The following is a 144,179-nucleotide window of genomic DNA, read 5'->3' as shown; positions in this document are numbered from 1 at the left end:
AATAGAGACATGTAACATAGAAAAGTGTAAGGAAGGAAGTAAAAATCACCTGAAATGCCCATCTCACCTTTCTGAGATAACCAGTAAACATTCAGGAAACTACCCTTTCCTGAAATTCATTTTGTACAGACATGTAGTTTTACATGCATGTTATTGCAAATACCCGGCCTTTTTCTTTCTTAATTTTCCTTTTCTTTTATTTCCTCCCTCCATTGCTGACAATCACATAAGCATAAACAAAACTGGTTTTTAAGTGGTTTACAAAAATGGGATTTCATTATATGCCTTTTTCTAAACTTTGCCTTTCTCACTTAAGATACACAATGGAAGTCCTTTTAGGATGTATTTGGAAATCTTTTTAACTCAATAGTACATATTTAACTTTTAATTGATCTAAAAACATTCCATAATATGCCTGTGCCATTATCTATGTATATAGATAGATACATAGGTATCTCAATACCCTTATTGACAAGCATTCCCTTTGTTTTTAGGTTTTTGCTACTACAAACACTGCTGCAATCAACATTCATGTAAAAACTTGCTTACTGTTGCTTGTATGTCTAAGAAAAAAATTCCACAGAGTGGGATTGCTGGATGCCAGACTATATATTTTCAATAATAACAGCTATTGCCTGATTGTTTACTAAAAACGCTGTAACAATTTACACCTCCACTAGTATCAAATGAGAAAATCCTTTGCCACACATCCCTGCTACAGCAGGTTTACCACTTGATTTGTGCTAGTCAGAAAAGAATATTCTATTGTTAGTATACTAATTACTAGTGAGGTTATACAACTTTTCATAAGTTTGTTAAATGTTTTGATTTCTCTTCTGGGATGTTCTGGTCATAAGTTTTATCCATGTTTCTATTGTGTGAACTTTTTCTTAACAGCAACAGTTCTTAAAATGTTAATTTTTTTCATCTGTTATATGTATTTCAAACATTTCTTTTCAGTCTGTCTTGTCCTTTATTTTTGCCATTGAAAAATTCTTCATTATATATCTATGTCTGCTTTTGTAACTTAAGTTTCCAATCTTGTATACATAAAAAAAAATTTAGGGAGTGTAATATTTTAAGTATTTCACTATTTATATTTAAGCTTTTAATCATATGAAATTTTATTTTGCAAATACTGCAAAGTCCTGGCTCAATTTTATTTTCTTCTAGATAGAGAAGTTATGTCAGTTACATTTACTATATATGTGCCCTTATTTCCCATTCGATTGAAATATACTGTCTCATGTATTAAACTCCTTTATACGAGGGCTTCTGATCAAGATTCCAGAGTAAGTAAATGCGCACTCACATCCTCCCACAACCACATCAAAATTACAACTAAGTTGTTCTGTAACTTAGTTGTTCATCATTCAGAACTGCCTGAAATCTACCTGAACAGAAATCGTAAAACTAAGGATATAAAGAAGCCACACTGATTACTATGTACAGAATATATATATATGCTATATGTATAAGAGGATACGCTTATTAAATCAAAGCCACTTTCATTTCATAATATAAAAGAAATTAGTAAAACTTTTAAAGTTTTACTAATAATCTCTTAATAAAATTTTTCCTCAGAACAAATGAGTAATAATTTTTTTTCAAGAGTAAGGTGAAACATAAACTCATGACAGCTATACTTCAATTATTATTTAATGTACTGATATTTTCCAATACAAACCCACTAATCCTTGTGAATCATCTCAACCTAGGAAGGGAAAAATTTTATTCTACTTCATTTCTCCATTATGTTTTTTACATGCCTATGTCTACTTCATATGAGGATAAAAATACTATATAAAAACACTTAAAATAAAAGGCAAAAATTTTAAACATGTGTAAACTCATGTTTTCTATAGGTCTGTACAATTTTAATATATTTCCATAATCCACTGTAGGGATAATAATTTAGAAATAGAAGAACTACCTCCTTAAATTGATTCCACATACTAATGATCATATGCTTTGGAAAATCTTTTTATAGAAAATATTAAGTCACTGTAGTTGCCAAAATAATGGTCTACAGATGTTGATATTTCTCAGTTCCTATTAATAAATAATTAATAATCTTTGCTAAAAGTATATTTTTCTTTCTCCTCTATTTTTCTGAATGGCCTCATTACAAATTCCAGCTTTTCAATACCACCAATTCTCATTTCAAATTCTACTCCTTTCTCCAAACCCGTTACTCAATTTTATAAAATGTCTTCAGCCTTCTTTATAAAGTACAGGATGGGGCAAAAATAGGTTTATAGTTATTCATATGGAAAAAATACAATCATTAATAAATAATAATACAAGAATAAACTCTGTGTTTCGTGTGCTCACAATTGTAAACCTACTTCCCCCCCCACCCTGTATGTACTAGGCCCTCTGCATTCATGATCTAATTTAATAGTACCTATGGATAGATTTAAATATGAGGGAATTTAAGCTTAGATTAAGTAAACTGTCCAAGGTCACAAAGCTTAGAAAATCTATTCTAGTAAAGTCTGTACTATTTTGCTTTACATTTCAATACCACTTAGGTTAGCCCTGGCCAGTGTTGCTCAGGGGTTAGAGAGTCGGCAGGCAGACCGAAGGGTGATGGGTTTGATTCCCGGTCAAGGGCACATACATGGGTTGCAGGTTTGATCCCTTGCCCCAGTAGGGGTGTGTGCACTGATGTCTCTCTCAGGTCGATGTCTCTCTCTTTCTCCTTCTCCTTCCTCCCTTTCACTCACTCTAAAAATCAATGGAAAAAATATATCCTTGGGTGAAGATTCAAAAAAAAAAAAATACCACTTAAGTTTTAAATATTTTCACATAGGTTATCTACAGTTTAATCTCACATAAATTCACAGTAACCTTGACAGGAAGGTTGCTAAGTATAAAAACCTTAATCCACACCCCAACTTTACTTAAAAGAGCATGTAACTAAAGTGGCAGAGTTGAATGATGATCCTGACTTTTAGTTGCGTGCCATACCACTTGTTGTCTGTACAACCAACTTTTTCATTAAGTACAACTCATTCTCTTCCCTTCCTTTCACTTTCATCCAGACATCCTGTGAAAATAAACTGGTCACTGTATTAATAAAGTCCGTCCGAGGTTTATATCTACTGTATTGACCATGACTTAGATGGTTAGTAGCAATTTATATTTGAAAACGAATAGTGCACAACCCCAGAAGGAACAATGATCTGCAAGAACTTTCAAAGTAGTTTGAATTCCTTGTCCAGTTGTCAAACACTCATTCAATAAACAATTTACTGTGTACCTATCAGGTATATCAGCATCCTAGTGCTGAAGACACAAGAGTAGAGACACTGTCCTTAAACTGCTAGGAGCTTTATGGCTTACTAAGTAACAGCCCAGAAAACAGTACTTAAATGTGCTAGAAGTAAAAACTGAGGAATAGAAAATATTGTGTAGTAGTATGTGGTCTCCAGGGAAAGAAAGCATTCTTGATGGTGGCGATAATCTATAAAGGCAATGAAATATTATACCTCAGAGTAAGCACATAAGAGGTATTAGGAACCCTAACACAAAAATCCTTGTGCACCATTTAATATTGGACTATAGCACAATTCCCTAATACATGTTAAGATTTTTATATTTAATACTAATTAACTGATAAAGCTAGTCTAATGACTTTCAAGCTTCAAACTACCTGTTTGTATGTGTAAACTGTGTATTATATCAGAGGTCTTTTTCAACTTAAACTTTAATAGCAATTTAGTTATCAATTCCTGCTGCTAATCTTTCTGATTTCATTAGTGGTCTAAGACTTAGACTCTAAGTTATTGCTTTAATAAGTTCCCTAAAATTGGGGGAATTGTGAAGTAAAACTGCAGAGTCATTCAGCCTCTTTCATACTGACATTCCCTCAACTAGTACTCCTTGCATTTTAGCTGGTTTTCTTTCCCATTTCGGTCTTATCCAGACAGGACTGGTTTGAACCTCTAGGAAACTTCAGGAATTTGTCTAATTTGGTGGAATGTTACTGAAAGAGAGAAAGTCTTATTAAATCACTATTACTCTAGAATTTAACTTTTGTTTTCCTCAATTAAAATAAGACCAGTTAATTGTGGAGAAGTTGGAAGATACAGAAAACCAAAAATCAGTCAGTCACACTCACCACTCAAAGATGATTCCATCTTTCTCATTTTCCAGCTCTTTTTAATGGATTCTTCAATTATATTGGTTAGAAAATTAAAAGGTTTAACTGAGACTATTTTTCAGATTTAAAAATTTACATTTTAAAATCAAAATTATAATTTCTGCTAGGCCTTCCAATTTAAAAGAACCACGGGACCTTCTATGTTTACAGCATAAATAAAAGAGTTTAAACCCCAAACTGAAAAACACTCTTCCCTAAAGCACATTGTTTGGGGTCAAAACATTGGTTTCTACATTGCAAATGACATGGGAGTACACTGGGTTGGGCAAAAACCTCAGCAAAACAATTTCTGTATTTTCACAAAATACTATTCATCAAAATCTGAAGAGGTCACCTGGAGTTTCACAAATGGGGAAAGCTAAGGAGGGGCATAAGTGCTACTTAAAATGGATTTACTGCTGGTCAAGGAATTGCTTGGGAGTGGCAAGTAAGTGCGATATTAGGGAGAAATGGCAAAGGAAAACGTCAAAGGCAGAAAATACGAAGTCAGCGGCCTCTCGACTTCACCTCCTTTCCTTTCAGTTTATGGTGAAACACATTTGATTCAAGTATATTCCTGCCCAATTAGTGTTCTGAAGAACTAGGTCCCTTTTAGTGAAATCTAATCACTTTCCCACAAACCAGCCAGTCTCGCATCGCGACACCGAAACACCATCTTCCAACGCCTCCCCATTCAATCGCGACTGTCGTTACTTACACCTCCTGTTTATGCTTTCAACTATCCTCTCCCTTACGGCACCATAAAATCACAGACCAGAAAGCTAAAAGGCTTGCTTTTACCCTTCCAAAGCCTGTGAACACCTACCTACAGGACGCCTCTTGCAAGGCTATCAGCTAAAAGCTCAGCATTATTGAGAAAGCACGTTCGGAAGCAGGCTTTGCAGTGACTCCGCAGCCAGGGCCACACCAGTGTCATTCCCTCCCAAGCCAGTCTCACCGGAGACGCCTCTGCCTCCAGGGATCTTCCGACCTGCCCGCTCCCCAGCCGCAGGTGGAAGGGGAAGACGGCCAGGGCCTCTACCAAAGAATGGGCTTTGGGGATTGGGAACTACAGGCTACTACAGACCCCCAAGAATGGCTGAGTCAATCCCACTACCCGAAGCCCCGCAGACTCCGAAGAGGGAACCATAATGGCCGCACTCACCCCCAAAGCCGAGAACAGTGGACGTCTCAACCCGCGGGGGCGAAAACTGGGGGAGCGGGGGTGAGGAGAACGGGCGAAATGGGCTCCTCGTCAGTGCAGGATGACAGCGGGAAGGAAGCCCAGACCCGCTGAGGCCGCCGTTCACGCTCTCCCTTCTCTCCCTCCTCCCACCCCTTCTCTGATCCCCACCTGCCGCCGGTTACAGGTCGCCGCTCACCTGACACTGCGCGAGACGCAGAAGCAGCACAGACCACGGACCTCCAGGCTCGGCCACTGAGGGAGGGAAGTCTTCAGCTGCAGAGGGTGGGGCGGGAGACAGTCACGTGACCCTGAGCTCCGCCCTGCCGCCACCTGGCTGGCGCGTTACATTCTAGAGGCCTGAATTTTTGCGGATTGTTTGAACGTTAATTTTGTTGCGATTAAATCCTAAGAAAAAACTAAAAACTCCCATAAAGGTTATGTTGTAAAGTGCAATCTAGAAGGCATGGGTGGAATGGGTTAAAGTGTACTGCTAAGGAAGTGACGCTCTCCCACGATCTACAGACCGGAAATGGCGATAGGGTTCCACCCCGGCGGCGCCGGACTGCGAAACCTCAGGCTTGGAGGTTTGGGGCAATCACGTGACCTCAAAAGCTTTCTGGGCTGAAGCCAAGTTACCCGGCCAATTACGTTGACTCGTCTTTAAAGCAAAACAAAGCACCTCATTTACTTTGAGTTTTCCACAGACTTCTTTACATTTAGAGGAACCTACTTTATAAAATCGTATTACGAGAAAGGAGCTTTTGAAAGTCATCAGGGAGACTATCAACTGGGAAGAGCCGGTTCGGGGAAGGCTGATCTTACTGAAGAGGGAGAGGTGAGGGAGGGGCGGGAAAACCCGGATTTTACCGCCGGGCCCTACCGGGCCCCCCTCACGAGTAGTGTGGTAAAGCATGGGAGGAGGAAGATGACGCAAAGAGCACAGCCCACTAGAAAGATGGCGATCGCAAAGTGGGGGAGGGGAGAAGGGTACGCGAAGGCCAGCAGTGCGCCTGCGCGGGAGGCGGCCTACGCGCCGGCGCGCAGAGGGGGCGGGGTGAAAGGTCACAACGCGGCGGCGGGTCGGGCTGGCGGCGGCGGCGGGCGGGAGCCGAGTGCTCCGTGTGCACGTGTGGAGAAGCGGCGGTACCAGCGCGGCGGCGGGAGGCACTCCGCCCCCTCCCGGGACGCAGGGCCGTGCTCCCCTCTCGCGGCCTCCGTCACCCTCTCAGCTCCCTGCCTGAGGCGAGGAGGCCGGCTTGTGGGGTTGAGTGGCCCGAGCGGAGGGCGCCGAGAGCTGAGGTCGGCGACGACGACGGCGTTGATATCGGTGGTAACAACGGCCTCAGCAGGCGGGGAAGATGAAAGGGTGAGGAAGGGCAGCCGGGCCGGGTCGGCGGGGGAGGGTTGCGGAGGAGAGGAGAGACTAGGTGAAGACCTGGCGGAGGGAGATTTCTGGGTTTCTCTGCTCACGGAGGGGGCGGAGGCTCGGCTCCGGCTCCGGCTGTTGGCGCGCTGAAGGGCCAGCAGGGGCGAGACCCCGTCACCCCAGGATTTCGGCCTAGAGCACGAAGTGTGTTGACTGGAGAAGAGCAACTGAGCGTGACCACAGGGGAAAGCTCTTGTGAGGAGCCTGGGGTCTCCCCCCCGGAAACGGAGGGCCGAGACACCCCCGGCCCGCCGCTCCAAGCGGACTGGTCGGGTTGTCCTCCTCAGTCTAGGCTCCACACCGCGAACCTTGGTGTTGGTCATCTTTCCGTTTTATTCACGCTTGAGAGCGTTGCAGGACCTTCTGGAAGAAGGAGGAATTGGAATAAAAAAAGCAGGGAGTATTAAGAGGTAGTGACTCAACTGGATTTGGGTTGGGTCAGACCGAGTGGAGGGGGGCGGAGAGAGCGTGAGCGCCGGAGACTTGGGGTGCCAAAATGTTTAAGGAAGAAGTGTTGTCGATCAGTAGGTGGAGCTCTTGCTCCGGGAGTGTAGTGTTGCCCCCGTACTGTGGGGGTCCTTGGTCACCAAGAAGCTTTCTTCAGGTAATTGGCAGAGTTCGTATTCTTTCATAGTTTTCCTCTTGGATAAAATTAGGGATTATTTTGGTCCGAATATTTCCATTTGGGTAAGCTATTACCTTACTATTAAATTACATACTGTTACAATATTAATTACATAACACGATATTTTAAAATATTGGCTGTTTGAGAGCTTGCCTTTACCCTCCTTAGAGGAAGAAATGTAATCTTATCAGTGTTAAAAGCTTTCTGAGATGCCTGAGTTTTTTTCTTTTCATTAAAGATTCTTTGGAAGTATTATTTTTATTGATGTAATTTTCTAGTAATGCATATATAAAACTATTTTCAATTTATTTAATCATGCCTTTGTTATTTGATATGTGGATAATTTTCAACTATTCACTAAACTCTTGTAAATGTATCTTTAAAAATAATTTTTAATTTAAATTTTTTATTGTTGACACTGTGCCGATATCTCCCATCCCCCACCCCTTTTGCCCTCCTCCATCCAGTCACTGCCGCCCCCCCTTGCCCTCACTGCAATATTGTCTGTGCCCAAGGGCTATGCATATATGTTCTTAGCTAATCCTTCACCTTCCTTTATCCAGTCCCCTTCCCCTCCCCTCTGACAGCTGTCAGTCTGTTTCATGTATCCATGCCTCTGGTTCTATTTTGTCAGTTTATTTTGTTAATTAGAATCCACTTATTAGTGATATCATATGGCATTTGTCTTTCTCTGATTGGCTTATTTCTGCTTAGCATAACGATCTCCAGGTCCATCGATGCTATTACAAAGGGTGAGAATTCCTTTTTTACTGCCTGAGTTTTTTCTATTATCGCAAGTCAGTTAAAGAATTGTAACTGTGTTTTGAGTTAAGGAAGCCTTTCCAGCTATTCAGCAACCCTTTTGAGGGTGAAATAAAAGTCAGTCTTCTAAGTAATCTCATACTGCTGAAAATATTATCTCGGTGTGTTTGTGTGTTTGAGGTCGCAGAAGTCCAAAAGTGTAATTTGGCTTTAGCTCTGTAATGTGATTCCTTACTCTGATTTTGTTTTAAATATTAGAGATTCATTCTGTTGAATCATATGTCTTATAATTAAAATTTCGAAATCATGAAGAAATGTTTCCTTTATTTCACATCAGATTCTAAAGAGTTCCAAACAAGATTTCCATTGAGAAATATGAGAAGTGTTCACTACATTTGAATTATGATCTAGGAAGTTTGGCTATTTTATATATGAACAGATGTAATTTGGTGAGTTTTTCTTGAGTATAGGTGCTGGTTTTTTACTCGATTTTTGTATTCTCTTGGACATTCAATACTTATTTGTCTTGTTCTGTAATTGTAATAAAAATGAGGCCGAAGAAGAGTTCCCATTGAGACTGTGTGCATGGGTTTATAAAGGAGGGCCTCCAATAAATTATTCTGTATGCTTGATTCCAAAATCTTTGGTTTAACTCAGTCTCTCTAGGGTAATGTTCTGATAACTATGTTGGCAATAGAAGTAATCACAGTCTACATAAGGCAGTTATCTTTTATTTAAATGGTTATTTTTGTATATCAACCCGATGGAGACAAATCCCCAGAAATGAGTGAAATTTAGGGGAACTGACTAAATTTAGAGGAAATTTTTATTGAGTCTGTACCTTATACCATCAACTATGCCTGAAATAAAGAGTCCTTAAGTCTAGTTCCTATTATTGGGAGCTTAAAATTGTGTTACTAGAGGTAAACTTTTAAGATGATTTCATAGGAATAGTGCCTTTAACTTCACATATGAAATAACTCCCAGGTAAGATGGGACTTTAAAAAAAAATTTTTTTTTCTGAGTCTTATATTTAAGAGCCTGAACAAAGGAAGACAGTAGACATTATTTAAAATATCTTAAGGTCCTTGAGTTCAAAGACTTCTATCAACATGCACAATGTGGTTAGTGTTAGAAGACCTGTGAAAATGGTTTATATGGTTTTCGTATGAATTTTTATTTGCTTAACTTTTAATTGTCTATTGAAGCTAGCTGAACTGTAAGTTGAATAGAAATATCTAAAATTGGGAACAAATGCAGAACTTACACTCTAAATCAGTCTGCTATTTAAATATGTTATAGTAGAGGTCCGGTGCACGAAATTCGTGCACTGGAGGGGGCGGGTCCCTAAGCCTGGCCTGCGCCCTCTTGCAGTCAAGGTCTGGGAGCCCTCGGGGGATGTCCGACTGCTGAGGAGGTGGGAGAGGCTCCCGCCACTGCCGCTGTCCTCGCAGGCCGTCAGCCTGGCTTCTGGCTGAGCAGCACTTCCCCTGTGGGAGTGCACTGACCACCAGGGGGCAGCTCCTGCGTTGAGCATCTGCCCCTTGATGGTCAGTGCACATCATAGCGACCAGTTCTGCTGTTCAGTAGATTTGCATATTAGCCTTTTATATAGGATCATTGCCTATCATTTTAAAACTTTAGTTACTATTTTACCTGCTTTTCTTCCTATTTTACTTAGTTTTTATTAGCAGTAGGACATTCCATTATATTGACATGTATTCATCTGTTCTCCATAATAGATAAATTTGCAGTTAATTACTGCATGTATGTGTTTATTTTTTAAAGAGTCTTTATTAATTTTTAGAGAGAAAGGGAGATGTATATATTAATGTGAGAGGGAAACATCCATTAGCTGCTTCCTGCACACCCCCTATGGGGGATCGAGCCCACAATCCTGGCATTTGTCCTAACCTGGCTGGTGTAGCTTAGTTGATTGGGCGTCGTCCCGTGCACCAAAGGGGTTTATACTCTCATTTCTCTTCAGATCATAGAAATCTTTCACCTTTTACTGTATGTATTTTTATGCATGGTCTAGAAATCTGAGGTATGTTAGATGTTACTTCCTTTTGTACTAAAGTTGCTTGTTATGAACCAGGAACGTTGTACATTGAATTTGTGGTTGGTAAGCTGATTTTTTTTTTAATCTGTTGTTCCACTTAGGAAAGGTGATATTCAGGCATGAAGGTATGCCATGCACAGCCATGACTGAGATGGCAATGTAAGTAATCAATATAATAGAAAATAAAACTGAATCCATTTATTTTTTATCTGTAGTTGAGGTGTAGTAAAAATTAGTTCTAATAAAAATGTCTAGCCCTAGCCAGTTTTGTTCAGTGGATAGAGCGTCGGCCTGCGAACTGAAAGGTCCCAGGTTCGATTCTGGTCAAGGGCACATGCCTGGGTTGTGGGCTCAATCCCCAGTGGGGGACTTTCAGGAGGCAGCCAATCCATGATTCTCTCTCATCATGGATGTTTCTCTCTCTCCCTCTTCCTTCCTCTCTAAAATCAATAAAAATATTTTTTAAAAAAATAAATAAAAATGTCTAACAAGATGTGAATACATGTGCACAAAGTAAAGATGGGAAAATAGACAGTAAAAAATCTATCTACGTATATATAAAAACCTAAGCAACCAGACGACTAGCCAGTCGCTATGACATGCACTACCACCAGGTGGCAGACACTCAACGCAGAAGCTGCCATCTGGTGGTCAGTGTGTTCCCACAGCCAACCTCCTGCATTCCTTCCCTGTGGCCTGCTAGCCCTGATCAGCCCCAATCGCTGGCCAGGCTGAGGGACCCCATCAATGCATGAATTCATGCACTGGGCCTCTAGTATAAACATAACACATAGAACGGTGTAGTTTAGTAATTGAAATGTTAAAATATAAAATTCTGGAATCAAATAAATCTCTGTTGAAGAATTCAGTATAATGGTTGCCTCTGACAGCTTATTGGCTAGGAAATGGCACAAATGGGGGGTTTTTTTTGTTTTGTTTGTTTGTTTTATTTCATTGAGGAAGGGAGAAGAAGAGAGAGAATCATTGGCCGGCTGCCTCCTGTACATCCCCTACTGGGGATCAAGTCCACAACCTAACCATGTGACCTCCCGGTTCATAGGTAGATGCTCAGTCACGGAGCCACACCAGCTGGGCACAAATGGAATTTTTGAAGTGCTATAAATATTCTGTATCTTTACCTTGGATGTTGATTACATAGGTGTGTATATAATGTAAAAACAAATCAGTAAGTAGTAAACAAGATATACTTCAATAAAACAGTTTTTAAGTTTTTATTGCTAATTTTGTAAGAAAAAAACACAGCCGAAACCGGTTTGGCTCAGTGGATAGAGCGTCGGCCTGCGGACTGAGAGGTCCCAGGTTCGATTCCGGTCAAGGGCATGTACCTGGGTTGCGGGCATATCCCCAGTGGGAGATGTGCAGGAGGCAGCTGAACGATGATTCTCTCTCATCGATGTTTCTAACTCTCTCTCTCCCTTCCTCTCTGTAAAAAATCAATAAAATATATTTTAAAAAAAAAAGAAAAAAACACAAACAACAACAAACAGAAAAAACCAGACAGGCTGAAGTAGAATTCAGGAACTTTTGTAAACCTTCAGTTCATACTTCTTGCTTCTATGAATTCAATAACTTGTGGGCTATTGATTGAGATACTCGATTTTAACAAATACTTTGTATTGTCCCCTTGCTATGTTAAGATAAATTCATATATAAACCACCCGTGCCACATTTATTTTAAAAGTCAATATAATGTCCTAACTAATATAAAGGAGAAATAAAGGAAAGTAAATTATATCTATTTCAGTCTAAATGATCAGATACAGCTATACCATAAATTGTAAGACCGGACTTTTGCATCTGTCTGTAAATAGAATCATTATGTAATTTAGAAAGTATGCCTGCTATCAGTATAAATATGTACATTGGTGACTAACACTGTGTTGCTGTCAGTGTTATGATTTCTTTCCAAAATTGTGAACAGCTGTTGATAAAGTTCTGAACAAAACAAAGAATAATCAAAAGTTTCTGGGTTGGAAAATATTTTTAATGGCCATTCATATGAAGCATTATTTTTCAAAGCCAGTGCTTTTGCCAGACAAAAGTAATATCTTTATTAAATTTCACTTTGCTACGTCCTCTGTTGGCTTGATGGAAATCCTTTGACTTCATTTTCTTTTCCAGTTATTAGCTATGACTTCCAGTTTTGTGTACTACCTGAAAGATACACCTAGATTAATTATTTTTTTAAAGCGCAGTCTACATCAAGCATGTCAAACTTGCAGCAGGCAGGCCACATGCCTCAAGGCCTGTGGCCCGCCGCACATGCTTGGTCTACATACTCCATTAGAATACTAGTAGTGACCAATAGAAACTCCTTTCCTTCATAGCAATGAAAATTGTATGAATTGTAGTTTAATAGTTACAAAATTATATCATTGTTCTATCACGAACACTGCTTTCTCTTTACCTATTCTCTTCCATTATCTATTTACATTCACTCATTGGCACAATTTAGTCCTCTCCTGTCCAATATAGTAGTGACTAGTTATAATTGAGCAGTTGAAATGTGGCTTGAAGAAATTGGATTTTCAATTTTAACTTTAAAAACTGATACTCAGAGTTGGTTGTTGGACAGTTTTTAAAAAAATACATATTTCTTGCCCTGACCGGTTTGGCTCAGTGGATAGAGCATCGGCCTGGGGACTGAAGGGTCCCGGGTTTGATTCCGGTTAAGGGCATGTACCTTGGTTGCGGGCATATCCCCAGTGCAGGGTGTGCAGGTGGCAGCTGATCGATGTTTTTCTCTCATCGATGTTTCTGGCTCTCTATCCCTCTCCCTTCCTCTCTGTAGAAAATCAATAAAATATATTTTTTAAAAAAATACATATTTCTTTATTGATTTCAGAGAGGAAGGAAGAGGTAGAGAGATAAAAAACATCAATGATGAGAGAGAATCATTGATTGACTGCCTCCTGCACGACCTCCCATCGGGGATTGAGCCCGCAACCTGGGCATGTGCCCTTGGCCAGAATTGAACCTGGGATCCTTCAGTTTGCAGGCCGACTCTCTATCCACTGAGCCAAACTGGCTGGGGCAATTTTTAAGTATTGAAACAACTTGTATATGTGGATCTACTGTAAATTTTATGAAATATAAATACAGATCAGATCTTTCCAATGAAAATGTGTGAATTGAGTTGTGCTAGAAATGTAATATTCACTGGATTTTAAGACTTGGTATAAAAAAGACTTAAGAAAAAGTAAAATAATCATTAATAGTTGTTATTTTGATTACACGTTGAAATGATTTCACCTGTGTCTTTTTGGTTTGTTAATGTAGATATTAGTAAATTATAAATTACATATGTGACTCATTATATTTCTAGTAGAGGCCTGGCGGATGGGGAAGGGATAATGGAAGTATATATTTACCTTTGTGGATCTAGTACAACCTATGTTCTGCCTCTGTCATTGCTGAAGCTGATATTGGGGATGTGGGGTGGAGGAACAACCCTGTTTTCCAAGTCCAAGGTCTTCTCAGTTGTTAGTCCTCAAAAGTGCTGAAGTGAGTACTTTTTTAAAAAACTACTTGACACACATCCTTAATTATTTCTTTTGGATAATTCCCTAGAAATGAATTTTTTGGATCAGAAGGTACTGGCATTTTAAAATTTCTGATATTTGTTGCCAAGTTAACTTCAGAAAGATAATGGCAGTTTATACTACCAGCAATGCATGAGCATTCCCTTCTCTTCTCCAAGAGCTGATGGAGAAGTTGAGGGGCACTTGGAAAAACTTTAAGGAAGTGGAGGAAGACATTGTGGCTGCCATTTCAGCCATGGAATGGTATAAAATACCCTTATCTGGGATGAGTGTCATACATTGAGCATTTGTAAAATGATAGAAATAACAGTTTCTTTTTTACTAATAGTTTCTTTACAAGTTGGTTTTGAGGATATCCTATATAATAAAAGTCTAATATGCTAAGTGCCATCCAGTCTGTTCAACAAATCAAAGCGTAATATGCTAATGATATGCTAAAGCTGCTCAACCGCTCACTATGATATGTACTGACCACCAGGGGGCAGTCAGCCGGCCGACCAGTCACTATGACATGCACCCACCACCAGGGGGCAGATGCTCCAACCAGTAGGTTAGCTTGCTGCTGGGGTCCGGCCAATCGGGACTGAGCAAGACAGGCCGGAGATGCCCTGGAGCCCTCCTGTGATCCCTCCCCAGCTGGCCAACCTCCTGCATCCCTCCCTGGCCCCAATAGTGCACCGGTGGGGTCCCCTCAGTCTGGCCTGCGCCCTCTCACAATCCGGGACCCCTGGGGGAATGTCAGAGAGCCGGTTTCGGCCCGATCCCGCAGGCCAGGCCAAGGGACCCCACTGGTGCACATAAAGCTTTAACTATAGTTTTGCTTTGCTGACTAAGTGATAAATGGCGTGTATGTTTTTCTAGTTAAGTTGGACATTTCCCACTTGTACTGACTGACCATTTCTTATCTTTGTGACTTACCTGTTACTTGTATAACTTACCAGGTTTTTAATTTGAATATTGATTACTTTTTTACATCAGATTACAAAACAGATAATGTTCTTTAGGAAATGGGTTGAAACATTCAAATTAGTAAATATTGTCACAGTGATGCCAGTTTATGACACATCAGAAAAAATTTTTTTACAGGTGTAGCTTGTTTAAGCTATGATAAGCGAGGAAAATATTTTTTTACTTAGGAGCATTTTAAACATTTTTTATTTCTCTTTCCAGAAAACAAAAGTATCTTTAAAGATATATTTGAAGCCCTGGCCAGTGTGGCTCAGTCGGTTGGAGCGTCATCCTGTGCACCAAGAGGTGCGGGTACACTAAGAAATTGCTGGTTGGATTCCTGATCAGAGCACAAGCCCGGGTTTCGGGTTCTGGGTTCCATCTCCAGTAGGGGGCGTGCAGGAGGCAGCTGATAGATGTTTTTCATCCATGTTTTTCTCTCTCTTCCTTTTCCTTTCTCTCAAAAAAAAATCAATTTAAAACATTTTTAAAAAAATAACTGAACAAAAATGATATATTTGGATTTTCCCCTCTCTAGTCTGGGTAGTTTATTACTTGTAGCTTCCATTATCTTCAAAAAGGAAACTTACTATAATCCAAAAAGCATTAATTATAAAGCAACCATGTTTTGTAGTTTAGTGTGGCGCTAATCACTAATGATAGTTCACAGTGGGGTCATTAGTAATTTTTTGACCCAGGCCTTGGTTCCTTTATCTTTAAAGAGAGTAGCTTGAATTTGACCAAAAATGGCTAAATATTCTATTTCATGTGATAGTTCTAATCTGTTGGTAGTATCTTAATCAGTGTTTAATAAGTCAATAGCTTTTAAAAGTGCTTAGATTACCAAAAAAAAGGTGATGTCATTGATTAATATCTACCATTGACTTCTGTGGAATGTATGTCCCATGTTTGCCATCCCTAATCTCTGTCAACTCTAACTTTCTGTGATACTAAGAAACAGAACTTTGGAATCATATTGGAATTGTTATCTTTATTTTGCTCTTGTGTCTTGAGACTTACTTCCCCCCAATGGCACTTTTATTTTTTTTTTTTATAGCTATTAACATGTCCTCCACTGTTTAGCATAGAAACAGAGGTGAGCCAAGAAGGAAAGAGATGGACTCTGGGATATTTGAATACTTTTTATGGCCAAAAATACAATGAGGGAGGAAGGGAAGACTAGGCCAGTAGCCACAACTAGGTGATAAAAAGTTTTATATGTAGTACTATTTGAATCTTATTTGTTAGGTTATGTGTAACTGTTGAAAAAAGTTTTTAATTGATTTTTAGAGAGAGCACACAGACAGACAGACAGACATTGATTTGTTGTTCCACTGATCTATTCACCCATTGGTTGGTTCTTGTCTATGCCCTAACCAGATCCCTGCAATCTTGGTGTACTGGGACAATGCTCTAACCCAGTGGTCAGCAAACTGCGGCCCCTTGAGTGTGACTCTGCCACAAAATACCATGTGCAGGCACGCACGTACAGTGCGATTGAAACTTCGTGGCCACGCTCAAGGGGCCAAAGAGCTGCATGTGGCTCGCGAGCCGCAGTTTGCTGACCACTGCTCTAACCAATTGAGCTACTCTGCCAGGGCCATAGCTGTTGAAAATGTTTAAGCAGAGAAGTAAAATGATTGGATTTGTATTTTATATTATTCTGACTGCTTGTGATGGCTTTGTCTCCTTTCCTCTAATCTTATTTCCTTTCATTAGGCTAGAGGTTTTGGATTCAAATGATGGCCTGAACCACACTGCCAAAAAACTATAGGAAAAGGTTATGAAGATATTTGGGAAGCAGAATTAATGGGGATTTAAATAGGACATAAGACTACATCTAAAACTCCATTTCTGTATTTTATGAGTGGGGGGGGCTATTAATGAAGATAGCAAATAAAGGTAGATGTTTTAATTTCCTATAGAGCAGCGGTTCTCAACCTGTGGGTCGCGAACCCTTTGGGAGTCGAACAACCCTTTCACAGGGGTCGCCTAAGACTATCGGAAAACACATATATAATTACATATTGTTTTTGTGATTAATCACTATGCTTTAATTACGTTCAATTTGTAACAATGAAAATACATCCTGCATATTAGATATTTACATTACAATTCATAACAGTAACAAAATTACAGTTATGAAGTAGCAACGAAAATAATTTTATGGTTGGGGATCACCACAACATGAGGAATTGTATTAAAGGGTCGCGGCATTAGGAAGGTTGAGAAACCACTGCTATAGAGAATGATGCATTCAGTTTTCAATGTGTTGAATTTGATATTCCTATAGCGATAACTAACTAGTAAGCAATTAGAAATATATGTTTGGATTCAGAGATTTCGAAGTATAAAAATATCAACATTTAGGTAGTCGTAAGGAAAAAGCCAGAGCTGGGAAGGAGCTCACCTAATTGAATATAGGGATTCTTTGTAGATTATAGCCTTGAGTAGATTGTGTTCCTGTGTGTTTAGCACTTCCAGTACCCAGCTAAATAATTACTGTTTTTATACACATGATACTTGGAGTCACACAGCTTGGAGAGCTGATCCACCCATCACTACTTTTTTGATACCTGCTAAACCTATCTAGAATAGTGACTCTCTACCAGGATTACACCTCCTGCCCACCCCAGAAATCTGGGTAGTGTCTGGAGGCATTTTTGGTTGTTACAATTGAGCATCTAAAATATAAACAGGCTTTAACAGCTTTCTCTGTACTTCATTTTCTCTTTTTGCTATGTGACTTTAAAAGTCAGAATTTGTAGAAAAGGACCCACTTTCGTGTAGTCATGTCTCCATCTTGTGGCCTTGCAGAATATTGCCACTGAATTTTGTTCTTACAATTATGGACATAATTAAGATTACCTTTAATAAAAGCTAAACATTTAAGAGCTCATTATCTGATGTTGGTATGCTAAATACTTAACATGCATTATCTCATTTTATCACACTGGTCTTTGATAAGCCAAGACTAAAGGTTTCCTACTACCATTTTCTAAGCTCATATTTGACTGAATAATAGACTGATCTTGTGGTGCTGGCACAAAATAATATCTAATGGGTTCTAGAAAGTAAAAGGCAAGTAGCTATGTTTTCCCAGATCTAAGGACTTGGTACACTTTTTTTTTTATCCTCACCTGAGGATATGTTTTTATTGAGTATAGAGAGAGGGAGAGAGAAACAATGATCAGTTGCCTGCCATATGCACTCTGGCCGAGGATTGAACCTGAAACCCAGGCATGTGTCCTAATGGAATCAAACCTGAGATCCTTTGATGCATGAGATGACACTCCAACCAACTGAGCCACACTGGCCAGTGCTTAGTACACATTTCTATGGGCACTTCTGTTATATCAGTCTGTCTCCCCTTTTAGGTCCTTAGTCTAAAAACTTTGGTATGAAGATGCATTGGGGTTTGTTATGAATTTGAAAAACAAGAAAAAAATAGCATGTCATGAATTTACTTGAGCTAAGAGAATCATTTTGTGTCTTTAATAACTACTGTCCTCGGGTTTTTATAGTTACGGTTGTAAGCTCCAGTGGCAATAGGAACCTAGGACAGAACAGATAAAGTAAATGAGTAAAGCAAGAGAAGAAATGTAAGCTTTGTGCCCACCGGTGTGGTTTAGTGGTTGAGCATTGACCTATAAACCAGGAGGTCACGGTTTGATTCCTGGTCAGGGCACATGCCCAGTAGGGGGGCATGCAAGAGGCAGCTAATCAATAATTCTCTCATCATTAATGTATCTCTTTCTCTCCCTCTCTCTCTGAAATCAATAAAAATATATTAAAACAAAAAATGTAAGCTTGTGTAAAGTAATTTAAATATTAGCAACCAACTTAAAATTTTTTTTTAAACCACATGGCTGATTTAACTTTTAGGCCAAGAATTAAGGGGTTACCTACAGAGTAGAGATCTTAAGCTGGCAAATTAAAATAGTCTACATTATTAAATTATATTGAGATCTTTTTCTGAAGTAAGCAGTCAGTGCTGTGATTAACTTAAGTTTTGAGTTGGACCGTTTTGAATTTGAGGCACAGCTCCTCAACACTACTAGGTCATATACATAGCTATAGTAAAACATCCTATATTATAGGGGAAGTGATTAACATTTTATGTGAAATCCATTCTAATATAGCATTATTTATTTATTGACGTATTCCACTTCTCTGCCCACTTTAATTTAGAAATTTACACACATGCAGTGAGAAGTTTATTAATTTAGGTGGATGCTAATTTTGTATGGTTAACATAATAAGCTTAATTACAAAAATAAATATTTTAAGGTGAAATGGGGGAATCTGAATTTGTAACTGGCAAGGTGATTCTGGTATATAGTTTGGAATCCATTCCTGGATTTTGTGACACTGCTTCTCCAGATATTTTCCCTACTCTTGTGAAAATTATTTCTCAAACATCTTTATGGGTTCTCATTCTTTTTACCCCTAAAATATAAGTGTTACGTTTGGTAATTCTGTGTTTAAATATTATTCTCACTATGGACATTTCTTGGTAATGTGATCTTTTCCCATAATCAGAGGGTGTACATTATGCATTTTTAAAAAATACATTTTTATTTCAGAGAGGAAGGGAGAGGGAGAGATAGCAACATGAGTTATGAGAGAGAATAATTGATTGGCTGCCTCGTATACACCCCCTATTGGGGATCGAGACCACAACCCGGGCATGTGCCCTTGACCGGAACCAAACCCGGGACCCTTCAGTCCGCAGGCTGATGCTAGCCACTGAGCCAGACCAGCTAGGGCCATTATGCATTTTTCATATTCCAGGAAACAATTCTCCAAAGGGAATTCTTACTAAATTAATGTAAAAAGTCTAGGTGCACTGCTTGCTTCTAGTATCTAATTTGTTTATCTACTGAACACCCACATTGCTTCCAACATTAGGTATCATTTAAAAGTCAGGACATGTAATTATTCACACTATGACAGGCTATCCTGAGACTGCTGAATTTAGAAGGGGAGGTCTGTACCAGAATGGAAGGCTCATTGTCATCCAGCTCTCATTCACCTTCTCTTGTATAAACTGAGGATTTGATACAGCTAGAAATTGAGAAGATGTGGTTTGTTAAAGGTTTGAAGTTGTCACCTCCTTTTACTTTTTCAAATAGTAAAGAATAAATAAGGCTTCAAGTATTTTCTACCATGAGTTTTCATATCAAAAGTAACATCTTTATTTCTTAGACAAAGTTGCTGTAAAAGTTAACATAAAATACTCCAGCTTGTAGTGCCTGCCTTATGTAATATTTGCTTGTTTTGGTTTTTGTTATGAAAATTTTCAAACATGTACAAAAGTAAATTGTGCAGTAAGCCCTCATGCATCTAATTCTAGTAAGTAGAATTCCCTTGTTGTTATTTGATCTTTGCCTGACCCATTTGTTTCTGTTTCCCTTTTTGCTGGAGTACTTCAAAGGAAATCCTTGATATGCGGGCATGCCTGGTTTTATTTTGCTTCACAGATACTGTATTTTTTAAATATATTTTATTGATTTTTTTTTACAGAGAGAAAGGGAGAGGGATAGAGAGTTAGAAACATCAATGAGAGAGAAATATCGATCAGCTGCCTCCTACACACCCTGCACTGGGGATGTGCCCGCAACCAAGGTACATGCCCTTGACTGGAATCTAACCTGGGAGCCTTCAGTCCATAGGCCTACGCTCTATCCACTGAGCCAAACTGGTTAGGGCCAGATACTGCATTTTTACAAAGTGAAGGTTTATGGCAACCCTGGTTGAACAAGTCCATTGGCACCATCTTTCCAATACACTTACTCACTTTGTATCTCTGTGTCACATTTTGATAATTCTTGCACTATTTCAAATTTTTTCATTGTTTTATTTGTTGTGGTGATCTGTGATCAGTGATCTTTTTATGTTACTATTATAATTATTTTGGGGTGCCCGGAACCACACCACTATAAGATGGCATACTTAATTGTTATGCATACTCTGACTGCTCCACTGATTGGCCAACCCCTTCTCTGCCTCTCTCCCTCTTGTCCAGCCTCCCTATTCCTTGAGACACAATGATAGTGAAATTAGGCCAGTTAAAAAACCTACAAGCGCCTCTAAGTGTTCGAGTGACAGGAGGATTACATGTCTCTCACTCTAAATCAAAAGCTGGAAATGATTAAGCTTAGTAAGAAAGACATATCAAAAGCTGAGAAAGGACAAAAGTTAGGCCTCTTGCACCATTTAGACAGATAGTTGAATGCAAAGGAAAACTTTTAGAAAATTTAAAAGTGCTACTCTACTGAACACATGAATAGTAAGTATGTAAAACAGCCCTATTGCTGATACGGGGAAATTTTAGTCGTCTGGGTTAAAAATCAAACCGGCTACAACATTTTCTTAAGCTAAAGCCTAATCCAAAGCAAGGCACTAACTCTCTTCAATTGTTTGAAGGCTGAGAGAGGTGAGGAAGCTGCAGAAGGAAAGATTGAAGCTAGCAGATGTTGGTTCATGCAATTCAAGAAAAGAAGCCATCTCTATAACATGAAAGTGCAAAGTGAAGCAGCAAATTATCCAGATCTAGTTAAGATAATTAATGAAGGTGGCTACACTATAAACAACAGATTTTCATTATAGATGAAACAGTCTTATATTGGAAGAAGATACCATCCACTACTTAATAGCTAGAGAGAAGTCAATGCCTGGCTTCAAATGACTGACTCTCTTGTTAGGTGACTTTTAGTTGATGCCAGTGCTCATTTACTATTCTGAAAATCTGAGGACCCTTAAGAATTATACTAAATCTATTCTCTTTATGCTCTAAAAATAGAACAATAAAACCTGGATGACAGCACATCTGTTTGCAACATGGCTTACTGAGTATATTTTAAGCCCACTGTTGATCTGCTCAGACAAAGATGTTTTTAAATATTACTCATTGGCAATGCACCTGATCATCCAAGAACTCTGCTAGAGATGTACAAGGTTAATGTTTTTATGCCTGCTAACACAATACTCATTCTGCAGCCCATGGATCAAGGAGTAATTTGAACATTGATTCTTATTATTTAAGAAATACATTTTGTAAGGCTATAGCTGCCATAAATAGTGATGCCTCTGATATATTTGGGCAAAGTAAATTGAAAATCTTCTGGAAAGGAGTCACCATTCTAGATACCATTAAGAACATTTGTGATTCGTGGGAAGAGGTAAAATAAATCAGTGTTAACAGGAGTTTGGGAGAAGTTCATTCCAACCCTCATGAATGACTTGGAGGGACTCAGACTTTAGTAGAGGAAGTAACTGCAGATGTGGAAATAGTAAGAGAACTAGAATTAGAAGAGGAATTGCTTCTTATGATTGAGCAAAGAAAGTGGTTTCTTGAGATGGAATCTACTTCTGATTAAGATGCTGTGAAGATTGTTGAAATGACAACATAGGATTTAGAATATTACATAAACTCGGTTGAGAAAGCAGCTGCAGGGTTTGAGAGGTACATGCCCTTGACCGGAATCGAACCTGGGACCCTTCAGTCTGTAGGTTCTGACTCTGGTTTTGAAAGAAGTACTATGTGTAAAATGCTATCATACGGTACAGCATTGCATTTTACAAAGAAATAGTGAAAGGAAAAGTCATTCAATGCAGCAAACTTCATTGTCTTCTTTTAAGATATTGCCACGGCAACCCCAGCCTTTAGCAACCCCCATCCTGATCAGTGAGCAGCCGTCAACATCAAGGCAAAATGCTCCACCAGCAAAAATCATGTCTCAACTCACTGTAGGCTGTGATGATGGTTTGCATTTTTAGTAGTACTTTTAAATTAAGCTATATACTTTTTAAAAGACATAATGCTATTGTACTCTTACTAGACTACTTACAGTGGAAACATAGCTTTTAAATGCACTAGGAAACCAAAAATGTATGTGACTCACTTTATTGCAGTATACCCAATCTATATTTGTTTTTTCTCATAAGTCCTATAAAAGTCTTTTAAAGATAGGTTTGTTCAAAGCAGAATCCAAAAAGGTCCACACATTGCATTTAGCTGAAATGTCCCATGATATCTCTCTCTCTCTCTCTCTCTCTCTCTCTCTCTCTCTCTCTCTCTCTCTCTCAAGTTTTACATATGTCTCCTTTTCCCCCAATTACCCCTCTCCCCCAAGCCATTCCCACACGGGCAAGCCCCCACCCATGATCTTTTAAAAAAAAATACGTTTTTATTGATTTTCAGAAAGAGGAAAGGAAAGGGATATAGAGATAGAAACATGGATGAGAGAGGAACATCCTTGAGCGGTTGCCTCCTGCACGTTCCCTATCATGGTTCAAGCCCTAAACCCCAGGCATTGTGCCCTAACTGGTAATCAAACTGGTGAACTCTTGATTCTTGGGTCAATGCTCAACCACTGACCACATCGGCTGTCTCATGTTCTCTTTCATTTCATTTTATTTTAATTCTTTATTGTTTAAAGTATTACATAAGTCTCCTTCCCTCCCCCCGCCCCCCATTGACCTCTCCCCGGCCATCCCCACCCCCCAGCACATACCCTCACCCCTGTGCTGTTTGTGTCCATTGGTTATGCTCATATGCATGCATATAAATCTTTTGGTTGATTTCTTACCCCCTCACCCCCTGCCTTCCCTCATAGGCTGGACAGTCTGTTCAGTGCTCCTGTGGCTCTGGTTCTATTTTTGTATATTCCACAAATGAGTGAAATCATATATCTTTCTCTAACTGGCTTATTTCGCTTAGCATAAATGCTCTCCAGGTCCATCCATGCTGTTGCAAATGGTAAGAATTCCTTCTTTTTTACAGCAGCATAGTATTCCATTGTGTAGATGTACCACAGTTTTCTAATCCACTCATCTGCTGATGTGCACTTGGGCTGTTTCCAAATCTTAGCTATTGTAAATTGTGCTGCTATGAACATAGGGGTGCATATATCCTTTCTGATTCTGGTTTCTGTTTCTGGTTTCTTGGGATATATTCCTGGAAGTGGGATTACTGGGTCAAATGGCAATTCCATTTTTTATTTTTTTTGAGGAAACACTTTACTGTTTTCCACCGTGGCTGCACCAGTCTGCATTCCCACCAGCAGTGCAGGAGGGTTCCTTTTTCTCTGCATCCTCTCCAGCACTTATCATTTGTTGATTTGTTGATGATAGCCATTCTGTCAGGTGTGAGATGGTACCTCATTGTTGTTTTGATTTGCATCTCTCAGATGATTAGTGACTTTGAGCATGTTTTCATATGTCTCTTGGTTTTCTGTATGTCCTCTTTGGAAAAGTGTCTATTTAGGTCCTTGGACCGTATTTTGATTGGATTGTTTATTTTCCTTTTGTTAAGTTGTATGACTTCCCTATAAATTTTGGAAATTAAACCCTTATCAGAGATAACATTGGCAAATTGTCTCATGTTCCCTTAATCTGACAGTTCCTTCTCCTTTCAAAACAACACACAAAAGCTTACTTTAGAATAGTTCTAAATTTAGTTTTAGAATAGTTTGAGTTATAGTTTTAGAGTTACATTTGTGAAGATGATAGAGAGTGGTTCCAATTTTTCATTCATATATATACATTTATATATAGAGAGAGAGAACTCTTACAACTCAATAAGATAAGCAGTCTAATTTAAAAATGAGAATTCTTATGAATTATTGTAAAACTTACAAGTTTATTTACAGGCCTAGACCATGGACAAAAGATTTAAATAGACATTTCACCGGGTAAAATGTATAAATGGCAAATAACCATACAGAAAAATACTCAGTATCATTAGTCACTAGAGAAATGCAAATCTAATGAGATGACTTTACATCACTTAGAATGGCTATAAACAGAAAGTAAAAAAAAAGTTGGCAAGGATGTGCAGAAACTGGAATCCTAATACATTACAGGTGGAAATGTAAATGGTGCAGGTGCTTTGGAAAACAGTTTAGCAACGTTTTAATTTTCCATTACTGCTGTAACAAATTACTATAAACTTAATGGTTTAAAAAACACACATCTGTTACCTTAGTTCTTAAGACAGAACTCTGAAATGGGCTTCACTAGGCCAAAATAAAGGTGTTGGGATGTTTAGTGATGTTTGAATAGTATCTTCCCCAAACTCCTGGAATCTCAGTATGTGATCTTTAGAAATAGGGTCTTTACAGGTGTAATTAAGATGAGTTCATATTCGCCCTGTCCAAGTAGCTCTGTTGCTTAGACCATTGTCCTGATACGCCAAGATTGTCAGTCAATCCCCAATCAGGGCAGACACCGGAATCAACCAATGAATGCATAAGTAAGTGGGACAGCAAGTCAATGTTTCTGTCCCCCACCCTCTTCCTCTCTCCTTTGTTTTCTCAAACCAATTTTTTAAAAAAATAGTAAACTTGTCTTAAAAAAAAAATGAGGCACACTCAATTGGGGCAACCCTAAATCTAATGATTAGTGTCCTTATAAAGGCACACACCCGCAGAAGCCCATGTGAAGATAGAGGCGGACAGTAGAGTTGTGCTGCCGTAAGCCAAGAAATATCTAAGACAACTAGAAGCTGGCAGAGGCAAGGAAGGATTCTACTCCGGAACATAAGAGCCCTGACTGTGAGATAGCATGAGAGTATAGTTCTGCTGACATCCTGATTTTGAATTTCTAGCCTCCAGAACTTTGAGAGAATAAAATTTCTGTTTTTCAAGCCACTTTTGTGTTATTTTTTTTAAGGCAGCTCTAGGAAATTAATACAACAGGATTGTGTTTCTTCTAGAGCAGTGGTTCTCAACCTTCCTAATGCCACGACCCTTTAATACATACAGTTCCTCATGTTGTGGTGACCCCCAACCATAAAATTATTTTTGTTGCTACTTCATAACTGTAATTTTGCTACTGTTATGAATCGTAATGTAAATATCTGATATGCAGGATGTATTTTCATTATTACAAAATGAACATAAAGCATAGTGATTAATCACAAAAACAATATGTAATAATATATGTGTTTTCCGATGGTCTTAGGCGATCCCTGTGAAAGGGTTGTTCAACTCCCAAAGGGTTCGCGACCCACAGGTTGAGAACCAATGTTCTAGAGGCTTTAGATAAGAATGTGTTTTCTTGCCTTTTCAGCTTCAATGGGCCACCTACATCCCTTCGTCTTCCAAATGAATAGCATAGCATCTTCAGCTCTCATATCTGTTTCTGTTATTACATCTACTCTGACTCTTAAGGGCCTCTGTGATTAATCTTCCCATCTCAGGTTCTTAATTACATCTGTAAAGTCCATTTTCCTTGTGAAGTATTAAAGATTTCTGGGATTAGAATATGGACATTCCTAGGGGGCCATTATTCTGCCTACTTTTGGCAGTTTCTTTTAAAAGTTAAGCATATTTGCCACAACCCAACACAGCCTATTATAGGTATCTACCAGAAAAATTAAAACATATGTCCACACACAGACTTGTATGTAATACTAATAGCATTATTTATAACTAGAGGCCCGATGCATGAAATTTGTGCAAGAGTAGGCCTTCCTTCCCCCGGCTGCCGGCACCGGCTTCCCTCCGGGACCGGGCTTCCCTTGTAGCCCCGGCTTCATCCGGATGGATGTCCGGTCTCATTAGCATACTACACTTTTATTATCATAGACTAGAGGCCCGATGCACAAAGATTCGTGCAAGGATGGGCCTTCCTTCCCCTGGCTGCCGGCACCGCCTTTGCTCTGGCCTGGAGCCACTGTTCCACCTTCCCACACTGCCCTGAGGCCCAGAGCAACTGGAGTGCTGAATGCCTGTATCCTTGCCATGATGCAAGGGTCCCACCCCGCTGATGGGCGCCTGCGTATGCAAATTAACCCGCCATCTTTGTTGGGTCAATTTGCATACTCCTGATTGGCTGGTGGGCGTTTCAAAGGTATGGTCAATTTGCATCTTTCTTTTATTAGTGTAGATAGCCACAGAGTAAATAGAGTTAAAATGCCCATCAGGTGGTAAATAGGTTTAAAAAATGTGCCATAGTCATATAATAGAATACTATTCAATTGTTGACATAGTATAACATGGATGAAACTCAAAAAATTATGCTGCATGAAAGACATATTGCAAAAAAAATCACATGGAATACATACAGGCTGAGGGATTTGTTCCCCAACAAGTGTTCAATTGTGATGAGGCATGCTTCTTCTGGACGAAAATGCCAAAGGGTAGCTATCTCACAGGAAGAGAAGTCACTGCCAATGAAAGGCAGGCTGACGTTATTGTTGCTTGGGAATGCAAGTGGGGACTTATAAGTTGAAGGCTCTACTCGTATATCATTCTGAAAATTCACAAGTCTTCAAGGAAAGTAATGTCATGAAAAACAAGTTGAATGCGATATGGAGGGATAATAGCAAAGCTTGGGTAACCAGGCAATTTTGAAAAAAGAAAAAAAATATTTTTATTGATTTCAGAGAAGAGAGAGAAACATCAGTGATGAGAGAGAATCATTGATTGGCTGCCTCCTGCATGCCCCACTCCAGGGATCCAGCCCACAACCTGGACATGTGCCCTGACCGGAATCAAACTATGATTCATAGGTCAACAATCAACCACTGAGCAACACTGGTTAGGCCAGGCAACTTTTTATGGAGTGAATTCATGAAGTGTTTTCCCCACGTGTGGAGAAATACCTCTCGGAAAAACAGATGATACTAAAGGCACTTGTAATGGAGAATGCTCCTGCTCACCCTTGATTTGAAGGCCGAGTTGGTAGAGGATTACAGCTTCTTTACTGCTAGGTTCTTGTCACCTAACACAGTTTTCATCCAGGCCATGGACCAGCAGGTCATTTCTAATTTTAAGAAACTTTACACAAAGGCACTGTTTTAGACGTGTTTTGAGGTGATCTCTGAAACTAATTTAACCCTCGGAGTTCTGGAAGAACATTTTAATATCTCCTCATTTGCTTGAGCTCATAGACAAAGCAGGGTGGGGGATTGTCTTCCAGGACCATGCAATTAGTCTGGAAGGAATTGTGGAATTTGTCAGTTGTGGAAGTTACTGTGTCTCTGGGCAGGTCCCTGGGCTGGGAGATAGACGATGATAATGTGGAGGACTTGGTGGAGAACACAATACTGAGCTGACCGCAGAGGAACTCCAAGACCTTCCGAGGAAGCAGTAACCAAGGGCAGCTGATGAGCTTTCAGAGAAAGAGAAGGAGGAGGAAGAAAGAGGAGATATTCCTGCTTCACTAATCAAAGAAATGGGAAGAAATATCACCGTGACAAAGAAGTAGCAAACTGCAATAAACTTGTTCAATGACAATGCAATGTTTTACTTCAGGCAAATGTTAAAACAAATATCACTGCATAGATTTTCAGTGAGACAGAGGCCCAATGAGCCAGAAGCAAGTTCTAGTGGAGCAAAGAGACAACCCCAAAATAGCTACCTGACATACTCATGGAAAGGGACTCCCCTTGCAAACAATAATCTCTGCATACCTCCTCTCCATACTCAGTCATCAGTAGCTATCAACATTAAAGGTACAGTAAGTTCCAGTGTATATAAATTTTCATTATTTACTGTATATTTCCTTTTATTTTCACTTAAATTTGATGTCCTTTTTTTAAGAGTTTATTTATAGATTAATCAGTACATCAGACATGTACTGTATATAAGGAAGGTCAAAATAGGAAAAAGTTTGGGGTCTCAAAGAGGTTAATTTCATTTATATTATTTCTAATGGGAAAAATGGTTCAGTTTTTTAACAAATTGCTTCTCAGCCTTCCAGAATGAACTAAGTTTGAGAACTAAAGTTCTGCTGTACATGAAAATATGTGAAAAATTTTGTTATTGAGAAACATACAAATTAAAACCACAATAAAATATCACTGCACACCTATTAGAATGGCATACATCTTTTTTGCATTCATTTTATTTTTTTTAAATATTTTATTGATTTTTTACAGAGAGGAAGGGAGAGGGATACAGAGTTAGAAACATCAATGGGAGAGAAACATTGATCAGCTGCCTCCTGCACACCCCCCACTGGGGACGTGCCTGCAACCAAGGTACATGCCCTTGACTGGAATCGAACCCGGGACCCTTCAGTCCGCAGGCCAACACTCTAGCCACTGAGCCAAACCAGTCAGTGCTGCATTCATTTTTTTATTGTTGACAGTATTACAGATATATCCAATTTTTTGTCCCTTTGTCCCACTTTACCAGCCCCCACCCCACCCCACTCCAGGCCTTCTGCACACTATTATTGCCTGTGTCTGTGCGCTATGCATATATTTATATTTGTTCTTTGGTTAATCTCTTCCCATTCCCCCTATACACCCCTTCCCCTCTAAGGTCTGTCAGTCTATTCCATGCATCCATACTGCTGGACCTGTTTTGTTCATGAGTATATTTTGTTCATTAGACTCCACATACTAGTATAAGTGACATCATGTGATATTTGTCTTTCTCTAACTGGCTTATTTTGCTTAGTATAATAATTTCCAGTTCCTTCCACGCTATGGTAAATGGTAAGAGATCCTTCTTTTTTGCAGCCGCTTGGTATTCCATTTTGTAAATGTACCATACCTTTTTAATCCACTCATCTACTGATGGGTACTTGAGCTGTTTCCAGGTGTTGGCTATCCTATCTAATAAAAGACAAACATGGTAATTAGCGTACGACAGCTACCCTTCCCATTGGTTAATCAGGGCGATATGCAAATTAACTGCCAGCCAAGATGGCGGCAGGCAGCCAGGCAGCTTGAAACTAACATGAGGCTTGCTTGCTTCAGTGAGGGAGGAAACCAACGTTCCCTGCCGGCCTTGCCGGCCTCTGAGCCTGCAGTTTGAAACATTGTAACAAATATAGAAGCTAAACAAAACCCCAGAAACCTGCTTTCGGCAAGCCGGGATCTCAGAGCTGGAGTTATACATTGTTTCGATTATAGAACCCAAACAAACCAGATACCTGCTTTCAGCAGCAGAGGCCTCAGACCTGGAGCCAGAGCTAAAGCTGGCCCAGAATAAAAAGAAAAAAAGGAGCAGTTGGGAGCTTCAGCCCTCAGCCCCTCACCCAGACTGGCCAGGCACCCCAGTGGGGACCCCCACCCTGAAGGGTGTGTGACCAGCTTCAAACAGCCATCATCCCCTCACCCAGGCTGGCCAGGCACCCCAGTGGGGACCCCCACCCTGATCCAGGACACCCTTCAGGGCAAACCAGCCAGCCCCACCCATGCACCAGGCCTCTATCGTATATAGTAAAAGGGTAATATGCCTCCCAGCACCGGGATCAGTGGAGCTGCGAGGCCTCCCGGCACCAGGATCAGCATGACAGGGGGCAACGCCCAAACCCCCTGATCGCCCTGCGGCTCTGTGTGTGACGGGGGCGGGGCCACAACCTCCCTATCCGCCCTGCTCTTTTCGTGACAGGGGACGGCGCCCCAACCTCCTGATCAGCCCTGCTCTGTGCCTGATACGGGGGAGCTCCCCAACCTCTGATCGCCCTGCGTCTCTGTGTGTGACATGGTGCGGCGCCCCAACCTCCTGATCCGCCCTGCTCTTTGTGTGACAGGGGGCGGCACCCCAACTCCCCAATCGGCCCTGCTCTGAGCCCGACCAGGGGCTGCACCTAGGGATTGGGCCTGCCCTCTGCCACCCGGGAGCAGACCTAAGCCAGCAGGTCATTATCTCCCTTGGGGTCCCAGACTGCAAGAGGGCACAGGCCGGGCTGAAGGACCCCCCTTCCCCCCGAGTGCACAAATTTTTGTGCACCGGGCCTCTAGTACTATATAACCAGTAAAATGTTACAACACGTGAGGAAAGGTATCTACATCTAAGTCTACTATGTACCACTGAGTGAAAATACAAAGCAGGTTGTGAAACTACACAGACATATTCACAAAGCAATGTATAAAGAGATGTGTAACAAGGGTCCCAGACTGCAAGAGGGCACAGGCCAGGCTGAGGGACCCCCCCTTCCCCCCGAGTGCACAAATTTTTGTGCACCGGGCCTCTAGTTGTAAATAATGCTGCTATTAATGTAGGGGTGCATGTATTCTTTCTGATTGGTGTTTTGGGATTCTTGGGATTTATTCCCAGAAGTAGGATCACTGACTTAAAAGGCAGTTCCATTTTTAAATTTTTGAGGAACCTTCATACTGTTTTCCACAGTGGCTGCATCAGTCTGCATTGTCACCAGCAGTGCACTAGGGTTCCCTTTTCTCCACATCCTCACCAGCATTTGTTAGTTGTTTTGTTGATGATAGCCCTTCTGGCAGGTGTCAGGTGATGATGTTCTCCCACACAGTAGGTTCCCTTTTCATTTTGTTGGTGGTTTCTTTTGCAGTGCAAGCTTTTTAGTTTGATGTACTCCCATTTGTTTATTTGTTTCCCTTGTTTCTCTTGCCCTAGGACAGTGGTCGGCAAACTCATTAGTCAACAGAGCCAAATATCAACAGTACGATTGAAATTTCTTTTGAGAGCCAAATTTTTTAAACTTAAACTATATAGGTAGGTACATTGTTATTAACTTAACTAAACTAGGGTACTCCTAAGGCTTAGGAAGAGCCACACTCAAGGGGTCAAAGAGCCGCATGTGGCTCACGAGCCACAGTTTGCCGACCATGGCCCTAGGAGATGCATTTGCAAAAATACTACTACCAGTAAATGAGATGTCTGAGATATTATTGCCTATGTTTTCTCCTAGAATTTTTATGGTTTCACATCTTACACTTAAGTCTTTTATCCATTTTGAGTTTATTGGGTATGGTGTAAATTGATGGTCTATTTTCATTTTGCATATACCTGTACAATTTTTCCACACCATTTATTATTATTTTTAAAATATGTATTATTGATTTCAGAGAGGAAGGGAGAGAGAGATGGTAACATCAATGATGAGAGAGAATCATTGATCAGCTGCCTCCTGCTTGCCCCCTCTTTGGGGATCAAGCCTGCAACTCTGGGCATGTGCCCTTTACCAGAATCGAACCTGAGACTCTTAAGTCCGCAGGTCAACGCTCTATCCACTGAGCCAAACCAGCCAGGGCTTCAGGACCATTTATTGAAGAGACTGTCTTTGCTCTAGTGTGTTCTCTTACCTCTTTTGTCTATATTACTTGACCATAGTGGTGTGGGTCAATTTCTGGGATCTTTGTTCTGTCCCATTGCTCTATGTGCTTGTTCTTGTGTCGGTACCAGGCTGTTTTGATTATAATGGCTTTGTTAGAATAGTTTGATATCTGATATTGTGATCCCTCCAACTTTGCTCTTTTTCAAGATTTCTGAGGCTATTTGGGGTCTTTTTTGGTTCTGTATAAATTTTTTGAATAGTTACTCTAGATCTGTGAAATATGCTCTTGATATTTTAATAGGGATTGCATTGTATTTATAGATTGCTTTGGGTGGTATGGACATTTTAATGATGTTAATTCTTCTAATCCATGAACACAGTATATTTCCACTTGTTTGTATATTCCTTTAGTACCTTTTTTAGTGTCCTATAGTTTTCTGAGTACAGTTCTCTTACCTTCTTGGTTTATCTCTTAAGTATCTTAATTTTTGTGTGTGTGTGGGTTTTTTTGCAATAGTAAATGGGATTTTTTTTTTTTTTTTCTCTTTCTCGGAGTTCATTATTGGTGTATGAAAATGCCATTGATTTCTGGATGTTAAGTTTGTATCCTGCTACTTTGCCAAATTCATTGATTAACTATAGCAGTTTTTTGGTGGAATCTTTAGGGGGTTTTCTTATATAAATATCATGTCATCTGTGAATAATAGTTTTCTTTCCTCCTTTCCAATTTGGGTACACTAACTGAAATGAAGAATAATTTACAGGGAATTAATAGTAAAGTAGATGAAGCTGAGAAACCAAACAGCAATTTGGAATATAAGGATGCAAAAAATACCCAATTAGAACAGCAAAAATTAAAAAGGACCCCCAAATAGGATTGTAATTGGAGCCTTTAAGACAACTTTAAGCATACTAACATTCACATCATGGGGATGCCAGAGGGTAAAGAGAGAGCACAAGAAATTTGAAAACCTATTTTAAAAAATTTCAGAAAACTTCCCTAACCTGATAAAGGAAATACACGTATATATCCAGGAAGTGCAGAGAATCCCAAACAAGATGAACCCACATAGGCTCACACCAAGACAGAGCATACTTCAAATGCCAAAGGTTAAAGACAAAGAGAGACTGATAAAAGCAGCAAGAGAAAAGCAGTTCGTTACCTACAAGGGATCTCCCATAAGACTGTCAGCTGACTTATTAACAGAAAATTTGCAGGCCAGAAGTGTTTGGCAAGAAATATTCAAAGTGATGAAAATCAAGGACCTACAACTGAGATCACCCACAATGCTGTCATTTAGAATTAAAGGCCATATAAAGAGCTTCCCAGACAAGAAAAAACTAAAGGATTCAATCACCACCAAACCCTTATTATATGAAACTAGAGGCCCGGTGCACAAAAAATTGTGCACTCAGGGGGAAGGGGGGGATCCCTCAGCCCGGCCTGTGCCCTCTCGCAGTCTGGGACCCCTCGGGGGATAACAACCTGCTGGCTTAGGCCTGCTCCCGGGTGGCAGAGGGCAGGCCCAATCCCTGGGTGCAGCCCCTGGTCGGGCTCAGAGCAGGGCTGATTGGGGAGTTGGGGCGCCTTCCCCTGTCATGCACAGAGCAGGGCAGATTGGGAGGTTGCGATGCCACCCGCAGTCATGCTCCGGGTAGGGCCGATTGGGGGGTTGGGGCACCGCCCCTTGTCACACTCAAGGCAGGGTAGATGGGGAGGTTGCGGCGCCACCCCCATCACTCACAGAGCAGGGCCCATCAGGGGGGTTGGGGCTCCGTACCGTGTCATGCACAGAGCAGGGCCAATCAGGGGGTTGGGGCGCTGCCCCCTGTCACGCACAGAGCAGAGCCAATCAGGGGGGTTGCGGCGCCACCCCCTGTCATGCACAGAGCAGGGTCCATCAGGGGGTTGAGGAGCTCCCCCCTGTCACACACAGAGCAGGGGGTTGGGGCGCCGCCCTCTATCACCCATAGAGCAGGGCTGATCAGGGGGTTGGGGCACCGCCACTGTCACACTCAGGGCAGGGCCGATGGGGAGGTTATGGCTCTACCCCATCACACACAGAGCAGGGCCCGTGGGGTGGGGGTTCGGGCACCGCCTTCTATCACCCACAGAGCAAGGCCGATCAGGGCGTTGGGGCGCCGCACCCTGTCACACACAGCAGGGCCGATTAGAGGGTTGGGGAGCTCCTCCTATCAGGCACAGAGCAGGGCTGATCAGGGGGTTGGGGCGCCTTCCCCTGTCAGGAGCAGAGCAGGGCGGATAGGGAGGTTGTGGCCCCACCCCCTGTCACACTGATGCTGATGCTGGGAGGCCTCTCAGCTCCGCTGATCCCGGTGCTGGGAGGCATATTACCCTTTTACTATATAGAATAGAGGCCTGGTGCACAGGTGGGGGCCGGCTGGTTTGCTCTGAAGGGTGTCCTGGATCAGGGTGGGGGTCCCCACTGGGGTGGCTGGCCAGTCTGGGTGAGGTGCTGAGGGCTGTTTTCAGGCTGGTGGGTGACTGAAGCTCCCAACCGCTCCTTTTTTTCTTTTTTTTTATTCTGGGCCAGCTTTAGCTTTGAGGCTTGGCTCCAGCTCTTAGGCCTCCGCTGCTGAAAGCAGGTTTCTGGCCTTTTTTTATCTTCTCTATTTGAAACAATGTTGCGATCCTGCTGGCTGAAGCCTGGCGGACTAAAGCAGGTTTGTGGGGGTTTTTTTAGCTTCTATTTTTGTTACATAGTTGCTTAGAGTTGCAGCTCAGAGGCCTTCAGCGGCAGGCGGGGAACGTTGGAGTCCTCCATCACTGAAGCAAGCAAGCCTCATGTTCACTTTAAGCTGCCAGGCTGCCGGCCGCCATCTTGGCTGGCAGTTAATTTGCATATTGCCCTGATTAGCCAATGGGAAGGGTAGCGGTTGTACGCTAATTACCATGTTTCTCTTTTATTAGATAGGATATTAAAAAGGTCTTCTTTAAGAAGAAGGGGGGGAAAAGATTAAATATCTTAACAGTAAAACGATAAAAATACATATCTGTCAACAATTGAGTCTAAAAGAAACTGAAACAAAATGAAGGAACAATCAGAACCAAAACAGACTCGTAGATACAGAGAACATATTTTTGTTGCCAGATGGGAGGGGAGTTTGGGGTTGGATGAAAAAAGTGAAGGCGTTAAAATTTAAAAATTGGTAGTAACAGAATAGTCATGGGGATGTAAAGTACAGCATAGGGAATCTGTATATGTAAAAGCATAAGTGACCGCACGACCAGTCACTATGACTCGCACTGACCACCAGGGGGCAGATGCTCAACACATGAGCTGCCCCCTGATGATCAGTGCACTCCCACAGTGGGAGCACCACTTGGCTGACTGACGGGCACCAGATGCTGGGCTCACAGCTGGCAAGCGCAGCAGCATCAGGTGCAGAGGGGCCGGGATGAGTGGAAGTGGCATGGCGCCTGCCCCGGGCTCATCCCCGACTGCCTGCTGCTTTGCATACTACTACATCTCTTGGGGAATGCTGAACTGCAGGTTGCCGGCCAACACTGACAGTCCAACATCTCCTGAGGGGTCCCGAATTGCAAGAGGGCGCAGGCAGGCTGAGAGACCCCACCGGTGCACAAATCCATGCACTGGGCCTCTAGTATAGTCAATAATAATCTAATAACTATGGTATCAGGTGATACAAGATTTATCAGGATGATTGCTTAGTTATATAATGTCTACTCACTGAGGTATACACCTGAAACTGATGATACATTATATGTCAACTGTAATTGGAAAATATAACATGATTTTAAAAATAAAAGATAAGAAAATTGACCCCCTAATAAGGCAGAAAAATCGAGGGACAGCTAATAGTTGATAGAAATAGAAAATTACTGATGGATTTGAATAGACCCCATTAATAATTACCTTAAATCTAAACAGAGTAAATGCTCCAATTATCAGATTAAAGGAATAAGACTCTTCAGTACATAGTGTTTACAAACTGTTTACATACTGTTTACAAATATAAGCACACAAAAAAAGTTAAAAGGATGCTAAAAGATAAACTATGGGACATTGATTAAAAGAAAATCGTATGTTAAAGAGGAAGGAAGAGGGAGGGAGAGAGAGTTAGAAATAGTGATGACAGAGAATCATTGATTAGCTGCCTTCCGCACTCCCCACACTGAAGATCAAGCATGTCACCCGGCATGTGCCCTGACTGGGAATCGAACTGTGATGTGGTTCATAAGTCGGTGCTCAACCATTAAGCCATGCTAGCCAGGCCAAAGTAGGTTTTAAGATAAGGATGAGTACGGCAAAAAAGATCAAAGGATCAAATCATAACAGTCCTAAATGTTTATGCTCTTAATAACTTAGCTTGAAAATACACAAAGCATACTATCTTGATGTGCAAGTCCTCATAAAATTTGTTCTCCTTCCTCTCCAACCCCAGCTTCCACATTTACACAACGCATACTTTGTCTTACCGTATTGCATTGCCTATAGTTTTGGGAATTCATAATTGCTGTTTTGTTCATGTTCTACCCTTTCCTTAGAATGCATTTTTTGCCCTCCCACAAAACAAACTCCTAGTCATCCTTCACAACCTTTCTCAGGATCTCTTCTAGTATTATTTTTATACTTTGTGTGCATGTGCTATTACTAGCATATTGTATTATATATACTTAGGTGTAAAGTCCTTTGCATTCCAGGTGTTAGCACATAGGTGTTCATATATTGAAATAACTGATTTATGCTTTGAGTAAGCAACTTTGATGTTTGTGAGAACTCTAGAAAATTTTAGATCTACAGTTAGAATTCTTTAAAGCTCTATTCAAGTGATGTTCTTGTTTTCTTAATATTTCTACATAGCCCTCTATGTTTATGCCTTTGATACTACACATCCTTTGTTAAATTATATAAGTTGGTAATATTACTCTGCTTTATTTATTTATGTATGTATGTGTTTTTATTGACTTCAGAGAGGAAGGGAGAGGGAGAGAGATAGAAACATCAATGATGAGAGAGAATCATTGATCGGCCGCCCTCCCCACAGTGGGAACCGAGCCCACAACCCGGGCATGTGTCCCTGACCAGAATCAATCCTGGGACCCTTCAGTCCACAGGCCCACACTCTATTCACTGAGCCTAACCAACCAGGGCTACTCTGCTATATTTAGAATATCCACTTCTTAAAATAATTCAGAGCTAAGTGACCAGGATTAAAGAAGTATTCCATTTCAATCCGAGTTATACTCTATTTGAAGGTGAAGTTTGCTGACAGTGACATTTAATAGCCACTTTAAAATTCTGTTCATAGCATATTCTGGCAGTCTATTAATAATCAAACTTGCTTAATTCCTTTCTTAAATAACTACCAAACAATTCTATTATAGTTTTAAAATTCTGTTTTAAAATATGTATGTATCTGCCTGTTTGTCTATAGAAAATATTGAAAGACTCTATATATCAGTTATTTCTGGTCTTAGTCTTTATAGGATATTTTCATTTCCTAAGTAATTTCTATGGTAATAGCCTGTTTTTTTCTGTTTTATTTAGTAAATCAAAACATTTATATTTTAAAATTACGCAAGGAAAGATTAAACTGCCTATTCCCTAATGATTCAATATTGTGTTCTATATTTAGGCTTGATCTGTCTACCACAGTGAAAACTTTTTTTAGTAGTTAACTTTTATTAGATTCGTCTAGCACATTGCACTTTAACCGCCTTCTCCTTCTGTATAAAGACAAGAAAGACCTGGTTTTGATCCTTTTAAAAATTATAAATACTATTATATATGAATACTGGCGATTACCCAGAAATCATTCTTAAATTTTTTTTTAATTGAAATTCTTTCACTTATAATTTAGAAGCTTGACTTCTGGGTTTTTTAATTTTTTCTTTATTATTGTTCAGTATTGGACTTCATAATGTATTTTTCAATCGCTTTTTCTTGTTGTTAATCGTCACCCAACGATATTTTTTCCATTAATTTATAGAGAGAATGGAAAAGGAGGGGTAAGGAGAGAGGGGAACATCAATGTGAGAGAGAGACATCGATTGCGGCCCCTTCCCTGTGCAGGCCAACACTAAACACTGAGCACACTTGGCCAGGGCTTAATAACTTTTTAAAAATATATATATTTTTTAATTGATTTCAGAGAGGAAGGGAGAAAGAGAAACAGAAACATCAATGACAGGAGAGAATCACGGATAGGCTGCCTCCTACATGCCCCCCCCCTCCCCCACTGGGAATGGAACCTCAACTTCGTGGTTCATAGGTCAACACTTAACCACTAAGCCACACACCTGCCAGGCTCGATCACTTTTAAAATACAGAAGCTAAATTTTTTTGTGTATTGTTGTTAATCCTCACCTGAGAATATGTTTATTGATTTGAGAGAGAGAGAGGAAGGGGGAGACAGAGAGAGAGAAACATCAATTAGTTGCCTCCTGTATGTGCCCTGACTGGTTATCAAACCCACCACATTTTGGTGTATGGGATGATGCTCCAGCCAACTGAGCCACCCAGCCGAGGCCAGAGACTAAAATTTTTTTTAAGTGCATTAGAGTGATTTTTAGGTAGTGTGCTATAAATATAACTGCTATTTATATAACTATAAATATAACTACATTATAGTTAAAGAAATTACTGTACCCAGTTTGTAGTGCTATATACTAAGCTGAAGAGTAGCATTATGATGCATGGTATCACTTACATATGGAATCTAAGAAAAATCTCAAACAGTAGGAAAGTGGTTGCCAGGGTAGGGAAGTAGGGAGAGATTGGTACAAAGGTATAAACTTTTAACTACAAAATGCATCAGGTCTGATGATCTAATGTAAAATACGGTGACTATAGTTAACACTGTGTTATATAATTGAAATTTGCTAAGAAAGTAGAACTTAAATGTTCCCACACACCAAAAATGATAACATTGTGAGGTGATGGATGTGTTAATTAAATGGGAGAAATTCTTTTAAAAAATAACATCTATATATATATATATATATATTAGAGGCCCAGTGCACAAAAATTTGTGCACTCAAGGGGCGGGGGGGGGGGGGGTCCCTCAGCCCGGCCTGTGCCCTCTCGCAGACTGGGACCCCTTGGGAGATAATGACCTGCTGGCTTAGGCCTGCTCCCGGGTGGCAGAGGGCAGGCCTAATCCCTAGGTGCAGCCCCTGGTCAGGCTCAGAGCAGGGTCGATTGGGAAATTGGGGCGCTGCCCCCTGTCATGCACAGAGCAGGGCGAATTGGGAGGTTGCGATGCCACCCTCAGTCACGCTCAGGGTAGGGCCTATTGGGGGGGTTGGGGCACCGCCCCCTGTCACACTCAAGGCAGGGTCAATGGGGAGGTTGCGGCGCCACCCCCTGTCACGCACAGAGCAGGGCTCATCAGGGGGTTGGGGTGCTGCCACTCTCACACTCAGAGCAGGGCCGATGGGGAGGTTATGGCTCTACCCCGTCACACACAGAGCAGGGCCTGTGGGGTGGGGGTGTTGGGGCGCCGCACCCTGTCACACACAGAGCCGCAGGGCGATCAGGAAGTTGGGGAGCTCCTCCCTATCAGGCACAGAGCAGGGCCGATCAGGGGGTTGGGGCGCCTTCCCCTGTCAGGAACAGAGCAGGGCCGATAGGGAGGTTGTGGCCCCGCCCCCTGTCACACACAGAGCCGCAGGGCAATCAGGGGGTTTGGGCACTGCCCCCTGTCAGGCTGATCCCGGTGCCGGGAGGCCTCTCAGCTCCGCTGATCCCGGTGCTGGGAGGCATATTACCCTTTTTCTATATAGAATAGAGGCCTGGTGCACGGGTGGGGGCCGGCTGGTTTGCCCTGAAGGGTGTCCTGGATCAGGGTGGGGGTCCCCACTAGGGTGCCTGGCCAGCCTGCGTGAGGGGATGATGGCTGTTTGCAGCTGGTCACACACCCTTTGGGGTGGGGGTCCCCACTGGGGTGCCTGGCCAGCCTGCGTGAGGGGATGATGGCTGTTTGCAGCTGGTCACACACCCTTCAGGGTGGGTGTCCCCACTGGGGTGCCTGGCCAGCCTGGATGAGGGGATGATGGCTGTTTGCAGCTGGTCACACACCCTTCAGGGTGGGGGTCCCCACTGGGGTGCCTGGCCAGTCGGTGAGGGGCTGAGGGCTGTTTTCAGGCTGGAACTGAAGCTCCCAACTGCTCCTTTTTTTTCTTTTTTTTTTCTTTTATTCTGGGCCAGCTTTAGCTCTGAGGCTCCAGCTCTTAGGCCTCCGCTCCTGAAAGCAGGTATCTGGTTTGTTTCGGTTCTTGAAACTCTGTATCAACTCCAGTTCTGAGATCCCGGCTCGCTGAAAGCTGGTTTCTGGGGTTTTGTTTAGCTTCTATTTTTGTAACTATGTTTCAAACTGCCAGCTCAGGCCTGCAGCGTCAGGTGGGGAATGTTGCAGTCCTCCAACACTGAAGCAAGCAAGCCTCATGTTCACTTTAAGCTGCCAGGCTGCCGGCCGCCATCTTGGCTGGCAGTTAATTTGCATATTGCCCTGATTAGCCAATGGGAAGGGTAGCGGTCGTACGCCAATTACCATGTTTCTCTTTTATTAGATAGGATAATGTTATAACCACCAGGGGGCAGATGCTCTGGCTGGTAGGTTAGGTTGCTGCTGGGGCCTTGTCAGCCCCGAATCTGGTTCACCTGCACCAGATTCCCTTGCAATGTACATGAATCTGTGCACCAGGCCACTAGTATTTATATAAGATGTGATCCTGTATTTTAAGGAATCCTGTATTTTATAACAATAACAATCAGTATCTGCCAATAAAAAAAACTGTGACCCAAAACCGGTTTGGCTCAGTGGATAGAGCGTCGGCCTGCGGACTGAAAGGTCCCAGGTTCGATTCCGGTCAAGGGCATATACCTGGGTTGCGGGCACATCCCCAGTAGGAGATGTGCAGGAGGCATCTGATCGATGTTTCTAGCTCTCTATCTCTCTCCCTTCCTCTCTGTAAAAAATCAATAAAATATATTTAAAAAAAAAAAAAAACTGTGAATGGTAAATGATAGGTATGTGAGCCCACTGCATTTTAATAAAAAGGTTTGGGGTAAAATGTTCAGATTTTAAGAAGACATACAAGATGTTCAAGGGTAGTTGCTCGCAATTAAATGAAAAACAAAATAAAAATGAAAGAATTGAGAGAGGAAGGCCAAAGTTCCAAATGAACATAATGGTCTGTAATGGGGTAGGAAGGAGGGGAGAGTTGTTTGTTTTTTTTAAGAACTATAATACATTTTATTGTTTTCTAATTATCTAAATTTTAATATTTCAGAGGATGTTGTGTTAAAAATTACCTACAATTTTGACCACGTTCTTTGGAACATGCTTTTAAATTTTTTTATTGATTGATGGATATTAGGGGGAGAGAGAAACCTCTATTTGTTGTTCCACTTGTTTATTTATGTATTCAATGGTTGCTTCTTTTATGTGCCCTGACTGGAGATCTAACCTGCAACCTTGGCATATCAGGATGACGCTCTTAACCTACTGAACTACACAGCCAGGGGTCTTTTGGAATATGCTTTAAACATTTTTGTATGTATTAATAAAACTTAGATCACAATTTTTATATCTATAATAATAAAAATGCAATATGCTAATTAGACCAAACAACCTTCTGGACGAAGCCAGGACTGTGAGGGAAGCCTGGGTCCCGGGTGCCTGCTGGCGGCCAGAGGGAACCCCGGGTCCTGGGTGCCAGAGGGAAGCTGGTGCCAGCAGCCGGGGGAGGGAAAGGCCTACTCTTGCATGAATTTCATGCATCGGGTCTCTAGTATATATATATACTAGTATGTATATGTAGTTGGAATATGCTTTTCACCCCATAAAACAATATATCAACACTGTCTTTCTGTACTGATAATTTCCTATATAATAAGAGGGTAATATGCAAATTGACCCTAACAGCAGAATGGCCACTGGACCGGTCACTATGAGGCAAACTGACCACCTCTTAGTCCCTTTCCCCAGCTAGCAGGCTCCAATCGCCTGATGGCGGGGGGGGGGGGGGGGGGCCTCCTGCCAGCTACTGGGGAAGATGGTCCTGGTCTAGGCCAGGCCTAGGGACCGTACCCGCATGTGAATTTTGTGCTCGGATCCTCTAGTATATTAATGCTCATGCTTTATTTGGCCAGTTCCCTTGTGATGGACACTCAGATTTTTGTTTGCTGTTATAAAAGTGTGATGATCAACATTTTTGTTTAGCCATGTCTCCAACAGAGTTTTAAAAATCTATGTGCCTATATTGCAAATGATTAATTAGAGCAGCGGTCGCCAACCGGTGATCCACGGTCTACTGGTGGTCCATGAGGTCCAAAAGGTGGGCGACTGCTGAATTAGGGTATATTGTTTGTATTTCCTGCTGTTGACCAATGTCATTGTGATCTGGAACTAGCACTGAAAGAAAGAGTAGGTAGGACCTACATAGTTTTCTAGCTGCTTGGTTGGTATCAGATTGTTTTATTTTTTAACTCATTTTTATTTAATGTTTTCTTTTAATTTTTTTTAACTAAATCTTTATTGTTCAGATTATTACAGTTATTCCTCTTTTTTTCCCCCATAGCTCCCCTCCACCCGGTTCCCATCCCACCCTCTGCCTTCACCCCCCCTCCCCCATCCTCATCCATAGGTGCACGATTTTTGTTCAGTCTCTTTCCGCATCCCCACACCCCTTTCCCCCCCAAGAATAGTCAGTCCACTCCCTTTCTATGCCCCTGATTCTATTATAATCACCAGTTTATTCTGTTCATCAGATTATTTATTCACTTGATTTTTAGATTCACTTATTGATAGATGTATATTTGTTGTTCATAATTTGTATCTTTACCTTCTTCTTCCTCTTCTTAAAGCATACCTTTCAGCATTTCATGTAATACTGGTTTAGTGGTGATGAACTCCTTTAGCTTTTTCTTATCTCTGAAGCTCTTTATCTGACCTTCAATTCTAAATGATAGCTTTGCTGGATAAAGTAATCTTGGTTGTAGGTTCTTGGCATTCATCACTTTGAATATTTCTTGCCACTCCCTTCTGGCCTGCAAAGTTTCTGTTGAGAAATCAGCTGACAGTCATATGGGCACTCCCTTGTAGGTAACTGAGTTTCTTTCTCTTGCTGCTTTTAGGATTCTCTCTTTGTCTTTTGCTCTTGGCATTTTAATTATGATGTGTCTTGGTGTGGTCCTCTTTGGATTCTTTTTGTTTGGGGTTCTCTGCGCTTCCTGGACTTGTAAGTCTATCTCTTTCACCAGGTAGGGGTAGTTTTCTGTCATGATTTCTTCAAATAGGTTTTCAATATCTTGCTTTCTCTCTTCTTCTGGCACCCCTATAATTCTGATGTTGGTACGCTTGAAGCTGTCCCAGAGGCTCCTTACACTATCTTCATATTTTTGGATTCTTTTTTCTTTCTTTTTTTTCCGGTTGGGTGTTTTTTGCTTCTTAGTATTTGAAATCTTTAACTTGATTCTTGCGATCCTCTAGTCTGCTTTTGGAACTCTGCACAATATCCTTTATTTCAGTCAGTGTATGCTTAATTTCTAGTTGGTCCTTTATCATAACCTCAAGGGTCTCACTAGATTTCTTGAGGGTCTCACTACATTTATCGGCGGTCTCACCAGACTTTTTGAGGGTCTTACTAAATTTATCAGCGGTTTCTAGAAAGTTCTTGAAAAACCTTAAAAGTGTGGTTTTGAACTCTATATCCATTCGTTTGTTTTCCTCCATTTCTGTCATTTGTGACCTGTTTCTTTGTCTCCACATTTTTTATGCTTCCCTGTGTTGGTAGAGTGGCTTTGTGTGCTAGGTGTCCTATAGGGCCCAGTGGCTCAGCCTCCCCAATTACCTGAGGTGGACACTCTTGGTGCACCCTTTTGTGGGCTTTGTGCACAGTCTTGTTGCAGTTAAGCCTTGATTGTTGTAGGTATCACTGGGAGGAATTGACCTCCAGGCCAATTGGCTGTGAGAGTCAGCTGTGTCTACGGTGGGACAACTTCTGTGCTAAAGACACCCTTATGAGGCAAGATTTGCTTCAGTGGGGCTTTGGTGCTCACTGTGTCTGCCCCCTGAGTGTGTCCCTTATGGATCTGAGGAGTTGTAATCCGGATGGTCCCACTCTGACCACTGGGTACACTGGCTCCTGGATCTCTAAGGAGGTGCTAATTTAGCCTCTTCCTGAGGCTACCCAGCAGGAACTACAAAGAGATCTGCAGATTCCCCTACCTTGTTTGGGGTTTTTAGGTGCCCAAATGAGTCCCAGCTGGGGTCTTGGGCCTTCTCTTGGGAGTTCTGGGTCTGTCTGGCCCAGCTGCAGTTTGTTAGGTAATTTTCAGATTGCTTGGGTGGGGCAGGGTCTCAGGGGATCAACAGGGCGGAGCAAACAGCTATGGCTGATCCTCAGCCCTGCCCTAAGGGGCCCCAGGTCTCAGTGTCCCGGTAATCGCTTCAAGCACCTTTGAGAGGAAGCCGCCCTTGAGTTCCAAGTTCTGCCCACTGCCAGATAGTCCAGTTTCTCCCTGTGTGAGTCGGGGGCTTGTGACTCCCTCCCGATTCAAAAAGACAGCTGCGTCCTCAGTTGCCAGCCCTTGCCGTGTTCCCCTCCGTACCTCTGCACTTCTGCGCCTCCTCTGAGTCTCAGTGTTCTTTTCTATTTCCTTCTAGTTGTAGAATTTCCACTCAGCCAGCCTTCCTGTGGTTCTGGATGATATCCGTTTTGTCTTTTAGTTGTATTTTTGAATGTTGTGGGAGGCAGCAATTTCCAGTGTTTACCTATGCCGCCATCTGGGTTTCCTCCCTTCTTTTAATGTTTTTATCCCCTATTAAAATTTTTAAGAAGACAGTGTATATAAGCAACTCTACTAATGATATTGCTAATGATAGTAAGAAGAAAAATTATGTAGATGCTGTTTGTTCAGGTTTGTCTTACCACATTTGATCAACCTTTATGGTAGTAAAATTAACTTGAGCTATTAAAAATATTTTTTTTGTTGGCAGCTCTTTTACTATAATTTGGATTATATTCTTAGAATAAATTTCTAGAGTGGAATTACTTGGAGAAAGGAGATGGCTTTTTAGGCTTTTTGATACATAGTGTTAGATTGTCTTCTCAAGATATAGCCACTGACATTCCCATCAGAAGAGTATAAGAATCCCATTTGCTACCATCTTGCCAATATTAGATATCAGCAATCATCATTCTTTTTGATCAGTAAGAGATGTTTTTAAATTTTCTGAACCGGAGACGACAAGGAAAACCTTGGCATTTATATAGCATATTATTCTCAACTTCTTAATATTTGTTTACTGTATTTGTCTCTAAATGTATACAAGTGTATAAACACTATGAGTTGAATCTCGATGTAATGCCTGGCAAAATCTGCTTATAAATAGTATTAATCTTCATAGAAATAAAAAGTGACTGTAAAAAGATTAAATTTTTTAATCATGTAAAAAATATTTGTACCTTTTTAATATGTTCATTTTAACAAATGTAGCTAATTATATTTTATTGAGCACATTTTGGTTTGTTCCAGTAGCCGGATCGAGCTGGGAGATGTGACACCACACAATATTAAGCAGCTGAAGAGATTAAACCAGGTCATCTTTCCAGTCAGCTACAATGACAAGTTCTACAAGGATGTGCTGGAGGTTGGCGAGCTAGCAAAACTTGGTATAATATGGTTTTTTTCTTCGTTTGTTAATTTATGTTCTTGACCCTTAGTTTTTAATAGCAGAGAAGGAAGGTTTAATCTCCTTATTTTACAAGTGAAGAAATGGAAGTGCTCCAGATTCTGAGAAAAATCTCAGAGAAATCAAGGGAGAATACTTGAAATTTAAATGGAAATGCTACATCTTTTATTTAGTGTGTGCCTGTGTGATTTCCCATATTTCGCTTTAATCTAGATGAGAATTAAATTTCTAAGAAGGTGTAGGAGGTTTTTGAAGCTGTTGAAATTCAAAGTAGCTGATAAAACTTAATGCTGAGCCCTAACCGGTTTGGCTCAGTGAATAGAGCGTCAGCCTGCCGACTCAAGGGTCCCAGGTTCGATTCCGGTCAAGGGCATGTACCTTGGTTGTGGGCACATCCCCAGTAGGGAGTGTGCAGGGGACAGCTGACCGATGTTTCTCTCTCATCGATGTTTCTAACTCTCTATCCCTCTCCCTTCCTCTCTGTAAAAAATCAATAAAATATATTTTTTTTAAAAAACCAAAAACTTAATGCTGATAGCAACAGTTTAGTCCTCATAAATGGTGTTGTTTTTTAATTGTTGCTGAATTTATTAAAATAAGATGACTGCCAAATGCTGTACTACATTCCTGACTTTTAACTATGCAACTTGCCCTGGAGTGAAATCCAGGTGGGAAGGGAATGTCCCTTGTCTCTGTGGGCAGAGTTCCAAGGGCCTCGTGCACCTTCCTGAGCACTGGCTGTGATGGAACCAGGCCAGTTAGTTAACATGGGGCTCTGGACATTCCAGTCATAGCCATCTACGGACATTCGGGGTGGGCTGAGCCACTATGGCAGATGCTGGCCACTATCATCAGCAGAGGACATGGCCTTTCTGATCTATCCTGTTCCTTCTACCTGCATTGGGCTAGACCTACTACTCCTTTCAAGAATCCACAGCAATCTTTAGGCAGGACTCATGTACTTAAAACAAAAATGCCCAACAGGAAAAAGCATGTCCATGGAGTTTCAAAATAACAAAAATCACCAACTCTTAAGTCCTCTGGGACAGTTTTCTTAGCTGTTGGGGAAATGCAAACATGGATTCCTACTTGTAAAAACACATGCAAGGCAAGCCGTGTGGAATGGACACACGAAAAATTTCCCAGTGCTTAATTTTCAAGGTACTTCATTGTTAAAACAGGTCACAACACTAAGCCTCTGGCCTGTGTGCCAATGTACAAGCTACAAATGCTTGCCTGGCAGCTGAGGGGCATTCTGTAGTAGCATGTTTGAACACTGAATAAAAATCCATATAAAAAAAATATTTAAATAGTTTCCATAGGAACACAGATAAGTGTGACCCCGTCGCGTAGGCCTTCCACATTGTTGCATCTGTGCCATCTCCACTTACAAAGACATTTCAAAACTAGCAATAATTAAGTTAATGGTCCCCGCCAAATCCCTTAAGTCAAGCTACCCCCCCATAACAGCAACAAGAATGATTGAAGTGCAGGCTGCTGGGAGGCATTTCATCCCACTCTCCTAGGCACAAGGCACAGGCAGAGCACTGGTGTCCTGCTCTTCCACCTCAAGTGGGAAGTCGTGGTTCTGGACTTCCTGCATCAGTTGCCATGTGAGCCCTAACAGCACATAGTAGGTAGTTGGCCTCTGGAATCCATTGAAAGTAGAAGCAGCAGCAACTGTGTAAACACCCATGTTTTCAGAGAGCATCCCGTCCCCCACATGTGCCTTAGGCAAGCCACACTTCTCTACAGTGTGATGGAGGCTGTCAAATGCTGGCCCCCAGATGCTGGATGAATAATACTTCTCATCTGGTTGGGCCTCTTCTGCTGAAGGGACTTCACGTGCACATGATCATAGAGGATGCAATTAAATGATCCATATACTCAATCATTCACATAATACATAAAGGTTTTTCACCCAACTCATCTTCATCATCAGAGCCTGTTTGTTCTTTTTTTGGCAGTGATATTATCTGCAAGTGTGAAAGCTGATGCAACATAGTATCTGCCTGGCTCAGCTATGAGTGTCACTCCCGAGTCTGATGGAAAATACTTATCCAGGGCTGAGTTGATTACACTAGCAATCTCAAATTTAAGCTTTGCATCCTCAGGTCCAGAAAAGCCACTACCAATATCCAGCAGATACATGTTGAAGCCAACCTTAGCTCCCATGTCAAAGACACAGTGGGCATCAGATGGCCAGCATGAAGGTCTCAGGGTCAGTACAGCCACTTCCATGTGGAAGCTGACACTGATGGCATCAATGTTTAGCTCCTTTGCCTGTTCCAAAAGAAGCCTGCTGCTGGTTTTGAGTAGGGCATCAAATTTAACACTGAGGTGACAGACAGCTTTGGAATCTTTAGTGGCAATCCACAAAACTAACTTTGCTTTTGGATGTGCCCTGGCAACTTTCATCAAATTGACCTTACTATAGAAAGTGATCATCTGGACTCCTTTATTGGCAGCATATTTAATCTGAGACACTTGTTTATAAGGAGGCACCCCAAAACTCTACATCAATTGTATTTCAGTTTTGTTGGCACAGTCAAATCCTGTCCCAATGGCAGCTAAGGGTCTTCACTATCGTTCTACTGTCATTGTAGTTCTGCTGTCAGTGACCCCGAGGAAGAGCTTTTAACCATTTCAGATGTTTCTTTGGAAGTCTCCCAGGTCCACAACATACAAGGCAGGCATCCTTATCATCATCAGAAGAGACTTCATTAATTCTTTGGTCCAGAACAGGGGTGGGCAAACTTTTTGACTCGAGGGCACAATGGGTTCTTAAACTGGACCGGAGGGCCGGAACAAAAGCATGGATGGAGTGTTTGTGTGAACTAATATAAATTCAAAGTAAACATCATTACATAAAAAGGTACGGTCTTTTTTTTCAATAGTTTTATTCATTTCAAATCGGCCCGCGGGCCATAGTTTGCCCACGGCTGGTCCAGAATGTCCATGGCAGTAAAGCCTTCATCGAGGAAATGGCAGTCAAACTCTTCATTTACTAATGTTGTTCATATTCATGGTTTCTGGATGTTCTGAAATGCAACACGAAGGAAAACGAAGATATGGGAGTTAAGAAACTATTGCCAGCTGTTCACAAACGTAGCTCTTCAGGAATTCCAAGTCCAGCGGAAGATGGGTGTCCTCTCAGAGCAGCAGTGGAAATGCCCTCAGGCGGGGTGCCTCATGCCAAAGCCTGAGCACATGGAATGACAATTCTCAGTCAGCTGCCCAGCCGCCCACCACCCAACTCCCTCCCTCTAAGGACCACTGGAGCTTGAGAATCTAAGGGGACTGGCCTTTTTTTTTTTTAACTTTATTTTTGAAAGTATTACATATGTAATACTTTTCCCCCCAATTGACCCTTCTAGCCTCTCCCCCTCCCCAGGCTTTCACCACCCTATTGTCTGTGTCCATGGGTTATGCATATATGCATACAAGTTCTTTGGCTGATCTCTTCGCATCCACCTACACTCCTCCACCTCCCTTCTGAGGTTCTACAGTCGGTTGCATGTGTCTGTTTCTCTGGATCCATTCAACAGTTTATTTTGTTTATTAGATTCCACATATGAGTGAGATCATGTGATACTTAACCTTTCTCTAACTGCCTTATTTCGCTTATCATAATAAAATGTGTTATTCTGTCTGTTGAAAGTTATATCTTTATGTTTTCCATGGCAGCCTATTTCAATGATATTGCCGTCGGTGCGGTATGCTGTAGAGTGGATCATTCACAGAATCAGAAGAGACTTTACATCATGACACTAGGATGTCTGGCACCATACCGAAGGCTAGGAATAGGTAAAATTACTTTTTTTTTTTCTTCAAAGAAACATAAACACATTATTCATTGTTCCTGACCCAGTAAGTCAAAGCATTTTTTTTTTTTTTTTAGGAATACTGGGAAGTGGTTACTGAATTATATAGAGTGAAGAGTATTTAGCCCTAGCCGATTTGGCTCAGTGGGTAGAGTGTCGGCCTGCGTACTAAAGGATCCTGGGTTTGATTCTGATCAAGGGCACATGCCTGGGCTGTGGTCTCAATCCCCAGTATGGAGCATGCAGTCGGCAGCCAATCAATGATTCTCTCTCATCAATGATGTTTCTATCCCTCTCCCTTCCTCTCTGAAATCAATAATAATTTTTTTTAAATATATTTTATTGATTTTTCACAGAGAGGAAGGGAGAGAGAGAGAGAGTTAGAAACATAGATGAGAGAGAAACATCGATCAGCTGCCTCCTGCACATCTCCCACTGAGGATGTGCCCGAAACCCAGGTACATGCCCTTGACAGGAATCGAACCTGGGACCTTTCAGTCCGCAGGCCGATGCTCTATCCACTGAGCCAAACCGGTTTCGGCAATAATAATATTTTTAAAAAATAATATTTATTAACATAATTCAGTTGGAAGTCCTATATAGATTTGTTATCAATGTCCCTTTTGTTTTCCTTCTACCTGGGATGTCTTGTATATAAAGGTTGCTTTTCTACTAGCAGTTTTAAACATACATAGTTTAGAAAGAGAACAAATATGCAGAAAATCAGGATGTCTAGTGTTTGCTTCAAATTCTATAAGGACTCAATAAGTGTTAGGATAGTCATTATGTGTAATTTAAAGATTGATCTTTATGAGATTACTTATTTGTTTGTCTTGTTAATAGGAACTAAAATGTTAAATCATGTCTTAAACATCTGTGAAAAAGATGGCACTTTTGACAACATCTATCTGTAAGTACAGTGATATTTAATATAATTATCTAAAGAGTTTAATAAATTGTCAAAAATCTTTACAGAATTTTTTAATTCTGGTCACTTATTTTGTCTTTTGGAAACACCATGGACGTAGTGGTTATGATGTTTTATTGTTTTGTTTTAATAATAGATTAAGAAACCTGAGGTAAAACATTCTTGTTTTGCTTTAAGTATGTTGGGGTGGGAGCTCCAAAGTCACAGGGATGAAATAATTTAAAATTTAAATTGTTAAATTTAAGAATCCATTAATATTACTTTAACCCTCAGTTTGCACTTTCTTTTGATTAGTCTCTTAGTTAGGTGCTCATTAGCAGCAGAGTTTAATTATAAAAATCAGAGAGTAACCTGGCTGATATTATACTTAGATCTTAAGAGACCTCTGATTCAGAGCCAAGGATAGGTCATAATAATGGGTTGTTTATTAAGATTCTCATTTTTACTTTGACAGTGGGAGAGATTAAGTTATAATGCTATTTGAGGAGTAATTGAGAAAGCCCAAATTATTTTCAAAAAATAGCATGTTTTTATATCAATCACAAAGGATATATTCAGGCATTTGAAACCTAATATTTTATTTTTATCTTTTTTTTTCTATGTGTGTTAATATGGTCTTTGAATCATCCTTGTGGTTATTATCCATTTTTAATTATAGGAATCTTCTCTCGTAATAGAAAATGTTATGATAGCTAGCTCTTCATTGATTTTAGGAATAATCACTATTCATTGAGTCACTAATCTCAACCAACTGTCTTGCAAATGTAAAAACTAGGTTAAAAGTATAAGTCTATCATCAGAAGGTTTTCTGAAATGAATACCTAATCTTTGTTGATTACTAGTAATTTCAAAGAAAGTCTAACAAATGTCAGCATTATTCCACCTCCAACCAATTTGAAGCTATCTGTGGGGAACACGTAAAAGCTTATGAAATAGTAATTTTTTTTTCTGATACTTCTTACATCTCAGGCATGTCCAGATCAGCAATGAATCAGCAATTGACTTCTACAGGAAGTTTGGCTTTGAAATTATTGAGACCAAGAAGAACTACTATAAGAGAATAGAGCCTGCAGATGCTCATGTGCTGCAAAAAAACCTCAAAGTTCCTTCTGGCCAGAATGCAGATGCGCAAAAGACAGACAACTGAACAAATTACAAATGAACTTTCTTGCACTTGCTTGTCGCCAAATAAAAGAGAGGCCCATTGATTTCCCCACCCCCCACCCCTTTGTTTTGAAGCTTTTCCCACTCCTTGTTCTTGTTTTTCCTCCTTTCTTTCCTTCACTTTCCTCTAAAAGTTTTAATACTTTCAAAATTAATCATGTTTAGGTTGTTTTTGTTTTCTTGTTTTTGTGAGGTGGTTTGACTGTAGGAAGGAGAGGTATAGATCTGTTTATTTCACAGTTAAGATATATGGTCCCGAAAATTTGGCTATCAATTTCAATTTATTTTTAACTTTTTTTAATGTCCTGCTTTCACATTGAAGGGCAGAACCTACAAAATATATATTTCAAAAGAAAAAAAGCAGTAGCAATATCTTGTTCTCTAATCATAGACAAGTTTAGTGTGTTTGTGGTACTTTGGGTTTTTCAAGACTGTTTGTGGGATACTAATCCCTAGACATTGCCTTCAACTCCACCTTTTGTCCTTCTAAGTACTATCTCAGGAGTTGGACTATTGTTATCCTTGTAAGAAATACAAAGCTTATTTTGTGTGTGTGTGTGTGTGTTTAAGCAATTATTTCTTCCTTCCTCATTGGTGGCTGAGGGTGGGTGGGATAGTTTTGGTAGGTAGTGTTAGACTTTGGTCTCATTATTTGAGTTAAACTGCTTTTTGCTAACGAGTTGGTTGGTTGTTAGCAGGTTTATTTTTCCTGCTGTTGATTGTTATTAGTGGCGTTAACTTTTAGAGTGTGAGCTGATGAAATTAATTTTTTTTCCAATATTCCAGCTAAAGATATGGCCTTTAACACTGCTGACCTAAAGAGGTTTGTTGTGACTTACTTTTTTTTTCTCCTGTCCCCTTTCTTCAGTAAACCCACAGTCGTTAGTCTAACCTTGAAAATGGAGTTGGTGTCCATATAGGTCAATACCCCTAAAGAATCCTGAAGCAGGTGTTGTCTATTGGACATATTAAAACATACTTAAAGGTAAGATTAGATGGACTTGTGGCACAATAAATGCCTTTAATGTCAGTTAATGCAGGCTGTTAAAAGTGTGGCCACTGAGCATTTGATTATGAGGAAAGAATATCTAGACAGTATTTTTGAGAACAACATAGCTGTGCTATTATCTGTTGGAGAACATCCCAGATTTGCTTACATTCTGTGCCTATGATACTAAGTTTAAGGATTTGGGGGAGGGAGAATTGTTAAACATATTACTTCTTTCTTGGAAAAGTAAAAGTCTAGAAGTGTTACCAATGCAAATGTCACTGTGACCTCTACTGATAGAACTGGTTTATGCCAGATCATTTTCTGGTGCATAAGGAGTGGTTTTGACAGGTTGATAACTTTGTAAGAAAAGAGACATCTGAAATTTTCTTGTTTTCCTCCATAGTCCCATCTCCAATATTTAAATTTTTATGATTGCCAATATTGGTGGCCCAACAAATGATCTCATTAGACTTTAAAATAGTGCATAGAGTTTGAGGATTCTGTCATTTGACTTTAAAAGGAAGGTTGTTTCATAATATTTATCTTCATGTAAATTCTGCTGTGAAAGTCTCATCTCTTCAAATATGTTAAATGACAAAATTATTTTACATAGTGTTTATACACACTTTATAATCTTAAGTTCTTATTTGAGAATGTGAAAGTACAAAGTACAATAGACTTCAGCAGTCTTAGTTGAGTGCCAACAATAATACAGAAAAGGAAGATAGTTGATGAATGGGTTTATAGGGTTCTAATCTTAAGATAGTAAAAATGTAGATAGACCATGCTGGTTCTTGGGTATCAGTTACTTCAGCAGTCTAAATCTAAGCTTAGAATAAGTTTAGCATTAAGCACCTTTACCTTATGGATAAGCTTCCGCTTGCTCTTGCCAAGAAAAGAGTGCTTGAGTTACAGAAGGCATAATTAGTTTGAAGAATTCAGCCTTTTTGTAAACTTACAGATATCAAAATAGATTTTGATATATAAATGAGTTTTCTGAGATGACACTGCCTCTATTTCTATAACCATTTCACCTGGACTATCAGTCCTATGAATGTATCCCTAAATGTTGTTATTGAAAACCGAATAGCTGCCTCATGACAATTAAGTACATGTTATTTAAGGAGGAAAAAATATTAAATTTTGAATTGAGTGTGTAGGCTCCCTATCATTATACTGTTTCTTTTTCCACACTAGTCAGTATCTTTAACCTAAATTGTAAATGTTTGTAAAGGGTTAATCATCCTACATCAGACTTGTATTAAATAATTCCATCCACTTATGGAGGAGGAAGAAGTAGAAGAGGTAGAAGCTGGGCACTAGTTCATATGCTTATGAGTCAGTAAAGCCTGAAATAAGGCCCCATGTTGAGTTGGTTATTTTGAAATATGATAAAAATTATTATTGAGGTAAAACTATTCTATTAACTGGATGATTGGATTACAGGTTATAACCACCATATTTTTCAGGACAGACAGTTTTTACCGTGGGATGAATAGGTAAAAATTACACTGGATGGCAATTGTATTTGGGTTCTAAAGAAGAAAATCTGTAGAGAAATCTATGCAATATATAATTTGTCCAGATCAGTTTTCATATGGGGAAAGAAGTTCTGAAATATCACCAAAGCAGTTTACTCATCAATTGAAAGTCCTCCAAAAACAGAACTATTGGGAAACCATGGTATGTGGGGTGGAAAAGAAAAGCTCCCTCAGTTTTTTGGAGGGAATAACTTTAAAAGTACTTAAATGGCTAAGTTTACTTGGTGCAGTTAAGAATTAAATTTGTTGATTTTAACATTGCTGTTACATCTGAAATAAACTTATGTGATGTTCTAGTAGTAATCTGTGATGTTTGCATATGTCAAAAAACACACACACACTACTTTGTGTTGAATTTTGAGATCAGCTATAGGTAGTCATTGTTTACTATTTCCCAGTTTGAAATACTTTTTCATTTCTTTGAAATCTAAAATAGCCAAAGTCTAATCAAAGCCTCCTAATTCAGACCTTTTGGAACTTGCTAGAAACACTGTCCCGTATCTGCAGTTCAGTCTCAATGAGAGAAAAAGATTCAAGGAGTTGTCTTCTTTCTGCTGCTGTATTTTGAATGTAATTGTTAAAGATACCTGACACTTTAGTCTGTGATCTCATTAGTGGTATGCATTCACTACAGATGGTAATGTATTCAAAATTTTTTCTTTTTGTTAGCAGTGAAGAAGGAGTCTTAGTAGTTGAATGAGTTAGGGGTTGCTCTTTAAGTTTTTTTTACTGAATATCAAACATGGATTTAAAATGTTGTCTTTAACAAAATTAACTCAGTGTTTACTATCTTAGTCAAAAGTGTTATAATTCAAATTTTATTTATTCCATTCAAGAAACAGTGGATGGTCTTTGCCTGATGTCTTAGTTATCCCTGTGTAGCACGTTATCCCAAAATTTAGCAGCTTAAAACTTGTATTATCACCCACAATTTCTGAGTCAGGAATCCAGGAACAGCTCAGCTGGGATCTGGCTTGAGGTTGTAATGAAACTGTCAGCCAGGGTTACATCATCTTGAAAGCTTGACTAGGGCTGCAGGAGTCATTTCAAAGATGGCTCACTCATTCACTTGGCTCCTGGAGGGATTTAGTACCTTCCTGTCACCTGGCTTTCCCCAGAGCAAGTGTTTCAAGGAAGTGAGCAGGTGACATGCTAAGAACTTCGGCCAAGTTCCGCTGGTCACAGAGACCAACCATTGTCCCAACTAGGTACAATGGGGAATACCCAAGGACATTAATACTGGGAAGTGGAGATCAATGAATATGACTCCACATTATACTTGGAGAAATTTTTAGGCTTTGTTGACAATAAAGGCAGGTTTAATAAAAAGATTCTGTTACCTTACTCTCTAGGGCTTAGTTTCCTACAAAAGGGTTAGAAAGCATTGCACTTTTTTTTTTTAATATATTTTATTGATTTTTTTTTTTACAGAGAGGAAGGGAGAGCGATAGTTAGAAACATCGATGAGAGAGAAACATCGATCAGCTGCCTCCTGCACACCCCCTACTGGGGATGTGCCCGCAACCAAGGTACATGCCCTTGACCGGAATCGAACCTGGGACCCTTCAGTCCGCAGGCCGATGCTCTATCCACTGAGCCAAACCGGTCAGGGCGAAAGCATTGCACTTTATCGTTATTCAGAATGTAAAAGAAATAGGGAGTGGGTCTAAAAGTTTTGCTCTTATGTTGAGTTTTATGCCTGGGTATATAGTAATCTGTCTCCCAGATTAGTTCATTTCTAGCTCTGTGAGTTGAATATTCCTGGGAATTGGGTACAGTAGTGAGTAGAAATGATGAACCTAAGAATTTTTCAGGGAATAAATCATGGCAGAGTATCCCAAATTGGACTTCCCTTATAAAGCTGTACCACAAGAATTTAGTCCTAGTTACAGCCAAAATAACATAGCCATATGGATAAAAGAGCTTGAGTAAGATTTTTAAATGTAGTTATCTTGATAGAACACAGAAATGTAAAGTCAGAATAATCTTACTGGGGCAGAAATTCTCAACCTTTCCAATTATAAATTTAGAACATTTGGTTTCTTAGGTAAAACTTTATCTTGAATCAAAATCTGCTCCGGAAATAATTGGGAGCATAAAGTTAATATGAAGCAATCTCTACTTAGCCTCAAGTTTAAATCTTGAATTATGGCTTGCTTTATAATTGTGATGAAAGAAAGCTTAAATCTAACATTTGTGAAGATATACTAATTGGGAGGGAATAGTTTGGAATTTTTGAACTTTGAATTAGGTATTTCTGATTTGTTAAATTTCATCCATTTTATTCTACTTACTGTCCTGAAAAAATCAAGGCATCTGCCCTGACTGGTTTGGCTCAGTGGATTGAGCGTTGGCCTGCAGACTGAAGGGTCCCAGGTTTGCTTCCGGTCAAGGACACATGCCTGGGTTGCAGGCTCCATCCTCACTAGGGGGTGTGCCGAGGCAGCCGATCCATGATTCTCTCTCATCAATGATGTCTCCGTCTCCCTCTCTCTCTCCCTCTCCCTTCCTCTCTGAAATCAATAAAAATATATTTTTAAAAAAATCAAGACATCTGCGTTTATAAAGGACCTAAGTAGTATAAGTGAAATCCACGTTAAATGGCTGAAGCTTCAACAGGATATCTGACTACAAGGTTTTTCTTTGTTTTCTTGACCAAACGTCTGGAACTCATCTACTTAGTTTATCTTTTAGAAATTGTATTGATAATATCAAAAGTTCTCCATAAAAAGATTTGGACAATCTTAAATCCTATTTGTCACTAGCATTCTTCTACACCAGTGATTTTTCAACTGGAGTCCCAGGGCACACTGTTGTGCCACAAGCATTTGAAAAACATGCAATACCTGACTGACTAAAGAACGGTGACCTCTTTTCCCTTAGAATGTCAAATTTAAAGATGACGACCAAAGGACTTGTATACATACAAAAAAAAAAATGACAACAGCCCAGCCAGTTTTGCTCAGTGGTTGAGCATTGACCTATGAACCAGAAGGTCATAGTCGATTCCAGGTCCAGGGGTGCAGGAGTTTCATGACCTGTTTTTACCATCTTCCTATAGGAGAATATTATCTGCCTTTTGTTGATGTAGAAACTGATCAATTATTCTCTCATCGATGTTTCTGTCTCCATCTCCCTCTCTGAAATCAAAAATATATTTTTTTTAAAATTTTAAATGATAACAGCCAACACAATAGCCCATCCAGTGTGACTGAATCAAAATTATACCATGTTTTTCAGATTATCAAAAATATTTTTTGGTATGCTGCAGAAATTTAGTAATTAGTTTATATATGCCATGAGATGAAAATAGTTGAAAATTGCTTTCCTACACTAAAGTATAATAAAACTATCAGGTACCACATGTGTAATCTAGCTTAAGCAGGTAAAATCTGAATACGCAACTTGAAAAAATCAGTATAAATAGCAGTAAAAATTGGGTAAGATGGAGTCTTTTATAATACACTCAAAGCAGTTTCATGACTTTGTTTTTTGCCATCTTCCTATATGAGAATGTTGTCTGCCTCTGTTGCTGTAGAAGTTAAAAATTGTTTCTACAGATTTATCAAGCACCTACTGTTTATAAGTTTTAAGGTTATGTTAGCTAGGTAAATGAATTGTGGCCTCCCTCTTTAAAAAGAAATTTTTTTTATTGATTTTTAGAGAGAGAGAAACGTCCATGTAAGAGCAAAACATCGATCGCCTGCTTCCTGCATGCCCCCTACCGGGGATCAAGCCCACAACCCAGGCATGTGCTCTGACCAGGAATCAAGCTGGCAACCTTTCAGTACACCCAACTGCCACACCAGCCAGGGTACATGCAGGCCTCTTAAAGGGAAGTAAAATTCTAATTCATGTAGAATTCATCTCTAAATAGAGGCCTGTTTCTTTATTAAAATAACAGCCTCCAAGAATATTTTTCCATATTTTTATTGATCCTTTTTTATATAAAGGAGGGTAGAGGAAGAGAAAGAAATATAAATGTGAGAGTGGGATATCAGCTGCTTCGTGCATGCTTCCTACTGGTTATGAAGCCTGAAACCTGGGCATGTACTATGACTGGGAATTGAACCAGAAACCTTTTAAATGCATGGGAAGACACCCAACCAACTGAGCCACACCAGCCAGGGTGATCCTCCAAGAATCTTGACTTTACCTTTACTTTGTAAGGAACTTGGTGGAGAGGAGTATTCTCTACCCTGACTTGGTTTCTCTTAGGTGGCATTTTAGTTGGAGATCATAATATCAGCAAAATTAGGAGTGACCTTCCATATAATTTGACTTTTTGCATGAGAATCCAAAGAGTAAGCTGGTCTATCTCCCTAGTGTTTTGATCATTTGGTTTCTGATCTCTAACAATACTTCTTCCCCAGATTACTGATGCTAGAAATGAGCACCTACTAGGTACTTGATTCAGTTCATTTATTTTGCATATAAGGAAATCTGTTGACCTTTGTTTACACTTACCTGTGCAGGTTTCCTCATACCTTCTTACTTGGTTGTGGTTAAAACACTGATAACTCCTGTAATTGTAACTACCATACTACCCCATATTAGCTTCCCCTTCTCTTGCCACACCCTCTCCCTACATAAAATTGTCTAGGGTCTCTTCACTTCAAATCAAAGGTCAGCAAATAATAGGACAAATTTAGAGCATGATTTCTGGATCATTGGCAAGCCTTAACGTTAAAAAAAAGTGTTCCTTGTAACCTTTAGGTACCCTCCCTTATATGAGATCTGGTCAAGGAGTGTACAGTGGGTTAGGTATTGACAATACAGTAGTGAAAAAGATGGGCATGGCTCTGCCCCTGATGATCCTTAGCAGTCTGGTAGGGAACAAATATTACACTATTTCAATTACCATGAGGTACTATGTTGGGGTGGGAGGCATAATAAATTTTACAGAATTTTTGTGAAAATGTTTAAATCAATTTTGACTTTGGTTGTTGGGAGCACAAAAGACTTGGTTGGAAAGTTTGTAAGGAGGATATCCTATCTAATAAAAGACAAACAGGGTAATTGACCGTACCTTCGCTATGCTTCCCATTCACTAATCAGGGCAATATGCAAATTAACTGCCAAGAAAGATGGTGGTTAATTTCCATACGTAGACACAATGATGGGAGGTGAAAGGGGAAGGACGGAAGAACAGTGATTGGAATCTCAGGCGGCAGGCAAGAGCCGGGTGACAGGGCAAAGGCGGCCCTAGTCCCGGCCCTGGATCGGAGAACCGGGGCCGCCTTTGCCCGCCCCCCAGCTGGTGATCGCAATCGGAAAGCCGGGCCACAGGCAAGGCAGCACCCCCGGGACCCAGGAGCTGCCTTGCCTGCGGCCCGTGATCCTGATCATGATCAGAAAGCCGGTCGCAGGCAAGGCGGCCCCCTGGAACCCAGGAGCCCGTCAGGGAGGTCTGCAGGCGAAGCAGTGATCAAGCTATGAGGGGGAGGGTGGGGGGCTGAAGGAGCTACAGGAGCAGCTCTGGCCAGAGACTGAAGACTCCTGCCAGAGCGAGGAGCAAAGACTGAAGGCTCCAGCCACAGCAAAGACTGTGTCCAGAGCGAAGATGGAAGGCAGTGGCCAGAGTGAAGGTCTGGGTCCTGGGTGCCAGAGGAAAACTGGTGCCAGCAGCCAGGGAAAGGGAACGCCTATTGCACAAATCTTTTCGTGCAACAGGCCTCTAGTATTCTAATAAAAGAGAAGTATGTGGAAGGCTGCCTGCCCTGTTTATCAGAATGGAGACTTAGGGGAGTGCCAAAGGTGACGCCCCTGATTATTCCTTGACCTCCAAACAAGTCTGTGCACGTGCAGACCCCTGGGTGTTTACTGGAACCCTTATGCTTAATCCCTGGATGTCCTTGCCTAGAGGACAATGTAAACACTTGTGTCCTCCCAAGATTACTCACCCTATTGATTGTACCAGTATCTAAAGATAAAAATTCCAATAAAAAAGCCTAACTAGGCAGGCAATCAAGGCCACCTGGCCACTATCAGCCAGGCCATTCCTTAGCCATCTCCCCCACAGTGAAACAGTGCTGGAGTAATCTATTAATCCATTGTTCAGGGGCTACTGGTCAGCCCTGGCATTTGGTTATGAATACAATATGAATAATTGAATGTTAATATTGTGGGGGTTTTTTAAAAAATATATTTTTATTAATTTTTAGAGAGGGAGGAAGGGAGAGCAAGAGAAACATCAATCATTTTATTGTTTTTTTTACAGAGAGGAAGAGAGAGGGATAGAGAGTTAGAAACACTGATGAGAGAGAAACATCGATCAGCTGCCTCCTGCACACCCCCTACCAGAATCAAATCCGGGACCCTTCAGTCCACAGGCCAATGCTCTATCCACTGAGCAAACCCAGTCAGGGCGAGAATATTCTTGTTAAACCTAATTGTGAAAAAATGGGAGATAATTAATATAAGACTTTAAAATTGAAAAACTCAAGATATATTAGCAACATTTCAATACAGAACCAACTAAGTTTAATAAAAGCTAGATACAAGTTATCAGGAGCATTCAGATAACACTCACCAGCTAAAAAGTGGAAAATTAACCCATTCACACATTGCAAAGGAGAGAGTAATTTAGTTTATACAATACTAGAGCCCCAGTGCATGAAACTCGTGCACCGGCTTCCCTCAGGCACCCAGGACCTGGGCTTCCCTCGCAGAGGGAGGCCCCACCCACGCGCAGTAGCCCACTGGCTGGTGGCCTGGGCCTCCCTCTGTGGGGTGATTGTAGGGTGATAGCCGGGCCCATGACCAAACGCACCGCACTTGCCTTGGCTGGCCTGGCGCCAGTGGGTATCATAGTGTGGTCCCAGATGGTCCTTCTGCTCTTTGGCTGTTCAGTCAATTTGCATATTACACTTTAATTATATAGGACTAGAGGCACGGTGCACAAAAATTTGTGCACTGGCCGGGGGGGGGGGTGTCCCTCAGCCCCACTTGTGCCCTCTCACAGTCTGGGACCCCTCGGGAGATAACGACCTGCTGGCTTAGGCCTGTTCCCGGGTGGCAGAGGGCAGGCCCAATCCCTAGGTGCAGCCCCTGGTCAGGCTCAGAGCAGGGCCGATTGGGGAGTTGGGGTGCCCCCCCCCCCGTCATGCACAGAGCAGGGTGGATTGGGAGGTTGCGATGTCACCCCCAGTCACGCTCAGGGTAGGGCTGATTGGGGGTTGGGGCGCCGCCCCCTGTCACACTCAAGGCAGGGTCGATGGGGAGGTTGCAGCGCCACCACCTGTCACGCACAGAGCAGGGCCGATCAGGGGGTTGGGGAGCTCCCCCCTGTCAAGCTGCTCCAGGGGCCAGGAGGCCTCGCTGCTCCGCTGATCCCAAGTTGGGGAGGCCTCGCAGCTCCGCTGATCGCGGTGCTGGGAGGCATATTACCCTTTTACTATATAGGATAGAGGCCTGGTGCATGGGTGGGGGCCGGCTGGTTTGCCCTGGAGGGTGTCCTGTATCAGGGTGGGGGTCCCGCTTGGGTGCCAGGCCAGCCTGGATGAGGGGATGATGGCCGTTTGCAGCTGGTCACACCCCCTTCAGGGTGGGGGTCCCCACTGGGGTGCCTGGCCAGTCTGGGTGAGGGGCTGAGGGCTGTTTTCAGGCTGGCGGGTGACTGAAGCTCCCAACCTCTTTTTTTTTTTATTATTATTATTCTGGCATTTATTTACCTTCTATGGCTGTCACTGGAACTGAGAGCCGGCTCCAGCTCTGAGGTTGGCTCCAGCTCTGAGGCCTCAGCTGCTGAAAGCAGGTATCTGGTTTTTTTGGGTTCTATAATTGAAACTCTGTTGCAACTCCAGCTCGGCTGGCTGGCTGAAAGCATGGGATTTGTTTAGCTTCCATAATTGTAACATTGTTGCTTAGAGTGCAGCTCAGAGCCCAGCAGCGGCAGGCGGGGAACCTTGGCTTCCTCCTTCACTGGAGCAAGCAAGCCTCCTGTTCACTTCAGCTGCCTGGCTGCCGGCCGCCATCTTGGTTGGCAGTAATTTGCATATCACCCTGATTAGCCCATGGGAAGCGTGTCGGAGGTATGGTTAATTACCATGTTTGTCTATTATTAGATAGGATAGTAAGTTCTTTTGAAACTTAGTGAATTCACAGAATAGTGATATACCACATTCATGGATGTAAAGAATATTAACACATTGTATGCGGGAAACGTATTTATACGTTTTACGTATTTATACGTTCTACCAGTGTAGTAGAGCGCAGGACACATATTAATACATTTTTTATAGACTAGCGGTAGAATGTGGGTAACGTATAAATACATAAACTAAAGTTATCATAATTTTACTGAACGTTGCCATTTGCACAAAAAATTAGCAAAAATGGCCTGTTAGCGCACGATAAAAACTACCTGCAAACAATGTGTTAAATGCCTTAAAAATGTTTGCAAAACAATTCTAACAAGTATAATACCCTCAAGGAAAGTTGTAAAAATCAAAAAGTTTTGAACAACAGGTCAGATTTAACAAAAGTACAATTATGAGTCTTAAAATGGGGGCTGCAAAATTTTGCATTAAGACAACTTAAAACTGTTTTAAAGAGCTCATATCTAAGGGAAATATTCAGATTTATTTTATAATGGAAGGACAAATCACAAAAAATACAAATAATCAAAAAAATTAAGTAGGCAATTTACAAAACTATGGCTTTGTTTTTGCCTCATGATGAGAATTTGAAAATATTTGCATCCTGCCAAGCCTAACTCTGCTGCCTTGTACCAGATTCATTTTTTACTATCCCATAATTCCACAATTGCATATTTTAAATTCTTGGTAAATGTTAAGTAGATAGAAAATAAGTCTATAGAACAGGGGTGGGCAAATTTTTTGACTTGAGGGCCACAATGGGTTCTTAAACTGGACCGGAGGGCCGGAACAAAAGCATGGATGGAGTGTTTGTGTGAACTAATATAAATTCAAAGTAAACATCATTACATAAAAGGGTATGGTCTTTTATTTCAATAGTTTTATTCATTTCAAACGGGCCGGATCCGGCCCGCGGGCCGTAGTTTGCCCACGGCTGCTATAGAAGATGTAACATTTTCAACCAACTTGACCTAGTAAACATATGTAGAATATATCACCCACCAACATAAGAAGACATTCTTTTCAAGTGCACAAAGGTTATTCTCCAGCCCTGATCAGTTTGGCTCAGTGGATAGAGCGTCGGCCTGGGGAATGCAGGGTCCAGGGTTCGATTCCTGTCAAGGGCATGTACCTTGGTTGCAGGCGTATCCCCACTAGGGGGTGTGCAGGAGGCAGCTAATCGATGTTTCTCTCTCATCGATGTTTCTGACTCTCTGTCCCTCTCCCTTCCTCTCTGTAAAAAAACAATAAAATATATTTTTTAAAAAAGATTATTCTCCAAAATAAACTATATCCTGATCCATATATAAGTCACAATAACATGTAAGAGAATTGATACAATGCAAATCATGTTCTTTAACCACACCAGAGCTAAATAAAAAATCAGTAACTACCTGAAAAGTCCCCCAAACATTTGGAAAGTAAACATGTTTCTAAATCACGTGTCTAAGAAGTCACAAGAGAAGTGAGAAAATTTTTAAACAGAAGGAAAATGAAAATATCAAAGCTGTGGGATTAAACTGAAGTGCTTAAAGGATAATTTATAGCATTAAGTGGGTATATGAGAACAATTTTTGATTGAAAGATATAAACTTCCACCTTAAAAAACTATAGAAAGAAGAGTCTTAAACCTAAACTAAGCTAAAGGAAATAATAGAGAAAAACCCAAAACTTGAAAACAATAGAAAAAAAATAAAATAAAACAAACGCTACTTTGAAAGAATAAAGTTGATAAAGCTCTGTTAACTTAAAACTCAAAACCCAAAATGACAGGCAGTAAGTGTTTGGGGGAAGGGGGGTCAAAAGAATTGGAGGGGGCCGAAACCGGTTTGGCTCAGTGGATAGAGCGTCGGCCTGCGGACTGAAAGGTCCCAGGTTCGATTCCGGTCAAGGGCATGTGCCTGGGTTGCGGGCATATCCCCAGTGGAGGGTGTGCAGGAGGCAGCTGATCGATATCTCTCTCTCATCGATGTTTCTAACTCTCTGTCCCTCTCCCTTCCTCTCTGTAAAAAGTCAATAAAATATATTTAAAAAAAAAAAAAAAGAATTGGAGGGGATCAAAAGAATCAGAAAACACAGATTTGGGGCAGAAACCAAGTATTGTCCCCATTACAGGATGAGGGGAAGGTTTTGTTTTTGTTTTGTTTTTAATGAGAAAATTAGAAGCACTTTGAAAAGCAACTGGGAAGTTTCTTTGGCAAATAGGTAAGATTTCAAAATTGTACCATTGGCTTGTATGGCTGGCATTGATTTGTGAAAGCTTGTAAAAAGAAATTGCAAGCCTGGAGCATGTCTCGGGCCACACACCATGGCAGGGCCAGAGGTCAGTGCCAGGACTGGCACCCCGAGGGGCACAAAGCTCTCCTGCAGGCAGCGGCCCCTGGGAAGGAGGCCCTATTTCTACTCATTTTGCTTATTTATTTGTGGTGCCCGTGACCAGAATCGAACCAGAGACCCTTGAGTCCACAGGCCAACGCTCTAGTCAGGATGAAGGTGAGTGTTCTTTACGCAGACCTGGCTTTCAGGAGCAGGGAGAGGGTAGGTGGAGCAGAGCCTAGAGCTGCCACCTGATGCGCCTGCCCCGCAACCCTGGGCCGCACCCCACCCCACCCCTGATTGGTCAGCAGCTGCCCCCTACTCATTCATCCCCAGATGTAGGAAAACAGATGCAAGCAAGGGATTTGTAAGTCGTGTAAATGGTCTTTTAGAGCCATTGAAGGGTCTTAAATGAAGTATGGTAGCAATCATCTCAGGTAGAAACTGTAGTTTAACTTTAACCCTGCTGTTTGGCTTCTGTACTTATTTGCTTTGTTTAACAATAGAAAAGTCTGAATTATATAAATCATCCCATTCGATTGAATGCCTTATGGATTGTAATGTGAATACCCCATTGGTTGTGGTAATACTGGTTTTAGAAAGCACATTCCTCTGTACCTGGGAACCAGGACAGCACAATTATCCCAAGACCCGAGGGTTCCTGATAATGTATCCCTGTCAACTCAGCGGTCCCAAGACCGAATGGTTCTAGATAATGTGTTTCCGTTGATTCAGTGATCCGGAGACCCAACACTATAATTAACAAGCTTAAGTCTGCTTCTGTAAACTGCTTTGTGCAAAGCAGGGTCCTCATTCCAAACCCTGAGATGTAATCAATACCTTTGTGATCTTTGCCTATATAAACCTGGTGTTGGGGCTGGGGAGGACACTGTGAGATTTGGGAGAGCGAAATGCCCCCTTGTAGTCCCAGATTTGCAATAAACGAGACTCTTTAATTCGACTTCTTGAGGCGTCCTTTTGTGATTCACAGGGTATATTACAACATCTACAAAAGGTTAAACATAGAGTCACCACAGAATCAGTGATTCCACTTCTAAGTATACAGTCAAGAGAACTGAGAACGTCCACACAGAAAGTCATATATGAATGTTCACAGCAGTGTTATTATTAGAGGGCGGATGCAACACAAATATACATTAACTGATGAATGGATAAACAATCTACACTAATAAAAGAGAAACATGGTAATTGGCATATGACCGCTACCCTTCCCATTGGCTAATCAAGGCGATATGCAAGTTAACTGTCAGCCAAGATGGCGGCCGGCAGCCAGGCAGCTTGAAACTAACATGAGGCTTGCTTGCTTCAGTGACAGTGGACTCCAACGTTCCCCGCCGGCCGCTGCAGGCCTCTGAGCCTGCAGTTTCAAACATTGTAACAAATATAGACGCTAAACAAAACCCCAGAAACCAGCTTTCAGCCGGCTGGGATCTCAGAGCTGGAGTTGATACAGAGTTTCAAGAACCGAAACAAACCAGATACCTGCTTTCAGCAGCAGAGGCCTAAGAGCTGGAGCCTCAGAGCTAAAGCTGGCCCAGAATCAAAAAAAAAGAAAAAGAAAAAAAGGAGCAGTTGGGAGCTTCAGTCCCAGCCTGAAAACAGCCCTCAGCCCCTCACCCAGACTGACCAGGCACCCCAGTGGGGACCCCCACCCTGATCCAGGACACCCTTCAGGGCAAAACAGCCGGCCCCCACCCGTGCACCAGGCCTCTATTCTATATAGTAAAAGGGTAATATGCCTCCCAGCACTGGGATCAGCAGAGCTGAGGGGCCTCCCGGCACCGGGATCAGTGTGACAGGGGGCAGCGCCCAAACCCCCTGATTGCCCTGCGGCTCTGTGTGTGACAGGGGCCAGGACCACAACCTCCCTATCGGCCCTGCTCTGTTCTTGAGAGGTGAAGGCGCCCCAACCCCCTGATCGGCCCTGTTCTGTGGGTGATAGAGGGCGGTGCCCCAACCCCCTCCCCCCCATGGGCCCTGCTCTGTGTGTGATGGGGTAGAGCCATAACCTCCCCATCGGCCCTGCCCTGAGTGTGACAGTGGCGGCGCCCCAACCCCCTGATCTGCCCTGCTCTGTGTGTGACAGGGGGTGGTGTGCCAACTCCCCTATCGGTCCTACTCTGTGAGTGACAGGGGGGAGCTCCCCAACCCCCTGATCGGCCCTGCTCTGTGGGGATGTTGGTACGCTTGAAGTTGTCCCAGAGGCTCCTTACACTGTCTTCATATTTTTTGGATCCTTTTTTCTTTTTGTTTTTCCAGTTGGGTGTTTTTTGCTTCTTCATATTTCAAATCTGACTTGATCCTTGCAATCCTCTAGTCTGCTGTTGGGAGTCTGTATAATATTCTTTATACAGTCAGTGTATGCTTAATTTCTAGTTGGTCCTTTTTCTTTTTTTAAAAAAAATAATTTTGTTTTATTTCTTTAAGTATTACAGAGTATTACATATGTCTCCTTCCCCCGCCCCCCGACATTCCCCCAGCCTCCCCTACTCCTCCCCAGTGTCTTCTGGTTATTGTTATATGCACGCATACAAGTCCTTCAGTTGATCTCTTACACCCCGCCCCCAGGCTTCCCACTGTAGTTTGACAGTCTGTTCGATGCTGCTCTGCCTCTGTATCTATTTTTGTTCATCAGTTTATAATGGTCTTTATTATCCATAAATGAGTGAGATCATGTGGTATTTTTCTCGGCTTCCCAGGGGTCATCGCAGCCTTGCAGGAGCCGTCTCAGCCTCACAGGGGCCATTGCAGCCTCGCAGGGGCTGTCGCAGCCTCTCAGGGGGTGCTGCATCCCACGTTGGGGGTGAAGGTGCGAGTCAGAAGCTCCTCTCGCTGTCTCTCTTGCTGATCCCTTGCGTATCGCCGATGCTGGAAGTTTCTGAGAGTAGTCTGCAGGTGCTGGACATCATACTTTAACTGGTCAACACAAAGTTTGGCACTCTCTCTCTTGTTGGGCAGCTCCTTGCTGGACAAAATCTCCAGGCGTTCTTGGTGGCTGAATATCTGGTATGCGTGCTTGGATTTCCTTTTCTACTAAGTGCACAGACTGCTCGTCTGCCATCTCCCAGCATCCCGTGTGAGATTGGTTCTGGTGTACTGCTTGTGTGTTTGCTGGTACAGCGGTTCCATGTCGCCGGCCCAGCCGGGTCCGGCTCCGGCTTCCACTGAACCTGATTCTGCTTCTTGAGTGTGTCCCTTATGTATGCAAGGAGTTGAAATCTGCAGTCTGTTGGGTTGGGTTGCAAAAGTGCAGGTGGTTCCTTTTGTGTCCCTGGCGCAGCTTGGGTGGGGATGTAAATTGAGTAGGGCAGGGTCTCCAGGAATCACCAGGGTGGAGCAAAGGGCAATGGCGTCTCTGCAACTCCTCGCCTCTCCATGACTCCGCATCTCTGCATCCCCGAGTGCCAGCGAGCAGCTCCGTGAGAAAGCCATCCTTGCTCTCAGACCCTCTGCAAGGCCGTTCCGCCTCCTCTGGTAGGAGGTCTGGGACCTCAGAATCCCGCCCCTAAAAAGCTCAGTGGATTCGAGAGTTTGTAACCCCTTCCAATTGAAAAATCCACGCATCCAGTTGCAGCCCGCTTGGCACACGACTCAGTACCTCTGTTCTTGGCACCTCTGCACATCCTACTCAGTCTCAATGCTCTTCTTTCTTTCCTTCCAGATGTAGAGCTTCCACTGGGCCAGCTTTCCCATGGTTCTGAATGATAGCTGTTTGTCTTATAGTTGGTAGTTTGGATGTTGTTGTGGGAGGCAGCACACACAGGTCTGTACCTTACGTTGCCATCTTGGTTCTCCTAGTTGGTCCTTTTTCATATACTCGAGGGTCTCACTAGATTTCTTGAGGGTCTCACTAAATTTATTGGCGGTCTCACTAGACTTATTGAGGGTCTCACTAAATTTATCGGTGGTTTCTAGAAAATTCTTGAAAAACCTTATAAGTGTGGTTTTGAACTCTATGTCCAGTAGTTTGTTTTCCTCCATTTCTGTCATTTGTGACCTGTTTCTTTGCCTCCACATTTTTTATGTTTCCCTGTGTTGATAGAGTGGCTTTCTGTGCTGGGTGTCCTGTAGGGCCCAGTGGCTCAGTCTCCCCAATTACTTGAGGAGGACACTCTTGGTGCACCCCTTTGTGGGCTTTGTGCACAGTCTTGTTGTAGTTAAGCCTTGATTGTTGTAGGTATCACTGGGAGGAATTGACCTCCAGGCCAATTGGCTGTGAGAATCAGCTGTGTCTGCAGTGGTAGAACTTCTGTGCTGGAGACACCCCTTATGGGGCAAAGATTCCTCTTCTTTGTTTGGGGTTTGGAAGTACCCAGATGAGTCCCAGCTGTGAAGCAATGCAAGCTGCTGTGGGGCGTTGGGCCTTCTTTTGGAAGTTCTGGGTCTCTCTGACCCAGCTGCAGTTTGTCAGGTAATTCTCAGATTGCAAAGGGCCAGGCCTTTCATATGCAAAAGTCTCTGCACACAGCTTGGGTGGGGCAGGGTCTCAGGGGATCAACAGGGTGGAGCAAATAGCTTTGGCTGCTCCTCAGTCCTACCCTAAGAGGTCCTGTTTCTCAGTGTCCCGGTAATCGCCACAAGCACCTCTGAGAGAAAGCTGCCCTTGAGTTCTGACCGCTGCCAGACAGTCCAGTTTCTCCCTGTATGAGTCTGGGTCCCCAGAGACTCACCCGGAACTGGAGTTCAGAGCAGCCTGGAGCTTGAGACTCCCTCCCGATTGAAAAAGACAGCTGCGTCCTCAGTTGCCAGCCCTTTCCATGCGCGCCTCTGTACCTCTGCACTTTACTTCCACACTGTACCTCCTCTGAGTCTCAGTATGGTTTTCTCTTTCCTTCTCGTTGTAGCCTTCCTGTGGTTCTGGATGATGTCTGTTTTGTCTTTTAGTTGTATTTTTGAAGTAGTTTTGCGAGGTAGCAATTTCCGGTGTTTACCTATGCCGCCATCTTGGTTTCTCCCCCCAAAACTAATTATTGACACACACAAAAAAGTGGATGAATCTCTCTCTAAAAAAGTATGCTAGATGAAAATGAAAGATCAGTCGGAGGCCGAAAACCAGGTGACACAGGCTTTATTAGAGGAAAGACCTGCCAGGCTTGTATCGCAAAGGGAGAGCAGCAGCCAGTGCAGCGGTTAGAACTCTTTTTACGGAGAATGAGGAAGGCATGAATGCTTGGGGTACTTGGTAAGAGCTGGTTGGTTAGTCGATGTATATGTCCATACACGGTGTTCCTTCTGGAATGGGGCCATATTACATTTACAATAAGTCATCGCCATTCCAGGGACGGGTGGGTTTATTAATCACATTCGAGGGAAAGGTGTGTCTATCAGAAAGGAGATAGACCAATAAATAAATAAATAAATAAATAAATAAATAATAGTCTGTACATACTGAAGTACTTCAGTATGTAAAATTATAGAAAATGAAAAGGAACGTGTAATGACCTCAGATTAGTGGTTTCCTGGAGAACAGGATGAGGGCCAGAGGAAGGAATTAACAAGGAGCATCAGGAAATAAGAGGGCAGAATGGATACGTCCATTTCTCATTGTACAGCATTGTTAACAGAAAAAACCATTGAAACCTGTGAAGAATTTTTGTGAGTTTATTTGAGCCAAACTGTCAACATATGCCGGGAAGCAGAACCTCAATGAATTGAGTTAATGCTCCAGAGAATGGCGGTTATGTCTGTATCTACACATTGCAATCAAAGGAAAGGGACCCGGGTGGGTTCCATGAAATCCATTGGTGATAGACTAGAGAGGCGAGAGAAAGCAAAGGAGGGAAACCCCTGGGATTGGATAAAAAGTAAAATGATAGACACATACTTAGGTGGGTGCAGGAACAATTAACACGATAATGAAGGAATCTGTGGTATCTGTCCTGGCACCCAGCACATTAGGTTGTGCCCCAAGGGGTCCAGAAAAAGGGAAGTTACAAGTTACCGGACATTTCAAGGGTATGTTATTATAGATGCAAAAAGACAGATAGGCTCAGTTAAGGTAAAGGTTGGCCTTGTCAGTAAAGATACCGGCTTAGGATATACTGGTAACTACCCACCAGCAACTGCTTTTAGTTAAAGTTTAATTTCAGACCATCCTTTGTGGTTACTTTAGGTCTCCGAGTTTGCAAGATGGCCACGCAGGCCTTCCCTGAGCTTGTCAGGTCAGCATGCGGGCCCTTTCGGCCACAGTATGATTTCACAGGTGTATACAGGGGTCAAAACTTATCACATTGTACATTTTAAAAATGTTCAGTTTCTTGTAGGTCAATCATACCTCCATGGAGCTATTTTGTTTTTTCAAGGTACAGACTGGGTGAAAATATTTGCACGACATGTATCAGAGAAAAACCTTTATTCAGAACCTACAAAGAACTTTAACCATTAAATAAGACAAGCATCCTGATGTGAAAATGGCCCAGGATTCAGACAAACTTTACCAAAGAAGCAATGCAACTATCCAAGAAACAAACATGCAAATATGTTCAACAGCTCTAGCAATGAGAGAAATTAAAATGACGGGAGTCCCCTTTATACCCACTATAAGAGGTAGAATGAAAAAGACTGGAGAGAACCAAGATGGCGGCATAGGTTAACGCCGGAGTTTGCTGCCTTGAACAACTACTTCAAAAGTGAAACTAAAAGACGGAATGGACATCACCCAGAACCACAGGAACGCTGGCTGAGTGGAAGTCCTACAACTAGGAGGAAAGAGAAACGCATACGGACACTCAGAGGCGGCACAGTGCTGAAGTCAAATTCTGAGGTGCGGAGTGCGTGGAGCGGGCTGGCAGCGGAGGGCGCGGTTGGCGTTTTCAATCGGGAGGGAGTCGCAGACTCTGAGCTCCAGATACAGGCGAGTCTTTAGGGACCCAGACTCAAATGGGAGAAGCGGGACTGTCTGGCTTTGGTCAGAGCGAGTGCAGCTTTCTCTCCGGGGTTTGCAGCGGTCGCTGGGACTCAGAGAGGCAGAGCCCCTGGGGACAGGACTGAGAGCCGCCATAACTGCTCTCTCCGGCCCACCCTGTTGATCCTGTGCAACCCGCCCCGCCCAAGCACTGCACAGAGGCATTTGCCGGATAGCCTCAGGCAAAGGCTAGATTAGCACTTCCCTAGAGGACAGAAGTTCTCTCACTGCAGACACAGCTGATTCTCACAGCCACTTGGCCTGGCGGTCAAACCCTCCCTGGTATTAGCTACAACAATCAAGGCTTAACTACAAGACTGCGCACAAAGACCAGGGGGGTGCACCAAGGAAGCATAACAAAATGCGGAGACAAAGAAACAGGACAAAATTGTCAATGGAAGATATAGAGTTCAGAACCACACTTTTAAGGTCTCTCAAGAACTGTTTAGAAGCCGCCGATAAACTTAATGAGATCTACAAGAAAACTAATGAGACCCTCGATGTTATGTTGGGGAACCAACTAGAAATTAAGCATACATGGACTGAAATAACGAATATTATACAGACTCCCGACAGCAGACCAGAGGAGCGCAAGAATCAAGTCAATGATTTGAAATGCGAGGAAGCAAAAAACACCCACCTGGAGGGGCAGAATGAAAAAAGAATCCAAAAATGCGAGGACAGTGTAAGGAGCCTCTGGGACAGCTTCAAGCGTACCAACATCAGAATTATAGGGGTGCCAGAAGATGAGAGAGAGCAAGATATTGAAAACCTATTTGAAGAAATAATGACAGAAAACTTCCCCCACCTGGTGAAAGAAATGGACTTACAGGTCCAAGAAGCGTGGAGAACCCCAAACAAAAGGAATCCAAAGAGGACCACACCAAGACACATCATAATTAAAATGCCAAGAGCAAAAGATAAAGAGAGAATCTTAAAAACAGCAAGAGAAAGAAACTCAGTTACCTACAAGGGAATACCCATACGACTGTCAGCTGATTTCTCAACAGAAACTTTGCAGGCCAGAAGGGAGTGGCAAGAAATATTCAAAGTGATGAATACCAAGAACCTACAACCAAGATTACTTTATCCAGCAAAGTTATCATTCAGAATTGAAGGTCAGATAAAGAGCTTCACAGATAAGGAAAAGCTAAAGGAGTTCATCACCACCAAACCAGGATTATATGAAATGCTGAAAGGTGTCCTCTAAGAAGAGGAAGAGGAAGAAAAAGGTAAAGATACAAATTATGAACAACAAATATGCATCTATCAACAAGTGAATCTAAGAATCAAGTGAATAAATAATCTGATGAACAGAATGAACTGGTGATTATAATAGAATCAGGGACATAGAAACGGAATGGACTGACCATTCTTGGGGGGGAAAGGGGTGTGGGAGATGCGGGAAGAGACTGGACAAAAATCGTGCACCTATGGAGGAGGACAGTGGGTGGGGAGTGAGGGCGGAGGGTGGGGCGGGAACTGGGAGGAGGGGAGTTATGGGGGGGAAAAAAGAGGAACAAATGTAATAATCTGAACAATAAAGATTTAATTAAAAAAAAAACTACACTGACATATCACCTTAAAAAAAAAAAAAGAAAAAGACTGATAATATCAAGGTTTGATGATGATGTGGAATATGTGGAGTCCTCATATATTGCTGTTGAAAATGCGACACATTACAAGCACTTTGAAAAGCAACTGGAAAGTTTTTTTGGCAAATAGGTAAGATTTCAAAATTGTACCATTGGCTTGTATCGCTGGCATTGATTTGTGAAAGCTCGTAAAAAGAAAATGCAAGCCTGGAGCATGTCTTGCGCTGCGCCCGCATGGTGGGGCCAGAGGTCTGCGCCATGCCTGGCACCCAGCACGAGGGGGCGCGGGCATTCCTGACGAGGGGGCACGGGCTGCCCTGATGAGGGGCAAAAAGGTGAGCATCACTAAGCTCTTCCGCAGGCAGTGCCCCCTAAGAGTAAGGCGCTGCTTTCACTTATTTTACTTATTTATTTGTGGTGCCCGTGGCCAGAACCGTACCTGGGACCCTTGAGTCTATAGGCCAACACTCTATCCATTGAGCCAAACCAGTCAGGGCAAAGGCGGGTGTTCTTAACACAACCCTGGCTTCCAGGAGCAGGGAGAAGGTAGGTGGAGCAGAGCCCGGAGCTGCCCCCTGATGCGCCCGGGCCCCGAAACCCTGGGCCGCACCCCACCCCAACCCATCCCACCTCGTTTGGTCAGCAGCTGCCCCCTCCTCATTCACCCCCAGAAGTAGGAAAACAGAGATGTCATGAAATGAAACTGGGGATGTAAGCAATGGATTTGTAAGTCAGGTAAAAGGTCTTTTAGAGTCGTGGAAGGGTCTTAACTATGCGAGTGAAAGGTGGAGTCACTGGAGCCCTGTGAAAAATGGATTTGGCCTGGAGGCAAGGAAACAGATTTCACTTGGCCACCATATTTTATCATCAGTATGAGCAGTCGCCAGCTAGATAAAAAATTGGACGGGGCGACGATCTGATGTCATCCTCTCATATCTATGAGGTTATACAGTAAACCTTTGCTGAATGGGCACTGGGATTTGGGCTTCAGTCAGGAATGAGAATTAAAATTAGAGAGCTAATGTTCAGACCTTTCATTCAATAAAAATTTCTTATTAAACACTTCTAAATTGTGCCAGAAAGGTTTTAATGTGAAATTAATGGTGGTCCAAGGCAACTCTTAAATCATTTTTTTCTGAGCCATCAAAATTATTTATTTTACTTCAGGTTCCACGCAATGTAGTTGCTTAGAAAATCATACATAACCCTAGGTATGATATTTATTAACCAAAATAGTTTTTAAGCCAGAATACCTTATGTTTTGATCACAATGAAATTATTTCCTACAGCTGGACATATGCATACTATACAATTTCTGGGAGGTACTACTAGCGTTATTATTAGGCTCTGAATCCTAGGGTCTTACTCATCTGCAACTTTGATTTGATTGTGCTACGTTCATTGAGAGGCTACTTAGAACTTCATATGCTAAGATGCAACAGTTAAAATTTCCAGACTGTTTATACTTCTATCATTTATAAGCAACTTTGCATCATAGCTTTTAATTTTTTAAAAAAATTTTATTTTATTGATTTCAGAGAGGAAGGGAGAGGAAAAGAGAGATAGAAACATCAATGATGAGAGGGAGTCATGGATTGGCTGCCTCCTGCACGCCCCCCACTGGGGATCAAGTCCACAACCTGTGCATATGCCCTTGACTGGAACTGAACCCGGGATCCTTGAGTCCGAGGACTGACGGTCCATCCACTGAGCCAAACCAGCCAGGGCATAGCTGATTTTTAATTTACATTGATAGCTTTTAACTTTAAAAAAATTTTAGAGAGCCCTGGCCGGTTTGGCTTGTAATGAGAGTGTAGGCCTGCCTCCTGCAGGGTGGCAGGCTTGATTCCAGGTCAAGGGCGCTCACCTTGGTTGCAGGTTTGGTACCCCCCAGGAGGCAACCAGTGGATGCCTGTCTTTCACATCCATGTTTTTCTCTCTCCTTCCTCCTCCCTCCCTTGCACTCTCGAAAGATCAATGGAAAAAATATCCTTGGGTGAGGATTAACAAGAACACCAACAAAATTGATTTTAGAGAGGAAGGGAGAGAGAGAGAAACATCCATTTGTTGTTTCACTTATTTATGCATTCACTGGTTGATTCTGGTACGTGCCTTGACAGGATCAAACCTGCCACCTTGGCCTATCAGGAGAGCGCTGTAACCAACTGAGCTACCCATCAGGGCTCATCATAGCTTTTAAACTGCTGCACAAACATAAGATGTGGTTACTGTTTAACTTTACACTGTTTCTCAATACAAGGTCGGCTTCCTCTGCATCCATACACCAGTAATTCCCATTATGCCATGCCCCAAGCATCGTCTGGAAGCTACCTGCTCTAGCCCACGGACACCTCAGATCTGGGACATTACAAACCTGGCTGTGGAAGCACTTGGAAGTCCTGGACCACCACCACTAAATGGAGGACACCTGTTTCGGGTTGGGGGGTGGGGGTGGGGGGTAAAGAAATATGAAGTGAAACCAGGAAACCGGAGCTGTTACCACGGCTCCAGGGCTCCAAACCCATCTTGGAATTAGGAGACCTTCAGGTCTTCATCCCATCACCCGCGTGGCTCCACACCTCCTCGATCTAGGTCCCTAGGACCCCAAGCTCGAGGTTCCAAATCCCATGCCCCCGAGCCACACATTCTCTTCTCCCAGCGGCGAAGCCCCCTCACCCCGCCCCGACATTTCTGAAAACGGTCGTCTCCAGTTCGCAGGAATCCCTGCTTTGTTGCAAATGAAGGATGACGTGACCACAGCCTACATTTTCGAGCTGCATCAGGTCCGCGACGATCCTCCAGGGAAAGGGCAGTCGGAGACCTCCGGGTGCTTTTCCTGCTTTCTCACCTCCTGTCTCAGAGTTATCAATCGCGCCTTCCCACCCGCTAGGCTAAGAGGAGCTCTCTCATCATTCTTGAAGCCTTCGATGCCCTCTTCCTTTTCAGTTTTTCCATTTACAAAAATTCCCACAGAAAGACGTGGAAGGTAAAGCAGAGAACAGGGTACAAAGAAGTTTCTTAAAACACCTCCTTTTACAGGTTCTTAAGGCGTCCCCTTTAAGGAACCAGGCCCACCTCTTTCCCATTCATAATGGCTTTCCTTCCTGCCCATCACTCTACCTTTAAGAATATTTCCTGTTCCTTCAACCCAACTTGCACACCTCCGCCCCACGGCCCTCCTCATTGGGCCGCCTGAGGCTCGTTCACTCTCCGGTTTTCCCTTCACCTCCTCCCGCCCTCCAGCCTAGCGCAACGGGATCCCGGGTCGTGATTGGCTACCACGGCAGCCTCCCCGGGGCCTGATTGGTGGGCTGAGGGGCAGGGGCGGGAGCGCGGCGCACCCAGGGTAGGCTGTTTGCGTGCCAAGCGGCCGCGGCGGAGGGGCGGGGAGGGGCGGGGGGAGGGGCGGGGGGAGGGGGGCTGGGAAAGTTGAGGCCGCGCTGCCGCCGGGTCTCCTGCCTAGAGGGCTTCGGCTCGCAGCGCCGGCGGCGGCCGCAGGAAGAGGCCGCGGGGCGGGGGGAGAGGAGGGCCTGGGCCCGCGCTCCCCCAGCCCCAGAGGAGCCGGCGCCGGCCGCGGAGGGAGAGGTTCGCCGGGGCGGTCGGACAGCCCTGCCTTACGCGCCTGGGATCATGACCCGGGCGGGGGTCGCCGCTGCCGCCGCCGCGGCCGAGACCGCGCAGCCCGCGGGTGAGTGACTGCGGAGGGGGCTGCTGACAGCGGAGCGGGGGGCGGGGGCCGGGGCTGCGAGGGCGGCTCCGGGGGGCGGCTCCGGGCTCCGCTCCACCCACCCCTCCCTGATCCCGGAGGCTAGGGCTGCGCAAAGTGTGCCTCTTTCGTGGGGACCCTGCTGGCGGAGGCTATGGGGTGCGAGCGCGGGTGCTACGTGCACCCCTCTTCTGCCCGACCTCCGGGCGCCCCCTGGTGCCAGGCCCGTGGGGGGCTCTCGCTGCTCACCGGCCCCAGATGCACGCGGGGCGAGAGGCTCCTCGCCGCCCTGGTGCATAAAGAGCTGGGCGCCCGGGCTCACCCGGACGGCCTTTGCCCGCCCCCTGCACCTTTTCCGGTCTCATTCACCCCCTGTGCTCTCCTGGCTCGGAATTTCCTTGGGACCTGCTGGTCAGACTCACGTGACTTGCTTTTTGACTCTCACCCCCATGTCGCAGAGTTAGGATTGCGTTTTCTCATTAGAAGCTGTTCTTTTCCTCTCTTGAGTACGAGCGGTAGAAGCTAATGGCCAACTCTTGGAATCTTGTTCATGTTTAACATTGTGATTGTTGGGTTCTCCCATACTCACTGCCCCCTTTCCACCTTCCCCACTCCCCCACTGCGGTTTCAGTGGGGTACAGTCCTTTGAATTTATTAACTTCATCTGGAAACAAGAGACTCCATAAACCTGTGTGTGGAAATCTCAGCTATAGGCTTCCAACTTATGTTCTCATACCATTTTTTTTTTTTAACCAGTTGTGGCTAACTTAAGTTTGCATAAAGAAGACAGTTGCTTACCTATAAGCAAAGTATTCTTGAATAAACCCTTCAGTGAGTAACATGGAACCTGAAACATATTCATATCTATGTTTTTTCTTTTTTTTTTTTTATCTATGTTTTTTCTTAAAAAACGAACAAGCAAAAACAAACAGACCTGCGTTTTGAGGGATCAACAGGCTGTCCTACTCTCCAGTCACCTTAATGACTTTTTCCTCCCACACAGGACACTTGTTCAATGTAGTACAGAGTTGCTGTATGGGCTACATTTGTTGTTTCCCTTTATTTGTGAAGTACTCGGAAAGTATCTGTTGCAAAATACTTTGTAGTTATTGCACTGCTGAAACCAGGAACAGTACAGTATAATGTCTCCAGGTACTACAGGAATCAATACTTAATATCACATTTTGCTTTAGTCTAAGCAGTGTGACTTTTGTATACATAGGTATTACATTCTCCCTGTATTTAAAAGAGAAATTTTATGAAATCCAGACATGGATGCAGCCCAAGACATTCTTTAATATAAAAGCACTTCATTGCAGGGATCTAAGGGCAGTTTAGGATTGAAATAATTATTTTCTAAATTAGATGTCTATGGGCCTTCATGGAAATGAAATTCAAGAGTTGCAGATTGTGCAGTCAGTGAAACAGTCATGTAAGGGAAATTTATAGGCTATTTTCCTATTTTCAGAGCTTAGCATTGTCAACAAGGGAAAAGAAACACTAAAACAGAGAATGTTTAACTCAGGTTAGAAGATAAGCTTCACCAGATAATCAACTAAAAATTGCTGCTTATGAACGGGGACTGAGATCAAGCGTGGGTCTTAACCATATCTGTCATGCTTTACCTTTCTTTTCTCTAGCCCTGTGGTTCAGAACCGACTGTACTTTAGAATCACCTTGTGTACTTTTACATTTTAATGCTCAGGCCATCCCCCCTCTCCCTCCCCGAAATTCTCTTTTTATATGGGGTAGTCTCACCCATAGGTATATTTTTAAAACTCCCCAGGTGTTTCTATTCATCAGTCAGGGTTGAGAACTACTATGAGTCTAGAACAGTGATTTTCAACCTTTTTCACCTCGTGGCACACATAAGCTACTAAAATTCCACAGCACGCCAAAAAGTAAATTTTTTGCTCATCTGACAAAAGAAACAAACAAACAAACAAACAAAAAAAACAGTGTAATTTTGATTCATTCACATCGGATGGTTATTGTGTTGGCTGTTGTCATTTTTAAAATTTTTATTTTATTTTGTTTTTTTATCACCATGTTGTCATTTTTAAAAAATAAATATATTTTTATTGATTTCAGAGAGGAAAGGAGAGGGAGAGAGAGAAGGGAACATCAATGATGAGAGAGAACTATCGACCGGCTGCCTCCTGCACGCCCACATTAGGATAGAGCTCAGAACCCGGGTATGTGCCCTGATTGGGAATTGAACCTTTACCTCAACCGCTGAGCCAAGCCGGCTGGGCCATGTTGTCATTTTTTAAAAAAAATATATTTTATTGATTGTTTACAGAGAGGAAGGGAGAGGGATAGAGAGTTTGAAACATCAATGAGAGAGAAACATCGATCAGCTGCCTCCTGCACGCCCCCTACTGGGGATGTGCCCACAACCAAGGTACATGCCCTTGACCGGAATCGAACCTGGGACCTTTCAGTTCACACAGGCTGACGTTCTGTCCACTGAGCCAAACCGGTTGGGGCTGTCATTTTTTTTATTTGACAGTCTAAGGGAAAAGAGGTCAGTGCCCCTGACTAAATAGTCAGGTATTGCATGCTTTAAAAATTTTTGTGGCACACCAGTGTGCCTCTTGTAGCATACCACTTGAAAATCACTGGTCTAGAACAGTGTTCAGTCTGCTAGGCTTGTGTTCCAGACTCTTCTCAATTAGGCCTTCACTCATGTGTCCAACTTCCCCCCCCACTGCTTCCCAACAGGAATCTTGACCTCTTTGTGGTCCCACAGATACGCAGGTTAAGTCCTTGCTTTTGTTAACAGCATTGGTCTTTCTCAGCACACTAGCATCCCCCTCTGCTCCCTCCCTCATCAGTGTTTCTGCCTCTTCTTTTACGAAGATTTTCCTCACAGCTCTCTCTAACTCCTAGTGATCGGCTGGCTCTCTTTGAACTTTGATGCGATCTCTTGTTTAAAAGATTCTCTTTATGCTTCTACCATGTGGTGATTTAAATTCTTTTGTATATGTGTTTCATTATTCTCAAACTTAAAGGCAAGGAGTATTTTATTTTGGGCCCTTCTACAGCATTTTGCTTTGAGTTGATTGGTTTGCTTTGGAACCCTACCGACTCTGTTTGCAACCATAGGTTTGATTCCATCGCAGATGGTTCTGTCTTGGTAGCTTCCTCACACTTTAACTCCCATTGAATCATATATGGATGTCAGTTTCTTCCATATCTTTTCCTGACTTCTTTAGCAGGTTGACTGTTTTCTCTGTGGCCCCGTAACAGCTTGTACTTGTTTCTGTGTTAACACTAATCACATTGCCTGAAGTATGTGTTGATCCACCTCCTTCACTAGACCACTACCCCCAGAGCATGCATGTTGAGCAACTCCAGGAGGTACGAGTCACATAATATTCTTTTGTGACAAAATACTGTTGCATATGGCAGAGCCAGAACACAGGACTGTGTTCTTTTCATCTTCGCATTCCTGGTCCCTAACAGCACTTTTCATTAGTGGCACTTAAATGGTTGTTGTCTGAGTAAACAATGGTTGTGCTATATATTGTGCAAAGATAACCATAGACATCTTTAAGACAGATTGATTTGGCTTTAATTAATTTTGCTTTTAAATATTGTTATCTTTTACTCCTGTTATGGATTTGTTAGGGGTTAGTGGAATTTAAGTAATTATGTCTGTGACAGACCCCTTAAGCATGTAATCTTCCTTGCAGTATGCACAGGGAATATACCTTGAGTTTTTTATTCTGAGCTCTAGAGGTTGGCCCTTGTTATCCTTAAAATATTTGTGGAACTCTTGCTAAGAGAGAAACTGTTAACTGTCCAATTGGATAATTTTTCTTTTTCTCATTAAATTTTCCATATGGGTACAATTGCACTACTTCAGAAGGCCAGATCTTTTAATTAGATCGGTAGGGCATGATAAGTTGCTCCCATTAAATGTGCTAATACTGCGTTTTTAATTCAGTTCATCAAGTATTTATTGAGTGCTTACCATGTGCCCAACACTCTTAGGTACTAAAGAGAATACAGAACTAGTAAATGGTGTGAACTCAGCTCTTAAGAAGTTTTTCAACTTAGTAGGAGAACTGGGAAACATCATATCAAATAATTAAGGAACTGAACATAGTATTTATTAGATGCTAATTTAAATATAAGTACCCCAAATCTATTATGCAATGGTCAATACCATAGGAAATTAAGAGAGGCCAGCTACTCTTTCAGTAGACACTTATTACTTCCATACTGAGTAATTGTTGAGGATACAAATATGGAAGTTGTAGTTTCTACCATTTAGAAGCTTATAGCCTCGTGGAAAAAACCAATAAGCATCTAGAGCAGTGGTTCTCAACCTTCCTAATTCCGCGACCCTTTAATACAGTTCCTCATGTTGTGGTGACCCCCAGCTATAAAATTATTTTAGTTGCTACTTCATAACTGTAATTTTGCTATTGTTATGAATCGTAATGTAAATATCTGATATGCAGGATGTGTTTTCATTGTTACAAATTGAACATAATTAAAGCATAGTGATTAATCACAAAAACAATATGTAATTATATATGTGTTTTCCGATGGTCTTAAGCAACCCCTGTGAAAGGATCGTTGGACCCCCAAAGGGGTCGCGACCCATAGGTTGAGAACCACTGATCTAGAGTATATTTCATGTTAAGATATTGTAGAGTATTGAGTTAGGATATTTGGGACCACCCTCCAGGGATCAGAGAAAGTTTCAAAGAGGATGATTAGGAGTTCCCAGTTGGAAAGTTGATATGAGCATTCCAGACAAAATAACAGATACAAAGGAATGGAAATGAAAGAGGGAATTTCTTGATTAAAGAACTCCAAGTAGATTGATATTAGTAGAAAGTGGTATGTTGAAGAGCTTGGATTCTGGAACCAGACACAGGTGTTTTGCAAACTTTTATACCTGAGAGGTCTGAGCTTTTGCAGATCTTGCCTGTGTGAGGTAGCAGTAGCCTACTGGTAACTTCCCTGCTAGTGTTAGTTCAAAGAGATGCCCCAAGATCCACACAATCTCATCTATTCTCCTTGTAACTTCCCTTTTGTCTGTTGCCTTATTGCATGAGGACACTCTGATAGCCATACCTCCCAATTAATGAATCCATTATCAGGTCCCCTAGCAAAAGCATTCTCTCATTAGCTACAGTAATTTCCTAAACAATAGAAGCCGCAGCGAAGGGGACAGAGAGGAGAAATTTGTAGTGTCACCATAAGAGGTACCGCTTCTGTCTCTGCTTGCAGGAGCAATTTCTCTTTGGTTATAAGCAACAGAAATTGCCTTTGGCTAAGTTCAGCAGAAAAGGAGATTTATGGATAGATACTGGGGAAGCTCACAGAAGTGAAGAAAGACTAATGAAGCCTTGGGAAGGCCAGGGCACAGCAGCTTCTAGGATCACATGGGTCTGTGAGGCTAACTCAGTCTCAGCCCGTTTTCCTTCTTGGACAGATTCTTATTGGTCAGCCCCTTTCCCACCCCAGAGGTGAGCCCATATTATGGTCCCATCAGACCTTAGGAATGAGGAAGATAAGCTCTCCAAAGAACAAGTGAGGTGTTGCCAGAAGGGTCAAACATAAGATATTTCCTACAAAGTTCATTGAAGTTGGCAGTGTGGAGATCTTTTGGTGAGTTTGATGTAAGCAATTTTAGGAATAAAAGCCAGGTATCAGCAAGATGAAGAGTGAATGGCGAGTGAGGAAGAAAGGACAGTGAAGGGGCCTAATGGTTGGGCAGGAGAAAGAATGGGAACATCTAGAAGCTGTGGAAAGGAGAGAAAAAAACCATTTTTGCCTTTTTAATGGGAAAAGAATAAGGATATATTTGATTAAAAAGCACTAATAGGGAAGGAGAGATTAATATATGAGAGAGAAGATATATTTTGTAACAATATTACTGAGAAATGGGAGAGCTAGGGTCCAGAACAAAGGGAGAGGATATAGTGTTAGCTAGAAATATTAACACATTGTTTGCGGGTAGTTTTTATCACGTGCTAACAGGTGGCGCAGGCCATTTTTGCTAATTTTTTGCACAAATGGCAACGTTCAGTAAAATTACGATAACTTTAGTTTACGTATTTATACGTTACCCACATTCTACCGCTAGTCTATAAAAAACGTTTTAATACGTGTCCCGCGCTCTACTACACTGGTAGACCGTATAAATACGTAAAACGTATAAATATGTTTCCTGCATACAATGTGTTAAGGATGGTTTTTATAGAGGAAGATAGACTTGCACTGGACTTTAAGAAGTCAATAGGATTTAGATAAGCAGAGGGAAGTGGAAAGTCATTTCAGTGAAAAAGTAGCATAGATTTAGCTAAAAATGCACTAGCTGATAAGGAACACAGGGAAGAACCTATCTGAATTGAAGAAGAGGGAAGAGTAGATGACATGATTAGTTCTATTACCCTGCTCCTTCGTGTGTTGTACCAGGTGTAAGTGGATGAGTGAGACTGGTCTGTGAAGAAGGTAGTGTTAGGTAAGCCATGAAAGGTCAGACCCAAGAGTGGGTTTGATGCTGTAAATGTTGGAAAACGCAGTATTGTAGATTTTGGACCAGGAGGGGTACATGTTGGAATACAGTGAGTTGGCTAGATTACTAAAATGTTGAGTTATAAAAACATTGAAGAATAGGGTAAAGACTGGGAGCAAAAGAGTATTCAGAACCAGGTATATGTAAAACAGGGCCTAGTCTAAGGTGGTAGTAATGAGCAGGAGAAAAAGATTGTGAAAATAATTGATAGGATTTGGTGAGAAGATATGAAGATTATTTGGGGGTTTAGAGCCAGATTAAAATTTAAAAATTTTTTTTTAATTGATTTCAGTGAGGAAGAGAGAGGGAGAGACAGATAGAAACATCCATGATGAGAGAGAATCATTGATCGGCTGCCTCCTGCACGCCCCTACTGGGGATCGAGCCTGCAACCTGGGCATGTGCCCTTGGTCGGAATTGAACCTGGGACCCTGTAGTCCACAGGCCGATGCTCTATCCGCTGAGCCAAACTGGCTAGGGCAAAAATTTTGATGTCATTGATAAAATGGAGAAATTGTAAGTAGGTCTCTTAGGAGGCAAAGCAGATTAGCATGTTGCAAACTGACTTGTTAACTGGCTTTGAAATGAAATGTTCTGAAGAGGGCTTTGCCTAACCAAAGATTTGGAGCATGATCAGTGTTGAAAGGTAGCTTTATTATAAAAACATAATGACTTTTACACGGAAACAATTTGAAACTTTGTAAGGAGAAAGCAACCAGAAAAAAAGCATTGAGCTTTGGAAGTCCAAGTGAGAGAAAGACAAGGATCCATATTAGAGAAAGATGATGCATAATTGGAAAAGAGGAAGACACCCTGGGAGAGAGAATTTCCAGGAAAGGGCGAGTTCAGCAGCCCAAATCTTGCAGAGTGGAGAAGGAAGACAAAGAAAGGGCCTTTTGATTGGTGGAAAATAGTCCCTGACCTCTAAGAAAGCAGTTTTGGTTGGCAGAACAATCAGAAGGCATAATGCCATGGGTTTAAGAAGGACTGGCCAATGAAAGAAAGGTGAGAAATTTCACAGGAATAGTAGGAGAGAAATGGAATGATAGAAAGAAAAGGCAGTAAATTCTTGTTTGATATGAGGAAAACTTTTGTATTTTGGAAGCAAACGAGGATTAAGGAGGAAATAAAGTGCTAAAGAGGAAAGAATCAGGTGTAGAGTCCCTCTCCACAGATGGTGGAATTGTCTTTAGGATGGTCTGGTGGGCTGAAAGGATAGATATATAGATAGAGGTCTGAAATGATAAATGTATGATCCGGTTAAGGAACTTGTAGCAGATGACCTCCAACTTCCCAGTGAATTAGTGGAGGGTGGGAATAGAAAAAGACAACTAATGTTTATTGAGCTCTTGTTATGTACTAGACACTTTGCTTGACCCATTAAATGTGTTATCATGTAAATTCATAACAGTCCTCTGAGGGGTTGGTGATAATCTCCAAATTTTAAATGTGAAGATGCTAAGACTTCAAGGAATACTTATTTAAAAACCAAATAGCTAGTAAATGTCAGCTTTGAGATTTGATCCTAGGTCTGATATCAAAGGCTGTTCCCATTCCACTATACCACTCACTCATTAATGTGAGGAAAAGGATATGTAGGGACTTTGAGGATCTGTTAGTGATTATAGTGGCTGTACCTCAAAATTACTTTAGGAGCTTTAACAATTTCTTGTACCCTACCCAGTCATTTATTTCTTCATCAGCATCCTCATTGATTACCTACTACAGTAGTCAGGGTACTCCAGAGAAACAGGACCAATAGAGACACATCACAAGATGGGCCTGGAGCATCTTATAGGGCCAAAAAGTAAGAAAGTACTAAAATACAGGCGTGGGGGAGAGGAGCGGGGCAGTGTCAAAAGGACAAGAAGCCTACCTGAAAGAGTGCCCAGTGGCCAAGCTTGAACAGTTTGAATTCTACAATAACGATAGCATTAGATTTTGACCCAAAGGATAAAATATATGTCTAGGAGTCCATACTGATATAAATAAATGGGGGAGAACAGATAAATCTAAGAATTCTAAAAATAGCCGAAACCGGTTTGGCTCAGTGGATAGAGCGTCGGCCTGTGGACTGAAAGGTCCCGGGTTCGATTCCGGTCAAGGGCATGTACCTTGGTTGCGGGCACATCCCCAGCGGGAGATGTGCAAGAGGCAGCTGGTCGATGTTTCTCTCTCATCGATGTTTCTAACTCTCTATCTCTCTCTCTTCCTCTCTGTGAAAAATCAATAAAATATATTAAAAAAAAAGAATTCTAAAAATATATTTAAATACTCCCTTCTCCAAGAGATGGAAATTAATTCTTCACCTTGAGTGTGGGCTAGACTTAGTACTCATTTCAAAAGAATAGGGTATAAATAAGGAAAAGTCCTTCCGTATGAGCTGAGTAGTTTAATATAAGGATGTTTTATTTGTTTAATGAGAAAAATCTACTTAAGTAACATAGAAAAAGAATAAGAAAATAACAATAGTGTTATTAGTGTTGACAAGCTGGAAAGGGTAGTATCGAAAGATCAAAAGCATTGAGGAATTTATGAAAAATGCAAAGCATACAGGGTCAGGTTGATGACAAAACCTTACAATCTGTAACCCAATATTGTCTTAAAGGGGAAACACTAGAAAAGTGAGTTTTCCTTACACAGTTTTGGATAACCCCAAAGCTCAGAGACTTTGAAAAGGAGTAGGAGGTTGAGGTTGGTTATCTTAGTCCATTTGGACTGCTATAACAAAATACCATAGCCTGGGTAGCTTATAAACAACAGAAATTTATTTTTCACAATCTAGAGGCTAGAAGTCCATATCAGGGTGCTAGCATGCTTGGGTTCTGGTGAAGGCAGCCTTCTGGGTTTGCATACTGTTGACTTCTTGCTGTGTCCTCACATGGTAGAATAGGCAAGCAAGCTCTCTGAGCCTTCTTTTTATAAGGGCACTGATCTCATTCAGATCATAGCAATGGTCAAAGGGCAATTAATTAGACTTCAGCACAACTGTTCCAGGACCATTTAGAATAGCTCACAGGGTAAGCTGCTAGAACATCTATAATAATAAAAGCGTAATATGCTAATTATACTGGACAGCCAAATGACCTTCCGGACGTCATTCTGGACTTCCTTCTGGATGAACCCACGACAGCAAAGGCTGAGGCAGGGGCAGAGGCAGTTAGGGGCGATCAGGCAGGCAGGCAGGCGAGCGGTTAGGGGCGATCAGGCAGGCAGAGGTGGTTAGGGGCAATCAGGCAGGCAGGCGAGTGGTTAGGGGTGATCAGGCAGGCGAGCGTTTAGGAGCCAGTAGTCCCGGATTGCAAGAGGGATGTTTGACTGTGGGATCGGGCCTAAACCGGCAGTCGGACATCCCCTGAGGGGTCCTGGATTGCGAGAGGGTGCAGGCCAGGCTGAGTAACCCCATACCCTCCCCCCTTACCAAATTTTGTGCACTGGGCCTCTAGTCTACACTAATAAAGGAGAATGATGCAAATTAACCATCACTCTGCCACTCCCACCAGCCAATCAGGAGCAAATATGCAAAGATGGTGGCAGCCACGGAGCTGGAGCAAGCAGGAGGCTTGGATTGCCCCTGGCAATGGAGGAAGCCAAGCTTCCCGCCTGCCCTGGCCGGCCCTGGGCTCTGCTCAAGGCTACAAAGTTTCATTTATAGAAGATAAATAAATCCCAGATACCTGCTTCCAGCCTGCCCTGGCCTCTGCTCAAGGAGGTGCTGAAAAAAAAAAAAGAAAAAAGAAAAAAAGGAGAGGCTGGGAGCTTGGGTCGCTGGGGGGCATGGCCAGCCTGAAAATGGCCATCAGCCCCTCACCCAGGCTGGCCAGGCACCCCAGCAGGACCCCCCCACCATGAAGGGGCTGTGGCCAGCCTGCAAACCCATTAGACCCTCACCCAGGCTGGCCACGCCCCCATGGGGTGAGGGTCCCACTGGGGGACTTGGCCAGCTTGCAAACAGCCATCAGCCTCTTACCCAGGCTGGCCAGGCACCCCAGCGGGACCCCTACCCTGATCCGGGACACCCTTCAGGGCAAACCAGCTGGCCCCCATCCGTGCACCAGGCCTCTATCCTATCTAATAAAAAAGAAACATGGTAATTAGCATACGACCGCTACCCTTCCCATTGGCTAATCAGGGAGATATGCAAATTAACTGCCAGCCAAGATGGCGGCTGGCAGCCAGGCAGCTAGAAGCAAACATGAGGCTTGCTTGCTTCAGTGATGGAGGACTCCAACGTTCCCTGCCTGCCGCTGCCGGCCTCTGAGCTGCAACTCTAAGTAACTGTTACAAATATAGACGCTAAACAAAACCCTAGAAACCTGCTTTAGTCGCCGGACTTCAGCCAGCAGGATCGCAACATTGTTTCAAATACAGAAGGTAAACAAAGGCCAGAAACCTGCTTTCAGCAGCGGAGGCCTAAGAGCTGGAGCTTCAGAGCTCAAGCTGGCCCAGAATAAAAAAGAAAAAAAGAAAAAAAGGAGCGGTTGGGAGCTTCCGTCACTTGCCAGCCTGAAAACAGTACTCAGCCCCTTACCCAGACTGGCCAGGCACCCCAGTGGGGACCCCCACCCTAAAGGGTGTGTGACCAGCTGCAAACAGCCATCATCCCCTCATCCAGGCTGGACAGGCACCCCAGTGGTGACCCCCCATCCTGATCCAGGACACCCTTCAGGGCAAACCAGCCGGCCCCCACCCGTGCATCAGGCCTCTATATAGTAAAAGGGTAATATGCCTCCCGGCACCGGGATCAGCGTGACAGGGGGCAGCGCCCAAACCCCCTGATCGCCCTGCGGCTCTGTGTGTGACAGGGGGCAGCGCCCAAACCCCCTGATCGCCCTGCGGCTCTGTGTGTGACAGGGGGCGGGGCCACAACCTCCCTGCTCTGTTCGTGACAGGGGAAGGCGCCCCAACCCCCTGATCAGCCCCGCTCTGTGCCTGATAGGGGGGAGCTCCCCAACCCCCTGATTGCCCTGCGGCTGTGTGTGTGACAGCATGCGGTGCCCCAACCCCCTGATCGGCCCTGCTCTGTGTGTGACGGCATGCGGTGCCCCAACCCCCTGATCGGCCCTGCTCTGTGTGTGACAGGGTACGGCGCCCCCCCCCCCCCACGGGCCCTGCTCTGTTGGTGATAGAGGGCGACGCCCCAACTGCCCCCCACGGGCCCTTCTCTGTGTGTGACGGGGTAGAGCCATAACCTCCCCATCGGCCCTGCCCTGAGTGTGACAGGGTGCGGCGCCCCAACTTCCAACCCCCTGATCCGCCCTTCTCTGTGAGTGACAGGGGGGAGCTCCCCAACCCCCTAATCGACCCTGCTCTGTGCGTGACAGGGTACAGAACCCCAACCCCCCTGATGGGCCCTGCTCTGTGAGTGACAGGGGCAACGCCCCAACCCCCTGATTGGCCCTGCTCTGTGCATGACGGGGTGGTGCCGCGACCTCCCCATCGACCCTGCCTTGAGTGTGACAGCGGGTGGTGCCCCAACCCCCCAATCGGCCCTACCCTGAGCGTGACTGAGGGTGGCATCACAACCTCCCAATCCGCCCTGCTCTGTGCATGACAGGGGCGGCGCCCCAACTCCCCAATCGGGCCTGCTCTGATCCCGACCAGGGGCTGCACCTAGGGATTGGGCCTGCCCTCTGCCACCTGGGAGCCAGCAGGTCGTTATCTCCCGAGGGGTCCCAGACTGCGAGAGGGCACAGGCCGGGTTGAGGGACCCCCCCCCTCCCCCTGAGTGCACAAATTTTTGTGCACCGGGCCTCTAGTCCTATATAATAAAAGGGTAATATGCAAATTGACCCTAACAGCAGAATGACTGGGAATGACTGGTCACTATGACACACACTGACCACCAGGGGACAGACGCTCATTGCAGGAGCTGCCCCCTAGTGGTCAGTGCGCGCCCACAGGGGGAGCTGTGCTCAGCCACAAGCCAGGCTGATAGCTGCCAGGACAGCGGTGGTGGCGGGAGCCTCTCCCGCCTCCTCAGCAGTGCTAAGGATGTCCGACTGCAGCTTAGGTCTGCTCCCCGATGGCAGGTGGACATCCCCCGAGGGCTCCTGGGCTGCCAGAGGGATGTCTGACTGCCAACTTAGACCTGATCCCCTGGAGAGCGGGCCTAAGCCAGCAGGTGAACATCCCCCGAGCGGTCCCAGACTGCGAGAGGGCACAGGCCGGGCTGAGGGACTCCCTGAGTGCACAAATTCTAGTGTTTATATAAGTTGGGGGTATTGCTATCATGGACTTTAGGGCTAGAGAGAGAATCAGGGTTATACTGCAGGGGACTTGTAGTTGCCACCATGAACATGGAGCTCCTTTCATCAGAAGGCACTCAGCTAGCTGCTTACCTCTATCCATGTGTGATACTCTTTTTTTTTTTAAAGCCTCACCTGAGGATAGTTTTTCCATTGATCTTTAGAGAGAGAGCGTGAAAGGGAGCAGGAGAGACAGAGAAAGTGAGAAACATTGATGTAAGAGAGACACATTGACTGGTTGCCTCCTGCATGCGCCCCGATTGGGGCCAGGGATTGAACCTGCAACCGAGGTACATGCCCTTGATCAGGAATCGAACTTGTGACCCTTTGGTCCAAAGGCAGAGACTGTAACCATTGAGCAAACTGGCCAGGGCCATGTGTGATACTTTGCATAGCCAGAACTCATATGAGCATGCACATTCATGGCAGGGAGAAGAGCGATTTTAACATATATTAAAGTAGTGATTCTTGCCCTGACCGGTTTGGCTCAGTGGATAGAGCGTCAGCCTGCGGACCCAAGGGTCCCAGGTTCGATTCCGGTCAAGGGCATGTACCTTGGTTGCGGGCACATCCCCAATAGGGAGTGTGCAGGAGGCAGCTGATTGATGTTTCTCTCTCATCGATCTTTCTAACTCTTTATCCCTCTCCCTTCCTTTCTGTAAAAAAATCAATAAAATATATATTTAAAAAAAACCCAAAAAACCCCCCAAAAATAAAGTAGTGATTCTTGGTGGTGATGCACATTAAAATCACCCAGGGAGCTTTTCTATAGTGCATCCAGTGTTGAGAACCACTGTACTGGGGAAACCAACTTTAGCCATCAGTTTGGTTAACTATTTTAAGGAAAATAAATAGGATAAAAGAGGGACACCAAGCTAAACAAACAGAGGAATCAATCTTTGAGAAAACAAATTAAATGTAATAGATAGGTAATATTTTTTGTTCAAAAATATCGTCAAGGATTTGAGAAAATATAATTTCCATAAAATAGCAGTGGGGTACTATAAAAAAAAAGAACAAGAAAGATTTTGGCAATTAAAAACATTTTCTGAAAGAAAAACTAATAGCAGGCTGAATAGCAGCAATTGTAATAGGTGACTAAATTAGTGCACTAGAAGATCAGACCAAGGAATTCTTCCAAAATATGGTACAAAAGGACAAAGATGGGAATTATGAGCTGTTGAACATGGTGCACAGGTCAAGCAAGAGAACTGATGCTCTACAACTAAAATTCTATACAATTTTAGTCAGTCTTTGGCAGAGGTGGGTGGTGGGTGGTTCATGGTAAGAAATAAAGCCTGTTAAACCTTTGTAGTTGTAGAAGTGACCATAGATACTGTTTTCAGTAGGAAAAACTTATGCTTAAATTTTAATGTTAGTGTTTTTTTTTAAAAAAAATTATTTTATATATATATGTATGTATATATATATAATTTACAGAGAGGAAGGGAGAGGGATAGAGAGTTAGAAACATTGATGAGAGAGAAACATCGATCAGCTGCCTCCTGCACACCCCCTACTGGGGATGTGCCCGCAACCAATGTACATGCCCTTGACTGGAATCGAACCTGGGACCCTTGAGTCTGCAGGCTGACGCTCTCTACTGAGCCAAACCGGGTAGGGCTAATGTTAGTCTTTTTAGGTTACCAATAAACAATTACTTTTCTCTCAGCTCTGTCCTCTCAGCTTTTCTTTTTTTTTATTTTTATTTATTTATTTTTTTAATATATTTTTTATTGATTAAGATATTACATATGTGTCCTTGTCCCCACGTTACCCTCTACCCCCCCCCCCCCCCGCTCATGCCCTCACCCCCCCGTTGTCCATGTCCATTGATTAGGCCTATATGCTTGCATATAAGTCCTTTGGTTGATCTTTCCCCCTTACCCCCACCCTCCCCTACCTTCCCTCCAAGTCCCGACAGTCATCAGCTTATGTTGTTCATTATATTCCACAAATGAGTGAGATCATGTGGTATTTATCCGCTCTCCAGTTCCATCCATGCTGTGGCAAATGGTCAGAGTTCCTTTTTCTTCTTCCTCTTCTTAAAGAATACCTTTCAGCATTTCATATAATGCTGGTTTGGTGGTGATGAACTCCTTTAGCTTTTTCTTATCCGTGAAGCTCTTTATCTGAGCTTCTATTCTGAATGATAGCTTTGCTGGATAAAGTAATCTTGGTTGCAGGTTCTTGCTATTCATCACTTTGAATATTTCTTGCCACTCTCTTCTGGCCTGCATGGTTTCTGTTGAGAAATCAGCTGACAGTCGTATGGGTACTCCCTTGTAGGTAACTGACTGTCTTTCTCTTGCTGTTTTTAAGATTCTCTTTTTGTCTTTTGCTCTTGGCATTTTAATTATGATGTGTCTTGGTGTGGTCCTCTTTGGATTCCTTTTGTTTGGGGTTCTCTGCGCTTCCTGGACTTGTAAGTTCATTTCTTTCACCAGGTATGGGAAGTTTTCTGTCATTATTTCTTCAAAAAGGTTTTCAATATCTTGCCCTCTCTCTCCTTCTGGTACCCCTATAATTCTGATGTTGGTACGCTTGAAGTTGTCCCAGAGGCTCCTTACACTATCTTCATATTTTTGGAATCTCTTTTCTTTTTTCTTTTTCGGTTGGGTATTTTTTGTTTCTTTGAATTTCAAATCTTTGACTTGATTCTTGGGATCCTCTTGTCTGCTGCTGGATCTCTGTAAATTATTCTTTTTTTTTTTTTTTAAATATTTTATTGATTTTTTACAGAAAGGAAGGGAGAGAGATAGAGAGTTAGAAACATCGATGAGAGAGAAACATCGATCAGCTGCCTCCTACACATCTCCTACTGGGGATGTGCCCGCAACCCAGGTACATGCCCTTAACCGGAATCGAACCTGGGACCTTTCAGTCCGCAGGCCGACGCTCTATCCACTGAGCCAAACCGGTTTCGGCAATTATTCTTTATTTCAGTCAGTGTATGCTTAATTTCTAGTTGGTCCTTTTTCATGTCCTCCATGGTCTCACTATACTTATTGAGGGATTCATTAAATTTATCGGCTGTTTCCATAAAATTCTTGAAAAACCTTATAAACGTGGCCTTGAACTCTATATCCAATCGTTTGCTTTCCTCCATTTCTGCCATTTGTGACCTGTTTCTTTGTCTCCGCATTTTGGCAGCTTCCCTGTGTTGATAGAGTGGCCCTGCGCGCCAGGTGTCCTGTAGGGCCCAGTAGCTCAGCCTCCCCAGTTACCTGGGGTGGACACTCTTGGTGCACTCTTGGTGCCTTGGTTGTTGTAGAATCACTGGGAGGAATTGACCTCCAGGCCAATTGGCTGTGAGAATCAGCTGTGTCTAAAGTGGGAGAACTTCTGTGCTGAAGACACCCTTCTGGGGCAAGACTTGCTTCAGTGGGGCTTTGGTGCTCACTGAGTCTGCTCCCTGAGTGTGTCCCTTATGGATCTGAGGAGTTGCAATCTGGATGGTCCAGTGGCTCCTGGATCTAAGGAGGTGCTAATTCAGCCTCTGCCTGAGGCCACACAGCAGGAGCCACGAAGAGGCTCAGCTGTGAAGCAATGCAAGCCGCTGCGGGGCCTTGGGCCTTCTCTTGGAAGTTCCGGGTCTGCCTGGCTGGGCTGCAGTTAGGTACATTCACATGCAAAAGCCTCTGCCGCAGCCTGGGTGGGGCGGGGTCTCAGGGAATCAAAGGGCGGATCAGGGAGCTATGGCCGATTTTCCGCCCGGAGTCGCGGGTCTCAGTGTCCCGGTAACGGCTGCAAGCACCTCTGAGGGAAAGCCGCCTTCAAGTTCGCCCGCTGCCGGACAGACCAGCTTCTCCCCGTATGAGACCTGGGTCCCCAGAGACTTCCCGGAACCGGAGTTCAGAGCAGTCGGGAGTTTGTGATTCAAAAAGGCAGCCGCGTCCTCAGGTGCCACCCCCTTTCCTCGCGCGCGCGAGCCGCCGTACCTCTGCACTTCACCTCCGCAGCGCCTCTGGCTCTCAGCGTGCTTCTCTTTCCTTCTAGTTGTAGAATTTACACTCAGCCAGCCTTTCTGTTGTTCTGGATGATGTTTGCTCAGTCCTTTGCGGTAATTTTCAATTGTTATGGGAGGCGACAATTTCCCGGTGTTTACCTATGCCGCCATCTTAGTTTTCCCCTCAGCTTTTCTTTTGTTTGTGTGTCAATTTCATCTTCAGACTGTCTTCCCTCTTTTGCAAGATGTCTGCAAGTTCAGCATTTGGAATTACATGCTTTCTCTTTTTAAAAATGAGGAGAGAAATAGCATAGGTATCCACACCATCAAAAGATAAGTCCTGAGCTTTGCTATAATTGGACCAACATAAGGCCAACCACTGTGGCCAAAACAAAAATCATTTGCCAAGACTTGCTGAGACCTGCCACTGAAGCATAAGGTTTGGGTTGAGGAGGGGTATATACCGAAGTGAAAATTGGGTAATTGCATGAGGAGGAGAAAATATGTAACAAATGTTCACTACAGTATGTATCTTACAATTAAGTATTCATGAAGAGAATAGATATAAGAGGAAAAAAAGATGTTGAAGAAAATAAAGAAAAACAAAAAATCAGCCAAAAAAAGGTAAAAACTTATTTAGGGAGGAGGGAGAGAGAGAATAGAATATGACCAAATGTAACAATAGTTACAATAAATGTGATGGAATAAGTTTTCATTTAAAAAAAAAAAGCTCTTAAACTGTACAAAAACAAATGTCAAGATTTGTGTTATTATAAATATAAAACAAAATAATACAGAAAGATGTAAATAAAATACATAGTAATCTGTTATCAAAGTTTAATTCTAGATGACAAACATTTAATTTTCAAAATATTTAATAAAACTTTATACTGAAGGACTAATAATATACAGTCTTTTCAAATCCTTATGTAACACTTAAACTACCAGTATATCATGTAAGAGGGCTATAAAGAAAATCTCAAGTTCTAAAAAATATTTATTGCCACCTGCATTGCAAGGAAACTGTTTACACACACAATATTAACAGAAGGGGAAGAAAAAAAAGTAACTACTTGGAGAGTTTTTTACTTCAACTCTGGTTGAAAGGATATAAAAGCTAAAATTACAAGGAAGAACAAGTCAAGATGATAAAAACAAGCAAATCACACAAAACTAAAGTGAGTCATAATATGTGAAAGCCTCAATAGTCATCAAGGAGATGCAGGCTAAGCAACAATAAGATATCTTTTATTGCCTTTTGGACTGGTTAAAGTTGGAAAGATGTTGATTACACCCTTCACCCCCATTGCCAGCATTATTTTTAACAGCCAAATAATAATAATAATAATAAAAGAAAAAAGAAAGAGGGGGGGAAAAAAGGAGTATTCATCAATAAGAAAAAGCTAAATTAATAATGGGACATCCATGCTATGTAATGCTATGCAGGTATTAAATAGAAAAAGATAAGCTGATATGTACTTATCTGGAAAAATAATTATATTTTAAGTAAACAATTAAACATGTTTCAGTGACATATAGCATATTTTATTTTAAAAAATTATGTGCATGTGATAATCCTATGTAATTAAAGCCTAAAATGCTAAGTGTCTGGTCGTCCAGTTGGCCATTCAACCAATCAAAGCATAATATGCTTATGATATGCCAAGATTGCTCAACCACTCACTATGATGTGCACTGACCACCAGGGGGCAGACACTGTGATCAGTAGGTTAGCTTGCTGCTGGGGTCTGGCCGATTGGGACTGAGTGAGATGGGCTGGACATGCCCTGGAGCCCCTGCTTGGTCCCTCCCTGGCCGGCCAACTTCCCGCATCCCTCCCTTTCCCTGATCCTGCACCAGTGTGGTCCCTTGGCCTGGCCTGTGCCCTCTTGCAATCCGAGCTGAGGAGACCCCTCCCCCGCCAAGTGCACAATTTCATGCACCGGGCCTCTAGTACATATATAATAGGTAATTCTGTAGAAGGATCAGGGAAATTAATGTCAAATTGATTCCCAACTGGGATAGGGTAGAATTGCTAAGTGGTAGGGGGACTTTAATTTTCCTCCTCAAATAAAAGAAATGTGGTTAGGGGTAATATTTACTTTTTTGTTTTTCAGTATAGTATTTTTAGAAATTTAAAATTCAACTGAGACAATGTACTATTTACAATTTAGTGACTTTAAAAAAGAGAAAAGAGAAAAAATAGAAATGAGAGATTTGAAAATATTACATATCAAAATCTATGGGCTGTGGACAAAGTTGTACTTTGACGAAATAGTCTTAGATGTATTTATTAGAAAAACTGAAAAGTTAATGCATATTTTAGAAGAGAAAAGGCATGCATGTGACAAAAAGTTAAAATTATATGAGATGTACCCTGTCTTCCTTTTCCCCTCCCCAAAGATAATCTTCCCAGATATATTCTGTGTCCCATTCATGTATATATACTAGGGGCCCGGTGCACGAAATTCGTGCACTGGGTGTGTGTGGGGGGGAGTGTCCCTCAGCCCAGCCTGCCCCCTCTCACATACTGGGAGCCCTCAGGCGTTGACCCCCATCACCCTCCAATCGCAGGATCAGCCCCTTGCCCAGGCCTGACGCCTCTGACAGAGGCGTCAGGTCTGGGTAGGGGACCCTCATTTCCCCCCATCACTGGTTCTGCCCCCAGCCCAGGCCTGATGCCTCTGGCCCAGGCGTCAGGCCTGGGCAGGGGACCCCCAGACCCCTCCAATTGCTGGCTCTGCCCCTTGCCCAGGCCTGATGCCTCCGCCAGAGGCGTAGACCCCCATCACCCTCCGATCGCCTGATCGGCCCCTTGCCCAGGCCTGACGCCTCCGCCAGAGGTATCAGGCCTGGGTAGGGGACCCCCAGCTCCCCGCGGTTGCAGGCTCTGCCCCTGCCCAGGCCTAACGCCTCTGGCCGAAGCATTAGGCCTGGGCAGGGGACTCCCAGCTCCCCGCGATCTCCCGCTCTGCCCCTGCCCAGGCCTAACGCCTCTGGCCTAGGCGTCTGGCCTGGGCAGCGGGGACCCGCAGTGGCAGCGGGGGGCGCCGCGATTGCGCGGGCTCCGCCCCTGCCCCTGCAGGACGACTCTAGCTGCGGCGTCTTGCTCGGGCAGCGGGGACCCGCAGCTGCAGCGGCCCCGCGATCGTGGGCTCCGCTTTAGGCCCAGGCAAGGGACCCCTAGCTCCCGGGACTGCCAGCTTCGACCGTGCCCAGCTCCCATCGCTGGCTCCACCCCTGCTTCCTGCTATCACTGGCCAGGGTGGCAAAGGCGCCTGATTCTCCGATCATGGCTGGGGGAGAGGGCAAAGGTGGCCCCAGGGCCGCCTTTGCCCTGCCCCCCACCTCTTAGCTCCCCCCTGGGTTTCCGATCACTGTCAGTGGCAGGGGGCTTCTTCCTGCTTTCCCTTTCGCCTCCCTGCATTGTGCCTACATATGCAAATTAGCCGCCATCTTTGTTGGCAGTTAACTGCCATCTCAGTTGGCAGTTAATTTGCATATAGCCCTGATTAGCCAATGAAAAGGGTAGCGCCGTATGCCAATTACCATTTTTCTCTTTTATTAGTGTAGATGTTTATGGATCTTATGCGCTGTATTGTGTCTCCCAAAAATTCTTACGTTGCAGTCCTATATATGTATGTATATTTTCTTTTCCCCATTCCAAAGGATAGGCATTATGTACAAGTTTGTAACTTTTAAATTAAAATATGTATAACTAGATATATATAATTATATTCCTAAGTAAAAATAAAGCATGTTTCAGCGACATATATAGCATATTTTATTTAAAAATTTATGTTCATGTGATAATATATATAGAATAGGTAATTCTGTAGAATATATATATACTAGAGGCCCGGTGCACAAAAATTTGTGCACTCGGGGGGGAGGGGGATCCCTCAGCCTGGCCTGTGCCCTCTTGCAGTCTGGGACCCCTCGGGAGATAACGACCTGCTGGCTTAGGCCTGCTCCCGGGTGGCAGAGGGCAGGCCCAATCCCTAGGTGCAGCCCTTGGTCGGGCTCAGAGCAGGGCCAATTGGGGAGTTGGGGCGCCACCCCCTGTCATGCACAGAGTAGGGCGGATTGGGAGGTTGTGATGCCACCCTCAGTCACGCTGAGTGTAGGGCCGATTGGGTGGTTGGGGCACCGCCCCCTGTCACACTCAAGGCAGGGTCGATGGGGAGGTCGCGGCGCCACCCCCTGTCACGCACAGAGCAGGGCCAATCAGGGGGTTGGGGCGCTGCCCCCTGTCACGCACAGAGCAGGGCCCATCAGGGGGGTTGGGCTCCGTACCCTGTCACGCACAGAGCAGGGTCAATCAGGGGGTTGGGGAGCTCCCCCCTGTCACTCACAGAGTAGGGCCGATAGGGGAGTTGGGGCACTGCCCCCTGTCACACACAGAGCAGGGCGGATCAGGGGGTTGGGGCACCGCCCTCTGTCACCCACAGAGGGCCGATCAGGGGGTTGGGGCGCCGCCACTCTCACACTCAGGGCAGGGCTGATGGGGGGGTTATGACTCTACCCCATCACACACAGAGCAGGGCCTGTGGGGGGGAGGGGGTTGGGGCACCACACCCTGTCACACACAGAGCAGGGCCGATCAGGGGGTTGGGGCGCCGCACGCTATCACACACACAGCCGCAGGGTGATTAGGGGGTTGGGGAGCTCCCCCCTATCAGGCACAGAGCAGGGCTGATCATGGGGTTGGTGTGCCTTCCCCTGTCACGAACAGAGCAGGGCGGATAGGGAGGTTGTGGCCCCGCCCCCTGTCACACACAGAGCCGCAGGGCGATCAGGGGGTTTGGGCGCTGCCCCCTGTCACGCTGATCCCGGTGCCGGGAGGCCTCGCGGCTCCGCTGATCCCGGTGCTGGGAGGCATATTACCCTTTTACTATATAGAATAGAGGCCTGGTGCATGGGTGGGGGCTGGCTGGTTTGCCCTGAAGGGTGTCCTGGATCAGGGTGGGGGTCCCCACTGGGGTGCCTGGCCAGCCTGGATGAGGGGCTGATGGCTGTTTGCAGCTGGTCACACACCCTTCAGGGTGGGGTCCCCACTGTGGTGCCTGGCCAGTCTGGGTGAGGGGCTGAGGGCTGTTTTCAGGCTGGCGGGTGACTGAAGCTCCCAACTGCTCCTTTCTTTCTTTTTTTTTTTTATTCTGGGCCAGCTTTAACTCTGACTCCAGCTCCGAGGCCTCTGCTGCTGAAAGCAGGTATCTGGTTTGTTTGTGTTCTATAATCGAAACACTGTATCAACTCCAGCTCTGAGATCCCGGCTCGCTGAAAGCAGGTTTCTGGGGTTTTGTTTAGCTTCTATATTTGTAACTAGGTTTCAAACTGCAAGCTCAGAGGCCGGCACGGCAGGCGGGGAATGTTGGAGTCCTCCGTCACTGAAGCAAGCAAGCCTCATGTTAGTTTCAAGCTGCCTGGCTGCCGGCCGCCATCTTGGCTGGCAGTTAATTTGCATATCTCGCTGATTAGCCAATGGGAAGGGTAGCGGACGTACGCTAATTACCATGTTTCTCTTTTATTTGATAGGATATGAACGTGTATATATATCAAGTTATATTGTATGTATATATTATATGTAAATATGTATACATACACATACATTTTTAAACTATTTATTTATTGCTAGGGCTGCCATAACAAAATACCACAGACTGTGTGGCTTAAACAAAAAAATTATTTTCTTATAGCTCTGGATGCTAGAAGTCCAAGATCAAAGTGTCAGCAGGTTTGGTTTCTTCTGAGGCCTCTCTCCTTGGCGTGTAGATAGTTGCCTTTTCAGTGTGTCCTCCAATGGTTGTCCTTATGTCTGTGTGGTCTGTGTTCTAATCTCCTTTTCTTATGAGGACACCATCATTGGGTTAGGGCCCACTCTATCCCATTGTAAATTAATCACTTCTTTAAAGGCCCTACCTTCAAATATACAGCCACATTCCAAAGTACTGGGAGTTAGGAATTTTTGGGAGACACAATATAGTGCATAATATCTATCTGTCTGTCTTGTCAGCCTACCTACCTACCTATCAGTACATATAACTATATTGTATGGGTAGAGCTATTAGATTGAAGCATCTGAAATTGCAGTTTCTAGAGGCAGAAAAGATCAAACATGGGTAATTCCAGATGGTTCAACATAATACTGTAACATATTTCATCAGTCTTCTTGTGATGAGCCTTTCCTTGTCTTTTGTTACTTGAATATCCTTGAGTAAATGTCTTTTTGCACATACATATATATACTTGTAGGGTAAATTTCTAGGAGTTGTTGCATTAAAGAGCTGTGTGTTTTTGTGGACCAAATGTGGATCCAAAATATGTCAGGAAGGAGCTGGTCTGGGCATTTTGCCTCAGGCCTTCCTGACTCGGGCAAGGAAGGATACCTCAGCAAAAAAGAGAATGGAGCTGTGAGGATTGAGACAGAAGTTGGGAGGTGAGGAGAGAGTGTAAGAGACTGTGTGGGGAGAAGCATTATGCACATAGAAGGAAATGTATTGAGATACTCCCAATGGATTGTTTTTGTGACTAGAAATGACTAGAGGATTTTCATTATATAATTGTGACCAGTAAAGTCATGGGATCTGCCCTAAATTTTATCCAAGGAGCAGGATCACCCCACAGACAAGATTTGAACTGGGAGTGGAAGGTATTTTATACTGTTTGCATTTTGTGTATCCTGCTCTTTCAGTGTGACAGTTGCCAATATAGACATAAGTAATTGCTTGGACATATGGAGGGAAAATGTCCGGAATTGATACCACTGGACTGTTAAAAGCAGAGGGGCATTGGTACTTTATAGACATCTGTGCTGATTAAAATTTTTACAAAGAGTAAGAGTTATTTTTGCAATTGAATTTTTATTTATTTATTTTTAAGGCAATTGTTTATTTTTAATTACATACATTTAAAACAAATGTCAACATATATACTTAGAGCATTTTATCTAGAAACTTTAAATTGTGATTTACCAGAACTTTCAAAATAGAAATAACACAAGTAGAATTCTGATGTTTTAATAACTGACAACACTAGAGAATAATAATCCATATTTATGTAAAGTTTGGGAATTTTGAAAAATACTTCCAACAAAAGAAATGTCATAAAATTCTGTTTAAAATAGAAGTTGATTATACATTTTTTGCTTTATTTATTTATTTATTTAAATATATTTTATTTTTTACAGAGAGGAAGGGAGAGGGACAGAGAGTTAGAAACATCGATCAGCTGCCTCCTGCACACCCCCCACCGGGGACGTGCCCGCAACCAAGGTACATGCCCCTGACCGGAATCGAACCTGGGACCTTTCAGTCCACAGGCCGACACTCTATCCACTGAGCCAAACCAGCTACGGCCATTTTTTGCTTTTAATTAAAGTTATTGGGGCCCTGACCGGTTTGCCTCAGTGGATGGAGCGTCGGTCTGCGGACTCAAGGGTCCCAGGTTCGATTCCAGTCAAGGGCATGTGCCTTGGTTGCGGGCACATCCCCAGTGGGGAGTGTGCAAGAGGCAGCTGATCGATGTTTCTAACTCTCTATCCCTCTCCTTTCCTTTCTGTAAAAAAATCAATAAAAAAATTAAAAAAAAATAAAGTTATTGGGGTGCATTGGTTAATAAAATTACATAAGTTTCAAGTACAATTCTGTCATATATCATCTGTATATTACATTATGTGTCCACCACCCAAAATCAAATCTTCTTCCATCACCATATATTTGACCCCCTTCACCCTTTAAAGCCTGGAGTTCTCTTTGAATTTAGTTATACTTTCTGAGCCAGAAGTATTTATAATTTGCACTGGTAAGAGAAAGGAAAAGGTTTAACAAATGCTAAACTGTTCACAGTGATTATTCCTGAAGAGTGTGGTTGAAGAGCTAAGTAACTTATTCATTTAAATATAAACATTTCTGTACTCTTCAAAAATATTTTAAGGTAATATGGTACTGTATATTTGAAAGTTACTAAGAGAGTAGATGTTAAAAGTTCTCATTGCAAGAAAAATGTGTGGTGATGGATGTTAACTAGACATTGTGGTGACCATTTCACAATATGTACAAATATCAAATCATTATGCTATGCATCTGAAACTAATATAATGTGATATGTCCATTATATCTCAAAAATAATTTTCATACAGAACAGGTTACTTGTGTGGTTTAAAAATAAAAATTTAAACTATATCAGAAAATTACGCTTTTGGCTTATTTCTTAGTCTTGAGATATAGTTAGACTCAACTTCATAGTAGAAGCTCTAGTGGCAGTATTTCATTATTTCATATTCTTATATATGTCATAGTATTTCATGGCTGGCATGAACCTCCTTGACATTGTGCCAAACATAATGGTGACATATTGACAGAAAGGAGTCAACAGACATTGTTAAAGGATGTAAGATTTCTTTAATGGCAAAAGAGAGTAGAACTAATAGCAGTTACACAAAATAGAACTGACAACAGCGTGCTCATAAACAGCTCCTCAAGTCCCCACCAAGGTGGAAAGCGGCTGCTGAAACCACATTCATAGAGGAAGGATTTCTTTGGGTGTTAAAAGCACCCTGTGCTTTTGCCTGTACTATAATACCGGTATGTCAAGATTTTAATGAGTCGAACCAGGTAGACTAAGTAATAGGATATTCTAGATAGAGGATTATAGACTTAAAATGCTAGAGACGATAAATGCAAACAGTAGCTCCTATATCAAAATACAGAGAGCAAAGATGCCTACAGCAGTAAATAAGATGATTGAAATTAGTGTGTGTGTATATATAATACTATATAGTATTAAACTTAAATGCTGTAATCACAGTTTTGAATGTTTAATGACATAGACAAATGCTCACCTTTAGTAAAAAGCCGAATACAATGTTGTTTGTGGTCTAACATTTGTAAAAGATCAGGTGTCTGTAGAAAAAAACGCACAAGGAAATCCATAAAAATGTTAACGTTGATTCTTGTGCACTCTTGTTGAATGATGTGATTGAAAGTAGTTTTATTAATTTTTTTCTTTATGCCTTGCTTTATTTTCTATTTTCTAGGCATGTACTACTTTTACTGTAAGGAAAAAGCAGTTAAAGCAAGGTGATCAAAAGTAGAGATCCTTTTGTTACAGAAGGTAAACTGGACTTGTGGTATAGTGTCTATAATGCAGACTAGGGATTTAAGCCTAGTTGTGTTATAATTTCTGTGGGTCATTTTCTGGTTTAGTAGGGTATGTCATTTTGATTGGAGACCACTAAGGATTAACTAGAGATGTCATTTAAAGAAATAGAACACATTTAAGAACTGCATATCTATGTAGCCATTCCATGAAACATTTTATTTTTATTTAATTTTTTTTCTTTGTTGAGTAAGGCATTGCATATGTGTCCTTATCCCCCCACTTGGCCCCCCCCCCACTCCCTCACTCATGTCCCCACCCCCCTGGTGTCTGTATCCATTGGTTATGCTTATATGCATCATACAAGTCCTTTGGTTGATCTCTCCTCCTTACCCTCATCCTCCCCTACCTTCCCTCTGAGGTTTGATGGTCTGATCGATGCTTCTCTGTCTCTAGATCTGTTTTTGTTCGTCAGTTTATGTTGTTCATTATATTCCACAAATGAGTGAGATCATGTGATATTTATCTTTCACTGACTGGCTTATTTCACTTAGCATAATGCTATCCAGGTCCATCCATGTTGTTGCAAATGGTAAGAATCCCTTCTTTTTTTATAGCAGCGTAGTATTCCATTATGTAGATGTACCACCGTTTTTTAATCCACTCATCTGCTGATGGGCACATAGGCTGTTTCCAAATCTTAGCTATTGTAAATTGTGCTGCTATGAACATAGGGGTGCATATATCCTTTCTGATTGGTGTTTCCCATAAAACACCTATAATACTAAAAGTGTAATATGCAAATCGACCGAACGGCCAAACAGCAGAACAACCTTCCGGATGACCACGCTATCTCACGCACTGGCACCAGGCCAGCCAAGGTGGATGCGATGTGATTGGTCAGGGGGGTCCTCCCATTGCCCCATGATTGCCATGCAGTGGGAGGCTGGGGGGGGGGGGGCAAACGATCAGGGGGCTTTGCTATCGATCGCCCTAAAGAAGGAGGCCCAGGCTATCTAGCTGGCAGCACTGCGGTGGGAGGGTGGAGCCTCCTTCTGCAGGGTGATCGTTCAAGAGGCTCCCGGTCACGGGGCTCCTGGTCTGCAAGAGGGCGCAGGCTGGGCTGAGGGCCCCCAACCCCGAGTGCACGATTTTGTGCACCGGGCCTCTAGTTTTAAATAATTGTAAAATACACAGGAATGCCTTAAACAGCAGCAAACAATTAAATATAAAGGTTCCTCAAACCATGGACAAATAATGTTTGAGCAGTATGCCATAAAATATTTTCAATTAAGATACTTGAATTATGACTTGAAAATTTTATGATAAGAATTTGGTTTTTCATTGTATCTTAAGACACTATTTAAATTAACCTTCACCACTAATATGCTTCCTAATGAGAAGAAACACAGTTTGCCATTGAGCAGTTAGACTGGGTTTTCTCCTAAATAAATGTCAGTACTTAATTTTGGTGACTTCACATTTTCCCTGTTTTAGGGAAATTGGGGATAGTTGGTAACTAAATAAAATTTTTATTTTTATATTGTTTGCTGAAAGAAAGCCAATGTATAAACTGATGAAAAGGAGGACTGGGTAGAGAATTTCAAATTATCCAATGAGACTTCTATCAAAGGTTTTTTTTGTTTTGTTTTTAACAGCCTGTCTGAGCTATAATTCACATACCATAAAGTTTACCTATTTAAAATGTAAATCAGTGTTTTTTAGTATAATTAGGGAGTTGTGCGATTCTCATCATAATCTAATTGTAGAACATTTCATCATCCTAAAAGAACTACACACCCTCTTTCCCTCTCTTAGCAGTCATTCCCCATCCTCTTCAATTCTAGGTAACTACTAATCTAATTTCTGTCTGTATGGGTTAGCCTCTTCTGGACATTTCATATAAATGGAATAATACAATATGTGACCTTTTGTGTCAGGCTTCTTTTTCTAACATAGTGTTTTCAAGGATTACCCATGCTCTGGCACGTATCTGTACTTCATGTCTTTTTATTGTCAAATAATATTCGATTGTGTGGATATACCACATTTTATTTCTCATTCATCATTTGATGGAAACATGGCTTGTTTAAACTCTTTGACTATTATGATTATTGTTGTTACAAACATATTATCCTATATAATAAAAGGGTAAAATGCAAATTGACCCTAATGGTGGAACGACCAGAATGACCACTGGACCAGTCACTATGAGGTGCACTGACCACCTCTCGGTCCCTTTCCCCAGCTGGCAGGCTCCGATCGCCTATGGCAAACGGGGAACTGGGGATGGGTGGTGGGGGACGCGGGCGGCACCAGGCCAAGGCCCCACCCCGCCGGTTGCCCCACACATAGAGGGCGACCCGCGGTGGGGGCGGGGCCGGCAAGCGAGTGGAAACAGCTGACCTCTCAGTCCTTTTCCCCGGCCATCAGGCACCAATCATCTGATGGCGCATGGAGAGCCAGGGGTGGGTGGCAGCAGGGGGTGGGCTGTCTGCGGGCAGCCGGGGAAGATGGCCCTGATCACAGGGCAGGCCTAAGGACCGTACCCATGCACGATTTTCGTGTGCCAGGCCTCTAGTTAAATATAGTCACCATGCTTTACATTAAGTTTCCAGAATTTATTTATCTTATAACTGAATGTTTGTATCTTTGACCAACCTTGCTCCACTTCCCCTACTCCCTACCCACTGGTAACCACCATTCCAACCTCTATTCCTATGAATTTGACTTTTTCATATCCCACATACAGTGTTAGTGAGATCATGAAGTATTTGTCTTTCTGCATTCTGACATTTTTCACTTAGCATAATGTCCTTCAGGCTGATTCACGTTGTCACAAATGTCAAGATTTTCTTTCTTTTAAAAGGCTTAATAATATTTCATAATTTTAATCCAATTTTTATAGACTATATTTTTTACCCATACATCTGTCAATACACTTAGATTGTTTCTATATCTTGGCTACTGTGAATACTGCTGCAGTGAGTGGGAGAACAGAGATCTCTTTGAGATAGTGATTTTATTTCCTTTAGATATACCAGTATACGCACAAAAGTGATTGCTGGATCATATATGGTAGTTCTAATTTTAACTTTTTAGGAACCTCCACACTGTTTTCCATAATGGCTGTATCAATTTACATTCCCACCAATGTGTTCTCTTTTCGCCACATTCTCGCTAACACTGACTTTTTGATAATATTCATTCTAACAGATGTGAGGTCAGATCTCATTGTGGTCTCATTTCCTTGATGATTAATGATGTTGAGCATCTCTATATACCTGCTGGTCATTTGTATATTTTCTTTGGAAATATATATATTCTTTGAATATACATTTTTCAAAAAACTTCAAGGGCTTAAGTGCCACGTACCTCAAGAGAGCCTTTGAGAAGCTGGTAATGTTCCATATCTTGATCTGAGAGGTGGTTATGAGAGTGTATTCATATATAAAAATTTATTGAGCAGTGAACCTAAGTTAATGACTTATTGTCAATAAAGAAGGAAAAAAAATATCTACTTTATTGTCCTTTTTTTCTCGTTTTACTATAGACTGGAGGGACTTTGTTACAGACCAGTGCTAGTCTCTGGGTTGCTATTGAAGATAAAATCTAAGCACATTCATTAGGCAAAGAAAATTCCTTGACAGTTTGATCCAAGATCTCTTTCTGCCTTCACCTCCTGCCTTTTTCTCTCCCTGTTATATTTTGGATATTCCTGGTGCAGCCCTCAGACTCATACGGCTTTTTTATGTTACCTCATAATCCTTTTAACTCTGCATCTGTGCCTGGCAAAATCCTACCTGTTCTCCAAGACCTAGTAGCGTTTTGGCTTCACAAGAAACATGCATGATGTTTTGTTCTTACAGCATTTTATTAATAAATGTTTGACGTAGCACTTAACCAGTTTTTAAATTCACTTTTAAATACTTTATTTCAAAATAATGATAGACTCAAAGGAAGTTATAAACATAGTATAAAGAGTCCATGTACACATCACCCAGCCTTCCCCACTGGTGATGTCTTATATAGCTGTAGTACAATAACTAAACCAGGAAGCTGACATTCATGAACTAATTTTTTTATTCATCATTTTACTTATTTTTCCCCATTCCCTGTGTTCTTCAATATAGCAGCCATTAGCCACATGCAGTAATTTTATTTAAATTACTTAAAATTATATAAAATTATAAACTTAATTCCATGGCCTCACTAGCCACATTTGAAACACTTAGTAGCCACCTAGGACTAGTGGCGATCACATGGGTAGCACAGATACAGAATATTTCCATTGCTCTAAGTTCTTTGGATAGCTTTGATCCAGGCTGCGTTCTTCTTGAGGGCAGACCTGCTTTATTCATCTTCATAGCTGCCATTCCTGGGCAGTATGGGTACTCAATCCATACCTGAATGATTGACTCTAGTTCTATTTCTAGCAAAGCTAGAAATAAAGCTCAGGTTTCCTAATTCTAAGTTCACTGCTCTTTCCATGTGGACCTTAATTTTGTGAGCTCATTGATTTGTATCAGTTTTATTTATTTATTTATTTTGAAATATATTTTTATTGATTTCAGAGAGGAAGGGAGAGGGAGAGAGAGATAGAAACATCAATGATGAGAATCATCGATCGGCTGCCTCCTGCATGCCCCCTACTGGGGACTGAGCCTGCAACTCAGGCATGTGTCCTTGACTGGAATCGAACCCAGGACCTTTCAGTCCGCAGGCCGATACTCTATCCACTGAGCAAAACCAGATAGGGCGATTTGTATTTTAGAAGGAGTATTAACGTAATAATACTTTTCTAACTTTAAGGTGCATACGAATCAACTAGGAAGCTTGTTAGAACCTCGTATTCCTGGACCTCTCCTTCCCATAAATCTGATTCAGTAGGTCTGTGGTGGGGTGTAGGAATCTATATTTTAAACATATACTTAAGCAGCACTGTGTGGTAATAGAATAAGGATAGATCAGAAGAGAGAGCAACAGAATGGTTAGCCTAGAAATGGACCACACTTATCTGGCCATTTGATATTTAACAAAGATGCTATTAAAGAAAGGAAATCTTTTCAACAAATGGTGTTGGAACAGCTAAATATCCATATTAAAAAAAATTCTGATTCTTACCTCATGCCATAAGTAATATGGATTATTGACCTAAATATGACAATTATTTAAAAAAAAATATTTTATTGTTTTTGTTTTGTTTTGTTTTTACAGAGAGGAAGGGAGAGGGATAAAGAGTTAGAAACATTGATGAGAGAGAAACATCGATCAGCTGCCTCCTGCACACCTCCTACTGGAGATGTGCCCGCAACCAAGGTACGTGCCCTTGACCGGAATCGAACCTGGGACCTTTCAGTCCACAGGCCGAGGCTACACTGAGCCAAACCGGTTAGGGCATAAATATGACAATTACTAATTATAAACTTTCTAGAAGCAGTCATAGGAGAATATCTTGGGGATGGGTAAAGGTGTTTTGGATAGGACACCAAAAGGAATAATCATAAAAAAAACACATTGATGTTATACTTTATTAAGAACTTTTGCTCACCAAAAGACACAATTAAGAAAATGCATTGCCCTAACTGGTTTGGCTCAGTGGATAGAGCCTCGGCCTGCGGACTGGAAGGTCCCGGGTTCGATTCCGGTCAAGGGCATGTACCTTGGTTGCAGGCACATCCCCAGTGGGGGTTGTGCAGTAGGCAGCTGATCCATGTTTCTCTCTCATCGATGTTTCTAACTATCTCTCTCCCTTCCTCTCTGTAAAAAATCAATAAAATAGATTTAAAAAAAAAGAAAAAAGAAAATGCATAGGCAGCACTGGCTGGTGTGGCTTAGTTGGTTGAGCATTGTCCCATGTACTGAAAGGTCACTGGTTTGATTCCCTGTCAGGGCACATACCCAGTTTTCGGGTTTGATCCCTGGTCAGGGTGGGTGTGGGAGGCAACTGATCGATGTTTCCCTCTCACATTAATGTTTCTCTCTCTTTTTCTCTCCCCCTTCCTCTCTAAAATCAATAAAAACATATTTTTTAAAAAAGAAGATGCATAGACTGGCCACATAATGGGAGAAAGTATTTGCGAAATCTATTTCAGACGAAGGACAGGTAGGTATCCAGAAGATAAAAATAACTCAGAATAAAGATTTTCTAGAAGTAAACAATAAAAAGATAAACAATTTAATTAAAAATTTGACAAAAGTTATGAGCAGACAAAATATCTACAAATTCACTTAAAATGCACATAAAAGTAGTAGTAGTAATCAAGAAATGAAAATTAAACTATACACTGTATACCCACCAGAATGGCTAAAATTAATGGCTGACAAAACCCAGTATCAATGAGGCTATGGAGCAAATAGAAGCCTTCTACATTGTGGGTGGGACTGCAGAATGGTCCTATCACTCTGGGGAAGGTGTATTAAATGTTCTTGTATGAGTCTTTTTGTGGAGACAGCCTTTCATTTCTCTTGGGTAACTATCTGGAAGTAGAATTACTTATCATATACCCAAGAGAAATGAAAGACTATATCCACAAAAAGACTTATACAAGAATGTTCATAGATAGCAGCTTCATTCATAATAGCAAAACATGGAACAGTCCACGTGTTCATCAACAGAAAAATGAATAAAACAGTTTCATACAATGTTCCTTATTTCTCTAGCCATAAAAAGTTACAAAGTACTAAATGAATTTTAAAAATGTTATGGTGAGAGCTTGACAAAATAGAATTTTCGATTAATACATTATGAAGTTCTGAGAGAGAGAGAGCACTGGTTGCCTCTGTGGCAGGAGGGGAAGGAAAGAATTGGGAAAAGTGATGAGAGAACTTTTCTTGGGTGATATACCTTGATAGGGGTTGGATTAGTGCATTTGTCAAAACTCATTGAATGTTACACTTTAGATTTATACATTTTATTATGTGTAAACTTTACCTCAAGAGGGGAAAATTTTTTAAAGATGTGATTTTAGGCCCTGGTGGGGTAACTCAGTTGGTTAGATCATCACCCCGATATGCCAAGGTTGTGGGTACATAATACAAGAAACAATCATTGAATGCATAAATAAGCGGAACAACAAAATCACTCTTTCTCCTTTTCTCTCTCTCTAAAATAAAATAAATAAAATAAAAGTGATTTTAATGCAGGTGATCTGAAGACCACACTCTGAGAACCATTGGGTTTGACTAATTTTCAAGAAATAATCCTTTCTTACTGTGAAAAGTAATTCATAGATTACTAATTTAACATTCTGATGTTTTTCTTTAATAATTCATGGCACTATCAATGTAAGAATGTCCAAACCAGCAGAGAATTTTTATGAGGTTATTTGAGCCAAACTGAGGACAAGCCAGAAAGCAAGATCTCAAATGCTGTGGAGAATGACAGTTTTGCAGTTTCTTTTATACATTTGGAATTAAGGAGGGAACATCCGAAGATCACATGATGGTGGGAGAAAGAAAGGCAGGAAAATATCTGATTGGACTACCATATAGTTAACAAGATTATTGCTCCCTTCAGGGTGGTTGCTCTTCCCAGGGGTCTGGAAAAGAGGATTACTCTGGCATTTCCAAGGTGTGTTAACCTGAATTCACAAGAACAATGTTTAGTGCTTGTTTAAGGCATAGGTAAACCTTTCATAGGCCTGGGGCATGATACCCACATGTCTTGCCCAGTTAGGAATTTGTAATGAGATCACTCTGTGACTTTCCCTTAGATTGATTACAGAGTCCCTTTTTTGTCAGCACATTAAATATTTTACAGGGAATATTAGTATATAGTTATATAAATATTGTATGAGAAGTGTCACTTCCTTAAGAGGATTAATAAGTGGAAAAGGTTTTGTGACAATATTATATTCTTCCTTATTCCAATAAATGTTATTTATTTATTTTTTTTGACTAAAATATGGTTTCTTTATAAACCACTTGACATATAGTTACTTTCGTATACATATTGTTTATGTAAGAAAAACAAATTGGTAAATTAAGAGTTCAGACATCTTGGACAAGACTTGACTTCTGGGCTTCAGAAAGATGTGGAAACTTTTCCTGAAGAAGTTTTGCTTTCTTTTTCTCTAAATTTCTCTTCCTTATTTGGATCTGGGCGCGTTTCTCCCGTTTCAGTCTGTCAAAATGTTCCACATAGGGCATTGCAAAGAATCGTTTCCTGTTGTACCTTTTATTTAGGTACCACGGTATAGGCCACTGTTTGAACTTGTGCCAGATGATTCTTCCAAAGATGTCTTTTCTCCAGGCACCAGGTCTAGGTTTTTCTTGACCCGTCTGAAGGAGCCTTAGGGCATCTTCTCGTTCCTGGACAACTTTATCGAGTGCATCCATGGATTCTATTACTTTTTCTAGCCGCTCCGGGCTTGGCATTGGTAGTATCTGCCGCTTGGCCTCCTGCTCTAGAGTTAGGAGCATGTTTCTTTCTTTCAGTAGGACATACCAAAGTTTATGTAAATCTTCATTACTTTTGTTCCTTAATTGCTGACAGGTCCATGCAGCTCCAGATTTCACTTTTTCTTCTCCCCAGTTCTTTGGGTCATCAAAAAATTCTTCCAGTCCTTTCCTTGATAATGTGGAATGAAGTATTCTACACTGGTGTAAAGATGTGACACTTGGTATATTCTTAGGCGACAGAGTAAGAGAAAACCCTGTGCCAGCAGGGACCTGAGGGCTCATGAATGACCTGGAAGTCTGCACGGCGGCTGACACTTTCCTGCAAAGAACGGCTAACCTGGCAGCAGCCATTTTTTTTTCCTAAATGTTATTTTTAATGTCAGGAATGCAATGTTAATATCAGGAGGATTTGCACACGGAAATAACTGCATTGAATTAGATGTAATTGAATTGATTAAAATGTGGTTTGAGATGGTATTTATAGCGATGTGTAGTAATCTGGTTTTTAATTTTTCAGCTGAACTGCTGGCTTTCACCACAGTGCAATGAATGCGTTTACTTATGTGATAGGCCTCTAGTGTCATTTACTTTAAGATCCTAGGTGTTTAGAAAATTAGAACTTATACTTCATATTTCTTAATTGTAGTGTGAACCTGAAAACTTTCAAAAGTGCTATAGGAGAACAGTTGGAACTTAATACTAATGACCAAATGTTGACTCATGAGTATGAGGCAAATCTGACCTTACTGATTTATAGATAAAATTATGTGGTCAACTGTCAGGCCACATCCCAAATAATATCTCTTACAATAGGATATTAGTCAGATGCCTGAAATTTCACCAAGTAAAGATATTTGCCCTTTTCCAAATTTTCCTGATAACAGTCATTTGGGGCACTTACTAAATTTCAGATCTCTCCCTCTCTTAGAAATTGGAATTCCTTGTTTACAGACTGGTTCAGTGGGTCTAGGATGGGCTGAGAATTTATTTGTATTTTTAACTGTTACCTTCTGATAATTCTTAACAGGAATGGCTAGGAAGCATTGCCCTAAAGTGGACCTAGGTTTCTCAAACATTTTTGTTCAAAATAAAAAAATGAAGAAGGAGGATGTGAAGGAGGGGGCGGGGAGAAGAGGAAAGGAAAAGAAAAAGAAAAATCTCCTCTAGAGACCTTGTTGAAAAAACAGATTCCTGGGCTCTACCCAGTGCTTCTCATTTCTCTGGAATGAAGCCCCCAAATCTGTTTTTAGAGCTGTGTTTCCTAAGAGGAAATATTATTTGATGTGAACCTCAAGAAGGGCTTTATCTGCTGAGATGGACTCCCCCTGGTCTACCTGAGGGCCCAGATTTTATGAACAATAAGAGTCTAGCAGCTGTTTGCTCACAGGGGTCCCTCGTGTACTCTGTATATTGGAAAGAACCTCAGATTGAACTCTCTGCTTTCTCTTTCTACCCTGGTTTCCTCTTTCTACCAATGGATTGAGACCTGCCCTGTCCAATCAGAACTGCACAATTTTGATACTTCATTTACATAAATGGACCTAATTGGGACCCTGGATAGGAACTACTGCTATAAAAAAACCCCCGCCTCCCCCAGCTGGTGTTGCTCAGTTGATTGAGCTGCATCCTATGCACCAAGAGGTTCCCGGTTTGATTCCCGGTCAGGACACATGCCGGGGTTGCAGGCTTGATCCCTAGTAGTGGGTGTGCAGGAGGCAGCCAATCAGTTTCTCTCTCATCAATGTTTCTATCTCTCCCTCTCTTGTCCTCTCTCTCTAAAATCAATAAAACCATATTTAACCTCACCCCCCCCCCCCCACCTCTCCTTTATCTTGGTGGAACACAATATAGGGTGCTACCTGAATCTGTCACCTGGGCTACAGATCTTTTTGCTCAATTCTTTATTATAGCCTAAAATTAATTTTGGTTTACAGAACTCATACAGTGCACAGGTCTGAGTGCTGTCTTCCTAGTGTAGCCTTAGTGAAAGGTCCTTGAGTAAGTTTTCAGTCACTCTGACAGGAGAGAAGCGAAGCCGGGGAGTAGGAAATTAAAGGAAAGATAATTTTAGAATTAAGGATAGGTCTTAGTGTAAGAGATAGATGGAGGACAGTGAGAACCTGTAGGATAGTGAGCGTGCCTAAGAGAAAGGAGAAAGTCACCTGGGGACCAACCATCCCATAGCTGCAGTACTATCATCTTTGTGGGGTGGAGCATGGGTAAGCCTTAGGAAAGTGACTTTTGAAAGCAATTACATTTATTGCCTTGCAAGTGAAAATCTACCTGCATGCCATAGATCACCAGTTCTTGTTTTACATGCTGCTATAAACATGTATTGATTTTTCTCTGCATAGTAAGAAGAAAACATAACTTATAGACCATCTTCTGGCAGAAGATGATAGATTTGGATCATAAACAGGAGGCGTTGGAAGCCAGGAATCAAAAGTGAAGAAATTCTGCAAGCCCTTGGGTAAGAAAAGTGATGGATTTATTTACTCACATGCCTCACATTATCGTTATATGGTCATCTAATGTGAGTGTGTTGCTTCTAGGCAGATATGTAACTTCACAAGTGTTAAGGAGAAGGTAGAATAAGCTGCTGAAAATGGGTCTTAAGCACACATTTCTCCTTAGGCTGCTTCTGCCAGCACTTCCTGTCATCACCTCTGCATTCACTTCTACTATTTCCCAGGACCCTTCACTTCCTTCCCAGGTTAAAGCCTTAACCTAAAATACCTCATTAATATTGATAGCTAGCATTTATTGACTTCTTACTGCTAGGCTCCTTGCTATTGTGCTCTCCTTGCATTCTTTCCTTCCTTTCTTGAAATACCTCAATAATCTAGATATGTGATTATGATCCATTTTGTAGATGAGACATGTGAGGTTCCAAAAGATAATACAACTTGCCCAGGACCTCACAGCTAGGAAATGGCAGAATCAGGTTTTATAGTTGTGCTGGCTTCTGATTCCATACTTGCTGCCTTCTTCCTTCCTCTGATGGAGAAAAATGGGGAACCACACCTGCACATCCTCCAGTGCACCAGAATAGGTTGCCCAACTTGACAAACCTCTTTTGAAAGATTGTCAATCCCTGAGATTTAAAAGCATTTTAGTTTTCTTTACTATTATACTTTAAATATAAATAGAATTTTCCTATTCAGAGTTTAATGACTCTCAGAATGGTAACTTAAGACTTTTTTCAGTTTGAAATGAAAGAGGCCTAGCAAATGAGTAAATGAATGAATGAATGCTTCCATGTATAGAATATTACATGTTTGTCTACTTGTCACTTTTGTTTGTTCTGTGTTCAGAGAGAGGGTCCATTGTTCTAGTTTAAATTTTGTATCACAAACAAACAGTATCATGAACAAAGAACATACTCTCCCAACTCAGGTATGTTTTACCTGTCTTTCTAGGTCTTGCCCAAATCCATACCCTTGATTAACTTCCCTTGATTTCTAAGCCCATGTAGTCTTTCTGCTTTTTGGCTACACCTCACATTTTTTTTTTTTTAAATATATTTTATTGATTTTTTACAGAGAGGAAGGGAGAGAGACAGAGAGTTAGAAACATCGATGAGAGAGAAACATCTATCAGCTGCCTCCTGCACATCTCCTACCGGGGATGTGCCCGCAACCAGGGTACATGCCCTTGACCGGAATCGAACCCGGGACCCTTGAGTCCGCAGGCCGACGCTCTATCCACTGAGCCAAACCGGTTCGGCTACACCTCACATTTGACATGCATCTTGTTCTCCATCTGCTAGATATAATGTTTTTGTCCTTTTTTCTTATGCATTTTTCTATCCCCAGAGCTTTTTTCATGATATCACTTTTATTTTTTTAGCATTTGGTATTTGAACCAAATTGCTATTAATATTTCTGAGATACTAGAATGATTTTAAACTTTCTGGTGTGTCTTTCCATGCCTTGTAGGTCCCTATCATTGTAACCATGCCAGAAATGACAGAAAATGAGACTCCTACAAAAAAGCAGCACAGGTATGTAGCCGCAGTTCAAAAATAATATAGTTTTAGAAGATAAGAAGCAGAATTAGTCCCTACTTTATTAAATAGGTAATCCTTAGGGAACTTTCATTTGGCTGCCTAGAAAATCATTGCTCTTTCAAAATATGTGTGGATAGATAGAAATCGCTTTATAGAAAGTGGTACATAGTTTACATTTACCTGTTCTTATTCTGCCAGCAGTGTAACAAGTGTAATACCAAATCTATTCTAAATGTTTAGTTTCTTTTGAAAGTTTTTACTCGAAACAGGATTAGTCTTTGTAGATCCTAAGCTCACGCAGTCTAAAGTCAGCTTGAATAGACATTTTGTGATATTAGAAACCATTATGTCAGTATGCATATCAGTACAATATTATTTTTGGTTCTTTTATTTTTTTAGCATTTGGTATTTGAACCAAATTGCTATTAATATTTCTGAGATACTAGAATGATTTTAAACTTTCTGGTGTGTCTTTCCATGCCTTGTAGGTCCCTATCATTGTAACCATGCCAGAAATGGATTTTACCCCCTTCTGGATTTCTACCATTTTGGCCAGTATTTCTCCTTAGAATTACATGGCCAATATTACCATTAATTTTTAAAAAATATTTTTATTGATTTCAGAGAGTAAGGGAGAGGGAGAGAGAGATAGAAACATCAATGATGAGAGAATCATTGATCAGCTGCCTCCTGCATGTCCCCCCTTGGACCTTACCCTCCCCCCTCCCCCGCCCCTCCCGGCCCCGGTCCCCTGGGGATCGAGCCTTCAACCCAAGCATGTGTTCTGATTGGGAATCAAACCATGACCTCCTGGTTCATAGGCCGATGCTCAACTATTGAACTCCACTGGCCAGGCTGCTTCCAATAATATTAAAATCACTATTCTCTTTTTTTACCCAATAGCTGTTAGAAAATGTTAATGTGTTGAATAATGGTACCTGAAAGGGAAAAATCAATCTTTTTAATAGATTAGCTTTTAATAAAATTTAAGGGTTTGGATAACTTAAGGTACATAATTGCAAAAGATGGCTGAAATGCCACTTGTCAGTGCTGGTGGCTGCCATAGTTCCCTTCCTGGAGATTTCCAGGTTCCTCCCTGCTGTTGCTTATCTTCTTTACACACTCACCTCCACCTCAGCCTGGGTGCCAGGCAAACATCAGAAATCACCTACTTGTGCCTTGGCTGGTGTCCTCAGTGTATAGTGTCGGCCTGCGTACTGAAGGATCTCAGGTTCAATTCCTGGTTAACACATTGTATGCGGGAAACGTATTTATACATTTTACGTTGACTGTAGTAGTAGAGCGCGGGACACATATTAATACGTTTTTTATAGACTAGCGGTAGAATGCGGGTAACGTATAAATACGTAAACTAAAGTTATCGTAATTTTACTGAACGTTGCCATTTGCGCAAAAAATTAGCAAAAATGGCCTGCGCCACCTGTTAGCGCGCGATAAAAACTACCCGCAAACAATGTGTTAAAGGCACAAAGCTGGGTTGCAGGTTCCATCCCCACCCCCAGTCGGGTGGGTGCAGGAGGCAACCAATCAATGTTTCTCTCTTTCTCTCCCCTTACCTCCCTCCTACTCTCTCTAAAAAAAGAGAAGTCACCTACTTGACACATTGAGTGTTGACTAGTTCCTTAATTACATTTTTCAAATAGTTTTTGTTGATTTGCTTCCTGACCAATGGCTTGTGGGTGTGTAAGAATAGAGAATTGTAATTACTTTCAGAAATTGTGGATTCTAAATTTATATTGATACTAGGGGCCCGGTGCACGAAGTTCATGCACTGGGTGGGGGGGGGGGACCCACAGCCCAGCCTGCCCCCTCTCACATACTGGGAGCCCTCAGGGGATGTCCTACTGATGGCATAGGCCCGCTCCCTGCTCCCCTTGGGGAGCGGGCCTAAGCCACAGTCTGGCCTCCTTTTGTGGGAGGCGACCGGGCTGATCAGGGGAAGGCACCAGCCCCATCACCCCACTGCTGCAGCCACTGCCAGTCACCGCAGCCACCAAGGTGTTTTCATCAACACGGACTCCAGTCCCTTCACCATGAAAAAATGACAACTTTCTTTAGGCATTTTCAAGATGTGTCTTTCATAGGATATGACATTTTTTTCTTTTTTTTTTATCCTCATCTGAGGATATGTTTCCAGACTTTCAGAGAATGTGGAAGAGAAAGGGAAAGAGAGAGAGAAACATCAAAGTGAGAGGAACACTTTGATTGGTTGCCTCCTGCATGAGCCCTGACCTGGGCCCCGGCCAGGAAGAAGCCTGCAACCTAGGTACATGCTCTGATGGCTGGTTCCGCCCCTGCCCAGTCCTAAAGCCTCTGGCCAAGGCTTTAGGCTTGAGCAGGGGGCCCCTTGACTCCGATCGCAGGTTTGGCCCTGCCCAGGAGCCCCCTGACTCAGGCCCTTCCTAGGCTGCTCAGAGCCCACATGGGGCCTACCTCAGAGTGATCTCAGTGCCGATGATATTCCCGGGACCCAGGCCACTGGGCACTTACGTATGCAAATTAACCGCCATCTTTGCTGGGTTAATTTGCATAGTCACTCTGATTGGCTGGTGGGTATAGCAGAGTAACACCAATTTGCATGTTTGTCTATTATTAGGTAAGATATCTGCAGTTAAGTTTACATACCATCCTATCTAATAAAAGAGAAACATGATAATTAGCCGTAAGTCCGCTACCCTTCCCATTGGCTAATCAGGGCGATATGCAAATTAACTGCCAGCCAAGATGGCGGCCGGCAGCCAGGCTACTGACATGAACAGGAGGCTTGCTTGCTTCAGTGACGGAGAACTCCAATGTTCTCCGTCTGCCGCTGCTGGGCTCTGAGCTGCTAAGAAACATTGTTACAAATATAGAAACTAAAAAAACCCCCAGAAACCTGTTTTCAGTCAGCCGGGATCTTAGAGCTGGAGTCACAACAAAGTTTCAACTACAGAAAGTAAACAAAGCCAGAAACCTGCTTTCAGCAGCGAGGTCTCACAGCTAAAGTGGGCTCTCAGCTCCAGTAACAGCCATAAATCCAAGAATTAAAAAAAAAAAAAGGCAAAAAGGAGCGGTTGGGAGCTTCAGTCACCCGCCAGCCTGAAAACGGCCCTCAGCCCCTCACCCAGACTGGCCAGGCACCACAGTGGGGACCCCCACCCTGAAGGGGGTGTGACCAGATGCAAACAGCCATCATCGCCTCATCTAGGCTGGTCAGGCACCCAAGCGGGCCCCCCACCCTGATCCAGGACACCCTTCAGGGCAAACCAGCCGGCCCCCACCTGTGCACCAGGCCTCTATCCTATATAGAAAAAGGGTAATATGCCTCCCAGCACCGGGATCAGCGGAGCTGCGAGGCCTCCTGGCCCCTGGAGCAGCGTGACAGGGGGCAGCGCCCAAATCCCCTGATCGCCCTGCGGCTCTGTGTGTGACGGGGCGGGGCCACAACCTCCCTATCCGCCCTGCTCTTTTTGTGACAGGGGAAGGCGCCCCAACCTCCTGATCAGCCCTGCTCTGTGCCTCATAGTGGGGAGCTCCCCAACCCCCTGATCGGCCCTGCCCTGAGTGTGACAGTGGCAGCACCCCAACCCACTGATCGGCCCTGCTCTGTGGGTGATAGAGGGCAGCGCCCCAACCGCCCCCCACGGGCCCTGCTCTGTGTGTGACGGGGTAGAGCCATAACCTCCCCATTGTCCCTGCCCTGAGTGTGACAGTGGCAGCACCCCAACCCACTGATCGGCCCTGCTCTGTGGGTGATAGAGGGCGGCGCCCCAACCTCCCCCCACGGGCCCTGCTCTGTGTGTGACGGGGTAGAGCCATAACCTCCCCATCGCCCCTGCCCTGAGTGTGACAAGGTGCGGTGCCCCAACCCCCAGATCCGCCCTGCTCTGTGTGTGACAGGGGGCGGTGCCCCAACTCCCCAATCAGCCCTGCTCTGAGCCCGACCAGGGGCTGCACCTAGGGATTGGGCCTGCCCTCTGCCACCCGGGAGCAGGCCTAAGCCAGCAGGTCGTTACCTCCCAAGGGGTCCCAGACTGCGAGAGGGCATAGGCCGGGCTGAGGGACCCCCCCCCACCCCCCCCCGAGTGCACAAATTTTTGTGCACCGGGCCTCTAGTAATATATATTAAGCAAATTTTTTTAGATAGTTTCTTATTGATGCAACAAATACAAATTCATAAAATTGATTTTTATGTTTCTCAAAATGTAAAGTGGTGAAAACGGTTTTCTATTATTTTCATGTTCCTTTTATCTCCGCTTTTTGTTTCAGAAAGAAAAACCGGGAGACACACAATGCAGGTAGAAGCAGCAATTTAAATTTCATTTATTAACATTTTTGTATTCAAAATGAAATTATACTACAGTTGATTATAAGCTTTTATACTATATGTATAGAATCATTTTAGAAAAGTCTTTCTTTCTTATTTTTAATTGACTGAACAACCTTGCAACTCATGAAGATGGCTTGCTTATCATCTTCTGATTTATTGTCTGTTTAGATAATTTAAGGGTTAATATACCCCTGGAGCTAGTGTGTTAAGTGATTTCACTCACTGAGTGATTTTAGTATTTTGAGTGATTCCAGATGTACTTTTCCTAAATAGAAAGTAGAGTATGTGTCTTTGAAGAAATTCCACAGGGAGCTGGCTGCCTAGAGGAATAGGAAAGAGATGAGCAGCAGGGTGTAGATCTTAAAGGTACTTAAAATGTGAACAGTCTTAAGTTGTGAAGTCCTAAATTATAGGAAGAAGTGTAGAAAATAAATACTTAATTTTATCTCAAACACGAAAATTATAGGCCAAAGCCAGATAAAATGTATAGAAGTAATTGCACATACATTTACAATTTGGTACATTTTATAACATTTATTTTCTATCAGAGACTTCACTGAAATCAATCTAAAAAAAATAGAAGTTAATTTCTGTTATCTATATTATAATTGATATCTTCCTTTTGCTAAGTAAAGAACCATGGGGAAAATTTTAACTATGGAGAGAAGTGTTGACCACTGTGGGATATTGCTGTTGCCCAGAAGGGAGTTGACTGCCTTTAATTCCCCTTTATCACTGTGGGTAAAGAGTCTTAATGTTGTGGTTGTTTTTACCTCCCCACATTAAAAAGTCCGCTCCTAGATAACAACAGATACTATTGTTAGAGAATTCAGAAGAAAGGTGAACTATATGTATTGCGTTTCTTTTTTTTTTTGGCCATATGAGTTTAATCTCTTTCAGATATATGACCTAAATCAAGCATGTCAAACTCAAAGGCTAACACGGGCCAAATAAAAAAGGTTTAAGTTTATCTAGGCTGCAAAAAACAAAAGCTTCAATTTTCATAGAAACATAGGTTTATTTTCGATAGGGACATGCTAAATACAAAAGGCTGAAATCAGTGAGTTATTAACATAAAATAATAGAACATTTTAATAAAAATTAATATTTTTTCGTGAACATTAACTTACCAGACACTGAATAACTGCATAAATTAGTAAGCATAATGCAAATAAACCTATTTTTCTTGTTCTCCAAAAGCGAGGTATTTCCTGTTGCCCACACCAAATAAGTCAGTCCAAGACTAACGACGTGGCAATGGGCTGCTAAAATACTCGCTGCTGGTATTAGTGGAGAGAAATGGTGTGCCTGCGTGTAAAGCACGTAAGAGAAATGAATGCAACACGATTATAGTAATCAGTCATTAGTGAATGTTGTAATTTATTATTAATAATTATGTATAACAGGATATTGTAAAAATTAAGTTATGAAATTTTTATTAAAACGTTTCTTATATACCGTTATATTGGCTGGGCCACAAAAATATTCGTTGTGGGCCGCATGTGGACCGTGGGCCACAAGTTTGACATGCTTGACCAAAATGTTTTAATGGTGTCAGCTGTCACATGGTGCCATAAATATGTTCTGATAGTAATTTATTCAGAATGATTAGATATCATTGAAAAGGATGTCCTTACTGCTAGATTCTGAAGCAAAAAGAATATCTTTTGCAAAGCAAGACCTACCTATGCTACAATTTGAAAGATCATCCTTTTAGAAGCACTGGAATCTTATTAGACAGGAAGATTTTAGAAAACTTTCTCACAGAGAATAGCCAAGACCAATGTTTCTACTAACAGTGTCTTATAGAAATTATTTAGATAATGTCTTGTATCCTCTTTTATTTTTTAAAATATATTTTTATTGATTTCAGAGAGGAAAGGAGAGGGAGAGAGAGAGAGAAACACTAATGATGAGAATCATTGATCAGCTGCCTCCTGCAAGCCCCCTACTGGGGAATGAGCCTGCAACCCAGGCATGTGCCCTTGACCGGAATTGAACCTGGGACCCTTCAGTCTGCAGGCCAATGCTCTATCTACTAAGCCAAACCAGCTAGGGCTCTTGTATCCTCTTGATCCTTCTATACAGCTTTTAAAGTTGTAGCACATAAACCAGAACATTTCCCAGTTCATTGAGAAGTTGTCAGATACCCAATTTCTTGGATGGGAAAATTTCTATGTGGCCAAAGTGAACAACCCAGACCTCATAGAAAAGGCCAAACCACTGCCTTTTCTTGTCTATTTTAAGTTATAACTGCTAGCTGTTTCTATTCCACAAATGTTCTCTAGTCATCCTAATCTGTTTAGAAAGGTCTCATTTGCCCGTCTGCTATAAAGAGGCAATTTTCTAGTAACTTAGCTTATTAGTGGGTTCTTGAAATTTGGTTGTTAAAATCTCTCATACATGCCCTAACCAGTTTTGCTCAGTGGATAGAGCGTCGACCTGCGGTCAAGGGCATGTACCTTGGTTGCGGGCACATCCCCAGTAGGAAGTGTGCAGGAGGCAGCTGATCGATGTTTCTCTCTCATCGAAGTTTCTAACTCTCTTTCCCTCTCCCTTCCTCTCTGTAAAAAATCAATAAAATATATATTTTAAAAAATCTCTCATAATACTTGAACTACAATATAATTGCCTAACAGTAATATAATATTAGCAATTTCTGTTTATAATTTGAATTTATTTTAGATCTCATTTTTTAAAGTGCTAATAAAAGTATGGCCTATATCAATTTTCATAACACTAGACTTAAAATCTGACACTTAGAAATCTTACTATAGTTAGTAGATACTATTTGATAAGATTTTCTTAGGTTTTTCTTTGCCTAAAATTTCTTTACTAGGGAGAATGAAGCAAATTGTCTGTAGGTTTGATAAATGGATTTTTCCCCCTTTCTAGTGGAGAGGCATAGGAAGAAGAAAATCAATGCTGGGATTAACAGAATAGGAGAGCTGATCCCATGTTCCCCTGCGCTGAAGCAGGTAAGAAATCCCCTTATTTTTATCCATAACTTGTGTACAGATAATCCCCTATTGTTTCAAAGGTTATTCTTGTTCCCTGTCATTAATAGTTTTTTGGAGTTAATAATTATCTCATGTTTTTTCATTTTCTTAAGTTTCTGTATGGCTATGTTTAATTCTTCCCTCAGTCTTCTAGTACAGTTTCTACATGATCAAATGGACCATATCATTTCTAGATCTTTAAAATCTTAAGTTATTCAGTCCCATGATTACATGTATACTAGTATGTATGCAACTGTGTTTACTAGGCATTTCTTTTATTTTCTCCAATCATGTTCTTTACTATCTTAAATTCTTACCTAGAATATTCTAAGGATCTCTTCTTTATTTTGTTCTCCTCAGCTTATTTAAGCTGACAGTTTTCTCTAAGTTTTTTGTTTCTTCTGATAATGAGGATAAAGCCTGCTCACTGAAATCAAAACAATAAAAATGGAAACAATATGGAAGGCATAAAAAGTTTAAAAAATAAATTGAATACTGCCAACAATTAAAAAAATCTTAAAAAATAAGTTAAATAAATAAATTGACATCCTACACTCAAGTTATAATCACTGCTAAAACTTGTTACACATCTCTTTTTTTTTTTTTTTTTTTTAAAGGGCTTTGGCAAGGAAAGTGAATTTTTTTTTTTTAATATATATTTTATTGATTTTTTACAGAGAGGAAGGGAGAGAGATAGAGAGTTAGAAACATCGATGAGAGAGAAACATCGATCAGCTGCCTCCTGCACATCTCCCACTGGGGATATGCCTGCAACCCAGGTACATGCCCTTGACCGGAATCGAACCTGGGACCTTTCAGTCCGCAGGCCGACGCTCTATCCACTGAGCCAAACCGGTTTCGGCTACACATCTCTTTATACATTGCTTTGTGAATATGTCTGTGTAGTTTCACAACCTGCTTTGTATTTTCACTCAGTGGTACATAGTAGACTTAGCTGTAGATACCTTTCCTCATGTGTTGTAACATTTTACTGGTTATATAGTACTAGAGGCCTGGTGCACAAAAATTTGTGCACTCGGGAGGGAGGGGGGTCCCTCAGCCCGGCCTGTGCCCTCTTGCAGTCTGGGACCCCTCGGGAGATAACGACCTGCTGGCTTAGGCCTGCTCCCAGGTGGCAGAAGGCAGGCCCAATCCGTAGGTGCAGCCCCTGGTCGGGCTCAGAGCAGGGCTGATTGGGGAGTTGGGGCGCCGCCCCCTGTCATGCACAGAGCAGGGCGATCGGGAGGTTGTGATGCCACCCTCAGTCACGCTCAGGGTAGGGCTGATTTGGGGGTTGGGGCACCGTCCCCTGTCATACTCAAGGCAGGGTCGATGGGGAGGTTGCGGCGCCACCCCCTGTTACACACAGAGCAGGGCCAGTCGGGGTTGGGGCACTGCCCCCTGTCACTCACAGAGCAGGGCCCATCAGGGGGGTTGGGGCTCTGTGCCCTGTCACGCACAGAGCAGGGCCAGTCAGGGGGTTGGGGCGCTGCCCCCTGTCACACACAGAGAAGGACCCATCAGGGTGTTGGGGCGCCGCCCTCTATCACCCACAGAGCAGGGCCGATCAGGGGGTTGGGGTACCGCCACTGTCACACTCAGGGCAGGGCCGATAGGGAGGTTATGGCTCTACCCCATCACACACAGAGCAGGGCCTGTGGGGGGTGGGTTGGGGCGCCGCACCCTGTCACACACAGATCAGGGCCGATCAGGGGGTTGGGGCGCCGCACCCTGTCACACACAGAGCTGCAGGTCGATCAGGGGGTTTGGGCGCTGCCCCCTGTCACGCTGATCCTGGTGCCGGGAGGCCTCGCGGCTCCGCTGATCCCGGTGCTGGGAGGCATATTACCCTTTTACTATATAGGGTAGAGGCCTGATGCATGGGTAGGTGCCGGCTGGTTGCCCTGAAGGGTGTCCTGGATCAGGGTGGGGGTCCCCACTGGGGTTCCTGGTCAGCCTGGGTGAGGGGATGATGGCTGTTTGCAGCTGGTCACACCCCCTTCAGGGTGGGGGTCCCCACTCGGGTGCCTGGCCAGTCTGGGTGAGGGGCTGAGGGCTGTTTTCAGGCTGGGGGTGACTGAAGCTCCCAACCGCTCCTTTTTTTCTTTTTTTTATTCTGGGCCAGCTTTAGCTTTGAGGCTTGGCTCCAGATCTTAGGCCTCCGCTGCTGAAAGTAGTTTTCTGGCCTTTGCTTACAATGTTGCGATCCTGCTGGCTGAAGCCCGGCGGACTAAAGCCGGTTTCTGGGGTTTTGTTTAGCTTCTATACTTGTTACATAGTTGCTTAGAGTTGCAGCTCAGAGGCCTGCAGCGGCAGGCGGGGAACGTTGGAGTCCTCTGTCACTGAAGCAAGCAAGCCTCATGTTAGTTTTAAGCTGCCTGGCTGCCGGCCGCCATCTTGGCTGGCAGTTAATTTGCATATCTCCCTGATTAGCCAATGGGAAGGGTAGCGGTCGTACGCCAATTACCATGTTTCTCTTTTATTAGATAGGATTCCATTGTAATGGGATATCATCATTTGACATAGCCTTTTTAAAATTAATTTCTTTTGTATTATAGTATTTCATGGTTTTTATTAGCATTTCCCTGAATCGAAAGAGGTTTTAAGCTAGTTTGAAAAACTATTTTTCTTTTTTACATTTTAAATGAGTATTTGTATATACTCTTTTTTCATGTAGCGCCTATTCTAGTTTTTGACCCATTTTTCTAGTGGGTTTTCTTTTTTTAAAAAATTGTATTAAATTTATTGGGGTGATCATTGGTTAATACAGTTATATATTTAATTAAATTAATAGATGCACCAGTTAATATATACGCAGCAAATAGCACCAAAAACCTTAAAACAACAACAGATATTGGTCTCCTGCCTACTACTTCCCAATTCTAATGTAGCTCCTTAGAGGCAATCATTCTCAACTGTTTCTTCTGGTATTTACCTTTCTATTTCAAAATAACATGCTTATATTATTATATCTTATTTTGCATTTTGTATATTGTCCATTAACTTCCTCTTACGCTTTTCCCTTGAGTAATCCAATGTAATTCTACCATAACTTTTGATTAAATTGGCATTCAGTTTTTATGTTATGAAGACGGTCTAAATATTGTGTATGGTTGAGTCAACAAGTATACTATATTATGTTTCATTTCGTATGCAACTTTTTTTGAGTTAATAATTGCCTCATTATTTCACATTTGCTTAATTTTCTATATACCTCTCTTTAATTTTTCCACACTTCCAACAGTCTCTTAGTACAGTTTCTACCTGGTCAAATGTACCACATAATTTCTTTTTACCCTTTTTTTCCTTTGAAACTATACTTCTGGAGCCCTCTACCCTTTCTTTTCTATCTCAGTTGGTTGGTCTCCTTTAACTCTTCTGTTTTAATTTCAGCAGCAAAACACTCACCTCTACTGAAACAGGTGGATAAGGAAAACATACATTTATATAAAGAACTGAGTGTAATATTCCAAGCAAATCCTATATAATAGAAGAGAAACATGTAAATTGACTGTTCTCATAATTATTGCTCCATATTTTTAATTTCCAAGAGCCTTTTTTCTTATTCTTTTTGTTTCTTTTCATGCCACATGTTTATTTCATGGAGATAATATCATCTCATCTATGAGAATGTTATAGGGTTTTTAAAAAATATTTTCTGTGTTAACTTTGTATCTTCTGATTTTTTTTTTTTTAGTTAATACTCACCTGAGGATATTTTTCCATTAATTTTTAGAGAGAATGGAAGGGCGAGGGAGACATAGAGGGAAACATTGATGTGAGAGAGACATGGATTGGTTGCCCCCTCCTGCACATGCCCCGACCAGGGCCAGGGATTGCACTTGCCTTTGACCAGAATCAAACCCGGACCCTTCAGTCCTTGGGCCAATGCTCTATCAACTGAGCAAAACCCGCAAGGGCCCGATTTCCCATTTTTACCACCACCTCCTTAACCTTTTACTTGGCTAGTATTATGGAGAAAAAAGATGCTTACATATTTTCCAGTATCAAGTATCATTTTTATAAACTTTCAGTACCTGTGACAGATTAGGAACCTCGACGAATGTTTGTCTTTCTGTTTGGAGACTTTCTTGAAATGTTTAGTGATACTTAGTTGTTTTTTCATATTTGAGAATGAGACATTAAAAAGCTGATTGGCTAAGCTTGTCTGTTCGTAGCTCTGAGTGTTGAGTGATTAATTGGTGAATGAGTGTTGTTGTTGTGAAACTCAAAAATATCAGTATTTGTTGCTTTTTTTGTTTGTTTTGGGGGTAGCTATTAATTTTTTTTTTCCAGAGCAGAATTCTTGAGCCCTGTACCTAGGCGTGGGAACGGTTGGAAGAGCGTGAGGCTAGTTGCTATTATTCTGGAAGCTGAGTCAGGGAAGTGAGTGCTTTAGGAGGCGGTTTGACTTCACTCTGGTTTTCACTCAGGAGCCTCATCGTGTGTTCACTTCTGTGCCAAGTATCCCTGAGGCTGAAATTCTCTGGTTACACTTCACAGAAAACAAACTTGTCTCCGGTGGTTGGGGCAGAAAGGGGAAGTCATCCAGCTGCGTGGGGATTGGTTCTTATTACTGCATAAGAAGAGTCCTTCCACCAGCCTCCCAGTTTTATCCCCATACCTTTCATCCCACCTTCGTGGTCACGGAGCTCCCAGTCCTGAACCTCCTGGGCTGTGGCAGAGAGGCCCAGATCAGTTTGCTTCTTCTCCACACTGTCCCCTTAGGAAGGTCTTTCACTCCACTTTCTTTTCATTCTCCCTTCCAGGGTGGTACTTAGTCTTGCATAAATATTTTTTAGTCTTCTTAAAAACACACTTTCAGTTTCTTTAACAAATAGCAAACTTAAGGGCAGACACTATGTCCTCTGACTGTTTTTTTCCTCTACATCTCAATGTATATAGTAGCTGCTCAGTAAATATTTGTGTTTGCCTAGTAAAATCTTATTTTCCTGCTCTTGGCTTTCATTCCTATGAGTGTCTCTGAAAGGAAACCATAATCATTTTGATTTCCTCGGTGTCTTAGACTGTGCAGTGGAAATCAATCTTTGGCTCCCAGAAGCTGAATAGATTAAGATTTCCTGCACTATTGCTGCATGTCTCCACCCCCATCTGAAGTAGAGAGGCAGAAAATGGGCACTGTAAGGCTCTGCCTTTGTCTCAGCTCTTTTTTGTTGTTGTTGTTAATCCTCACCTGAGGATATTTTTTCCATTGATTTCTAGAGAGAGAGGAAGGGAGGGGTAGAAACAGAGAGAGAGTAATATCTATATAAGAGAGACCCATCAATTGGTTGCCTCCCACATACACCCCGACGGGGGCTGGGGATGAGCCTGCAACTGAGATATGTGCCCTTAACTGGAATCGAACCTGTGACCCTTTAGTCTGAGGGCCAATGCTGTAACCACTGAGAAAAACTGGCTAGGGCTGTCTCGACTTTTGAGTTAAGAAAGGACAATATCAGTTTTCTCTCTCAAAAGTGTTTCCTGGGTTACTTTGGTTTTTTGGAGGACTCAGTCTAAGGAACCCAGAATTGTAACTTGCTGAATCAAAGCACTAAATCACCGATTCCTGCATGAAAAGAGTTGTCTAATAAAGTACTGGAGATATTTAATAATGTGCACATGGGAGTGGGAGTTAAACATGCACTGCAACATTTAAAAAATTATTTTCCAATTGCAGTTGGCACTGCAACATTTTTAATAGCTGAAGAATAAAAAACTGAAATGCTTCTTATACAGCTTAAGTATTTATTAGTAATAGACTGGAAATAAAATAAATACAGCATTCAGAAGGTGTAACATAGATACAGAAACCTAAATGCTATATAAAAGTATCTCCAAGGTATATTTTTAAATTTAAAAATAAAGTAATTTACTCTTTATAGTATCCTTCTATCTGGATTTAACACTAGATTGCCCAAGGAAGTCATTTTGACTGCTTTTTAATTTCAATTAGAAAAACAATTATGTATATAAGGACACAATGTCTTAGAATTTTGTGACTTTTTGTACAACATATAAATGCGTTTATTAATAATTGTAGTTACTTCCCCCCTCCTTCATTTCCGGTATATGTATATGTGTTATACCTATATTGCCCAAAAGCAATATAGGTATTTTGACTGCTTGGGGAAATTTTAAATAATCAAATGACTCTTATTATTGAATTGAGTAAATTTCTTATATGACCAGTTCGGCTCTGTATTGAAATAACAGTTTTCATTTTTTTTCGATTACCGTCACATGATAACATACAAGTACATGATAAATTGTCGATACTTGATAAGTTGCAGTTGCTCAATAAGCTAAACTAGTACTTGTTATTTGAATCTTTATGCAGTGATACTTGTTCTAATAAGTTGTTTATTTTATTTCTTTTGCGCCCTAAATTCGTGAAAGAAATGTCGAATAGAAGTGAGTTATTGGAAAAGCTAAGGAACATAAGTGAAGAGTGCTCCGATATTATTCTTTCACAATGCAGTCATTTTGACTGCTTTTGGGCAATATAGGTATATACTAAGTTTCAGTCTTTCTAGTGTTAAACACACACACACACACACATACATACACACACACACACACACACACACACACACACACACATGGGCATAGAACATTTTGGAAGGGTACACAAGTCACTTTACAGTGGTGGCCTCTGGAAAAGGGTCTGGAAGGTTAAAGCCAAAAGAAATATTAGCTTTCATTATATATCCCTTCAGATTGTTTAAATTTTTTTGCTATATGCACATATTGTGTTTTCACTTTTTAAAATTATTAATTAAGAATAAAGCAGCACTTTGACATAAAATACAATCTTTTCAAAAAGCTTAGGAATGGAATATACTGGGAGCATGACACCAAAACTCAGTCAAGTAACATTGTAGTTTTGGCTGACAGAGTAAAGAATAACATTAAATTAATTTAAAGTCTTTAAATGGTCTTTAAGGCTCTCATTGGCCTCTTCTTTTACTACTCTTCTCCTATGTACTTTAATTGGCTCATCTGCTTACTGTTCCTCCAACACGCCAAGCACAGCTCTGCCCGAGAGCCTTTGCTCTTACTGATCCTGCTACCTGAATCCTCTTCCTCCTGATACCTATAAGGCATATACTTTTTGTACCTCCTTCATGTTTGTACTTAAATATTGCCTTACAGCCCTAGACGGTTTGGCTCAGTGGATAAGAGTGTCAACCTGAGGACTGAAGGGTTCTGGGTTCTATTCTGGTCAAGGGCACGTGCCTCTGTGTCAGGCTTGATCCGTGGCCCAGGTCGTGGAGAATGTGGGAGGCAACCAATCAATGTCTCTCTCACATTGATGTTTCTCTCTCTATCTCTCCCCCTCCCTTCCACTCTGTCTAAAAATTAATGGAAAAATATCCTTGGGTGTGGATTTAAAAAAAAAGAAAGTTACCTTACAGAGAGGCCTTCCTCAGCCTCTCTATACAAAATAGATTATAACAGAGTGTCTTAGTCATTTGGGGCTGCTATAAGACAATTCTCATAACTGGGTGGCTTAAACAACCAAAATTTATTTCTCACAGTTCTAGAGGATGGGAAGTCCAAGATCAAGGTACTAGCCAATTCAGTTCTTGGTGTGGGCTTTCTTCCTTACTTCGTCCTCACATGACACACAGAGAGAGCACTTACCTTCCTCATGTTTTCTTCTAAGGGCATCTCATATGAAGGGTCTACCCTCATGACCTAATTATCTACCAAAGGCCCAATCACCAGCTACCATCACAGCTGGGATTAGAGTTTCAACATGAATTGTGGGGGGACACAAACATTCAGTACATACACAGAGTAACCTCTGCCATCTCTCTGGCCGCTTCTTACTCTGCTCTATTTTTCCCCCCACAGCATTTTATTCATATATATGTATAAAATTCCTCAAATTCAGGAACTTTTTCTGTTTTGTTTATAATATCCCTAGTGCCTAGTACAGAGCCTGACACATAGTTGATGCTCAATAAATACTTATTAAATGAAAGATAAATAGTAGATGCTTTTGAATATTGGTGAATTTAAAACATTTTTCAAGATACATATCACATATCCTATGTAATAACAGCCTAATATGCTAAGTGTCTGACTGTTTGTTCGACCTGTTGCTATGATGCACACTGACCACCAGGGGGCAGACGCTCCGACTGGTAGGTTAGCTTGCTGCTGGGGTCTGGCCAATCGGGACTGGGCGAGACAGGCCAGACATGCCCTGGAGCCCTCCCGTGGTCCCTCTCCGGCTCCAGTTGTGCACTGGTGGGGTCCTTTGGCCTGGCCTGTGCCCTCTTGCAATCTGGGACCCCTCGGGGGATGTCAGAGAGCTGGTTTCGGCCCAATACCCACAGGCCAGGCCGAGGGACCCCATCAGTGTATGAATCCATACCCTGGGCCTCTAATATATGATAAAACCAACACTTTAAGTTTCTTTGGCAAGGTCTAAAAATGAAGACCTTTTAAATGGTTAATTTTCTTTGGCAGAGCAAGAATATGATCCTGGACCAAGCCTTTAAATATATAACAGAATTGAAAAGGCAAAATGATGAATTCCTGCTTAATGGAGGAAATAATGAACAAGGTAAATATTTTTTCTTTTTGTTTTTTCTCCCCCAGTGTTTAGACCTTTGCATCACAGTGCAAATTATATTAGGATACAGAAGGCTTTTTGACAACAAACATTATTAAGACCATGCATTCAGTGGATCTGGGAGAATAGTGTTGCAGATAAATTCATCTTAATGAGCAATTCTAAATCTTGCAGGCATACATAACTTTGATTTTGGACTTGTCTGTACTTTTCATGTTTGCTTAACTTATGATATAAGTAATGCTAGATCTCCTTTATTCTAGTTTAATCATCCAACTAGGAGGAGCTTATAAGAGGATATAGAGGGATCCTGCTTAGTGTAACTAAAAACAAGATAAAGATATGCCTGTGCCAAGACTTAACTGTGAATTTGCTCAAAAGGCCAAACCCTCAGTTCATGATTGTTTATATTACATGTAATGTGCACATCAGACTGCCTGATAATTTAGTAATATTTGATCTTGCTCTGGCCGGTTTGGCTCAGTGGATAGAGTGTTGGCCTGGGGACTGAAGGGTCCTGGGTTCGATTCCAGTCAAGGGCACATGCCTGAGTTGCAGGCTCGATCCCTAGTGGGGAACATGCAGGAGGCAGCCAATCAATGATTCTCTCTCATCATTGATGTTTCTGTCTCTCTCCTCCTTTCCCTTCCTCTCTGAAATCAATAAAAAATACATTTAAAAAATAATATTTGATCTTTAGATAGAGGTGAGTCTTTCTATGTTATCAAATGAACCTCTTTTTCCACTTGAACTAGAGAATGGGTTTCCTTGTAACAGCTGAAAAGAAGAATATCACAGGCAAGTATAAAGCTCAGAGTGGTAGGCCACTGACAAGAGGAGAGAGACAATTTCCTGTGACACCTCAGAAGGTCACATTTAAAGGAGAGAAACAAGGCAGAATTTGTGGGGCAATGCTGGGCTGTTATAAGAAGCGGGAAGGATATTGGAGACCATACTTGAAGGTTAGCTTCAGAATTTCAATTAGATAACAACTTATCCCCTCAACTAGCTCAGTTGTCTTTATGGCCCAGGCCCTGGTTATGATGCTGTCAGGTAGTTAGATATATAATATATGTTTGGTACCCATTTTGAGGCACCCTATAAAATGGTTTGTAGACTTTTCTAGTGAGAGCTTCTTTTATTTTACAGCCCAGAGGCTGAAGCAGTCAAGTTACCTTAGGAAAAAGGGAAACTATTGAAAAAATACACGTTGCATGAGGCCCAGGAAAAGCTGAACAGTCAGGCCAGGGGTCGGAGCAGCGAAGGAGGCAGCTTCAGTGTGACTACTTGTCATCTCCGTCATCATCCTTTCTTTGGTGCTTTTTTGTGCATCTGCTCTCTCTTCTTCTTCCAACAGTTTTCTCCACGTACTCACGGTCCACATGACAATCTAGAACAGTGGTCAGAGCAGTGGTCTTGGGAGTCAGGCCACCTGGGTTTGTGTCCTGGTTTCATTTATCACTCAGTACCTCTCGTCAGTTACTTAATTTCTCCAAGTTTCAATTTCCTTATCTTAAAATGAGGATAATTATAGCATCTATCTGGTTGACTTTAGATAGATTATATAACTACTCTGAGCCTGTTTCTCACATCTGAGAATGAAGACGACAATAGGTAGTTCCCATCTCATGGTTGTTATGAAGATTAAAAGAGATAATTCTGGCAAAGCACTTGGAAGTCTGGGACTTCAAGTAAATGCTTGATAAATATTATGTTATGATTGTTGTTATTGTTATTAAATGAGACAGTGAATGAAAAGTCCCAGGCATATAGTAAGTGTGCAGTAAGTGAGAACAACCATTATTATTTGGTCTATAATAATTATTTTTAAATTTCTAATGTCCATGGCACATTGACATCTTTTTCCTGTGTCTCTTAGTTTAAATATCCAAGGAAATAATTTTCTAGTTTCAGCTCATCCTTGTCAGGACAGACTGTTCATTTCAGGCTACCTCATAGGGCAGCCTGAGGATTGGCTGCCTTTGGCAGAGGGAATGGGAAGAGTACCCTTGAGGCAAGACAGGTAGGGATATACGGGGTCACAGAGCATAAATAGTAGCAGCCCAGGCTGCCCCATTAGTAGGATCCAAGGGTGAGGCTGTCTTCCTTAGAAAGGAACAGGGCTGTGACAGACATCTCCATTACTTAGTAGGGTAACATACATCGTCCCTGCCAAGGAAAATGCAAGTTCCATTGTTGACGCTTTCCTCCATGTTCTATCACTTTATTTCTTACATGTTCTACTTGTTCTCTGTTGTTTCAATGGCTAAATTAGAAATGAGTTTAATGCCATTTATAAAAGAGACTATTATCACCATAAGTAATGTTAGCTATTGTAGCATTTAATACTGTGATATTGATATTCACTGTTATTTTCCTAGCATGTTACCATGATATCAGTATGTTTCCCTTGCTTTACCTTTGTAGCTGCCCTATTGGGAATTTTTGAATTGGGGATTTTCAGATTTCTACATTATGAGTAATTTTTAAAAATAATATTTTTTTTTTATTTCAGAGAGGATGGGAGAGGGAGAGAGAGAAACATCAATGATGAGTGACAATTATTGATCAGCTACCTCTTGCACACCCCTTATTGGGCATCAAGCCCACAACCCAGACCTGTGCCTCGACTGGGAAAAGAGACCTCCTGGTTCATAGGTTGACACCCAACCACTGAGCCACACCAGCTGGGCTTTTGAGTAATTTTTGACTTTTGAGTTGTTTACCTTTAAAGATATATACTTTTAAAAGATGGGATAGAAGTTTGAGGTACCATTCTAAAAAGAAGAAAGAACTTGTATTAGGAAATAGCTGAAGATTTTCAGTTGAGGTATTTAGAATGCTAGAATTAGATTTCAGTAGTTTTAGTACACAGTTCTTAAAATTATTGTAAATATTGATGTTTACAGGTAATTATTTCATTTTTATTTTTAATATTGCAGCTGAAGAAATTAAAAAGCTTCGTAAACAATTGGAAGAAATTCAAAAAGAAAACGGCCGATATATTGAATTACTGAAAGCAAATGACATATGCTTATATGATGATCCCACAATCCACTGGAAAGGAAATCTTAAAAACTCAAAGGTCTCTGTTGTTATTCCCAGTGACCAGATTCAGAAAAATATTATTGTTTATTCCAATGGGAGTCAGCCTGGTGGCAACAGCCAGGGAGCAGCTGTTCAGGGGATAACCTTTAATGTTGGCCATAATTTACAAAAGCAAACCGCCAATGTGGTGCCAGTGCAGAGGACTTGCAATCTTGTGACTCCTGTGTCTATTTCTGGAGTTTACCCTTCTGAAAACAAGCCATGGCATCAGACCACAGTTTCTGCATTGGCTGCCAACCAGCCTGTTCCTCTTTGTCTTCCGGCTACCATTCCTGCTCAAAATATTCTCAAGCTTGCCACCTCCAAAAGTGATTCACGTGTGCTTGGTGCCACCAGGGGCTCACTGGTTGCTGTTCCCGTAGGACCTGAACCTTGCCAACATCGGTCCTTGCACACAAGTGTAAATGATCAAAATTCTTCTGAAAATAAGAACGGGAAAGAGAATCCCAAATTATTGAAAAAAACAGTCCCTTGTGCCACAAGCATTCCCTCCAGCTCCACAGCAACTACCACTGAAGTGAACCCTGGAGACAAGTCCTGCCTGAGCACACAGGATTTGAGAAGTGATTTTCAAACCACCTTTGTTGTTTCAGTTACCACGACAGTCTGCTCCCAGCCTCCCAGATCTGCAGGTGATTCCGGTCCAGTGAGCATTAGCAAGGGTGCAGACTCCACAAGCGTTACTGCAGTGGTGGCCCCATCTGTCCCTGGAGGAGGGAAGACCACTGCTCCTGTGAGCAGTCCTTCTGCAAACCCTTTGGATAATGGTTGGACTCTTTCTTGTTCTTTGCCTTCTTCAGCTGTTAGTGCTTCAGATTTGAAAAACATTAATAGCCTTACTCGAATTTCCTCATCTGGAAACACACAGACAACGTGGACTACTTTGCAACTGGCAGGAAACACTATTCAGCCCTTAAGCCAGACACCGTCTTCTGCTGTGACTCCAGTATTAAATGAGTCTGGTACTAGCCCCACCACAAGCAAGCACGGTAGACATATGGCTACAAGCATCAACTTGAATAATTCCTTTCCAGCAGATGGGCAACCAGTTGAGCAAGTAGTTGTAACCTTGCCTTCTTGTCCATCATTACCTATGCAGCCAGTTATTGCCCAGCCACAAGTTAAATCTCAGACCCCCCCAAATATCCTCCCATTGAATTCAGCAATGCAAGTGATTCAGATGGCTCAGCCAGTAGGGACAGCTGTTAAAGCAGCTCCAGCTAATCAAAACGTCATCATTCTTCAGCCACCCAGCACCACTCCATGCCCAACAGTGATGAGGGCAGAGGTTACCAATCCAACTGTAGGTCAACAGATAGTAATCATACAGGCAGCTAATCAGAATCCTTTGCCACTCCTCTCAGCTCCACCTCCTGGTTCTGTTCGACTCCCTGTCAATGGAGCCAATGCTATAATAGGGTCTAATTCCGTGCAAAATGTTCCGACCCCACAAACTTTTGGTGGAAAGCATCTTGTCCACATATTACCAAGACCTTCATCTTTATCAACATCTAATTCAACACAAACTTTTTCTGTTACCATGTCAAACCAACAACAGCCTCAAACCATTTCTTTAAATGGACAGCTCTTTGCTTTGCAGCCTGTGATGTCTTCATCAGGAACTACAAACCAAAACCCTATGCAAATTATTCAGCCCACCACCAGCGAAGATCCAAATACCAATGTTGCCCTGAACACATTTGGCGCTTTGGCCAGCCTCAATCAAAGCATATCGCAAATGGCTGGGCAAAGCTGTGTACAATTGTCTATTAGCCAGCCTGGCAATCCCCAAACTACTGCAAATAGTCAAACCACCCCAGCTAACTGTGCTTCATTAACAGCAACTGTAGCATCTCCCATGACAACAGATACTTCAGCCACACTACCCAGTACTTATAATCTAGTGACTACTCCCTCAGTGAACACTGTAGCTTGTTTGCCTAACGTGAAGTCAAAAAGGTTGGGTAAGAAACCAGGTGTCAAGAAACACTTAGCAGCTAACAAGTCAGTATGCCCCCTGAATCCAATCAGCAATGTGGGCCAGGTGGACTGCCCCAGTACTGAAGGCTCAGCAGAGCCACCATGTAATGATGGACTGCTGGAAAGCCCCCCTCTTGTGGTGCCATCTGTCACTATGTCCCAGGCAAAGAGTACTGTGAGTGTTTCTGGTTCACCTTCTTTGGATGTTCTGAATTCAGAATCAGTGATACCTGAGTCTGTACCCAAATCTAAGTCAGCAGAAGAGTCTAACTCACCCTGTCAAGAATCTATAACAAGTGAACATTTTGCGGTGGCCCCAGCACAATCCAAAGATTCTGTCCCCATACTGCAACGAGAGACGTCTCAGGATAAGCCACCAACTAGTTTGGCATTGTCTGATGCTCCCAAATTTGGTAATTCAGCCAACGTGTTGATTCCATCTCCAAATGATCCCCATGTTTTGGTTTCTCAGGTTTCTGGTTCATCATCTACCACAAGCACTACAAGTACTGACTGTGTTTCTGAGGTAGAAATCATTGCTGAACCTTGCGGAGTTGAGCAAGATTCATCGGATAGAATGCAAACTACAGGTCTCTTAAAGGAACAAGGTTTAACTGCATTGCTGTCTGGTCTTGCTAAAGAAAAAGACCCTCAGAAATCATCTCTTTCAGTCCAGGTGGACCATCCTGACTTTTCTTCAGAAAATTCTAAAATAATTGATTCAAGTATTGATTTGCATTCCAAACAGGAACTGTTACTGATGAACAGTGATGATAGAGATCCAGGACAGCATCATTCCTGCATCCCTGATCAGGAGATTATTCATGGCTCCTTGCTTACCAGCAGGCAGGCTGACTCTCCCATGTCAACCAGCTCGGGCAGTAGTCGCAGTTTCTCAGTTGCATCCATGCTTCCTGAAACAACTAGAGAAGATGTCACCAGCAATGTAACAACTAACACATGTGACAGCTGTACCTTTGTAGAGCAAACTGATATAGTCGCTCTTGCAGCAAGAGCTATTTTTGACCAGGAAAACCTTGAGAAAGGAAAAGCTGGTACCCAGGCTGATACAAGGGAAGTTACTTCAAAGCCTTCTGAAGCATCATCTTTAGAGGGAGACCAGCCTTTTAAAACACAGGTCTCTAAAGAGAATAGCCCAGGTCAGGCAGAAGCAACACCAAATGAATTTAGTTCTCAGGATTCAATTGAAGCAACTGTGGATAGGCCCCTTGAAAAACCAAGTTGTTCGGTAGGAATTAAAACATCAAATGCCTCTTTGCAGGTTTCGAATTCTCAGCCACCAAGCATTACCAGTTTAAGTGTGAATAATCTTATCCATCAGAGCAGCATCAGCCATTCTCTTGTCAGCTGTGCTGGATTGTCTCAGACTTCAGAGTCAACAACTGTTTCTGCTACAGTTAGTCTGACTGTTTCATCTAGTTCCTATGGCGGTCAGCCTCCTGGACCATCTCTGATGACTGAATATTCTCAAGAACAACTAAGCACTATGACTGGTACTGTCCCAACTTCACAGATTCAAGAGCCACTCTTAAAGCCAAGTCATGAAAGCCGTAAAGACTCTGCAAAACGTGCTGTCCAAGATGACCTTCTACTATCTTCAGTGAAACGTCAAAAGCATTGTCAGCCAGCCCCCCTCAGGCTTGAAGGTATGTCCCTGGTTAGCCGAACTCCAGACAGCATTTCTGATCATACTCAAATGATGGTTAGTCAGATCCCTCCCAACTCTTCAAACTCAGTTGTGCCTATTAGCAACCCAGCACATGGAGATGGCCTTACGCGATTATTTCCACCTAGTAACAATTTTGTGGCCCCTGCGTTGAGGCAAACTGAAGTTCAGTGCAGTTCTCAGCCTTCGGTTGCTGAGCAGCAGCAAACCCAGGCCAGTCAACATCTGCAGGTCCTGCAACAGCATGTTCCAGCTCAAGGGGTATCTCACCTGCATAGTAACCATCTCTACTTAAAGCAGCAGCAGCAGCAGCAACAGCAGCAGCAAGCAGGGCAGTTAAGGGAGAGGCATCACTTATATCAACTGCAGCATCACATACCTCATGCAGAGAGCTCTGCCCACTCTCAGCCCCATAATGTCCACCAACAGAGAACTCTGCAACAGGAAGTTCATATGCAGAAAAAGAGGAATCTTGTTCAGGGCACTCAGGCCTCCCAGCTTTCGTTACAACCGAAGCACCATGGAACTGACCAATCCCGACCCAAGAGTGGTCAGCCACATCCCCACCATCAGCAGATCCAGCAACAGATGCAGCAACACTTTGGAAGCTCCCAGTCAGAAAAGAGTTGTGAAAACCCTTCAACTAGCCGGAACCACCCTAACCATCCCCAAAACCATCTCAATCAAGATATTATGCACCAGCAACAGGAGGTTGGGAGCAGGCAGCAAGGCTCAGGGGTTTCTTCTGAACATGTATCTGGGCATAATCCAATGCAGAGGCTCTTGACATCAAGAGGCATAGAGCAGCAGATGGTGTCCCAACCAAGTATTGTGACTAGACCTTCAGACATGACCTGTACTCCACACAGACCAGAAAGAAATAGAGTTTCAAGTTATTCTGCTGAGGCACTCATTGGAAAGACATCTTCTAATTCAGAGCAGAGAATGGGTATATCGATTCAGGGTTCTAGAGTTTCAGATCAGCTTGAAATGAGAAGTTATCTTGATGTACCCAGAAATAAGAGTTTGGCCCTTCATAATATGCAGGGTCGTGTGGACCATACTGTTGCCTCAGATATCCGCCTGTCTGATTGTCAGACATTTAAACCAACTGGAGCCATTCAACAGCCCCAGAGTAATTTTGAAGTTCAGTCTTCAAGAAATAATGAAATAGGTAACTCTGTGTCGTCATTGAGGAGTATGCAGTCTCAGGCTTTTCGAATTAGTCAAAACCCTGGTCCACCACCAGTTGACCGCCAAAAGAGATTACCTTATCCACCAGTTCATAGCATCCCAACAGGAAATGCCATCCCACCAAGGGACAGTGAAAATACATGTCATCAAAGTTTCATGCAGAGTTTGCTTGCCCCTCACCTTGGTGATCAGGTCATTGGGAGCCAGAGACCACTCTCGGAACATCAGAGGAATACACAGTGTGGTCCCTCCCCTGCAGTTGAATATAATTGTCCCCCAACTCATGAAAGTGTCCATATTAGAAGAGAGAGTGAGAATCAGAATAGGGAAAGTTGTGACATGCCCCTAGGTGCAATTAACACCAGGAACAGCACCTTGAATATCCCTTTTTCGAGTTCTTCTTCCTCAGGAGATATTCAAGGTCGAAACACAAGTCCCAATGTTTCTGTGCAGAAGTCCAATCCCATGAGGATCACTGACAGTCATGGGACGAAGGGCCACATGAATCCTCCAGTCACAACCAACATGCATGGGGTTGCAAGGCCAACTTTGCCACATCCATCTGTGTCTCATGGAAATTCTGATCAAGGGCCTCCTGTACGTCAAACTAATTCTTCAGTTCCCCAACGATCAAGGCATCCCTTGCAAGACAGCAGTGGTTCCAAAATTCGTCAACCTGAAAGGAATCGTTCTGGAAATCAAAGGCATAGTAATGTCTTTGATCCGAGTCTTCCCCATCTGCCCCTCTCTGCTAGTGGCAGTATGATTCTTGGACGCCAGCAACCCACTACAGAGAAGAGAGGAAGTATTGTTCGTTTCATGCCTGATAGTCCTCAAGTACCTAATGATAATTCAGCACCTGACCAGCATACACTATCACAAAATTTTGGTTTTCCTTTTATTCCTGAGGGTGGCATGAATCCACCAATAAATGCTAATACTTCTTTCATTCCACAGGTTACTCAGCCTAGCGCCACTAGAACTCCAGCACTCATCCCTGTAGATCCCCAAAATACTCTACCTTCCTTCTATCCCCCGTACTCTCCTGCTCACCCTACACTGTCCAATGATATTTCGATCCCCTATTTTTCAAATCAAATGTTCTCAAATCCTAGCACAGAGAAGGTAAACAGTGGGAGTTTAAATAACCGATTTGGATCAATTTTATCTCCTCCAAGACCTGTTGGTTTTGCTCAACCAAGTTTTCCTCTTCTCCCTGATATGCCACCAATGCACATGCCCAACTCTCACTTATCCAATTTTAATATGACATCTTTGTTTCCAGAAATAGCTACAGCTCTTCCTGATGGCTCAGCAATGTCACCTTTGCTTACAATCGCAAACTCCTCAGCCTCTGACTCTTCCAAGCAGTCCTCAAACCGACCTGCCCACAACATAAGCCATATTTTAGGTCATGACTGCAGTTCAGCTGTTTAAATACTGATAGACTAAGTGTAAATGTCACAGGTGAGATTACAAATGTATTTGTATGTACATGCACACATACATGCACATGGAGAGAGAATTGTGTGTGTATGTTTTTGTGTTTGCATAATCAATTTGCAGTTCTGAATGTAGGAAAGCTGTGTCAAATGATGCGAATACTGGGTTGTCAAAAACAAATTACCTTTCATTTTTAATTGCATGATGTGCTTTTTAAATTTTCCAAGCAGATTCGCATTTTCAAGTTTGATTTTTAATGTTATATTCCCTAAATATTAATTAGCTGGAAGTTGGGGAGATCATCTTGGGGTGTGTTGAATAGTAAGAAGGACCTCGATTTTGAACTTTGTTGTTGAAAATTTGTAAAGTAGTTGAAATAGTTGAGTTGTTCTAAAAAAAAAAAATGCAGATAGTCCCAGAAAACACAATACTCATAACCAAATGCTGGTTGATGTCAGCATCTAGAACAGTTTCTTATCCATGACAGGTATTGAATTAATACAGAATGTATAACCGTGGTTGAAGTCAAGCAAATAAGTGAGTTGTTTAATCAGCCTTTATTCCCAAGATTTGGTTTAGGTAGAGGCTTCTTTCTTAATTATAACAATTGCGTAGTTATCTGAATTTCATGTTCCATTCTTCAAATTAGGAAGCCATGTTATCCTTTAATGTGCCAAGATCCTTAAAGATAGAAAGTTAAAAAGAAAAGTACATAGATATTCTCCATGTTGTAGTTGCATTTTGCATTAGCCCATAAGGATAAGAGCAGTTGGGGAGTTTTGCATGTGTTCAGTTAAAAATTGTTTCATAAGTTGAGTTTTGTTTTTATATTCTCTCTTCATTCTATTTATTGATTTTAAAGTAAATTCTTTTACATTTGTTTAATTGGTAGGGACTGATCAGTAAATAGTGTCTTTGGAATCTACAGAGTATTTGAGCCCTACTTTTTAAATGTTTCTTTGCAAAGTCTTAAGCTCTGTCCTTATTTTCATTTACTGATATTTTTATTTAAAATATGGCATTGTATATTGCATTATTATCCTTCATAGTAGAATTAGAAGAAGATGAATTTGTTCATTATTTTTCCTGATGGCAGATGTGAAATGGTGCTTCAGAAATCGTCTTTATACTAGTATATGTCTGTATGTATGTGTGAGTGTGTGTGTATATACCCAGATTTTAAAGTATAAACTGGTTGTTTAAAAATAGGCCTACCATCAGAAATTGGGAAATTGAGACCCAAGACCTGCTGAAGTATACAGAAACTTGATGTAGGGGCCTTAAAAAGCCCCACTGAGGTTAATAATAAATCTAAAAAAAACATATGTATATATTCATATATTGAATTTGAAAACTTAAACTAAGTCAACAACAATATATGCTCATATTCTCAAACCCACTTCTTTTTTGTTGTTATATTCTGCCAAAACTGGATGGAGTGGGAAAGATGCATAGAAATTGTTCTGTTTTCTCTGTTAACAAAGTGAACCCAAGAACCAGCATTTTTTTTCCTTCTTAAAAAAGCCTCCTAGGGCTTGGTTAGAGCAGTGACTCCAGTGAATACCTCTTCTAAAGACTCAGCAAAAGGGTCATCTGTGCCTCTTCAACTGTTCTCACCAAACTTTCCCATCCGCTCCTGCTGCTGACTGAAGTAGCCTCCTGGGGACAAAAATACTGTAAATGAGAAAAGCTTTTGTATTTTTTCCCTTCAAAATGGTCATGGGGAAGAACAGGAGAGCTTCATGAATAAGTTATTCTGCAAAGCCACAGATAAACGCATCAGTTAAAACTGTTCATTGAGACAAAAATGTGAAATTTATGACTTTTTAAAAAAATCTTAACTGAGTTCTAAGCTTTAACATTCAAGTTTTTCTTTGTACTTGAAAAGTCCAGTCTGCCAGTTTCAAGGACAGTTTTCAGTGTGTTTGATTATTTCTTCTCCCTCCCTCCCTCCCCCTCCGCCGCCGCCTCCTCCTCCTCCTCCTCCTCCTCCTCCTCCTCCTTCTTCTTCTTCTCCTCTCTCTCTCTCTCTCTCTCTCTCTCTCTCTCTCTCTCTCTCTCTCTCTCTCTCTCTCTCTGTCTCTCTCTCACACACACACACACACTACACACACACACACACGCACGCAGTGGCTAGTGAGTTCTGAAGAACTAGGGACTCTTAGATATGATTGGAACTAAGGTAACAAGCTAAGGAGAAGCTCAATTTGAACTCTGTGATGGAAAGGCCTCAAAGCCTGGAACTTTCAGATACTTCTCTGTTGCATTGATTGTATTTTTCTGCTCAGCTCTGTTCAGAGGTAGCATTTACATTTCTCAGAGCTTTCATTCCAGGCATGTAACACATTGATCCTGAATGAGTCTTTATTCCTAATAAGGCTTATTTGACCACCTGAGAAAGGATGTGACCATCTGCAAGTAATTTGGCTCCTGCTTACATGTAGCTCTAATCTTACAGAAATGTGCATATATATGTAAGAGGCCATTTTTCATATGAACTCAATTCTGAAGTGTTTAGAGCATAGTAATCTTATTTGATTTAAAAGCACAAGTGTATGAGATTTATCAGCAGTATTAAGTATTTGATCATTAGAGCTACATGATTTTGGGGTGAATTTATTTTAATATCTATTGATCTCTGGATGTAATATTTGACAAAGGATTGACAGAGAACCATAGCCAATTTTGGTTATAGTAAATTTAATGTTATTCTTGGCTCCTAGTATATGACGATAGAATGTAAAACCATTTCCACAAATAATTTTTTAATTTCTGGAAGTACACAAACTTATGTATGAGATGTAATTGAGAATCATTGATTAAATTAGTTTCTCTTTTAGTGTTGCTAATCACATGGAATCAGTTCCAGAAAGTGGTTGTTTCCTCTAAACATTTCACACAGTAACTTCTAACGAGGTGAAAAGTTTCAGATTTCTCATCGTGTAATTGTTAATATGTCAATCATGGATAAATTAAATTTGATGTATTTTTTTTCTTTTTTGGTACAAACAGGTTGTTTTGGGATGTTTTATACTACTTCAGGAAATTTATTTTTGTTTTTATTGCAAGACCCTTTGGGGATACCAGAGATGGCACCCTTTATCTAAGTAAGGACTAAAAATTCCAGAGTGACCATGCTTTATAAAATTTTATGTATTAGAACTGTGGAGAGAGAAAAATGAGGAGGGAATGTTTTTTTTTTGCAGCAATTTCAGTCACATGTCAGGGTGAACGTCAATGAAGGTCAACTTTTAAAGTCAGTCTTTTAAAATACAAAATTATTTAAACAAAATAATTTAAAATTATTTTAAAGATAATTCATTTGCCTTGTTCTTGCCTTCTAACATTAGCTATTTCCTGGAGAGGCTGAAGTTATACTCCAAAAAAAAAAAAAAAAAAAATATGGAAAGACATTTTAATGGGAGTTAACTTTTAAAAACTTGAGAAAGGATCAAGACTTACAGATATGCATCTTTTTAGCTGTACCCTTCCTTTGATACATAGGTACCTAGGCTCTTAATTTCTTCCATCTGCTCCATGTCAAACAGGTGGCAGGGAATCTGGTCATTTCCTTAGCATGGTGATTACTCCTTTGCCTTGAAACATTTATTGGGCACACCATCTATTGGGTCAGTGTGTGACAGGAAGTCATACTCCCAAATTAGTGATTCCCAATTCCTGGTTTGGGGAACCACTATGTCTCACACTGTATTAAGGGACAATAAGAATTTTTGAAACAAAAGTAAATAAAAATTGATTTAAGATATTGAATGTGCCATATAGCTCTGTTCCTTATTTAATGAACCATGTTTTCCCCTGTATTCTACACTTCCTGTGTGAGCCTGAGCGTGTTTCTACCAGAGTCTGTGGGGACATCAAATGTAGAGTGAGGCACTCCATATTTACCGGTAAGAAGTGTTGAGGACCTTTTGGACACAATTTCTAGTTCTGCCCACATGCCTCTTCCCTGGTACTGCACTTTACCTGAAACTGTGCCTCTGGTCCCAAGACCAGCCATTGGAACATATTATTCACTCACTCCTCTGTTATAGCAAAGGACCAGCCAGCATGGTACATGTCAACTAATCCAGCACCGGGAAGACAAGTACA

General features: G+C 42.2%; 4 protein-coding genes and 1 pseudogene across 17 annotated transcripts in view; 2 read left to right on the top strand and 3 right to left on the bottom strand.

Moving 5' to 3' along the window:
• The window catches only part of ATP6V1A (ATPase H+ transporting V1 subunit A), a 64,198-nt gene extending 58,547 nt beyond the window's left edge, over positions 1 to 5,651 (bottom strand). The window contains exon 1 of one of the 2 annotated variants that reach the window (XM_036349567.1): positions 5,530 to 5,651. The gene's annotated coding sequence lies outside the window, so the exon portion shown is untranslated. Of the gene's footprint in view, positions 1 to 5,312; positions 5,472 to 5,529 lie in introns of those variants that run through there. The other variant, XM_036349568.1, reaches the window with a different exon arrangement.
• A 622-nt stretch (positions 5,652 to 6,273) lies between these two features.
• NAA50 (N-alpha-acetyltransferase 50, NatE catalytic subunit) lies at positions 6,274 to 54,150 on the top strand. Of its 7 annotated transcripts, XM_036349569.1 has the most exons (7): positions 6,389 to 6,699; positions 8,484 to 8,595; positions 10,310 to 10,367; positions 45,247 to 45,383; positions 49,091 to 49,210; positions 50,071 to 50,137; positions 51,125 to 54,150. In XM_036349569.1, exons 3-7 carry the CDS (start codon positions 10,336 to 10,338, stop codon positions 51,300 to 51,302), a joined length of 534 nt encoding a protein of 177 aa, XP_036205462.1. In that variant the 5' UTR covers positions 6,389 to 6,699; positions 8,484 to 8,595; positions 10,310 to 10,335; the 3' UTR covers positions 51,303 to 54,150. The 7 variants fall into 7 exon arrangements, 4 of the variants coding, with proteins under 4 accessions (XP_036205462.1, XP_036205463.1, XP_036205466.1 ...); XM_036349570.1 differs by lacking the exon at positions 8,484 to 8,595; XM_036349573.1 differs by lacking the exons at positions 8,484 to 8,595; positions 10,310 to 10,367 and having other exon boundaries at positions 6,390 to 6,699; positions 45,250 to 45,383.
• Positions 46,857 to 48,922, bottom strand: LOC118677582 (annotated as a pseudogene).
• Positions 54,151 to 76,209: 22,059 nt separating the features above from the next.
• On the top strand, positions 76,210 to 141,464 carry USF3 (upstream transcription factor family member 3). 6 transcript variants are annotated; one of them, XM_036348878.1, is made up of 8 exons: positions 76,210 to 76,474; positions 113,087 to 113,202; positions 114,671 to 114,735; positions 119,011 to 119,039; positions 121,967 to 122,049; positions 130,552 to 130,648; positions 133,600 to 139,431; positions 139,912 to 141,464. In XM_036348878.1, the coding sequence occupies exons 3-8, from the start codon at positions 114,689 to 114,691 to the stop codon at positions 140,061 to 140,063; spliced, it is 6,240 nt and encodes a 2,079-aa protein (XP_036204771.1). In that variant the 5' UTR covers positions 76,210 to 76,474; positions 113,087 to 113,202; positions 114,671 to 114,688; the 3' UTR covers positions 140,064 to 141,464. The 6 variants fall into 6 exon arrangements, with proteins under 6 accessions (XP_036204771.1, XP_036204770.1, XP_036204766.1 ...); XM_036348877.1 differs by adding an exon at positions 120,272 to 120,394 and having other exon boundaries at positions 133,600 to 141,464; XM_036348874.1 differs by lacking the exon at positions 76,210 to 76,474 and adding exons at positions 102,231 to 102,344; positions 108,370 to 108,435 and having other exon boundaries at positions 133,600 to 141,464.
• On the bottom strand, positions 110,267 to 111,083 carry LOC118675920 (39S ribosomal protein L47, mitochondrial-like). Of its 2 annotated transcripts, XM_036348880.1 has the most exons (2): positions 110,988 to 111,062; positions 110,267 to 110,841 (listed from the first exon to the last, which is right to left on the bottom strand). In XM_036348880.1, exon 2 carries the CDS (start codon positions 110,751 to 110,753, stop codon positions 110,322 to 110,324), a length of 432 nt encoding a protein of 143 aa, XP_036204773.1. In that variant the 5' UTR covers positions 110,754 to 110,841; positions 110,988 to 111,062; the 3' UTR covers positions 110,267 to 110,321. The 2 variants fall into 2 exon arrangements, with proteins under 2 accessions (XP_036204773.1, XP_036204772.1); XM_036348879.1 differs by having other exon boundaries at positions 110,267 to 111,083.
• Positions 141,465 to 144,179: the final 2,715 nt, after the last annotated feature.

This window comes from Myotis myotis, unplaced genomic scaffold (assembly GCF_014108235.1).
Source record: "Myotis myotis isolate mMyoMyo1 unplaced genomic scaffold, mMyoMyo1.p scaffold_m19_p_2, whole genome shotgun sequence".
NCBI classification, from domain to species: domain Eukaryota; kingdom Metazoa; phylum Chordata; class Mammalia; order Chiroptera; family Vespertilionidae; genus Myotis; species Myotis myotis.
The sequence above is the reverse complement of the archived record's forward strand: the minus strand, read 5'-3'. Positions and strand labels throughout refer to the sequence as shown.

Bases quoted from the DNA above. Each gene is read 5' to 3' on its own strand.
- NAA50 (XM_036349570.1), top strand. From the start codon at position 10,336: ATGCCATGCACAGCCATGACTGAGATGGCAAT. The intron at 10,368-45,246 runs GTAAGTAATCAA...GGTTTGTTCCAG, and splicing joins GCCATGACTGAGATGGCAAT to TAGCCGGATCGAGCTGGGAG. The intron at 45,384-49,090 runs GTATAATATGGT...TTTCCATGGCAG, and splicing joins TGGCGAGCTAGCAAAACTTG to CCTATTTCAATGATATTGCC.
- LOC118675920 (XM_036348879.1), bottom strand. From the start codon at position 111,083: ATGGCTGCTGCCAGGTTAGCCGTTCTTTGCAGGAAAGTGTCAGCCGCC.
- USF3 (XM_036348873.1), top strand. From the start codon at position 114,689: ATGCCAGAAATGACAGAAAATGAGACTCCTACAAAAAAGCAGCACAG. The intron at 114,736-119,010 runs GTATGTAGCCGC...TTTTTGTTTCAG, and splicing joins CCTACAAAAAAGCAGCACAG to AAAGAAAAACCGGGAGACAC. The intron at 119,040-121,966 runs GTAGAAGCAGCA...CCCCCTTTCTAG, and splicing joins CCGGGAGACACACAATGCAG to TGGAGAGGCATAGGAAGAAG.